We start from the raw sequence: 144,179 nt of genomic DNA on the forward strand, positions 1-144,179 counted from the left end.
ATTGAATTTGATACTATCAAGCGTTTGGCACGGTATTGTATAAAATAATATCATCTAGTATTTGGTAATGCACTGTATAATACTATCTATGATAAAAATAAATATTTTTAATAAAAATATCCTTTAATAAAGAATTTATATAATTCTTCAAAAAATGTCATATATATTAATTTTTATAAAAATTTAATGATCAGTGTGTCTAAAATATAAATTAATTTTTATAATAAAAATATTCAATATTTTAAAAATTAATATATTGAAAAATAAATTTTTATTTTAATAGATTAACATTAAAATAATATATTAATTTTTGAGAATTACATTGGTCAACGATATTAATACATCAATCTTTTATCAGGTCTTATCCCTCACTCTTAGGCTGGACTAAGTTATACATCGTTTTGATGTATTAAAGAATTATGCTGTATAAGTTTATACTATACAGTGGTCACACCAAACAACCGAAAATGTCATAACGTATATGCCTTATACGTCACACCAAACAGATTTAGAAGATGCCTGTTATGCCCTTTGCGCCATATGTAGTTGATGGGCCTATGTCCCCTCTTTAATTCTATAAGCCTCTTGGCGTGAAGGCCTATCCATTGTATGCATTTGAGTCCCTAAAAGGGCTCTCTTACGAGATGCTTGCAACCAAGGAAGTACGGACACTTGTAAAAACAGGAAGAGTCGGGTCCGACACGCTCCGACACGGTGTCGGACACGCGGTTGACTTTTTCCGACACGTTGACTATTCCGACACGCGAATTTGACCGTGTCCGACACGGTCAAATGACATTTTCGTAAATTTTTTTATTTTAATTTTTATTTTATTTTATAAAAAAATTATTTTTTTTAAAAAGTTAAAATATATTAATAAAGCTTCCACCTGATCATATCAATTTTATCTTTTTGTCTTTTTTCCCCTTAAGTAGATAAGAGATCATCTCAGCATCATTGTTGTCAATTCTCATCACGCTCTTGTTGTATCTCTCTCTAATATGATTTGATCTCTCTATCTGATATTATATATCTCTCTCATCCCAGTTCTTATTTTTTTTATTAAAGCTTCCATCTTTATAACGTGTTGATGGGTATTATTAATTTAGTTTTATTTTTTTGTTAAATTATTAAATATTAAATGAAATATACTCTATATAAATTAAAAATATTATTTAATATTAAAACGTGTCCCAACGTGTCGAAATCCATAATTTTTTAAGATTGACGTGTCGGAGTGTCGTGTCGTGTCACATGTCGCGTGTCGTATCGGTGCTACATAGCATGCAACCGCTGTTGTCTCTTTTGTCTTGCTTACTAGATGCTTTGCCTCTTATTTAATTTGTTAGCTTTGTTTCATGACCTTTTTTACAATTTGAGTATTTGTTGCCTCCCTCTCAATTTAGGAGGAGTATTAGGGGAAAAAATAAAGATGTGGAGATCACATCCCATCATATTAGAGATAAAGATAAAAATGTGAACATTACTTTCCAGGGATAATAAGTTATATTGTTTCTTCAAGAGGTTATAGTTACTACCTCTTTTCTTATTATCTCTTATTATTAAATTTTAACTGTTGATTTTCGTCAATCTAACGGTTTTAATTTATTGGATCATATTTATTGATGAATTATTAATTTTCAATAAATTATAACCATTAGACTGTCAGAAATCAACAGTTAAGATTTGATAGTAAAATGTAATAAGAAAAAGAGGTAGTAAGTATAATCTCTCTTTTTTATTCTTATTTTAATTCAAAATTTAGTTGTAGATATTCTCTTATCCTCTCTAGCTTCTTATTGAATAATGAAAAGAAAATTCCTTTGGGAGAGTTCACTATGACGTGGATGTTTCCAATTAAACAAGATTTTTTTTTTTTTTTTTTTTTGTAGGATACTTTGGTTTATTCAAATAAAAAAAAAAGACATAATTTTTCTCCTAAAATATTGATCAATTACCATATTCAATTTTAACATAGGTGTAAATAGGTAATGGAAATCCGTGAAATAAAAGACTTGGGTTTAAAAGGTTTTTCTCGGGATATCATGATTCAAGGATGCGATCCTTAAAACATGAGCAATTGGGATGTGACTTTTTGGCAGTTATATATATATATATATATATATATATATATATATGGAATTATACATGTTATGTTACAGGCAAAATTGAATCCATTCCTGCACTAACAAGAACTTGTGGGTCCCATTAGTTAAAAGAAATAAAAAATAAAAAATAAAAAACCACGACAATCTATGTATCAGCAGGATGAATGTTGTTTTTTCCTATAACAGGATAAAAACAACACCCATATATATATATATATATATATATATATCTTTATTTTGCATTACCGAAGATGATTGGGCTTACTCTTCAGTGGTCTATTGGTCTAACTAATGATGAAACTCCCAAGAAGTGTAATTACGTTTAACGATAGAAATTCTAAGGAAAGGGAAATTAGGAAAGGAGATTAGGGGAGAGAATGGGGAGAAAAAATAAGTGAGGAATTTAATGATTTTATAGAATTATAGTTTCGAGATAAGAAAATCTTAATTTGAATTATAAATGAATAAAACTAATTTTAAATAATTAAGATAAAAACAAACTAATCTAATACCGAATAAGAAGATAAGAATGAACGTATAACGTAACATCATATATTACACTTGTTGTGATTCTACTTGACTACAAAAAGTCACATCCCAAACGTTGTGTTGTAAAGATCCGCATAATTCTTATACTCAAAAAAATCCCCATAATTCGGTATTGGATATTTTGAATCATTGTATCCCGAGTAAAACTTATTAAATAAGAATGTTACGATTGAATGCTTGCTCGTGCTCCAATTAATTGACATCATTTCCTATGTTATGCGTGAATCATTCTAACCAGTCAATTATTTAAGAATGTGAAGAGTTACAAGCACATGCAGAAGAAGAAAGAAATACAGTAACAACATAGAGATGGCTGGTCAATCCTCAAAACTCTTTTGCGGAATTTGCTTTGATTTCAAACCAGAGTCTGACATGTTCATAAGAAGTAAATGCAACCACCCCTTTTGCACTGACTGCATATCCAATTACGTGGCTACTCAAATACAGAAAAATGTTGTGAATGTGAATTGTCCAAATCCAAAATGTTCTGTGGAGTTGAAGCCAAAACATTTGCAACCCATTATGCCTAAACAAGTTATTGATCGATGGGAATCTGCAAGATACGAGTCTTCAATTGTTGGGTTGCAAAAGGCTTATTGCCCCTTTAAGGATTGCTCTGTTTTGTTGGTGAATGATGGAAACGTTGTGACTAATTCTGAGTGCACCTCCTGTCACAGACTATTTTGTGCGCAGTGTAAGGTTCCATGGCATGCAGGAACGGATTGCAAGGAATTTCAAAAGCTTAAAAGGAGTGAACGTGAAAAAGAATTGGATTTGATGTTTTGCGAATTGGCCAAACTGAAAATGTGGCAGAAATGTCCCACATGCTCTATCTATGTCGAAAGTTGTGGTGGATGTGAACACATAACCTGCAGGTTGTGTATTTTGTATCTCCATTAATAATTTTCACAAATTTTAACTTTCCATATGAGTAATTCGTTTTTATATATTTGTATCATTTTAATCAAAGTATGGTAATGAATTATAATAACTCCATTTTCTTTTTCCAGGTGTGGACGCCACTTCTGCTACATCTGTGGGGAGAATTGGGAGTTTGGACATCTATGCTGTATCCTCGGTCCACATGAGATTTCACAGGTAGCTTTGGAACTCTTAGCATATAGCATATAGAATTAAATTTTATTTTTAATAATCAATGTCCACAAATAAAAGATTTCGAATTTTTCAATTATCAATTCTAGGATACAATTTCTTATGTTTCTATACCCGAAACCAGTCTCAATTCCCAAATAAATTGTTTTGAGATATGAAGGTTTTCCAAATTAGACCTGTAAGATCCTTGGACTTATCAAATGCTTATATCTCTGATTGGTGAATGCATTTGTTATGTGATTGTCATGTTTGACAATGGGGTGATGAGATTTTAAGTATTCTTTAAGGTATCAGGTTCCAATTTTTCTTCGGATCTTCTGTTAGGGGGCGTTTGGTTGAGGAGAATTTTTTTTGAATACTAGGAAAATGTAATTGATAGGGAAATGGTTGGAAAATGAGTTTGGTAGAAAAATGTAAAAAAAGTTGTTTGGTTGGAAAAAATTTTACTGGACAAATTAGGTAAGATTTATAAAGTCTAAGTTTGGTTTGAGGTAAAATATAAATGGGAAAATAAGTGACAATTATGAAAATATCTCTGTTTTTAAAATTTTTGGGAAAATAAAAAAAATTGTAAATTAAAGAGAAACGTGAAAAAGAAAGAAAAATGGATCCAGTGAGAGTAGGAATGGCGGAGTTCTTGCTAACTAATTGAAATTTCAGTAAATAAAAGTACGAAGTTGAGCAATTCATTTTTTGAAGATATCAATATTTTAGTACATGCCATCTTTACAATTGGAGCATGGGCAGGTGCATCACGTGGTGGACTTCTTGCTAGTCTTGTAGCTTGTGGTGTGATGATGAACATTGTTTCCACAGCCTTTGATCTGATGTAGAATTTTAAGACTGGCTACCTTACCTTGGCTTCACCACGTTTCATGTTTGTGAACCAAATATTTGGCACAATAATGAGCTGTGTGATTTCTCCTTGTATGGCCATGGTAATACCTTTCTACATACGGCTTTACTTTTCCATTGGCATGTGTGTTGGAAGTCTAATATTATATGTGTGGGAAAATATTAATAAGGCCAAGGCTGATGCTTTTGGACCAGCTGTAGCTTCTAGTTTGATAATATCAGGAGGGCTGCTGACCACACAACGAAGTGGGGGGCTGCTGACCACACAACGGATTTAATATCAGGAGGGTATTTTCGGTTGCTTTAATTTTTCATTTTGCAATATAGACGGCTATCGACAAAAAACCACGTCCGAGATCTCTTTCTCAACAGTGCCAATGCCTAGCTTTCATCAACCAAATGGGGAAATGCTATGCAAATGGCATAGATGGGCAACGTTGCCAAATTTGTCTACCAAACAAAGACAAAGTGGATTGCCAAGTTGATTTGCCTAGGGAAATTACAGGATCTCCTCAATCAAACAACACCTTAGGAAAAAAAAAGTGAAGTTTTTAAGATGCTTTGGGTATAGCTATAGGCATTGATAAGCTTTAGCATAAAGTCTTTACACGTCTATCAGGCGGGCCATGGGTAGCTAACGGGGGACCGTCACTCATGGATTAAGTTATACCAATCAAATCAAGTGGATCTAATACCATGTCTTAACCCAAAACTTTAAGGCATTGGGTTCGTGGGTCCTCTCACTTATATGATTTTCATTTAGCCCATTACTAACTAATGTGAGACTCCATCACACTTGAATATTCTAACAATTTTACCCTTAAGTGTGAAACTCCACATTAGTATGCTGCCCCTCAATACTTAACCCGTCTCTAGTCAAACACCTGACTAGCTCAAGTCCAACCCGGCATTGATATCACTATGAGGCGAGTCAGGAGTAGCTCACGACGGGGGATCACCATCAATGCACTAAGCTACATCAACTATGTCAAGTAGATCTGATACAACGTCTCAATAAAAAATCTTAAAGCATTGAGTTAATGGGTTCTCTCATAAAACCTTAACGCATTGGAGTCACGAGGGTCCTCTCTCATGTGGTCTTCACTTAGCCCATTTTTTATAACTTCTCAAGTTTCAAGTATTCTGCAAAATGTTGGAGATATTGGCTTCTAAAATTTTTTACATGTAATGTTTGAGCATATTAGCTTCTGGTGTTTGTGTTTTGGCCTTATAAGTTATAACGGCGGTTTTTTATATTGCCCGCTGTTTGGGCATTAAATTTTTAAAGTTTATGACTGAAATTTGAGAGTACTATGTTTATAACAGATGGCAGAACAGTCGGAAGCTCAAATGACAAATATGAAGGAAGTTATAGCTATTATTTATCACAAGGAAAGGAAATCTGGTAGCTGACATTATTAGCTAAAAGAGCAGCGATGCTGTGTTTAGGAGACTTGTGATTTGTGAAGCACCACAAACTGGGCTATGTAGAAATGAGCAACTTTCTCTTAAGATTTTGTAATATTAATTTTAGTTATCTTTATATTTACTAAAAACTCGCTTGTTTACACTTGTTCCACCTTTATCTGATTATCTTTTACTTTCAAACAGCTTTTGTCTTTGAATGAAATATTTCGGTACTAATCTAGAACAATAATTTACAGTTTTGCCAGTTCTGCACATTATGAGTATATATGAATTATGTAAAAATTATCCAAACAGCTCAAAGCAGAAGCATTATTCAGACATTTATTATAGGTCATCTGCATTGACACACTTCATTTCTTGAGAATATACCAAAGTTATCCCGAGGGTTTATGGGTTCTTGGTCTAGCTTACCTCATATTTTTATCTCTTACACTCTTCTTCTCAAGTGTGAATCCTAATATGCACCCGCTCACACTATGTATAGAAGCTTATTCCAATATTTATGGAATTTCCAACCAAGTTTGGGCTACACTTATCAAGTATGTAGCTAAACAACTACTAAGCTTCATCAAGTATTTATTGGGTTGCCAATTAAGTTTTAGATACACCTACCAATCCAGTGTTTTATGAATGTACTTAACACATTGAACTGGATTGCCATTTTATATGTGATCACCTCATGTTGAATAATGAATACAAAATCAAAACAGAAGTAAATAAAGGAGCTGTTAGAAATGAATTCAAATACAAAATTCAAAATGGAGGAAAATGCTGACACTCCCCCTCAAGTAACAAGGCAAATTCCAAGGGTAATAATAGAATTGCGTTGATTAAGGAAAGACAAAAGAATTTAGTTCAGAAAGGTGTTGGAAATCGACAATCACACAGAATCGAGAAAACAGAAAAAGAGATAAGAGTAGAGAGATTGACACGATGATTTACCCTGGTTCACCCAATATAGGCTACGTCCAGCTTGTCTGTACTATATTCACCTCACCGCCACTCGTTACAAGTCTCTCGGTTTACAAGGCAAATATAAATAGGATTACGAAAAACCCTAACAGCAGCTATTCATGGGCCCAAGCCCAAACTGCTAAGAAAATTACAATAGAAACAGAGGCCTAAACATTACCTAGCCTCTACGGGCCTGGGGGCGCTGCCCCCCGGACCCCCGCCCGCTCACCTGGGAGCGGGACCCCAGTTGCCTTTCTGCTGACCCCGACAATTAGGGCCAACATCATCATGTGAAGTATGAACCATACCCAACATTCTCCCACTTGGTGAATGCTTCACATGTTTCTTCAATCCCAATGCATCTGTACACCATTCAAACTTCTCCGAAGTCACTGCCTTGGTCAGAAAATCAGCATTGTTGACCTTTGTGTCAACCTTCTCCAGCAATACAACCTTGTCTTCAATCTTCTCTCTGATGAAGTGGTACTGTATGCCGATATGCTTGGTCCTCGCATGGAAACCTGGGTTCTTAGCCAAGAAAATGGCGCTCTGACTGTCACACCCAACGATCATCTCTCCTTGTGCAAAGCCAAGCTCTTTGCACAACCTCCGTAACCAAATAGCTTCCTTAACAGCATGTGTCAAGGCCATGTACTCAGCCTCTGTAGAAGATAAAGCAACAATGCTCTGCCTCTTACTCATCCAACTGATAGCTCCGCCAAATGAAGAAACAACATATCCACTTGTAGATCTTCTACTATCAATGTCACCTCCCCAATCAGCATCCACAAAGCATCTCAGCTCTAACAATGTCTGTCCCCTTGAGCCCTTCACGCCTTCATAGCATAACCCAAGGTCAGACGTACCACGAAGATAGCGGAACACACGCTTCACAGCCGTCCAATGCTCATTTCCTGGCTTGGACATATACCTGCTCAATACTCCCACTGCTTGAGCAATATCAGGTCGAGTACAAATCATGGCATACATCAGACTCCCTACTGCACTAGCATAAGGAACTGACGCCATCTCTTCTTTTTCTTCTTCAGTCTTGGGACACTGGTCAGCCGATAACTTAGAACCAGTTGACATGGGAGTCAACACAGGCTTGCAGTCAGTCATCTTGAATTTCTTCAGAACATCTTCTATGTACTTCTGCTGACTTAACCATAATCTTCGTTTGTCACGCTCCCTCTTAATCTGCATACCCAAGATCACATTTGCAGCGCCTAGATCTTTCATTTCAAACTGCTTTGCTAGCAGTCCTTTAACAGTGCTGATCATTTTCAAACTGTTTCCAACGAGTAACATGTCGTCAACATACAAAGTTAGAATAACAAAGTCACCTTCTAACCTTTTCACATAAACACAGTGATCAGCATCACAACGATCAAAGCCAAGCTTCAGCACATAAGTGTCGAACTTCATGTACCACATCCTTGGGGACTGCTTCAGGCCATACAGAGATTTATTCAGCTTGCAGACTAGCTCCTCTTTGCCTCTTGCAATGAACCCCTCTGGTTGCTTCATGAAAATAACCTCCTCCAAATCACCATGAAGAAAAGCTGTCTTCACATCCAGCTGCTCCACCTCTAGGTCATATGCAGCTGCTACAGACAAAACCAGTCTTATGGAATTTAACTTTGCAACAGGTGAAAATACCTCACCATAATCAACCCCTTCTGTCTGTGAATATCCCTTTGCAACCAATCGAGCCTTGTAGCGTTCAATCTCCCCATTGGCACCAACCTTCTTCTTGAACACCCACTTGCAACCAATTGCTTTTCGGTCTGCAGGTAGATTCACCAAACTCCAAGTTTGGTTTTTCATCAGAGACTTCATCTCTTCTTTCATAGCTTCCTCCCACTGTTTGGCATCCTCCGAGCTCCTCGCATGTCTTACAGTGCTCAGATCATCACCTGTAATACTAAATGCACAAACATCATCACTAGCACACATGATATAATTTTCAGGTGTATACCTCTCAGATGGTCTTCTTTCCCTCGTGGATCTCCTCAGCACTGGTGCTTCAACCTCAGCCTCAGTTTCAGAAAATTCATCCTCTACCTCATTATATTCAGCAGCTTCAGAATTCAAATTTTCCAATTCAATCTGTGAGTTTATTGTATCCTCTTTCAAACCCACATCCAACTCCACCGTCTGTGACTTTTCAGGAGCTTCAGGAAAAATCTGATTCAACTTAGATTCTCTGAATACAACGTCTCTGCTGTAAGTTACACTTCTAGTATCCGGATTCCACAACTTATAACCTTTGACGGCATCCTTGTACCCAATAAAGATACACTTTTCAGATTTACTGCCAAGCTTGTTTCTTTTCTCCTTGGGTACGTGCATATAAGCTTCACAGCCAAACACTCTGATATGAGATACGTCTGGCCTTTTTTTAAACAGTGCTTCATACGGAGTCTTCTCCTTCAAAGCTGATGTAGGAGATCTGTTCTTCAGATAACAAGCAGTAGCCACTGCCTCTGCCCAAAACTCAGTTGCCAAGCCTGCACCGCTCAGCATACTCCGTGCTTTCTCCATGAGAGATCGATTCAACCTCTCTGCCACCCCATTCTGTTGAGGTGAGTAGGGCGTAGTCTTCTGTCTTACAATCCCATTGCTCGCACAAAACTTGTCAAATTTTGTTGAACAGAACTCCCCTCCATTGTCAGTTCTCAGCACCTTGATTTTTTGATCAAATTGATTTTCCACCAAAGCCTTGAACTCGCAGAATTTATCGAACACTTCATCCTTGCTGCGCAAGAAATATAACCACACATATCTTGAAAAATCATCAGTAAAAGAAACATAATACCTTGATTTTCCATGTGATGCTACAGGTGTGGGGCCAAACACGTCGCTGTGTATCAAGTCCAGAATCCCCTCAGCTCTTCCTCCTATGGAATCAAAAGATACCCGATTTTGCTTCCCTTGCAGGCAATGCTCGCAAAATCCAAACCCCATAGAGCAGCTCGGAATTCCATCCACCAACTTCTTTGATGTTAGAGTCTCCAGACCTTTTCCTCCAATATGCCCCAGCCTCCTATGCCATAACATAGCAGTGTCCTCCTCCGCCTGTTCTGAAACATAGCTTTCACCACTGAATACTGTGCTACCCAGCAGTTTCCACAATTTACCATGACGCTCTCCTCTTGCAATAACCAAAGCTCCTCGAGTCAGCTTGCAAGAATACTTGTCACTGCTAAAATTAATACCAGCATCTGCCATACTACCAACGGAGATCAGATTTCTGGTAAGCCCCGGAATATGCATCACACCCGGCAGATTCTTGACTGTCCCGTCACTCATCTTCAACTTTACCTTCCCACGCCCCACAATTGCATGAGTCGTGTCATCTCCCATTCTAACTGTACCGCCAGAATACGATTCATAGGTGCAGAACCACTCCCTATGAGGTGTCATATGAAACGATGCTCCAGTGTCAATAATCCAATCATTACAGTCATTATGACTGTCAAACGCCATGTACAGGTCCCCTGTACTATCATCATCATCCTTCTTTGTACCCGAAGCAGACGGTTGTGAATCATCCCGCTTCTCAAGACCTACACTTTTACTTCTGCAATTCCTTCTCAGATGTCCAACCTTTTTGCACCTCCAGCACCTCATTTCAGATTTATCAGATTTATCACGGGACTTTGATCGTCCCCTCGATCTTCCTCTGTGACCAGACTTTGATTTGTCATCACTCCTCCCTCTAGCAACCAGAGCCTCATTGTTGGTACCTTCAGAACCTACCCTTCTCATCTCCTCAGACAATAAGGCAGCAACAACCGTCTCAAACGACAGTTTATTAACACTAGTACCAATTGACACAATGATGTGCTCCCAAGAGTTGGGCAGTGAACACAACAAGGTGCAAGCTTTGTCTTCCTCGTCCAGGTTAATGTCTATAGACGAAAGTTGTGCACAAATAGTATTAAATTCATTTAAATGAGCAGAGAAAGAATCACCTTCGCTCATCCGCAAATTATACAGCCTCCTTCGCAGGAACAGCTTGTTCACGAATGACTTGCTCTGATAGAGACTTCCCAGCTTCGTCCAGAGATCCTTCGCGGTCTTCTCAGAAGTTACGTTCACCAGAACGTTATCAGCCAGGCATAACCAGATCAGGCTTCGCGTCTTTTGATCGTCTCTGGTCCACGCCTTCAACTCCTTCGACTCGCCATCACCTGACGTTTCTTCACCGACAGGTTTTGTTGGTACGGACGGCTTATCATCTTCGATCACGTACCACACGTCCCTGTCAACGAGCAGAGCCTCCGTCTTCAGCTTCCATAACTCGAACCCTTTTCCTCCGAACTTTTCAACCTCGACCCGTGATTGGCCAGTCGACATCCTCTCCAGATCAATTTCGCAGTTTTATCTATGCCAAGAAAAAACCCTAAATCGCGAAACCCCAATCTGTCACAGGAACCCTGGTCGCAGAACCAAAGCTCTGATACCAATTGTTGGAAATCGACAATCACACAGAATCGAGAAAACAGAAAAAGAGATAAGAGTAGAGAGATTGACACGATGATTTACCCTGGTTCACCCAATATAGGCTACGTCCAGCTTGTCTGTACTATATTCACCTCACCGCCACTCGTTACAAGTCTCTCGGTTTACAAGGCAAATATAAATAGGATTACGAAAAACCCTAACAGCAGCTATTCATGGGCCCAAGCCCAAACTGCTAAGAAAATTACAATAGAAACAGAGGCCTAAACATTACCTAGTCTCTACGGGCCTGGGGGCGCTGCCCCCCGGACCCCCGCCCGCTCACCTGGGAGCGGGACCCCAGTTGCCTTTCTGCTGACCCCGACAATTAGGGCCAACATCGTCATGTGAAGTATGAGCCATACCCAACAAAAGGGACAGCTTGCAGCCAGGCCTTGAATGGAGAGCATTATATGATGGGTAGTAGAATATTTTTGGATTGGGAACTCTGCAGAATTGGTTGTTTTTCTGTAGAGTGAAGATTTTTGGGTTTTATTGAGTTATTTCAATTGTCTTCTTCACTGATATCCCCGTAGTCGAATATTGAGTTGGAGTTATCGAGTCTGTTGTGTTTGGTTTTAATTCTGGATTTTGTATTAGTTACATTGATACTGGTGAACTGATTGTAAGGGGCTGTTCCCCAAATTCATGACATAATTCCAGTGTTGTCCTCAAATTGTAACTAAAAAATGGAACTACTGTTAAGCCTTACCGAATATGTCAGCTAGTTGAAGCTTGGAACAGAGAACAAACAATGTAAAGATGGTTGGTCAATCCATTATCCATTTATCCATGATACTCTAGAGTACATGCGGATGCAGACTAAGAAAGAAATAAACAAAATGTTTTTCAAAGCAAACAACATGCAAGCAGGAACAAAGCAACCATACTCACCAGCAGGTCAAATAGACCACAAACAATTGATGCATGTGCTACAAAGAATGGATCAAATGCTCACAATATTAGAAAGTAACTTTTTTCGTTATCGTCATCAAATAGATCAAAAACTCATGTTTTAAACCGAAAATAGCGTCGGAGTGCATATGGGTATTGAAAGTACATTACCGTTGTTGCAGTTGATATTATTCAGTAGCTTCTTTTGTCTTTTTTTTTTGTTTTTTTTTTTTTTGTACATAGTAGCTTCTTTTGTCTTTGGTAGCAAAATTTCTTGCTTGTGTTTTTTTTTTTTTTTTGAAAAAGTTGACCAATGCTCATGTGGTTTGTTTCAGAATCATCTATACTTTTGTGGTTTTTTTGTATCACATATGTCCCTGTGCTTTGCAAAATGTTACAAAGCACATGACATATGTGATACAAAAAAAACAATAGGAACATAAGTGATTCTGAAGCAAACTACAGGAGTATTGGTGAACTTTTCGTTTTTTTTTTTTTTTTTTTAAGAATGTATATCTCTATCTTCCTTGCAGGTGTTAGATTTAAATAAAAATATGTAGTCGACGACGCTGGTATAAGGACAGCAGTGTGATGGGTGAACTTGCAAATCCCAAATTAAAATATTTTTCTTGCCATTTATAATCTATTAATTTGGAACTTAAAGGTTACAAGATTAAATCTTAATGTCATCGTTGCATAAAAAATAAAATAAGTTTCTAGAGCATTAAATTCTTTGTTTTAAGTAATTAGCCCTTGCATCCTTATTGAATGAGTATTTAGTAATTGATTAATTATAAGAAATTATTATATTACGTTAATTTTTTATTTTATTCTTGTTTTATGATGGGCACAATATGTCAGGAATAACTAGTTAATTATCTATTTTATTATGCAAGTTGACAGAATATGATAGAACACAAACATGTAATAAACGTTGCCTTTTTTTTTTTTGGTTAAGATAAATGTTGCTTTTATCAATATCATGTTATCACAACATGAATAATCTCGATAAAGATTAATGGATGTTAGTGTCATGTTGACAAGTCACTCCATAACATCATATGCATTTTTTCGTATAAGCTTTTGGCAATGGGATAAGTGTGTATTATTTCAAAAGATGTAAAATTATATTATTTTAAGAGAGAGAAAGAGATAGATAAAGAAGGAGAGAGTTGACAAAAAAATATAGAAATGTGGATTCCATCTTTTTGTGAAAGTAAAATGATATAAGTTGTGTCATTTAATAGAATAAATACTTTTTTTTTTATCAATATAAACACGACACAAAATTGGAAACTAATTGATCCGAGCACGTATTTCTTGTGATGTGTTCATATGGTATAAAATTGTAACCCCTAATAGCTGATTCGATATTCAACTTAATATTTGAACATTTTCTTGCTTGCAAGAAAAGGAATAAACCAATTATCAGTAAAATATGTGAAACTTGGGAGTCTCATAAAACGAGAGAAGCATGATTCATATTTTATTCCGTATGATCTTAAACAAATTAATTTCTTTTACTCTGTAATTGGATAAAATAACAAAAAGAGAAATGAACAAGGCCTAAAAAAAAATCAAAAGCCTTTCATGAGCATGTATAGTGGGCAATGACATATAAGTCAAGAAAGAACACCAAATTAGTGATAAGGTAAAGGTAAAGATGTGGAGATTACGTCCCATTATATTAGGGATAACGATAAGTGAATCTATTGTGTATTTTTATCTTGTAGATATCTTTTTTATTACTTTTTGTAAAGCCTTGTATTTAATAATGAAAGATAAATGATAATTCTTCCAATTCCAAATTATTTACCATAGTATTAGAGCGTGATCATTCTCTATTTTGTTGCTGAGTTTCCTAAGCTCAGCTCTACTTTATTTTCATGATTATCTGTCAACCTTATCCTGATCTTTCTACTGAAAATCCATAAAATCTGCCTTGTAGCCGCCAGGATAACGTACACGTAGGCACATCAAGTACATATGGCATAAAGATAAGAAACAATATAATTTATTATGCCTAATATTATAAATAGTGTTCTCCATAATCTTATATTTATCTTTAATATGATGGCATGTGATTCTAAAAAAAAAATAGTTATAATCTTATGTGTACTTTTTTCTACCTTTGATTCTAAAAAAAAAAGTAGTTATAATTTTTTAATTTTTTTTACAAAACAAATTTTATCAAACGAGCTTTTTTGTCCTGAAAACCAAACAATTATTTTTGAAAACGGTTATCAAACAAAGCCTTAAAATCTGTTTGATTGTGTTTTATTTTTATTTTTTTTTAAAACTATTTTATATAATAGTTATAGAAATAAGTGTTTTCGGTGTTTTTTTTGTTTTAAAAGTTAAATATTAAAACATAAAACAAAAACAACGTTGATATATTCTTTAAATTTGATTCTAAAAATAAAAATAAAATTATAATTTTTAATTTTATTTTACAAAATAAGCCTTATTAAATATTTTTTTTATTCTAAAAGCCAAAAAATTATTCTTAAAAACAATATTCAAACATGCCTTTGGTTTAACAAGTTTTGCTTGGGATACCATGATTCAAAATATTGGATGCGATTCTTAAAATCATTGTTTTAAAATCGTGTTCTCCGGGGACGATTATGCCGAGTCACTGACCCCTCTCTATGAGGTTTAGAGTCAGTACTTAAATCCTACATGTAAGTTGACTCCTGAAATCTCTCGATTAAACTCGTGGCTCGTCGGGTCAAAGAGGGTCACTGTATTTTTTTTTTTTAAATTACACACGAAAAAACGTTATTTGGTATGTAAAAAAAAAAACAATTGTTGTTGCCTAGATCTACAACTAAATATGAATCGTTCTTCTTCTTCTTTTTCGATCTTCTCTCCCGGATCTAAATACAGTCTCCTTGATTCGGTGTTCTCCTCTGCCGTGGTGGTGGTTCGAACTCTCATTCTCCACTGCCGTGCTAGTTCTTCTTTCCCTACCGTTGATTCGTTGCGCCGCTGCCTCTCCTCCGCCATTCTCTCTTAAGTAAGAGATATTCTTTCACATGTTATTGTATGTACATGAAAAGGATAAGGAGAACCAGAGTTTGATGTTATAATTTTTTATTAACTCTATTGGAATATATACTTTAATTAACTTGTTTAATATTAATTTATAGATGTAATTGATTGAATTATATTAAATATATTTTGAATCTCTGATATTAAGTGATTTGATTTGATTTATTTATTTTTCATATAAAATATATATTTATATTTTTTTAATATATAAAATTGAATCAATAAAATAATTTTATAATCACCAATTAAATCCGTAATCCTTAATCTCCGACGAGCTGAGTTTTTAAACACCGCTTGAAACATGAACTATTGTCTATTGGTATGTGACTTTTTGGTAGCTATACTGTTTTTCTTATTGTTATAATTTATAAATGTTAAAGCGAAGCAGAAGTGGACAAACAATTTATTGTGCATTACTGAAGATGATGGGACTGACTCTTTATTAGTCTATTGGGCTACCTAATGACCTAATGATTCAGCTACCAAGAACTGTAATTAACTGTAGCGAGAGAAATTCTAAAGAAAGGAAAATTAGGAAATTATATTTCAAAAGAGATAAGAACATCAATTGATAATACTTCTAAGATAACTTTTAGAAATACAAGTAATTTTAATTAATTAAGATGAAAACAAACTAATCTAATACCAAATAATAAGATAAGAATAAATTTATGGAGAAGGATCCGTTTACAATTTTTTTGTACAATTTTTTACAAATTACACGATCTTTTTCCAGAGAAGATAGTGTAACTAATATTCTTTCCAAGAAGATAATATAGTTTTTAAACAAAAAAATTTGTAAATATAATCTGCTCCTATATTTATAATTTAATATCATATATAACGTTTTTTGCGATTTTTTTTATATAAATGAAAATTAAACACACAATTTAATATAACATATCCAAATTTCTTATTCCTGGATCAAATTTAATGGCTTCATTTCTTGTGATTCTAATTGGCTGTAAAAAGTCACATACCAAATGTTGTGGTGTAAAGATCCTCCTCATGTTTCAAAAAAAAGAAAAAGAAGTAAAGATCTTCAGAATTCGGGATTGGATATTTTGAATAACGACTTTATATTTCTCATGTAATAGGAATTAAATTTTTTTCTTATACACACTCAATCAAAGTGGAATCCATTATGAGAGAGAAAAAAACAAACCAAAAAAAGTAGAAGCACGTGGATCGATGAGTGATTAAGAATTTATCCTCCTCTTATGCAACATGAGAACTTCATTACCCTTTGAATAATCGTATTCTGAGTAAACTTATTAAATAATAATCATTCTAGATTTGCATTCATCATTTAATATGATCACAAAAAATTTCCTACACACATAATATTTTGTGAGACCCGCATGTTTGAAAGAAGAAAAAAAATTATGGCACGTAAAACAAATCTTTATCACATAACACAACCATTTTTCCTACAAGATAACTCTTATAAAATCCTTTCATTAATTGACATCATTTCCTATGTCATGCGTGAATCATTCTAACTAATACAGTCATTTAGTGCTAACAAAGCTAGGCACGGTTAGCTCAAGGTGTGATCTGAGGACTTTATTTATAGGATAATATATAATTTATTTTAGATTTTTTTAAAGAAGTTGGGGTCTTTTCTAATCCTAGTAAGATACTGATATCTAACTTTACTTAACTTTTTAGTAAATCTCCAAAAAAATAAATAAAAAACAGTCATTTATTTAAGAATGTGAGAGTTACAAGCACATGCTGAAGAAGAAAGAAATACATAACATATAGATGGCCGATCAATCCTCAAAACTCTTTTGCCGAATTTGCTTTGATTTCAAACCAAAGTCTGATAAGTGACAGAAAGATAAAATTAAAGAAAATAAGATTGATATGGGATTATCTGATGAGTAGAGAGAGAAAAAATAATAAACTTCACATATTTTTATGTATTGACTGAAGATAAAAAAATTATTTTATACAATATAAGAAACATTAATCTCATAATTAAAATAAAATTAAAGTAAGTGTTATATTTTTCGATTTAAGAGGCAAATCACATGGAGTGGGTGGACTCCGTGACAACTAGAGGATTTAAAAGAAACTCAGTTATTTAGAGACTTGTTTGGTGGATACTGAATAGGTTGGCGAAATTATGATATGATTAGTTATTATATCTTACTCTTATCTTTGATGAAGCTTGTCTTATTGACTCTGTTTGACTTGGATTAAGAGTCAACTGAATAGGAAAAGAAACTCTTCTTCCAAAATTAACTGCTTCCTTAAGAACATGATAATTAGAGTCCCGCCGCATCAAGAATCTATTTTAGGAATTGAAACATGATTTTTTTTTGAATACAAAGGGAAATCAGAAAAAATTACAAAACAGCAGAAATGGGCGAGTAAATGCCCTTACAATCCTCTAAAACAAAGTTCCTACATCCATCCGGAGGAGAATTGAACCAATGAGTATCCCAACTATCATCAACCCTGAGCTTAGCCAGCCAATCAGCAACTCGGTTGCCCTCTCTATATGTGTGTATAATATTCACATGCCAATGTGTATTCATCAGATCATTAATTCTATTTACAAGGGAGAAACAGGGATGGGATTTAACACACCCTTCCTTAATCAAGTGAATAGCAACCAGTGAGTCTCCTTCCAGAATAGCATTTCTCAGATTCTTATGCCATATCCATTCCAAACCAATCAAGCAACCCCACAACTCAGCCATTAACACCGTCCCATAGCCTAGCTTTCTAGTAAAACCATGCATCCAATTCCCAGCATCATCTCTAATAACACCACCACATGCCAAATTGGACTCATTATCTCTACAAGAGCCATCAACATTAACTTTTATCCATCTTTTCGGAGGAGCCTTCCAAGTAACCCAAACTTCCCTCAAAGGTTTTAGAGTTAAGCCCGCATCCCTGAGAATCTCATTGGCAGAAACAACATTCAGAATATTGATAGAGACCTGCTTAAAGAATTCTTGAGGAGATAGGCTGCTACCTTTAAAAATAAGATTATTTCTATCCTTCCACATGTACCAACCGATCACACCAAAGCTTAAGTGCCAATTAGAGCTATTGTTCCTGGACTTGAGATTAGACTTCATCCAACTATCAAAATTCATTGTGAGAAATTGGCTATTACCTGTGCTATCCACCCAATGGTTCCAGACTTCCCTAGCCCATCTGCATTTTCTAAAAAGGTGATCTATGTCTTCTAATAAGTTTTGACATCTAGGACATCTTGAATTATCTAACATGTGCCTTCTAACCCTTTCAGCATTAGTGAGAATCTTGTTACCATATAAAAGCCACAAAAGACCTTAATTCTCTGTGGGCCCTTCCAACTCCAAACTAGACTCCAGTCACTAGGTTCAAGATCCATTTGAGCATTGCATAGAGAAGAATATGCTGAACTAATAGTAAAAACACCTGAAGAGGAATGGTTTCAAATAACTTTGTCCCTGTCATCAGTGGCATTAGGAGGTAAGATACCAGCTATAATAGAGACATTATCATCCGGTAAGAATTGATTCAACATTCTCCAGTTCCAACCTCCCTCTTCAGAGATACAGTCAGCCACTTTCCAGTTAGATAGATTCTCTGGGATATCAATTTGCACAGTATCTAATAATCTGCCAACACTAGGGATCCAAGTATCCCTCCAAAAGTCTATATTTCTACCATCACCAAAAGAATCCTGGATCCATCTTGGACCTGCTCCCACACCTGTTGGATTCCTTTCCATGTATTAGAGACATTCCTAGAGACAGTGAGATTAGGAATCATAGCTTTCTCAACCTTGTACTTGGATTTCAAAATTTTGACCCACAGATCCTCTGAATTACTAATGAGACCAAATCCAAGCTTCATAGAGTAAGTTTTATTAACTTTAACCTGATCCCTAAGACCCAAACCCCCTTGCAACTTAGGCTGACAGACTTTGGACCAACTGTTAACTCTCCCAAATGAGAGTTGATTTGGTATTTTTATGATGAATTTGCTGCATAAATTCTATATAAGTTATCTTGTTTGCATGATAATTGAGCTAAATATTGCATATTCATGATTAAGTGCTTTGAGATGACTAAGTATGGAAAATGAGACAATATTCCTTGATTTTGTGTAAGAAAAGATGACTTATTAAATGTTTGTCTTTGCAGGAAAAGTTGAAGTTTGAATGCTGTGGCAGAGAAGTTGACGAAGTAATGATATAGAAATCGGTACAGCATGACAGCGTGGACAAGGGAATAACTGAAATTTCGAAATTCAAAAGTTAGTTATTCCCCAACAAATGGATAAAGCACCAGCAAACAAGGGATAAAGACATTTTTGAAGATCAAATCACATCTTAAATCCCAACAATCAAGGATAACAAACCCTTATCTAATTAGCAACAATATTGGCAGAATAAAATCAAGAAGATCAAGATTTTATCTAATCAAGTGCCAACAACCCAAGAAAATAGGGATAAGATAAGGCAGCAGCAACATAACTCATGGATTTTTGCTCCCAAACCTAAAGCCCAATTAACCAATTACCTTTTCCTATTTAAAGAGGATACGATTCAAAAAGGCTGGGAAGAATGTAGTACCTCACACCACGTTTTAGAGAGAGAAAGTGAGATTCTTGGAGGAGGAAGAGTTGCTGGAGCATTGCTGGAGCAAGACCGCGACAAAGTTTTACAACATTATGCGTTTTCATCTTCTTTTCTGTTTTTCAATGAGTTATTTCTTCCTCTTCTCTGTTTTATTTAATTCCATTATGAGCTAAATTGCTCTATAGGTTAGGTGATAAAGTACATATGCCGTAACATTGAGATGTATGCCTAAACTTTGTTTTTATTAATGTTTAATTAGTTTTTCAACGAGTTTGCTTATTCTTATTTATGTATGCATGTCGAGAGATACATATGTGATATTAAGGAGGTTGGGGCCGAGAGGTTTCCGAATCCAGACCCTTGTTGAATTGTGTGGATTAATTAGGTTAAGAATAACTTGATTAAGTTGTGCGTAAAGAGATCATTCACACCACATAGCCTTTGAACTTGAACTTTAGCAATTCAGTAATTAGTTTGGCCATAGAGATGTGGGAATTAGTTATTGGGTATATCTGTTAGGTTGGCCAAAAGCCCCAGCATACTTTAGTGTTCGGTTACTAATTAAGCATTGATAGAGCATTGTTAAAGCATTGTTTTAGTATTGCTGTATCAGAAGAATTGAACCTGACCTATATCTCATCCATCACTTTAATACCTTAGAATTAGTTTACTGTTTTCTTAGTTTAATTATCTTTTATTTTACAAACTGAATCATAAAAATTAATCTGTTTCTAGTTTCTTTACTTAAATAATTATTGCTTTATAAATCATCTCTGTGGGAACGATACTTGGACTCACACATCCCTTTATTACTTGTGACACGTGAACTTGCGTATTTGTGTGATTGATTTAATTGATTACAAATTTCACAACACCAACTAACCAGATGAGTTTTCTTATGATTTTGATTGGAACCCCACAAAAAACTTCTTGTGAGCTTCTCCATCTCCCTACAGACAGCAATAGGCATGGTAGCAGTTTGCATAGTATAAGCAAGGAGAGCTTCCAAAACTGCTTTAGCAAGGGTAGTTCTACCAGCCAAAGAGAGAGAAAGCTTTGATTCTAAGAGGACAATCTCTTATGCACTCTCTCCAGCACACGACTAAATTAATTCTTGGAAATTCTTCTATGATTCAAAGGAACTCCCAAATACTTGCCCAAATCAGATGTGGTATTAAAACTCAAACAATCACTGATTTCTCTAGCCTTGCTAAAACAAACATTCTTTGAAAAGAATTTTTTTGTTTTTTCACTACTCACCTTCTGCCCTGAAGCCTCAGAAAAGACTTTAAACACTTGATTAATCACTTGGGCTTGTTCCAAGCTAGCCTCAACACATATAATTATATCATCTGCAAAGAACAGATGCGATGTAGGAGGAACATCTTTTTTAATCAGCACTGGTTTCCAGGCTTTTACTTCCACAGCCGTTTGGATGAGGTGAGCCAGCCTCTCCATGCAAAGGAAAAACAAATAAAGGGATAGGGTATCCCTTGTCTAATTCCCCTTTCATGTAAGATCTGACTAGTAGCCACTTCATTCCACAAAAGATTAAAAGAAGTAGAGGAAATACAACTAGAGATCAAGTTACATAGAGAATTAAGGAATCCAAGATCCCTAACTGTTGTAAATAATAATTATGTAGTCATTTATTTGTATTTATTTAGTCCGTTACTTGTATATTGGGCCAAGCCCATTAGGTCAAAATTAGGTCAAGAAGTCTACATAAATAGAGACCCCTATGTACAGATTCAAATACGATTCAATAATATTTCAAATACCCTTTTATTTCAAGTTGGTATCAAAGCTCTCGATCCTGAGGGCTCTTCTTCCGCGCCTATTGTCTTTAGAACAAGAACCTTTTATTCTTTTTGTCTCTCACTGCCATCAGCCGCCACCAGATTTTTTTTCTGGGGACCTCTTGGACCGAGAAGATCTCTGTTATACTGGATCTCTGTTACTGTTCATCGTCTCCATTATTCTTCATCACAAGACATCATCTGTTCATCACAATTGGACCCTTTCCCGGTGGTTTTTCAACTCCGAACAGACCCAGAAAGAACCGCGCTCACCAGACGACGTTGCTCCAGAAATTTCAGACCGGACGGCCACCGCACGCGCCCACACGCGCCGCCCCTTCAACCGCGAGTGAAGCCCACGCGCAGCCAATCTCACCGGCGCGTGAGATCATTTTTCCGGATCGAACCACCGCCATCTTGATCTTCCCTTCATCCTCTTTCTGGATCTGTGCTCCTCTCTTTGATCAGACATCGTTTGGTATTTTTTTGTGATTTTTTGGCTTCTTGGAGCTTTTCTTTTACCATTTTCTGTGCAGTATGGCCTCTTCTCAAAGGAGTTCTTTTTCAAAATTTTATGATGGTACCTCTTCTAGACCTAAGAGAGATGATCGATGGTGTTCTTATTGTAAAAGAACAGGTCATATCAAGGATTTATGCTTTCGCCTTTATGGAAAGCAATCTGTCTTAGAAAAGATGGCAAAGTTGCGTGGTCAAGCGCATTTTACTTCCTCTGAAATAACTCCTACACTTAATAAGACCCAACCTGCATTTCGTCCAGATGAGTTGGAACGGCTCTGAACCATTCTTGATTCTATGAGTAAGCCATCTGATACTAGTGCTTTGACTATGACTGGTATGAGCTCCAAAACTTATTCTTTCCTTTCTTCATGTAATGATTTTAAACATTCTTGGGTTGTTGATTCTGGTGCTACTGATCATATGGCTTGTTGTGCTGACTCCTTTACCTCTTATCATCCTACTATTGGAACTCATACAATAGTCGTAGCTGATGGCTCTCATACATCAGTTGCGGGATCTGGTGACATAAACTTACAGCAGTCCTTACATCTTAAGGATGTTCTTCATGTTCCTAAACTCTCCACGAATCTTCTTTCTATTCATAAAATTACAAAAGGTTTGAATTGTACTGTAACCTTCTATCCTACCCATTGTGTTTTTCAGGATCTCGCCACGGGGAAGACGATTGGTAGTGCTGAAGAGCAAGGTGGGCTGTACTATCTGGTGTCACAATCTCCTGCAAATAAAGTAACAAATCACATCTTGATGTCTCATGGTCAATCAACTGCTGATTCTTTGATTTGGCTTCATCATAAGCGCTTAGGTCATCCTCCATTTAGTTTACTCAAATCTTTATTTCCGTCATTGTTTTTGTCTAAATCTGTTGAGTCTTTTCATTGTGATGTTTGCGAATTTGCTAAGCATCATCGTGTGTCTTTTCCTTCTAGTATTACTAAGAGTGTTGAACCTTTTGATCTTATTCATTCTGATGTTTGGGGTCCCTCTAAAGTCCCTCATGGTTCTGGAAATAGATGGTTTGTTTCTTTTATTGATGATTGCACTCGTGTAACTTGGGTGTACTTAATGCGTGAAAAGTCTGAGGTACCACAACTGTTCTTTCAATTTTATAAAATGATTGAGACCCAGTTTGGTAAAAAACTCAAGAGACTAAGAACAGATAATGGTACTGAATATGTTAATCATAGTTTTTCCCAATTTATAAGAAATAACGGTATGATTCATGAACTTACTTGTGTTGACACCCCCCAACAGAATGAGGTTGCTGAAAGAAAAAATTGTCACCTTCTTGAAGTGGCTCGTGCATTAATGTTTCAGACACATGTACCCAAATACTATTGGGGAGATGCTATTCTTACTGCAGCATTCTTGATCAACCGTTTACCCACTCGGGTACTTGACCATGTAAGTCCTATTCACTCTATGACTTCTTTTTTCCCTTCTATTCCAACTATGATGAGTCTTCCTCCACGAGTGTTTGGGTGTGTTGCTTTTGTTCATGTTCATAAACATCATCGCAGTAAGTTGGACCTTAGGGCTATTAAATGTGTTTTTCTTGGTTATGTTCCTGATAAGAAGGGCTACAAGTGCTATCACCCTAGTAGTAGGAAATTTTTTGTTTCTATGGATGTTACATTTCAAGAATCTGAGTCCTTTTTCCAAGGTCCTCATCTTCAGGGGGAGAATCCTTCACCAGAAATCTCATCACCTCCCTTCTTTGAGTTTGAATCATCAGTGTCTACTCATTTACCTATGTCAGTGTATCCTCCACCTGGTCCTGTTCCTCCTGTATCTGTTTCTCCTTTGTCTGTTCCTCCTGTGTCTGATCCTCTTGTGAGTAATCCTCCTGTGACTGATTCTCCTGTGATTGATACATCAAGTACACCAGAGATACGAAAGATTATGACACCTGAAAGAATGAAACAGCCCACATTGTCTCAACAGCAACCTCAATCGTCTGAACCACTGGTAAGTCCTGAATCTCATATGTCTGATCATGATGTTAATACTTCTGATGAATTACCCATTACTACTGATTCTGATGATTTACCCATTGCTCTTAGAAAAGGAAAAAGAGCTTGTCCCAAGAAATCTTGTCCCTCCTGTCCCTCTTGTACTCAATACCCTATCTCCCAGTTTGTTTCCTCTGCTAATCTTTCTGTGCAGCACAAAAGCTTTGTTTCAGCACTAGACTCTATTGCAATCCCAAAATCAGTACATGAAGCCTTGAAAGATAGGAATTGGGCTCAAGCCATGCAAGAGGAGATGAATGCATTGGAGAAAAATAAAACATGAGAGATTATTGATAGACCTACTAGAAAGAAAGCAGTAGGGTGCAGATGGGTTTATGCCCTGAAATATAATTCTGATGGAACTCTTGAGAGATACAAAGCTCGATTAGTTGCCAAAGGTTACTCTTTAACCTATGGCATTGATTATGAAGAAACATTTGCTCCAGTTGCAAAGATGAATACGGTGATTGTTATCCCTTGCTGCCCATTACAATTGGGATATAAACCAATTTGATGTGAAGAATGCTTTCCTCAATGGTGAGTTAGAAGAAGAAGTCTACATGGAAATTCCGCCTGATTTTGATTCTGTGAAGGGAGAAAATAAAGTTTGTAAATTAAAAAAAGGCCTTGTATGGATTGAAGCAGTCACCTCGTGCCTGGTTTGGAAAGTTTACTAAAGTTATGATGACCTTAGGATATAAACAAAGTCAAGGAGATCACACTCTTTTTTTCAAGCACTCCCAAAATGGGAAGCTTACTGTGCTCCTTGTATATGTTGATGATATTATTATCACAGGTGATGATTTTGTGGAGAGACAGATTCTGCAAACACGGCTTGCCTCTGAGTTTGAAGTCAAAGACCTTGGGAAACTGAGATATTTCCTAGGGATAGAAGTAGCTCATTCGAGCAAAGGAATCTTTATCAACCAGAGGAAATATGTTCTTGATCTTCTCAAAGAAGCAGGAAAGCTCGGGTGTAAACCCTCTAATACTCCTATTGAGCAGAATCACAAGATGGGCTACGAAGAGGAGAGTCCTCCAGTTGATAAAGGACAATATCAACGGCTAGTTGGGAAATTGATATATTTGGCCCAAACTAGACCAGACTTAGCTTATGCTGTTAGTGTTGTCAATCAGTTTATGCACGATCCAAAGGAGAAACATATGCAGGCAGTAGAGACAATTCTTCAGTATCTGAAAGGTACTCCTGGTAAAGGGTTGTTATTCCGACGTGATGGCAATCTATCTTTAGAAGTCTACACAGATGCTGATTATGCTGGATTCGTGACTGACCGTCGTTCTACCACTGGTTATTGCATGTTTCTTTGTGGTAACTTGGTGACATGGAGAAGTAAGAAACAAGATGTGGTCGCCAGATCAAGTGCAGAAGCTGAATTTCGAGCTATGGCTCAAGGCATTTGTGAGTTACTGTGGCTGAAAATTGTACTTGATGATCTAAAAATAAAATGTGAAGGACCTATGAAGCTGCTATGTGATAATAAGTCCGCTATTTGTATAGCTCATAATCCAGTTCAACATGATCGGACTAAACAAATTGAGGTCGACCGCCATTTCATCAAAGAGAAACTTGATAGCGGGTTGATTACCACTCCATACATTCCCACTGGGCGTCAATTAGCTGATCTATTGACAAAGGGGATTCCTTCAGATAGATTTCAAGAACTTGCTAGCAAGTTGGGAATGATAAATATCTATTTCTCAGCTTGAGGGGGAGTGTTGTAAATAGTAATTATGTAGTCATTTATTAGTAATTATGTAGTCATTTATTTGTATTTATTTAGTCCGTTACTTGTATATTGGGCCAAGCCCATTAGGTCAAAATTAGGTCAAGAAGTCTCTATAAATAGAGACCCTTATGTACAGATTCAAATACGATTCAATAATATTTCAAATACCCTTTTATTTCAAGTCTAACTGTCTTCACCACAAAGCTCCAACTTAGCCTGTCATAGACTTTTTCTAGGTCCACTTTTATCATCATCCAGCCTTTCCTACCTCTTATGCTTCTCATTGAGTGGATCACTTCTTGAGCAACAATTATGTTGTCAGCATTTTGTCTGCCCTTTATGAAACTGCTCTGGTTAGGAGATATTAATCTGGGCATCAATCCCCTCAATCTTTCAGAAACAATATTTGTAATGATTTTATAAATCACATTACAAAGACTAATAGGTCTAAAATCCTTCATATTCTCAGGACTTTCTTTCTTGGGAATCAAATAAATGAAAGTCTTGTTTATCTCCTTTACTTTCTCAGGGGACTGGAAGCACTCTTGAACTACTTTACAAACTGAGTCACCTATTACTTCCCACTGACTCTGGAAGAAAATAGCATGCAAACCATCCGGTCCAGGGGCTTTAAATTTCCCCATCCTAAAGACAGTTCTCCTAATCTCCTCCTTGCTAGGACTTTGAGCCAGCTTTAGTTTCTCATTATCAGTCAGCTTAGGAAATACACCCTAGATAGGGAAGAATTCATCATCAGGATTATCAGCTTTGAATAATTCCTAGTAGTAGGACACGACCATATTAACCAAAGAATCAGGGTCAGCTATCCAGATTCCATTATCATCCTTGAGAGTGAGGATTCTGTTATGTCTTCTTCTGGCCATTGTAGAGGAGTGGAAGAATCTTGTATTTTTGTCCCCATACTTCAACCAATGGCATCTAGACCTTTGGAACCAAATTAGTTCTTCTTTGACAAGGATGGCTTGAAGATCCTTCCATAAATTTTTCTGCAGAAGCTCCACATTATGATCAAATCTCCCATTCATATAACTGTCAAGACCCCTCAGCTTAGCATAGATTTTGTTTTTCTATTGGGTATTCCTCTTAAAGACATTCAGGTGCCAATCTTTGGCTTCCTTTTCGAAATTATTTCTAGCATGAAACCAATCTTGACTGTTGCTCCAGCTATTCTTAACCAATCTACCAAAGTCATGATCAGTAAGCCAAGCAGCCATGAATTTAAAGGTTATGGAATGCTCCCTGGGTCTAGGAGGACCACTCTGGGCCAATAGTAGAGGCCTATGATCAAAATTGAAGAAAGGCAAGTGAGAAATAAAACGGTTAGGCCAAAGGAGATTCCGAGCTTCATTAGAGCAGGCTCTGTCTAATCTTTCATGAAGCTTCCCTCTCTTCCAAGTGAAATCAGGACCCTTATATCCTATGTCACTAATTTTACAGTTAAGAAGACTTTGCTGCATGTCACCAATGTTGTCCCAACAAATCTCACTGCCTCCTATCTTCTCCGAAGCATGAAGGATATAATTAAAGTCCCCAATCAGTAACCATGACTCCTGAATGGAAAGACTAATGGACTCTAATTCATTCCAAAGGTTTTTCCTCTCCAAACGCCTAGGACTCCCATAAACAAAAGTAATGAATTCAGTCTTCACATCTTTCAGATGATGCACCCGAGTGTGAACAAATTGATGATGGGCTAAGATAATCTCAATCTTAACCACACTATCATCCCAAAGGATCCAAATTCCCCCTGAATAGCCAACAACCTCCTGTTTAAAGAAGTTAGAAAATCCAAACTGCTTGATGATCCATCACCCTTCGAACCATTAATTCTAGTTTCTAACAGAACCAAAATATCAATTCTAAACCGAAATTTCAAATCTATAATGAGGGTAGCAAAACCCATTTTTCCTACCCCTCTACAGTTCCAAATGCAAACAGACAGAAAGCAAATTATGATACAAAAAAGGAATAAAATCCCTAAGAACCTGAACTGATAAAGTTAGGAATTAGAAACTCCCAAGTAAGGAGTAGATACCTCAGCAACCTGGTCAACTTGGTTCTGGTTAGGAGAACTAGGGTGATCACTAGATTTAGTTCCTTTCCTTTTTTTCCCCTCCTGATTAATCATTCCTTTAGCCCTGTCTTTCCCCCTAAAAGTAGCTTTCCCATTCTCCTTCATTCTGCTAGCTGCCTTATAAGGACCTTCCAATACATTATTAGGAGACTTGTTCTCAATCCCAACTTTTTTTTGCATAGGACTAGAAGGACCCCTACTTTTCTCCTTCCCATCTTTAGAGGGAATTTTCCTAGCTTTGTTCTCTGTCCCCTTCATTCTCCTCTGGTTGCCAGAGCTACTCGAACCAGCCATGCCCACCAAAGGATTTTGTATTTTTCCCTCCTCCTTAGATTGATCACCAAGCTCCAAGGATACTGGATTCTGATCAGGAATAAAGTTCTGTTCAGTCTCCATATGGGATCCACAAGTCTCACCTCCTTCTTTAGTTAAAATATCCTTAGGATGATCCTCCTTATTTCCCCCTGGAACAAACTCTCCCTTGACTCCCTCTATGTTCTTAGCTGGGACAACCTTTAATTTCCTTCCTCTAGTTTGCCTCTGAATCACCATCCAGTCACTAAATGCCTCACTGTGATTCGTCTCTACCTTAGGTTGCTCTTTATTGCTGCTACCCTTATTAACGGGTCATTCTTTTCCAATTTCCTTCTGATCCTCCTGATGGCTACTATTACAACACTGGTCTTTCCTATGCCCATACACTCCACATCTGAAACAAATCAAACGAAGACCTTCCTAACCCACCTGGAAAGTTCTTTCACCTATTTTGAATTTGGATAGAAAACTCTTCCTTAGGTCCACCTCTACACCTATACGAGCAAACTGTGCCCTCTCAGTGATGACTTCAAGTCCAGAATCACTTTTGCGAAGAAAATTTCTATCCAATTTGAGTGTCCTCCCAAATATATTCCCAATCTTCTAGAGATGATGTATTGTATACAGTTCAAAAGGGAGACCAGGAATCCTGATCCACACTGCCATCCTTTTAACTTGATCATCATAGGGGTCAAAGAAAGGCCTCCATATCTGAACCACTACATAGTGGTCATTCACTATCCATGGAACCTCTTCTAGGACATGCCGGTAGTCATTATCATCTTGGAATCTCAGCAAAAGGTAGCCATTCTCCAGATCAATTAGTTTAAACGAGCTAACCAGGTTCCACTGTCTCTGAAGCCTAGCCATCAGGAACCTAGTAGTTATTCTCTTGCCCAACAGCTTGATAATAAGTGCTTTACGCCATTGCTTACGATCTTCCTTATGTTGAGCCTTTGAAATGTGGTAAATCAGACATAGTGGATCCTCCGAGAGCTCCTGGGCGCCCTCATCCATAAGACCGTCCTCTTCCTCCTCCCTCTTTTGCCTGGTCAACCAATCCTCCTCGCTATTCGATACTTCTCCACCGTTCAACTTTAGCAACTTATCCTTATACAAAACTACCCTGCATCGTGAGTTGCTGGATAACATCTCACCTCTCTTCTCTGTATGCATGTCTTTCTTAGGAGATAGATCAACTCCCTCCTCACTATTTTCCAGCATCTGATCATTCATGCTAAGATCTTCCATGGTATCACCCTTCGGTTTCTTACCACATCTGAGACGCAACTCCTTTTCCTCCGTCAACCTTTCCCTTCCTCCCTTCCCTCCGTCAACGTCCACAGAACCTCGATTTAGACTCTTCTCATCCAAGAGAGTTGTTTGCTAAGTGGATTAGAGTGCTTTCGTCATATTTAAAATGCTGAAAAATAATCTTGATGTTGCTAATTAAAACTGATAATTGAAATCGGGTTACTTACGAAAAATCAGAGTATACTTTTAAAATTTCTTAACTTGCTGAAAATATTATTTTTCTGGCAGACGTTGCTGTCTTGAAAAATTCGTATAAAATCAAATTCAATGATACACAAAAATATTCTTTGTAATATAGAAAGAGCACTTCTGGAGCTTCGCGTGCATATAAAATAATAACAAATCGGAGTTTGTTTGCCCTTCGTAACATAACTCGCAAAGTGCTCGCAAAACTGTTTATAAATCAGCACTTAGCAAAATATTCAGAAATTATTTTCGCGAAACGTTTTTAGAATTTTTCCAAAGTACTAGATTATAAAAGTCTCACAACAGCAATGAAATCATAGTTCCAACTGTAGTCTAAGGTTCTCAACATAACAATAGTACAGTCATCCAACGTCATCCAAGAAGACAAAATAGCAGCAAGTCCTAACAGCAACAATTAACAATAAATATCCAAATAATCCATGTCCTCATATGCTCTTTCGTCCTCCTGCAATTTTATAAAAATTGCAACCCCAAAGGGGTGAGAAAAATTCCAGTAGTGTGATAGCGAAACCAATAATGCAACAGTATTAAACTAGGCACAAAATTATAAAACAGTCGCATCAACATTTCATTTTCCTGATAAATCTTAACATTTCATAGTGCGTATATAATGCCATCATAAAGTACGTCATAGCACCGTCGTGCAAGTACAACATACATAGTGGATATTCCATAATGGCTCCCTCAAAGGTGAATTTCAACTGTGGCCTATGCGGACGGAAGCCAAGTGTCCTGGTACCGAAGGAATGCCTATATGATGCGTGCTCATACGAATGCATATTTATATAGATATTATTATTAGCCAATGCAACATGAAATTTATGCACGTATGCCATGCTATGCTTTCACACGCCAACAGAAAAACAGATGCGGTATGATGTAATTGTGCATGACTAAATCATCAGTATCATAACATATTCTTCAAGCTGCCATATAACAGTTTTACCTCATAACAAAATTACCATCAAGACATAGGCAGAATACTTTCATCATAAATGACAGAAGAATTGTTACGCACTATGATATGTTAACGGAAAATGAAATGTTGATGTGACTGTTTTATAATTTTGTACCTAGTTTAATACTGTTACATTATTGGTTTTGCTATCACACTACTGAGATTTTTCTCACCCCTTTGGGGCTGCAATTTTTATAAAATTGCAGAAGGACGAAAGAGCATATGAAGACATGGTTATTTTGGATTTCTGCTGTTAACTGTCTGCCTGTTGGATGACTGTATTATTGGAATATTTTGGGAACTTTGGATTACTGTTGGAAGCATTTTTAGGCTACTATTTTAATATTTTTATGATCAGTTAGGACTTTGGAAAAATTCTAGAAACGTTTTGCGAAAACTATTTCTTAAGGTTTTGAATGCAGTTTTATAAACCGTTTTGCGAGCACTTTGCAAGTTATATTTAGTGGGGCTACAGACCTCCGAATGAGATATAATTCATATGTACGTAAAGCCCCAGTTGTGTAATTTCAGATTATAAAAAGATTATGTTCAACGATTGGAATTCCGAATTATTATGATTTTTACAAGTCAGGAGGTTTTTGGGAAAATACAATGAACTTTCGAGTACTTTACGAGTTCTGTTTCATGGGGCTATTCACCTCCAATTCGCGTATAATTTATATGTACGCGAAGCCCCAGATGTCTAGTTTCTATATATCAAAGAATAATTTTTTAAGCTGTTGATCTCGATTTTACATTATTTTTGCAAGACAGGTTTTCAGGAAAATCAGAGTTACACCGCGAAAGCTTTTTAAAAATATATTTGCTGTTTATATTTTTTCAAAAATCAGTTTTCTAGGCAAGCTTTTACAATTGGTAATATGAAAAAGTTTTTACTGAACATGAATTTTTACTCGTTAACAATTTGACTCTAATCCGCTTAGCAGATAACTCTTTTGGACGCGTACAGGGGAGAGTGTCACACTAAATGGCTCATTAGCTTGAAACAAAGACAGAAAACGAAGGAATTTTTTCCAAAAAACCCCAAAACCTAACAGAGAAAAAAAGATCGCGCGCGTGAAGCTACGCGCCTAACCCATGTTTATTATTAAAATCTTTTGTAAGAGTTGAACATGATTTTTTTTTCTTTCAATGATTTTTTTTTTTTTTTTTTTGCACTAGGAGATAAAATTATACTCTACTATTTTAAAATGATGAATTTTGGGGTTTGAGAAAAAATTAAAGGTATTTTTATAAAATTCATGATACATCATTTTTTTTAATAGAATGATTTTATAATGTTTATTAAAAAACAAGGGGCGCTGAAAATCGAATTTACGACTACTTGATGATTGCTTGTAAGGCACTTCCCTTCTTTGTTTAATTTCATTTTAAATTCTGTATTTGAATTCATTTGTAACAACTCCTTTTTTTTTTTTGGTTGAAATTTGTAACAACTCCTTTATTTACTTGTGTTTTGAATTTTGCATTTAATCTTTTTTAATTACTTGAATTCATTTGTAAAATGAATTTATTCCATGTATCTTAGCCGTGAGGCATTTGTAAAAGAAAATCAAATCATGCAGTTCTGTTTGAAAAATTTCTTTCCATCCGGCCAGTTATATAGATGTAGATGAGTTAGGTAACTTATCAAAAACTTATGGCATGATGATATTACATATAATAAAATAGAACATTATGCTTAAACATTAATTTAAAAAAAAGCCTATTAAAATAGTAGTTTATAGATTTTCTTTTTCACATATAAATCTACATGATAATTTATATCATATTATTTATATTTAATAAAAAAGGAGGGTTATACTTATCCCAAAAAAACTTATCACCCCTTACCATCGACTTAATTACCGTAAGATTAATTTTAGATCTAATCTGATAATTAATTTTTATAATTCTAATTTTTTTCTCCGTTATTCTTTCTCATCCATTTTCTCTCTGATCTATTTTTTCCTTTTCTCTATGTCAGCGAATTTCTCCGTTTCAATTTTCATCCATTTTTCTGTTTCAATTAAAGCAATAGGAAAAATTAGTGTCTCGCAAGCTGTGCCTTTTAGCGTGGAAATTTGCAACCATTCTCAAATTATTGGGGTATGTGAATTGGGATTTCGTCATTTATCTCCTAAAAAATTATTAAAAATTGGGAAATACAAGTCTTATGTTGCATGAGATTTGCTATCTCATGCCATAGACACAAAGCATGTGGGACCCACGTTTTAAAAAAAAAGTAAAAAAATAAATAAATGCAAGCACACCTTTTAATGTATGAGTAGGAGGGATATGTTATCTCATGTAACATGAGAAAAACATACCCCTTAAAAATTTACCAGCTTACTGTGAAAGTGAATAAAAAAATGATTACGTAATGGATGTGATTTTTTATAAGTAAAAAACAATGATTACCAGATGACGTCATGCAGGAGGATGATGCCCTCCAAGATACAGTGGCGGTAGAAAGCATTAAAAAATGGATGTAGATTCTATTATGTAAAAATTTACGGAGAATTATAATCATATAAAAGTGGATCAATGATAATAAAAGAAAGAGAAAAAAATATTAAAATAAATAATTATAAAATCATAACCGTTGATTTACTTTTGTATAATTGTCATCTTCCCTCGTGAGAGTATCATGTTTTTCTTTTTACACATAAGATCCATTTCCTTAAAAAATAGTGAATGAGAGAGAATGATGGGAAAGAAGAGAGGATTATAACTCTAATTGAAACCGACAGAATGGGTGAGACTGAAAAATTCGTAGACTGCGGTTGTTTGGTAGAGGTATGTTTAGGAAAATACAAGTAAAGTTATAATGGGTACTGTATTTGGCTATGTTTGGTAGGAGTTTTCGTATTAGTTGACTGGGTATCCAGTTTGATCTGGAATTGTTTTTATGACCAAAATGTGTTATACTTCACCTTCTGAAATTATCACTAAAGAGGTGGTATTTGTGAAATACCCAAGGTAAGGATTTGTAATCTAATATTTTGGGATAGTTATGCCCTTCCCTTTTGGCCACTGGTCTTCATAACTAATGATGAAGAACTTCATGGTGTTAACTAATGATGAAGATCTCCGTTCACGTTTGGTATTGTTGCAATGTCTGTATGGAGATTGAGAATGGAACCAATATTATCTTCTCATATAGAAGCTGCAATTTCTGTAACTGATTGTGCTTTTTTCCTTCTTCCTGGAATAATTTGATTTTCTTCTGTTATGTTCAGGGATTTGGGATGGAGTTTAGTGAGCTTGAAGAGTACACCCATGGATTCTTCAGCAAGCTTACTAGGAGGATGAGGTGATCTACAAAAATCACGATCTGTAAATTTTCAAGCTGAATATGGTGTTTTTGTTTTGAACCGTGTCTAAGTAGTTAATGTATAAAGCTGAATCTGTTAATATTTTTGTTTACCGAACAATTTTTTTGGTAACATTATCGAAAAATTAATATTCTAACTTTATTTTCAATAATCATGATTCTTTAGTAAAAAACATTCTTGTCTACCAAACACCCACAGAGAACAGAAAAAAAAGGAGACAAAAGAGAACGATGGAGAAAAAAACACGATTACAAGAATTACTTAGCTGTTATTAGATTTAAGATAAGAAAAATATTATATTTATTATTATTTCAACTTTATCATTCTTATTATCTAATTGATTATCATTTGATTAATTTAAAATCATCAATTGAAAAATAAAAAAAATTAATTATCGTTGATTTTAAATTGATCTAACCAAATAATAAAAGTAGTAAGATTAAAATAATAATAAATATAATCACTCTCTAATTTGTGACAATTATACTTACTATCTAATTAGTTATCACCAAATCAATTTAAAATTACCTATAGCTAATTTTTTCGTTTTTCAATTGTTGATTTCAAATTGATACAATAGAAACGAATCCGATAATAGGGCTAAAGTAATAATAAATAGTAATTTTTTTTTTGTTGAAAATATTTCATCGGTACTCGCTTCGTGACTAATCCGATTTGGGATGGATCCAGGATTAAAGCTTTAAATATATTAGGGAGGTTCGAACACATACTCTCACTTCACCTGTTCAGCTCCATGCACAATAAATATAATTTTTCCATTTTAGTCCTCCCACTCTTATTTTCTGATTAATTACCATTAAATCAATTTGAAATTAATAATTGAAAAATGGAAAAAATTAACTACCTTAATTACTAATCCATTAAAACCCCTGGCTAGCCACCACTTGAAACCCTAACACAGAATTAGACTGTGCGAACATTTTTAGCTTAACATTTACGCTAAAATGGTTCTTACCACTCCCCATCGAAATTAGTCATAAAAAGTGATGAAAAGAAAGGAGAAAGCAGGCATTGGGAGTTCTGAATCATTCCATGATACTTCCAAGCACAAGCAGAAGAAGAGAGTAACAGAGAACAAAGTAAAGATGGTTGGTCAATCTGGAATCCATGATAAGCACATGCAGATGCAGACTCAGGTGAAGAAGGATCGTGATGATGGAAAGAAGAAAGCAGCCACTGGTCAAACCTCAAAACTTCTTCGCTGTGGTGTATGTTTTGATTCCAAACCAGACTCTCATATGTTCAGAAGATGTCAATGCAACCACCCCTTTTGCACTGATTGCATATCCAATTACGTGGCTACTCAAATACAGAAAAATGTTGTGAATGTGAATTGTCCAAATCCAAAATGTTCTGTGGAGTTGAAGCCAAAACATTTGCAACCCATTATGCCTAAACAAGTTATTGATCGATGGGAATCAGCAAGATACGAGCTTTCACTTGCTGCGTGGCAAAAGACTTATTGTCCCTTTAAGGATTGCTCTGTTCTGTTGGTGAATGATGGAGGAAAAGTTGTGACTAGTTCTGAGTGCACTTCATGTCACAGACTATTTTGTGCGCAGTGTAAGGTTCCATGGCATGCAGAAATGAATTGCAACGAATTCCAAAAGTTGAAAAGTAGTGAAATTGAAAAGGATTTGGATAAGAAGTTTTTTGAGTTGGCCAAAGGGAAAATGTGGCAGAAATGTCCCACATGCTCTATCTATGTCGAAAGTTGTGGTGGATGTGAACACATAACCTGCAGGTTAATTGTATTTTTGTATCCCCATTAATAATTTTCACAACTTCTAACTTTCCATATAAGTAATTCATTTTATATCATTGTAATGAAAGTATGGTAATCAATTATAATAACTCCATTTTCTCTTTACAGGTGTGGACGCAACTTCTGCTACATCTGTGGGAAGAATTGGGAGTTTGGACATTTATGCTGTAGTCCTCGCTCCACCTGAGATTTCACAGGTAACTTTGGAACTCTTAGCATATAGCATATCGAATTAAATTTTATTTTTAATAATCAATGTCCACAAATAAAAGATTTTGAATTTTTCAATTATCAATTCTAGGATACAATTTCTTATGTTTCTATACCGAAATCAATCTCAATTCCCAAATAAATTGTTTTGAGATATGAAGGTTTTCCAAATTAGACATTAAAATCCTTTATCAAATGCTTATTTCTCTGACAGGTGAATGCATTTGTTATTTGATTGTCACGTTTGACAATGGGGTGATGAGATTTTAAGTTTTCTATTAGGTATCAGGTTCCAATTTTTCTTCAAATCTTCTGTTATGAAAAAAAGGTGAAGTTTTTAAGATGCTTTGTATATGGCTATAGGCATTGATAATCTATAGCATAAAGTCTTTGAACGTCTTAGATAACTTTCAAGTATTCTGCAAAATATTGGTGACTTTGGCATCTAACAATTCTTACATATATATAATGTTTGAGCATATAAGCAACAAGCATGTGATGTTTGTGTTTTGGCCTTATAACGATGGGTTTGCTAAATGCCTGTTGTTTGGGCATTCAATTTTCAAACTTTAAACTGACTTAAATTTAAGAGCACTATGTTTATAATAGATGGCGGAACAGTTGGAAACTCAAATGGCAAATATGAAGGAAGTTCTAGCTATTACTCATCGCAACTAAAGGAAATCTTGTAGCTGACGTTCTAGCTAAAAGAGCAGCGATGTTGTGTTTAGGAGACTTTTGAAGCACCACTAACTTGGCTATGTAGATATCAGTAACTTTCTCTTCAAGTTTTGTTATAACAATTGTAGTTAACTTTATGGGTTCCCTTTTTGTCATTTGACATGACAAGAGCACTTTCCTACACACACAAATCAAGTGTGGGTCCCATGCTTAAAAAAAAAAAGTCAGACCAAAGTCAGGATACGACGCCGTATCCTTGTTGCAGAATGAACAGTGCCATTCCTGCAACATGATTCTTATATTTCCCTAACTTTATATTTACTAAAAACGAACTTGTTCCGCCCTTATCTGATTATCTTTTTACTTTTAAGCAGCTTTCTTCTTTTAAAGACATATTTTGGTACTAATGATGAATAACAATTACAAATATAATCTAGAACAATAATATCAGTTTTGCCCTCTATTTCAGTTCTGCACATTGTGAGTATATACGAATTATGTAAACATTATTCAAATAGCTCAAAGCAGAAGACATTTATTATAGGCCATTTGCGTTGAGACTTCATTTTTTGAAAATATACCAAAGTTATCCCGAGGGTTTATGGGTTCTTGGTCTCGCTTACCCTATATTTTATCCCTTACAAGTCTTCCCCTGCATCCCAATATTTGTCTCCACCCGCTCAAACTTCTTATAAAAGCTTCTTCAAGTATCTATCTATGGAATTTTCAATTAAGTCTTGGCTTCACTTATCTATGTACTTTGGTCAACAACTAGAAAGCTTCATATTGGGTTGGCCATTAAATTTTGGATACGCTTATCAAGTTCTTAGCTCCACAATATGAGGATGGCCGCACATAAAACTTGGACACCAACCACTATCTCCCAAACCATTGGGATTGACACCAAAGTAAGGTAGTTAGAGAGAGCCCAAAACCACATTTCTATCAATGAATTAAGTCCCAATCATCAAAATTAGTGAATTCGATATCACATCTCAAGTTAGGCTTTTGGGCCATTCCAATATATTGTCCTTGATAAATAAGCTTGCCATACTAACTGATGATAAAATTAAGTTAGCTAGTACAAAGGTCACTGATCCGGATAAAATATAGGTCCAATAGAGATCCAATGACATACGAAAAAGCCCAACCCACCAAGGATCCAGAGCAAGCGCGACAGAAAACTATCGCGCGTAAGCCGCAATGCCCTCATCGCGACAGACAAGCCGCGATAACCATATCGCAGATGAAACCCCCTCAAGTAAGCAAACTTAACGTCCAAGGCAATCCCACCGCGCCTTTATGTCAATAAGCAACGGACAGCTCCAGCTTACCGCGACTCTACAACTAGACACTAACAAAGATAAGCCAACTCAGATCCTAGTACTGACCTGCAACCCAAACTTGGCCAATCAGAAGCCAAGCCGCCTTGCTAAGGCGGCATCATAACTACTATATAAACAAAGGGTTCAACACCCAGGTACGATCATCCTTTACATTTAACAACATACATCACCTGCCTCTGATACTGATTTAAGCATCAGAGTGTCTTCGCAGGTACCCCCAGTCAGACTTAACGCGCTACTGCAAATGGCAGATACGCAGTTTGATCCCATCCAGGCCCAAGACCAAGCACTAAAATCTATATCTCAACCATGTGTGATCAGGCTTGATACAATTTGGCCAACCCACTCCATATCTGGTCTGATCAGTCACGGACTAGGGTTTTTGACATTTTATATACAATTTAATAAGTTGTATACAGAGGATACTTTTGATATTCTATATAATATAAGTATTTTTGGCATCCAATGGTTGGTGATACACATTATAACCGCAATGAGTGTAACTAATAACTTTGAAACCGCAATGGTTAAGTGAGACATGTTATAATGAGAAGGGGTAAAAGTAAAGTTTTTCTTTTTAAATTTTTCTTTTCTTTAAACTGGGATTTTGACTTATTTTTGTGATGCATGTGAAAAAGGGAAAATAATTTTATGATTCGGTATCATTGAATACTTTTGTGTTTCCTTTCACACTTATTTCCCATTTTGCCCCTCATATAATATTAAGGAATCACATGGTCCTGACCATGGAAATAAGTCTCGTGAAAAGGATAAATTTTGATTGATGTGATCTTATTAATTTCAAAATAGCTGAAGTAGGAGATAAAAAAATTGCCAAATGACATAAAGGAGGAAACATTCAGAATCCAAATAGTCCACGCTTGAACCTGCGTGCTGTACGTTTATTTTCTATAATTACTGACGAAAATAGAAATTTAATATAAGTTTAAGTATATTAAAATAGGGTTTATTACTCTTCAGGAGATAATTTATCTTATACATATATTTTTGTGAGATTCATATTTTTTCTTTATTTTTATTTTCCTCACATGGATCTTATATACTATTATGTGTATGTACGTGTGTGTAGAAAATAAAATTTGTCTCTTATAATAACATGAGAAATTTTAACCCATTACAATAAGAGATAAATGTTTATCATATTGTGAGAGATAATTTTATATGCTATGAGAAACGTTGTTCCCTTAAAATAATAGTAAAATACTAATAATTAATTAAGATAATTCAAAAATTTAATATGTGAATTGAAATCGTTATCAATTAATTTTCAAAGTTGCAAGTGTTGAAAGAGTAAATGGGGATGACGTTACTTTGCATGGTAAAAGCTTAGATTATAATTGGAGACATGTACGACTTTTACGGTTTCAAATTCCGTTGACATTGAGCTAGATAGATTAAGCTTCCAAGATTTAGAGACAACATTGGCAAAAATGACTAAACCTATTTTTTTCAAAGCAAACATGCAAGCAGTAACAGAGCAAATCATCGAACAGCTAATCAAGCTAATAAAGCTTACCATAATGTTTTTCCAAGTCCTCCTAGTCCTCATCGAACAGCTGAACAAGCTAATCAAGTACTTGTTCCAACAACAAAGAAAGGTTCAAGTGCCCTTGGGTTACCAAAATATTGTGAAGAAAAATTCTCCCCTTGAAGCAAAGAAGAAACCCGCTAGTGGTCAACGCTCAAAATTCCTTTGCAGTATATGTTTTGATTCCAAGGCAGAGTCTGATATGTTCAGAGGAGGTGAGTGCAACCACCCCTTTTGCACTGATTGTATATCCAAGCACGTTGCTACTCAAATACAGCAAAATATTCTCAATGTTTATTGTCCAAATCCAAATTGTTCTATGGAATTGAAGCCACAACATTTGCAAACCACTTTGCCTAAAGATTTTATTGATCGTTGGGAATCTGCAAGATTGGAGTCTTCAATTGCTGCTTGGCAAAAGACTTATTGTCCCTTTAAGAATTGCTCAGTTTTGTTGGTGAATGATGGAAGAGAAGTTGTGACCGAGTCAGAGTGCCCCTTCTGTCACAGGCTATTTTGTGCGCAGTGCAAGGTTCCATGGCACGCACAAATGAATTGCAAGAAATTCCAAAAGTTGAAAAATAGTCGACGGACAAAAGATTTGGATAGGAAGTTTTATGAGTTGGTCAAAGAGAAAATGTGGCAGAAATGTCCCAAATGCTCTATGCATGTTGAAAGACAAAGTGGATGTGAACACATGACCTGCAGGTTAATTGTATTTTGTATCCCTACCTTCTCTTACTGATCCTTAATCATTTTCAAAAACTCTTTTAACTTTCAATCTATGTAATTCATTATTATATATTTATAATGAAAGTATGGAAAATAATTATAATAGCTCCATTTTCTCTTTACAGGTGTGGATGCCACTTCTGCTACCACTGTGGAGAGAATTGGAAGTCTGGACATCTGTGCGGTAGGCTTCGTTCCAAATAAAATTGGGTATCAATGACTAGAAATAAAAGATATTGAATTTTACAATTATCAATTCTAGGATACCCAGTCTCATGTTTTTATACATGTAGATGTTTGGTCCTAGTGGATCAAGTATGTCCAATTAGAGATTGGTACGCCTATGTAGGATCAAAATATTCTCTCAAGTATCTATGGAGGAGGTATGTTAGAGGGTAGCGGATCACAGTACATTATGAGAAACTATGTAGCCAGAGCGTGGGATGCGTGCACAATAATAGTTAAGAGAGAGAGAGAGTCAAGAAGTGCATACCTGATGGACTTAACCTCTTATTTATAAATGGTTACCTAATAGGTGTGGAATTCTAGATTTATTAGGAATATTGAGGGTCCAATATATGATCTGTTGAAGATATGGCAAGTTTGATATCTTTAGGCATGATTGTTTCCTTATTTCCCTTAGTTGTTATCTATCATGGGCTAATAAGAAGTGGGGGCCTATATATTGGACCCATAACAATTTCCCTCCAGTCCGGCAGCCCAAGTGTTCGGGTGCCAGGCTGTAATGTTTTAGTGCTTTGGTCATGTTCGGATCTTTTTTGTTTGAGGACCCCATCTGGACATGCCAGTGGACCCAATTACTCATCTGAGGCCAAGCTCAGTCGGCGCTTGGCTGGGGCTCTTGGACCGTCCATTGTGCCTTTCGATCGAATTACTTTACGGGTGACTCTATTGGCGTGGTGAGATATAAGGTCCTGGCCAAAATTCAGTCCCATGCGCCGAGTTGCTTGCCGATTGTCTTAACCTTCTTGGCCAAGGTCTGGTTCTAGAATGGCTGGTTTTCTTGTAGACCGCTATGTCCACCCTGATTGAGTTGATCGAGGTGTTGGCCTTCTGGCCTTTCATGCTCTTTTTGTGTTCTTGTAATCCTTTTGGTCACCCATGCTGGTCCACGTTCTTGAGCCAACCTGTTAAGGTCGTCTAGAATTATGGCTTTTGGCCTTTCCCTGTCCATTACTGGCGGTTACGCCTTCACATGTGTCCTAATTGGTGGGAGTGCATTGGGGGACGTGTGCCGCCCTTGCGCTTTGTGTGCAATAATGGAGCTGTGAAATATTTGCGTCCGGGGTTTTGGAGGAGTAGCTGTGTGTCAGAATGCTAATTGATTTTGTAATACTTTTGCCTTTTTCTTTCCTGGGGGCCTTGAGCCCCTTTTTGGGTTATAAAGTACATTAATGAGTTTGTTTCCAGTCTTTATTTTCCATATATGGCTATTTTGTAATTTTGCTTTATTATTTGTGATGCATTTTTTGTTCAAGTTACTTGGGCTTGGCCCATAGCTTTCTAGGGTGATTTAGAGGTTTCGGCTCGCCGCGTTGCCTTTTGCCACTTATCTTGCTCTTTATTTGGGCTCAGCTTGTAACGTAGTGGCTTTGGCATTTTTGAAGGTGATAAGGTCATTATGGCCTTAATTTGTGCTACTTTATGAGGTGCTCTCGGGTTCAGGGCTTGTAGCCCGGACCATAGGATTGGCACGTTTAATCATGGCTCTTTGCTATCTACCCTATCTTTTATACCGAGGTATTAAGTTCGAACTCGGTTCTATTTTTTGATGTCTTAGTCTAACCATAATGTTACTGAATAATCAATCTTTTACTGAAAAGTGATAGTCTTTACATAGCTGCTAGCGGTTTGATATTGTCGGAGTCAGTTTAAGGCCTTTGGCCGGGGTATGAGCCCATTTTATTCCCCAGATCGTCTCTTGGATGACTTAGGGTTTTTAGGTTAGTTGTGGTGGCCTGAGCTTCATGTCTTGCCCTTGTGGGTCAGAGAAGTTTGCTCTCTTATGCCGCCCTGATTTGGTTGTCCATGTATGGTGACCTTTCATCTTTTCCAAGCCTATCGTCTGGCTGTTAGGCTTTTATACATGCCTTATTCTGATTGATACGACTTATGTCTTGTAGATGAGCCTCAATTTATCTTGATGCAGCTCAGGGAGGACACCATGTTGTTGGCCCCCTAGTGTGCTCGTCATCGTTATTTGGGCCTTGCTGGTGAGGTGTATTAGTTGAATTATTATGACTTCTGGGCAAGGTTTGAATTTATTTTGCTCTTATAGTCGACCCATGGGCCAAGTCTTTGATATTAGAGCTTGCCCTCATGGGATGTATCTTTCATTAAGTTGTTTGGGTTTGGCTCATGGCCTTATGCTTCTTTTAGCATTTTGTTATGTTGTCTATTTGGACCCAGCTTGCTTTGTCGTACCGTATAATATTTTCCAGGCGGCAATTTTTCCTTGGCCCTCGTTCGTACCTCTCTAGGGTACTTATTGGGTTTAGACTCATGGCTCGAACCTTGGATTGAGTTGTTTGGTTGGCATATGTTATTGTGGGCCTTCATTGGCAGGACATGGCTTTTTTTTAGGTCTTTCCAATTTCTTGCTCTATATATTGACGCATCTTTTAAGAGTTATTTTGGCTTGGCGTGTGGCCTAGAGCCGGTTCAACATTTTGAGGATATTGTATTTAGCATCTCGACTTAACTTACTATAGTGTTTTTTGTTTTTAGAGATGACTTGTTTGTTTTCCTCAACCATCATTTGTACCCTTACGAGGGTACTTTTGGTGCTAGAATTCGTAATTTAAAACTGCGTTATGTTGCTTGGCTGGTACGTGTTGTCGTGGGCCTTCCGCAAATGGACCCAACTCATTGTCCGATGTCTTGGATTGCGATCTGGCTTACAAAACCAAAATCTATCATTGTCCTTTTAGTTTGTCACTTATATTTAGTGTTTCTTCTAGAATTAATGGGCTTATTGGATGGTTCGTTGCCCCCTATTACAACAATTTGAGAGCTCGGGCTGCAGTGCTGCTTCTTTGTTGGACCTCAGGATGTAAACAGGACCATGGAGGGTCTAGTAGGTTTGAAAACCCCTTTTATGGTAGAAAATATGACCATGTGGTGATTTTCTTTCATTGACCAGAGTATGGCCGGTGTGTCTTTATTGGAATTGGTGCAAGAATTATTGATCGAAGTTCGTTCGATGCATTTATCTAGTCAGGCGCAAGAACTGCTAAGATCGCACTCGAATGTTTCAATTCTTTCGAGTTATTGACTGGAGCTTGTCCAGTGTTTCCCTTTAGTCGGGTGTGCGAGCCTGCTGGAATTATACTCGAATGCTTGGGTCTTTCATGATACTTGGGTCCATGGTTGGTTGCTTAAGCTGGGATAGTGATTGGTCATTCTAACCTAGACCGTGGTAGGTCTTTCTGACCAGAACCGTGGTAGGTTGCTCTGCTTGAGATTGTGGTTGGTCGCTTTGGTCGAAACCGTGGCAGGTCTCTATAGTTGGGACTGCGTTAAGTCACTCTAGCCGAGATCGTGGCAAGTCTTTATGGCCGGGAACGGGTATCCCTTAAACTGCTCTTTGCCTTGATGGCTAGCTTAGTTGCTGGGTTATGGGCGAGCTTCCTTTAATCCATCTTGGTATACCTGAGAGAGTGCACCGAGTTTATTGAGCCCTGTTATGCTCGTCCAGGTTGCTTTGGATCTTGCCAGTGAAGTGTCCAGTCGGACAATGACTTCTAGGACGAGGTCTGAATCTTCTTTGTTCTTATGGGTCAAACAATGTGTTGAATTTCTTAACTTGGGCTCGAGGCGATGGCTGCGCTGATTTGGAGCTCGGGACGATGGTCAAGCTGTTGAACTTGGAGCTCAAGGCTATAGTCAGGCTGCTTAAATTTTTTCACTCCAAAGAATCAACTAGGGCAATGGCCTTTTTTTCCTTAGCAATGCTCGAAGCAAAGGGTAAGCTCCTTTTCTGAGTTGAAGTATTTGTCTTGCTGCTCAAGGTGCTTTAGACCTAGCTCTTTGAGGATGACTTGTTGGTCAAGTATGTCGCGATTATAGTTTCTTGTGCTACCACATTATTGTAGCAAACTCTCTAAACTTGAGGCATATGAGTCGAGTAGCTCGTATTCGAGTTGATACTCAAAGAAGGTTCCAAGTGATCAAGAAGGAATCATGAACTATTTTTTGCAGCAATGGAAGGTCTTACTCTTGATGAGGGAACATATGTAAGCAAATAAAATGTTCAAGGTGTAAGGGAACAAGAGGGTTATGCCTTTCATTAGGTTCTACAAAATCTTCTTAATCTCGGATTAGGTGTAACCTTTTTATCAGGATTACAATCCCTCCAAATCCATCTTCATCTCGAATTGGGGTGCACTCATTTCTTCAGGATCATAATTTCTTCAAATCTGTCTTCATTTTAGATTGGAGCCTGATGAGCTTTTAACTTGCGATGCATTAAGAATCAAATTGAGCATAAAATTGATCAAAATATAACCAAAAGACATGAGAATTGGATTAAAATGTTATTATACTCTAAGGAGTATTTTCATAAAAAATTATTGTATTTTTGTAGAAATTTTGGCCTATTGGAAGAAGATTAAGTTAGAAAGCTCAAGAAGAAGCAACAAAAATAAAAGGAATTCACCAATATGCTGGCGCTAGTGGCACCAACAACCTATATGCCTTATGTTTCACCATGCTGGAAGCGCCAACGTGGCACTTCTAGTGCCAACTCCACTGGTGTCTTTTGTTTCTTCATGCTGGCAGCGCAAGCTTTGCTCTTCTAGCTCCAATATCACTAATGTAACTAGCGCTAAGCTTGGCGCTTAGAGTGCCAAGACCAAAGGAAGTTCTCTTTTCCCTTGCGCTAGAAGCGCTAGGTTGGTGCCACTAGCGCCGGGACGACGTCCATGTTTGAAATTTGAATCTTAATGACATGGATTTAATTGAGAATTCGAAGGTATTTTAAAAGATATTTTCTCCTCAACACAAAAGGAAGTTTTTTGGAAACAAAAACACGCCATTTAACCATTGAGATAGAAAAAAAATGAAGGAACTCTAGAGCTCAGAGATCAAGGAAGGACGATGAAGGAAGATTGTAGTATCATCGGGGAGATCAACCAACATCTCAATTCGTGATTTCTACTAGTTTCTCTCCCTTTTATCTTGGTTTTGGTTAAGTCAGACATGTCTGGCTAATTTCTTTAGTAGTTAGGGTTATGAATCCAAAGTGAACCTTTATGTGATTGAGTATTTCTTTCAATAAAATATGTCTAAAATTGTCACGTGTTTATCTTGAATTTACTTACTTAATCAACTATATAGGAATAAAGAGCGTTTGGTTCTAATTTGAAATATTGGGATCTTGTTCTAGATATACACTTGTAGGATTTGCAAACACGTGAGATTCATCGCGTGTAGGGCTTAATCTAAAAAGGGTTGATAAGCAATTAGGATTCTAATTAGGTTAAAGGATTAAATAACTAAGACATTAGGGTTTTAACCAATTATCACTTAGATGATGAATCGTTTGGCATCAATGGGGTTAGAAATTTATTGAATTATGTTAAATCACTTAAGGGGGATCGAAGGTGAAGTAAACCTTAACTGCGTGCTCTATTCTTAATTTCCAACTCATCTTTTAATTATTTTATGCAATTTTTTTCTTTAATTGATTGAAAATCAATTATCAATTGCCTGTTCTAGACCACCTGTGGTTGGGCTATTTTGGAGCATATAGCGATGGTTGAGCTGTTGAACTTGGAGCCAGAGGCCAGGTTGATTTGGAGCTCTGCGTGATAGTCGAGTTGTGGTTGCAATCTTTTTATCAGGATCAAGATCCCTCCATATCCATCTTCATCTAGGATTAGGGTGCAATTCTTTCTTTATGATCACGATCTCTCCAAATCCGTTTTCATCTTGGATCTTTGTTTGGGCTGATTTGGAGTTTGGGGTGAAGGCCAAGATGTCAAACTTAGAGCTCAAGGTTGTGGCTGGGATGCTTTGGACTCGGGTCTATGGTCAAACTGTTGAACTAGGAGCCCGAGGTTGTTGCCAAACTTCTTTTGGGCTTGGCTCTGTGGCAGAGCTACTTAACTTGTGAGAGGCGAGGATGATGACCATTTTGCTGTTCTGGTGCTTAAGGCTGTGGCTAAGTTGCTTAACTTGAGAGAGGCAAATGAGATGGCCTTTTTGCCATTCTAAAGTTGGAGCCTATCAGGTTAGTATTCCTTAGGAGGATATGCTTATCAAATTGCCTTAAACTGATGTGTGATCGATTTTAGGGGCTATGCTGCCTTTTCAGGACTACAATCATAAGCATCTTTCTTATCGCTTTGGACCTTGATGGCTAATATGGTCATGCGATAGTGCTTATGAGCATGTTTATAGTAGGTGTGTTGCAATACATATGTTGCATTAGACCAGTTGAAAAAATATGCTGAAGGACATGTTGTTAGGTGTTAATTGAAATAGAGGGACATGTTACCTAAGGTTGGTCTTGTGTACTCTTTATAATAGCCCTAACCTAATTAATTAGCAAATTACATGAAATTAAATAATTAAGCATGTTTTAGTGAGTAAAATTAAGTATAAGGCTTAATTAAATGAATCTGAGTCACTTTGGAGTTAAAAAGTGTACTCAGTGAAAATTAAGGGGTATAAATTGGTACTGGCAAAAGTGCCCAAATTATAAAAATAAAATTATAAATATTCCTAGAATAATATTCCAGACTTTTGGGTGAAGTTTGGTAATTATTGGAGTTGAATAGATAGACGAACCAATACCCGCTTAAAGTCACTTAACCTATGTTAAGTGACTAAAGAACAAAGAAGAACCCATTTCCCCCAGAAACCCGTCGACAGAAACAGAGGGAAAGAAGAGAGGAAGAAGAGAGAAAGGAAGGAAAAGAGGGAGAGAGAACCTAGAAGGAGCAATCCTTAACCGATTGGAGTGATTCAAAAGCCTAAACCACTCTAAATCTCCTCCTATTTCATAATCCTAGCTTTGTTTTGGGTGGGGAGCATTGTGGAGAGGGATATTGGCTCTCAAAAATTCGCCCATTTGGTGAAATTTAGGGTTTTGAGTGCTTCAACCTCCATTGAAGCTTGAGGAGCCATCAATCCTTGGTTGTGCAACCATTGGTGGTAAGATTCTACCCCTTGAACCTTATTTTCATGGAAAATTGCATGAGTTAGGGTTCAATGAATAGTAAATTGGGGTTTGTGATAAGATGTTGTTAAATTAGCTATGTTCTAGGAAGAATGGAGCTTAGAGCATGTTGTGAAAAGTGCTAGGAACGACATTTAATCGGTGAAAATGAGCTTAGATAGCTAAATGAGTATATTTGGAAAATGGCAAGAATGTGACACTTAGATATTGGATTTCTTGCATTGTTGATAAATGGTTTGGTTTGGTTGGTTGTTGATTATGCCTTGGTGTTGTCTAGGATTGAGGCAATTGGACCAACCTTGAGAGACCAACCATTGGAGCAAGCTATGGAGCTTGATTAGCTCCATTGGATAGGTGAGTTCATGCTTATGTTTGGTATGAATTGTATAGCTTGGTTGATAGCTATGAGATGTTATTGGATGCAATATGTGTTAATTGCATTAAACCTTGTGTAGGTTTTGTTTGAGAAGTGGAGGATTGTAATTGACTGACTGTGGAACCTGTTGGTGGTGAACAAAGGTTGACTGAAGCATTGAGGTAAGCCTTCAGACCTTGGGTGTAATTCCCTTGACTGTTCCACCAAGTCCTGAAAGGGTAGAGGTTGTGATTGTGTATATAAATGCAATAAAATAGTGTAATACTTTGTTATACGTATGTGTATGCATTTGGTGTGGCATAGGATGGTGTTTCCCTATGTTGGTATGTTGCATGACGATGCGTAAATCATACTTGGTAGTTAGCTGGCCAGTAGGACTATTTGCATCTGAGTTTCCTTAGGACAGCTTGAGAGCTCGAGGGATTTCTCCTGGAGATGTTATTGCACTTTGCATAGATATGTATTTACTGCATTATTATTGTTATTGCTATTACACTGACATGGAACTGTGGGGTGGAGAGATGCTCCAAGGACCCCTGGTTTACTGGATATATTCGTATATCTCACCCCGTGTTGTAGGGACCCCCTTTCAGGTAAGGATGCTGCAGGAGCCTCTGGTGGCAAGTGGCCATATCTGGATTAGCATATGCATGAAATGTGGCATTTCTTTTGAGATTATACATGTTGTTTTGTAGCTCACATGTATAGAATTGTAATTAATAGGCAATGCTAGATTTATGATTTGTATATTGGAATGGACTTAGCCTATGCTCATGCCTTTGATCATCTCTTTTGTTGATGGGAGCCAATGGAATGATCATAGTGTTTTGTAAGCTAAGTTCCATGATTTGTAAGGAATATGTACTGTAAATGATGCCTACTTGAAATTCAATATATGCATGCTTGTTATGTATTGAGTTATTGAATTGGTTGGGCTGAGAATCAATTAGGTACCTTTTGCTTAAATTGGGAAACGTTGAGAAAACAAAGGTGATGCTGCCCAAATTCTAGCTAAATCTCATGAGGAGAGGTTGGATGAGTGCTAGGATTTAGTTTTGGGGCATGGACAATTGGGGTTTGGAATGAGGATGCATCTTCCCCTAGACTTGGACTTGAAAAATGTGGGAATTGGAATTCCCTGGCAGCGCGCTTAAGCGCCCAGGAGCGCACTCAAGCGCCCTGCTGCCCCTGTGAGTGCCAATGCATTCGGCCTCCTCGCGCTGGAGCGCCCAGGATTGCGCGCTTGAGCGCCCTGATTTGCGCTTAAGCGCCCTTCGCTGCAGAAAGATGGGATGCTTACTGTCTCCGCGAGTTTTAGCGCCCAAAGTGGGGCTTAAGCGCCCAGGGTTGCGCGCTTGAGCGCCCTGGTTCGCGCTTGAGCGCCCTTGGCCACTGAAGGAGGAGATGCTTCTGCCTCTGCGCGCTAAAACGTCTCAATGGAAGCTTAAGCGCCCAGGATATCGCGCTTGAGCGCCCTGGTGCGCGCTTAAGCGCCCATTTACACAGAAAGAACTGATGCTCTCTGCCTCCGCGCGCTTAAGCGCCCAGATGGAGGCTTTAGCGCCCGATAACGCGCGCTTGAGCGCCCGGTAGCGTGCTGAAGCGCGCGGGACCTGTGATCAACACCCTCTTGTGTTGCTTCAAATTGTCATAACTTGGGCTACAGTGCTCCGATTTGAGCGCAGTTTGAAGCCACGCCTAGCTAATGCAGAGATCTACGATATAGTAGAAGTGTGAAATAAATAAGAAGTAAATTAATGGTTTAAAAAAATGGAATAAAAACATGATGTTAAGCTTGATTTATCTGATTCCGCAAGTTAATACGGTTATGATAACGAAATTGGGTATTATAAATTCGGCATGTTTTAAAATGAAAAATTTATCCGGATTTTAATTGAATCCATGTGATTGTAACTGCGCTTAATATCATAATGCGATGTTAACAAACCGGTTCTAGAACGGGGTGTTACACTCTTGGTGCTGGCCAAAATTTTTGAATGTGGTTCATCCAAAAAGATTAATTAAATTGATTTCATGTTTCTTGATGAGACATCTTATCGCTGTTAAGTAGCCATGTAGTAGTTAGTATAGAATGATCACTCGACTAATCACCAAGACAAGACACTATTCCATCCCTAGTGTTGTGCGTTTTGGATTTTAAAAGAGGTCTTAAACTTCAAAGGTGACAGAATGCATACTCTTTAAAGAACTTTAAAGTGAACTCACTATACTTTTTCTTTAAACATTTAAATGAAGATGCTCCATGAATCTTGAGGTTAATCAAGCATAGGGTTAAGCTCTTTTATATTGATTGGGCCCCACGAGGGATATTAGCTATGGCTTGAATTTCAAAACTCCACGTCACTTAGTTAGCCATAGTAGTTTGAGCTTAGCTTGTGTTGTCGCGACATTATGTTTTTAGAGATGGCCTTTGGCCCCTTTCTCACTGTATATATTTTCCTTATTTCTCTCTTAGGTATTGCCCTTTGTGGGTTGCTAGAATATGGGTCCATCTATAGCACTTTTTGTGTACCTCTATCGTATCCAGATTCGTCCTATTTGAGGGTCCCATTCGGCCTCATGGCCATGTCTGACTATTTATCTAGCATCTTAGACACGTCTGACTTCAAGCTTATTTGTCTTTTGGCAGGAGCTCTTGGGTCTTCGTGCGTGCCTTTTTTGCTTGTATTTTGCAATCGAGTTCAGAGTCGGTCCTTAGTCTAATTCACCAGGTTTGCCGGGATCTCTCCTCTTCGTCTTTCTTGGCTGAGATCTAGTGTTAGAGTTGCTAGTTTTTCTAAAGACCGCCTTGTCCGAGCTCCTAAGCCGCTCTGTCTGGGTTGGGTTGTTGGGCTGACCTGGTCTGGGGTGGAGGCGAAGTTTGACACTGCGTCATTGACTTGGACGTCGTTCACCTCGGCTGGCGACCTTGTTCTTGGTAGAGGTCATTGGGCGGTTGCTCCGGGGCGGTAGCAACGGCAACTATTGAAGGCAATTGGCAATGTTCCTTGTGTTCACCATCGTGGACTAGGGTTAGAAGTTTATTTTCCCCACAGATAACATTGATGTTCAATCCAAGTGAATCATGTATGTCCAATTAGAGATTAGTATAATAAATGCCTTATTTTAGCTCATTAAAGTTTTTGTTTGGTTAAAATCAAGTGGAGCCTATAAGGCCCTCTATTACAGTTCAATACATTATAAAGAGATAAATTATTCTCTTATGTAATAAGAGATAGTTGTCTTATGGTGCAGATACATCGATAAACATATCTTTTTATTTTTTAACACATTGTGGGATCTACTATGTGTTGAGTTTATGGCATAAGAGAAAATATTTCTTATAACATGAGATTAGATGCTTTCTTATAAAAATTATGCAAAAAACATTATTCAAACAGCTCAAAGCAAAAGCATCGTACAAACATTTATAAAGTAATGGATTCTCAGTTTATTTTTGAAAATATACCAAAGTTTCTAGGATTTAAACTTAGAATTCTACGGTGATAAATGTGTCATTCAGGAAATAATTTTCATTATTGGTAACGAGTAGTTTTCTTTTATCAAATATGATATAAAGTAACTCGTTTATATTATTATGATTATTTCTTTTCATATTTCTTTTCTCCTTTTTAGCAAGGGAGAAGCATGTCTATGAAAGTCGCACGGAGCAGCCATGCGCTGCCACAAGGATTCGAAGTGCTGAAACTTTGATTGATGCAGGAGGGTTCATGGACCGAGAGCTGGCGATGAGGATTGAACATTGGAACAAGATGAGTCGAATGATATAAGAGGCGTTTGGTTGAAGAATTTTTTTTGGAATAGTAGGGAAATGTAATAGATAGAGAAATGATTGGAAATATAGATAAAGTGAGATAGGTAGAAAAATGTAAAAAAAAGTTATTTGGTGGGGAAAAATTTTACTGGAAAAATTAGGTAACTTTATGAAATCAACCGTGCATTAAAAGCCAGATAACCAATTTTCCGAAAAATCCCACATTCAAATTGAGTTTCTAAACAGTGCGGATATCTATGTTTCTCATAAATCCATACAAATTGGATAGATGGATTTTTGGTGAAAATACTTTGAAACAAACATGATTTTCTAAAAGCCATACTTGAGAAACATAGATATCCACTGAAAAGCTCTTAACCAAACACCACTTAAGAGTCAGTCAAAGAAATCGCCAGAGAAGGTGATATTTAAATAGTTGAAAAGTTTCCTTTAACTTGTCAATTGACGGTGAACGGCCATGATAGTGTACCCAATAGTATTATCTCTGCAGTTATTATTATTGTGATTTGAGCTATACTTGGTAAAAGAGTAATGCTAAGTTTTCAAAGCACATCTTGTTTGATTTGGATATAATTCTAACTTTTATTTTTTTAGGATGATGAGTTTATAACATTCAATGCAGCAAACAAATCCTTGTGCTGTCTTTCTATTTTATTATTTTGTGCGAAAATACCAATGTTTATATTTCTAATTATAAAAATGTAAAGTATTTTTTTGAAACGACTAAAAAAAGAAAAGTAAAAAAGTATGTTTCGAACCCAATGGGTGCAGCTCAGTTGGTAACTTGATGCTGAGTTAGTGAGGTTGGATATGTGTTCGATTCCCGCTGAATGCATTCTTGGGGAGGGGGCTGAACCTTTAGCCATTACTGTTCCCCCGCACTCCGGATTAGTCTCATAGCCGGCTCAAAGAGCCGAAGCTCGTGGGGATACCGGAGGGAGCCAACTCGTCTCAAAGAGATAATTAGGGTTGAGTAACTCCAAAAAAAAAAAAATGTTTCGATTTGTCAGTTATTTATTTATTTTTTAAATCTTATATTTCTTATCTCTTTAATCATTATTATTACGAGACATCTACAATAATTTTAAAACCCATTACGCATTGTAAATATTACACTATACTAGACAAAGTAAGTATGTGCCACTAATTATATTTAGAGAAAACTTTATTTTCATTCCTTATAGTTTCATTATGTATCATTTAATCCCACGAAATTCCAGGCTTATTAGATAGATCCTCGTGGTTATAACATATACCAGCCAATTCCCTTGTGTTAAAAATACCCTTGTTATATAAAAATTCAAAATATCCTTAATTAACAAAACACTATATTGTGTATGAAATCTAAAAATACCCCCAACTAAAAATTAAATATTATTAAAGTATCATAGAAATTTAGTATTAAAAAATAATTTATTTATAAAACAATGAAATGATGATATCTGAATTTTCAAGAAGAATAAATTTATCATTTTCAAAATGTTTTTTTTATCAATAAAAAATGCATATTCAATTTGTTTAGACTTTTCCAAATAATGATTTTATAAAGCAAATTTTCAAAAAAAAAACAATTTAAATTATAAAAAATTAAGTTAATCCTATTTAATAAGAATTTGAATAAAAGATTTTTTTCATAGTATATATCATAACAAAAATATTATAATCTGTCAACGACTATAAATTAATCTATATACGTCAATTGATACATATGACAAAAATATATGAAATTCAAAATATGAAGAAATATACATCACATACAAATTTATAAATATCGGTTAATATTTTTTAGTTAATATATTGATAAATATTTAAATATCAAAACATTAATAATAGTTTAAGTATTATTTTATGTCATAATATTGTGTTTCTTTCTTACATTCACACACTATATTGTCTAGAAAGATAGTTAAGTAATACAATATGAGGGTTATATTAACAAATTTTTTTACAAACTTACAAATTACACTATGTCTTACCAGTAAAACTAGGGAAAAATATTTCTCAAACAGCTTGAGATAAGTTTATCTCCGGCCATCCCAAAACTATGTCGTTTTATTTATTTATTTCTTTATATTTATTGATTTACCTTTGAATGGTTATGATTTCCTTTTTCTCTCTATTCCTTTATCACCATTGATCCATCTTTGTACGATTATGATTTAGTAGCCGGAGATAAAATTATCTCAAGCAGCTTGAGAAACGATAAGCCCATATATATATATATATATATATATATATATATATATATATATATATATATATATAGGGTTCGATTTTTCTGCAATCGCTTTACGTGCAACAATGACAAATTTTTCATATATATAGGTTAAAGTATTTAATGTAGGGAATTATAACCATACAAAAAGTGAAAGAATTAAATGTGGAGAATCATAATCATATACCTGTCATTGTTGCATATACAACAACTTTAGATATGATTTTACCATATATTGGAATTTTGCTTATCTCTTGTAATAAGAATTTTTTCAAAATTCCCGATATTTTTTTTCCAAAGCTTAAAACAATATCAAATTGGGTTGTAGATGAAAATTTTACCTTCTGTGACATGAGAAATACTATACACTCACATACACATATATAGATCAAGATCATTTTATCATTTTACATTGATTTCTGTTAATTGATGCAAATGAAATTAGCTTTAACTTAGAATTATTCGTGTGTGCTTGCATGTGTAATTTTGGGATTTTAAGTTTATTATTGTTTTCCGTGACAATATTATAGTTTTGTATTTATATTTTTAGAGAAGTTTCATTTTTCTTTTAAGAGTGTTTACTGCCGATTAGATTATAATATGTTATCTTTAAAATTTTCTTTTATTTTTTATACTATTTAATTTGATGGATTTGTAATTGGCCTATAAAGGGGTGTCTAATACCTCTATGGTAAGATTATTGAATTTTTTTATATTTGATTATCGTTATTCGAGAACAAGATTCTCCTTATCAACCCCAAGTTTGTTTGATACTAGTTTCTTGTTCAAACCAAAGACGAGATGAAATCGAGAAATGCATCTGATGACGAGGAAGGAAACGTTAATCCCTTTGTGGCTCTGAGTCAGAGGTAGAATTAGGGAATTCATTGCAAAGTTCACTCTTATCTTTTGAATGCCAGTATGAAGATAGAGAATTTTGAGTTTAAGGGAAAGACTCATCGAGGTGAGTTTATCGACTGGTTGTGTTTCGTCGAGAGGATCTTTGACAATAAAGATCGAATTGAATACCAAAAGGTTAAATTGGTGCAATTCAATTGAGGAATCATGTCTCAATTTGGTGGGAACATGTGAAAATACACCATGCTAGAGAGGAGATTTTGATGATTATGAGATGAGACAAGATGAAGAAGTTGTTGTAGAAAAAATTCATGCCAACTCATTACACACAATAAGCATTTATCAAATTTCAAGACATCAACCAACAAGATTTAATGGTCGAGTACTATATCAATGAGTTTAACCGCATGAGGATGTGTTGTGATATGGCTAAGAAAGATGAACGAACCATTGCTTGATATTTGAGAGGGCTACGGATTGAGATTTCTGATGTTGTTCCATAATTGCAACAATTTGGCTTAAAGGAGGAATAATGGTGTAAAAGAAATGAGAGTATTTCCAAATTTCAAAATCAATTTTCCAAGTTAGTTGCAACTACTAATCCGACACTAGTGATTACCAAGGGAGGATTTTCCAAATCCCCTTCAAAGGAGGGGAATAGTGGTAATAGGTCTAGCAGAGGAGGAGTTATGACCAAGATATGCACTTTTAATGAAGTAACATGTTGAAGAAGCTTCAATCTATGACAAGATCCCTGTTTATGATGAATATGATGGAGAGCAGAATAATGAAAATCCACTTATTGAGACTCCATTCCATAACGGGATCTCTATTTGTGATGAATTTGATGGAGAGTAGGATGATGAAAATCAAGAGGTGGACGAGATCCCTTATACTGATTCCAGTGATTTCCTATTTATTAGGAGAATTTTAAATGTTGTTGTAATAGAAAATGAAAAATGACATAGGCATAACATTTATCATACTAAGTATACTAGTGGAGGAGAAGTTTGCAAAATGATAATAGATGTTGTTTTGAATCATTCACATTGTACTTTTATTGAAATTGATTAAAAGACACAAAGTCAGTTGTTGAAAATCCTAATATCTTTGACCAAGTTTATCCTCTACCCATAATTGAAGTTTCAAGATGAAAGGCTAACGTTCAAAGAAGTTGGAAAAACAAGTTTACTTTTTCCCGAACATTCATCAACCTAAGGAGAATAAGATAGATTTTGAAAATGGTGAAAAGGAATCCCTTGAAAGTTGTGGAAAATTAGACAATAATATTCTAAAGCAAGATTTTATTTTTCACTTATATTATATTTAGATTTTACGAGTGATGATCCCTCACCCAAGAAGTCTCCAGTTTGCAAGTAAATTGGTGAATCTTGGTACAATGGACATATCTTGCTTGTGTTTTGACAAAATAATTACTTAATTTTCACATGAATCTTGATTTAAGATAGCCCACGACAATGAGACCTGGTGTTACCTTTAATAGAATTTGTAGACAAATCATAGAACCAAACTACAGACAAGAGTGTATTCAATATAGTCTATTGGCAGAATCCAATTACTTATGTAGACCTCACATCATTGTTAACACCATTACTATTTATATGAACTAATCTCATCAAACTCCCCTGCAAGTAAGACAATGTAGCGACATCCTACTATGTTACCCCCCGATTTGTCGCAGAGGGTCCAAGACCCTAACATATGCGCAATGTGCGTCTTAGTGTAGTATGTAACATCCCGTGTATACCCGGTTTGTTAACATGTCATCGTATTAAGCCATGCTTAATTAAAAATGCGGAATATCTTTTTCTTTTCAATTATGACGTCATTATCCTTACCAAGTTGAATTACTTAATTCATTTCAAAACATTTCCTGTATGTAAATTGCAGAAGACAACTAACTGAAATACCTCATAAATTAAATAACTGAAAGTGGGTCTCTAGTCACGGAACTACAACATGTAGACCGGACAGATCCTGATAGTTTGTACAATGCAAATAAACTTAAACATCATCAAATCAATTTGGCATGGACAATCCCCATGCTCACCAAATAAACAGCATATTCATCAAGTCTCAATACAAAAAACATGGTAATGGTAAAAGCATAAAACCAAGCAGGTACATCAGCATAAACAACAAACATGATAATCAACTAAGCTCCGGTCTCCTGCCGCTAGAGGTCTCGGCCCCTGGTTTACCTGAACCTGAAATAAGCGTCCCAAACGTGCGGTGAGATCTCTAAACAGAAATTCAGTTAGGCAAGGGGTCCTCAAGGATCTTCCATCCCAAGCTCACTTACATGTGCAATATAAGTTCTAAAAACAGTTCAACAGTATAAGTTCCAAAATAGTGCAATGCAGCAGATAATCATGTCATGTGTGTCAATACTAATCTACTGGCCAGAGAATGCAGGAATATGTCTATTACCCACACTAGTGCAAGACGCCACTTGCACCCACCCACGGTGTTACCGTCTTGTATGACGCCACATACTCAGGCTAACCGTCGAAGTGAAACAACACATACATATTAAAAGCCATTGCACATAAAGTTCAACAACATTTTCAATTATCAAAGCATGTAAACACAGTATGCATATAAACCATTCCCCCATGGGGTATGGTGGAACCACACAATGGCTAAACCGAGGACACAAAAGCTTACCTTGCAAGCTAAATATCAAATGCCAAGAGTCCAACCAATCTCTAAGCCCAAACACAGCAGAATCACAATCTATTTTGGACCAACAATCATATCAATATACAAGCATTCAAGCATATGACATAAAGACAACGTCTTTCCTTTACTTTTCACGTCTTAAGGCTTCTCACTAAGCCACAAGCCCTTAATCACTTGATTCTGACTTAGATTAATCATTACAGAAGTCCTACTTCATCAAACTAGGGTCCACAAACCCATAACAACATTCTGTATGAACAGTGCAGCTGCTGTTCTTCGAAAACCCTGAATATCCGGATATTCGTCGGGGGCATATCCGGATATCAATATCCGGATATCTGACTGGCGATATCCGGATATTCAGAACCCCATATCTGGATATCAATATCTGGATATCCATATCTGGATATCAATATCCGGATATTTCGCGGCAAAACTCAGATTCTGCATTTCGTGAGATATCAATTCAAAGGTCCAACTTTTACCGATTACAGAAGCTTAAACATGCATTACTAGGTGTGTTTAGCATTACCCAACCTTAAGTTATCAACTTTAGCTCATTACATGCATCAAGGTTCCATTTTTAATAAAGAAAACTCAAGCACAAGGGTGATGATCATACCACAAGCTCAAAACAGAGCAAGAAGGTGCTCTTGGAGCTCACACAACAGCTCCGAGGTACTAACTTCAACAGTGAGCGAAAATGATGATTAAAGGTTGGTCCTTTACACCAAAGATGACTCCTTGGCACCACCAATTCCAAGTAAAAGGCTCACACAAGCACCAAGTTCAGAGGCAGCAACTGCACCTCCCCCAAATGGCTCCCACAACCCAGCAAATAGTGACCCTCAACCTCACAATGCACTCTACAAGTGATTACTTGTTTATAGATGAAGAAATCAAGAAAAGGTGACAACCTGATCTCAAAAAATGGTGAAGAGGAGCAATGAAACAGTGACAAACCGTTCAGCCTCCAAGAGTGTCACGTATAAGTCTGATATGGCCTAGGGTTTTGGGCCAAACTTGCGTATATATAGTGTTTTAAGAATTAAACACACAATATTAGCACTAATTGCTACGCTTAGCATTTTAATCCCAAACTTTGGAATCTGAACCTACTCAATTTTACAAGATTTATCATATTTTTATTATATTTTTCGCAGCACCTTTCCGGTACGCGCTTTTCCATGGCCAATTTCAGTTTTGGCATCAGTTCTCATTATTTTAACTTGAAACTCGTTTTACAAGTCCTATATAATATTCTAAGAATATTCATGCACTTATTATAATTTTTCGGGATACTTCATCGGTACGCTTTTATACCGAGTAACAGAACCGGTATTTGCATTTTTCGTCAGAAAAGCGACTTTCAGCTTTAATAAACACTTACCATAATTATTTAAGCCTCATAATAATTATTAGGGTCAATTATGGAATTATTTCCTAATTTCTCATAATTAATTAATTAACTTCCTTAATTAACGGTGCGAGTTCTTACATTCACCCCACCTTTTTAGGATTTTGTCCTCAAAATCAGAATATACCTGTCTCGGAAGTCGGGATACTGCCGGAGAAGCTCGTCCTCTCGCTCCCAAATACACTCCTCGGGAGTTCTTCCCGTCCACTGCACCTTGACCATCAGAATGATCTTGCTCCTAAGCTGCTCCTCGCCACGATCGAGAATCTTGAGTGGTCCGACGGGAGTCTTTAAGTTCTCTCGAACCTCCACATTATCCGGCTGCACCACGTGCGAAGGATCCGCTATGTACCTTCGAAGCTGAGACACGTGAAACACGTCGTGGATGTTGGCCAAGTTCGGAGGCAAGGTAAGCCGGTAGGCAACTGGTCCTACTCTACCAAGGATCTGGTATGGCCCAATAAATCGCGGGCTCAGCTTCCTCACTCCGAGGGCCCGACCAACACCGGTGACAGGTGAAAGTCTCACAAACATGTGCTCACCCTCACTGAACTCCAGCGGACGATGCTTGACATCGTAATAACTTTTCTGGCGATTCTGCGCCTGCTTCAGTTTCTCTCGGATCATCTAAATCTGCTGGGTAGTATCTTGGACAAAGTCCAAGCCAAACAACTCCTTGTTTCCATCCTCTGACCAGCAGGTAGTAGTCCGACACCTCCTACCATACAACGCCTTGTAGGGTGCCATGCCCAGGCTAGCATGAAAGCTGTTGTTATACGAAAACTCCACAAATGGCAGGTACCTATCCCATGCTGAACCCTGCTCCAAATGCAAGCCCTCAACATGTCCTCTAAGGTCTGGATTGTCCGCTCAGTCTGTCCGTCAGTCTGAGGGTGATAGCGGTACTCAATCTCAACTGTGTACCGAAAGCTGCCTGCAGCGCCTCCCAGAACCGAGATGTGAACTTCAGGTCCCTATCACTGATGATACTCTCGAGCACCCCGTGAAGCCTCACAATCTTGCGAACATACAGTTTGGCCAACTGCTCAGTAGTGAAGCTCACCTTCACTGGAAGAAAATGGGTAGACTTCGTCAGTCTGTCCACAATGACCCAGATAGAGTCACAGCCAACCTGACTCTTCGGCAAACCCACCACGAAGTCCATGGAAATGCCACCCCATTTCCATTCCTAAATCTCAAGAGGTTGAAGCTTATCGGACGGCTTCTGGTGTTCAATCTTCACCTTCTGGAAAATCAAATACTTGGACAGATACACAACTATGTCTTTCTTCATACCCGGCCACCATAAATTTCTCTTCAAGTCCTGATACATCTTTGTAGCACCAGGGTGGACCGTAAACTGGCCCTTATGGGCCTCTGCCATAACCTCTTCGGTCAAAGGACCTCGAGGAACCACAATCCTCTTCTGAAATAATAGAAGTCCATCCTCATTCCAAGACAGATAATGCCTCCAAATCTTGAAGGAAAACACAATCGCAGCCAACTCCAAATCATGAGTCGGGTAGTTCTCCTCATGAGGCTTCAACTGCCTTGAAGCATAAGCAACAACTCTACCAGTCTGCATCAAGACACAACCCAGCCCCTTTTCAGAAGCATCACAGTAAAGCTCAAATTGCTCATCAGGATCAGGAAGGATCAACACAGGTACGGTAGTCAATCTCTCCTTCAACTCCTGAAAGCATTCCTCACACTCGTGAGTCCACACAAACGGAGTCTCCTTCGAGGTAAGGCGAGTCAATGGAAGAACCATCGTGGAGAATCCCTTGATGAATCTCCTATAGTAACCTGCCAAACCCAAGAAACTCCTCACTTCAGTAACTGTCTTGAGCCTCTCCCAATACAGCATAGCCTTAATCTTGTTGGGATCCACTGCAACTCCCTCAGCAGAAATCACGTGCCCAAGAAACTTCACAGACTTGAGCCAAAACTCACATTTAGAAGGCTTAGCATAAAGCTTTTTCTCCTTCAGCACTTGAAAAACAATCCTCAGATGCTCCGCATGCTCCTCCTCAGTCTTGGAGTAGATCAAGATATCGTTAATGAAGACGATCACAAACTTATCCAGGTACGACTGGAAAATCCTGTTCATGTAATCCATGAACACTGAGAGTGCATTAGTGAGTCCAAAAGGAATCATCAAATACTCGAAGTGACCGTATCTCGAACGAAACGCGGTCTTCGAGACATCCTCCAGCTTCACCCGAATCTGATGGTATCCGGACCGTAGATCAATCCTCGAATACAAACAAGCACCCCTAAGCTGATCCAGCAAATCATCAATATGCGGAAGGGGATACTTGTTCTTGATCGTCACCTTGTTCAACTGCCTGTAGTCGGTGCACAAACGCATTGTCCCGTCTTTCTTCTTCGCAAAGATGACCGGTGCTCCCCATGGAGACACACTAGGTCGAATGAAGTCTTTCGCTGAAAGATCCTCAATGTGCTTCTTTAGCTCCGCCAACTCTGGTGGTAACATCCGATATGAAGCTAATGAAATAGGCCCCACACCCGGCAACAAGTCAATGGAGAACTCTATCTCCCGCTGTGGCGGAAACTCAGGAATCTCCTCAGGAAACACCTCGAGGGATTCCCCCACCATAGGAATGCTAGTGATATCCTCCTGTGTCCCACTCACCAAACCTCCCAACATGACATAACCGAATGCCCCCGCTCTCAAGGCTCTCCTAGCTTGAAGCAATGAAATATATGGCGAGGAACTGGCTGTGGAATTACACGGAGACATCACCAATCGCTTGGCACAATAGTCGATCACACAGTTTCTGGACAACCAATCCATGCCCAGAATAATCTCCAAATTGGTCGTCGCCAATCCTATCAGATCCACCGAGAACTCACGGCCATCCCACTGAAACGCTACATCACGATGAACAGGTAGAATAACACTTTTCACCGGTGGCGGTGGTCACCTGCAGCGGTGGAGAAAGCACATCACTGGACAATTCAAGCCCCACAACAATCGGGGTTGCAATAAAAGAATGCGTAGCCCCGGAATCAAACAAAGCATCAACAACAATCCACCAATGGAAACAGTACCTCTGACAAGGTTCGGAGCTCGATCCGACTGCTAGCGATCCAACGTATACACATGCCCGGTAGCAGGTGGCATTGCAGGTGCCGAAGTCGGTGGAAGAGGAACCATCTGTAGTGGAACTGCCTGAACTGCAGCAGCTCTCACCGTCGACGACGGACAATCTCTAGAGTAGTGGCCCTCCTTGCCACCGTGAAAACAGATCAGCTGCCCCGAAGCACAACGTCTTGCATGCTCCTTTCCGCACCCCGAACACCTAGGAGAGGAAGGAGGCCTAGCAAAATCACTCTGCTGCGAAGAAGTCCTCTTGAACTGACCAGGCGCCTGCCTAGCTGCAAACTGCTTCCCTTTGCCCTTTCCAGCAAACTTCCTGTCCTTCCAGGAAGTGGAACTGCTCGTTCCCTTCGCCTCAGCAATCTTGGCCCTCTTGGCCTTACTCGTTAAACAGACATCCTCGATGTCCCGACACTGCTGCACCAGTGTCCCAAAATCCCTCGAAGCCGCTCCAGCAAGAGGAACAACTATCTCCTCGCTAAGTCCCCTACGGAACTTAGCAGCCAAGAAGGTTGGAGTAGGCATAGCCATCCGAAAGTGTGCAAATTTCACCAGCTCATTAAACTTCGCAGGTACTCGTCAACAGACAACGAGCCCTGCACCAACCTGTCGAACTCCCCCTGCTTCCTCTCCTGCACATCATAATGGAAGTACCGACCCAGAAAACAATCCTCGAAGAAAGGCCATGTCATCACACGACCCTGCAGTTCAAAAGCATGAGAGGTGTTCATCCACCACTCATGGGCATCGCCCTCCAACATATACGTCGCAAACATAAGCTTCTGCAGATCAGTACATTGCATGACCCGGAAGATCTTGTCCAATGCCTGAAGCCATCTTGCCGCAGCAATAGGATCATAAGACCCATCAAAAGAAGGTGGCTTATGATTGCAGAAAGCATTAAGCCGGTGGTCTAACACATCGCGATCCTCAACAGGCTCCACATAGGGTTCCATCACCCCAGTAGTATGACCAGCGCCCTCAACCTGGCTCTAGCTCTCATCCCGCAGACTAGGTGGAGGTGGAGGTGGTGGTGGCGGTGAAGGTGGTGGCGGAGGGAACTAACCAACATCAGGACCAGCCCTCATCTCCTCCAGCATGACCCTCATCATGGTCATGTTCGCCATGCGGTTCGCCTCCAAAACATCCTCAGTGGCTTTCTTGTTCGCCTCTCTGACGGCGTCCAACATAGCCTGGTTTGCCATTCTCAAGGCCTTCTGGTCGGCTAGTCGAGCCGCCTGCATATCAGCCAGGACAGGATCAGGTTGATCCTCGCTAGTGTCTCGGTTCCTCCGAGGTTGCACCATGACTCTGCACAAGTTACACAAGGAATGAGTTGATCAGGCCCACGCAATGTGGTCATATATGCATTATCATACCAAAACCCAATAGAGAGAACACACAAACACGACTCAAAACAAACATACTAAGTTATTGCAATACATACAGGCTTTTCCCTAGAAAGTGCTCTGATACCATAAAATGTAATACCCCGTATATACCCGGTTTGTTAACATGTCATCGTATTAAGCCATGCTTAATTAAAAATGCGGAATATCTTTTTGTTTTCAATTATGACGTCATTATCCTTACCAAGTTGAATTACTTAATTCATTTCAAAACATTGCCTGTATGTAAATTGCAGAAGACAGCTAACTGAAATACCTCATAAATTAAATAACTGAAAGTGGGTCTCTAGTCACGGAACACAACACGTAGACCAGACAGATCCTGATAGTTTGTACAACGCAAATAAACTTAAACATCGTCAAATCAATTTGGCATGGACAATCCCCATGCTCACTAAATAAACAGCATACTCATCAAGTCTCAAAACAAACAACATGGTAATGGTAAAAGCATAAAACCAAGCAGGTACATCATCATAAACAGTAAACATGATAATCAACTAAGCTCCGGCCTCCTGCCGCTAGAGGTCTCAACCCCTGGGTTACCTGAACCTGAAATAAGCGCCCCAAACGTGGGGTGAAATCTCTAAACATAAATCTCAGTAAGGCAAGGGGTCCTTAAGGATCTTCCACCCCAAGCTCACTTACATGTGCAATATAAGTTCTAAAAACAGTTCAACAGTATAAGTTCCAAAATAGTGCAATGCAGTAGATAATCATGTCATGTGTGTTATAACTAATCTACTGGCCAGAGAAATGCAGGAATACGTCTATTACCCACACTAGTGCAAGACACCACTTGCACCCACCCACGGTGTTACCGTCTTGTATGACGCCACATACTCAGGATAACCGTCGAAGTAGAACAACACATACATAATAAAAGCCATTGCACATAAAGCTCAACAACATTTTCAAAGCATGTAAACACAACATGCATATAAACCATTCCCGCATGGGGTATGGTGAAACCACACAATGGCTAAACCGAGGACACAAAAGCTTACCTTGCAAGCTAACTATCCAATGCCAAGAGTCCAACCAATCTCAAAGCCCAAACACAGCAGAATCACAATCTGTTTTGGACCAACAATCATATCAATATACAAGCATACAAGCATATGTCATAAAGACAACGTCTTTGCTTTACATTTCACGTCTTAAGGCTTCTCACAAAGCTACAAGCCCTTAATTACTTGATTCTGACTTAGATTAACCATTACAGAAGTCATACTTCATCAAACTAGGGTCCACAAACCCATAACAACATTCTGTATGAACAGTGCAACTGCTGTTCTTCGAAAACCCAGAATATCCGGATATTCGTCGGGGGCATATCCGGATGTCAATATCCGGATATCTGACAGGCAATATCAGGATATTCAGAACCCCACATCTGCATATCAATTTCCGGATATCCATATCTGGATATCAATATCCGGATATTTCTAACCCAATATCCGGATATTTCGCGGCAGAACTCAGATTCTGCATTTCGTGAGATATCAATTCAAAGGTCCAACTTTTACCGATTACAGAAGCTTAAACATGCATTTCTAGGTGTGTTTAGCATTACCCAACCTTAAGTTATCAACTTTAGCTCATTACATGCATCAAGGTTCCATTTTTAATAAAGAAAACTCAAGCACAAGGGTGATGATCATACCACAAGCTCAAAACAGAGTAAGAAGGTGCTCTTGGAGCTCACACAACAGCTCCAAGGTACTGACTTCAACAGTGAGCGAAAATGATGATTAATGGTCCTTTGCACCAAAGATGGCTCCTTGGCACCACCAATTCCAAGTAAAAGGCTCACACAAGCACCAAGTTCAGAGGCAGCAACTGCACCTCCCCCAAATGGCTCCCACAACCCAGCAAATAGTGACCCTCAACCTCACAATGCACTCTACAAGTGATTACTTGTTTAGAGATGAAGAAATCAAGAAAAGGTGACAACTTGATCTCACAAAATGGTGAAGAGGAGCAATGAAACAGTGACAAACCGTTCAGCCTCCAAGAGTGTCACATATAAGTCTGATATGGCCTAGGGTTTTGGGCCAACTTGCGTATATATAGTGTTTTAAGAATTAAACACACAGTATTAACACTAATTGCTATGCTTAACATTTTAATCCCAAACTTTGGAATCTGAACCTACTCAATTTTACAAGATTTATCATATTTTTATTATATTTTTTGCAGCACCTTTCTGGTACGCGCTTTTCCATAGCCAATATCAGTTCTGGCATCAGTTCTCATTATTTTAACTTGAAACTCGTTTTACAAGTCCTATATAATATTCTAGGAATATTCATGCACTTATTATAATTTTCCGGATACTTCATCGGTACGCATTTATACCGAGTAGCAGAACCGGTATCTGCACTTTTCGTCAGAAAAATGACTTTCAGCTTTAATAAACACTTACCATAATTATTTAAGCCTCATAATAATTATTAGGGTCAATTATGGAATTATTTCCTAATTTCTCATAATTAATTAATTAACTTCCTTAATTAACGGTGCAGGTTCTTACATAGTATACCATATTTTGAGGATGAGCGACAACTGCACCCCAATGCGGATACACTCTGTCAAAGTATGATAGCCTCACATTTCCAGAAGTGAGCTTAGTGGCCTCATTAGGCCCATTACTGAAGACCATCGTTCAATGCATGGAAGTAGATCCGTAATCAACTTGCACATCAGTAGGCAATCCAAGGATACCCACCATATCTTGCAATGCAATGGTCATCTCGCCTTGCGACATATGAAATGTGTGTGTCTCTAGTCTCCACCTCTCAACCAGAGCACTGATAAGGGCAACATCAATCTAAAAAAATAAGACAATTATCAATTTATATGTTAAAATACACTTATTTACAATGATTATATTTCAACACAATATATGTAACAAAATTCATAAATGCATACCTGCACATATCGCATGGGGGCGACATGTATGAAGCCACCTTGAGTCAAGTACTGTGCATTGAGTATGGAATATCGTCGGGTGGTGGTCCCCCATTGGGTCTACCTCCTCGGCGAATCTTCATCTCTCTGTGGGTCTCCTCGTTCCATACAACCTGTGAAACGTGGGTGCGCTGTCTGCACCTCATGAGTATATCTCATTTGTATAGTCCAAGAAAAACATGCGTGGTGGGATCGGTAGGCTCATGCTCATGCTCAGGTGCAGGCGAGGTGACTCGGATGACGAAGACTTAGCCATAATAATATGCTAAAAATTTTGAAAACATTTTATCATAATTTATTTAATTTCAAATAATTAACTTGTCTAATATAGAAATTAAAAAAAAAATTAAATCAGAAATATATATTTTTATTATTTTTAATGCAAAATCACTAAGCAATATTCATAAATTGGTTATGTATGTCCTAGGTCCCTAATCATAACCTAGGTCACTAACAATATTCCAAGCCACTAAGCATGTTATATGTCACTGACTATGTCGCTAAAGTATTTTTTAAGTCACTATTCAAAATATAATTCACTATTCATAGTACAAGTCACTATTAAATAGATTAATTTTTTTTTATTTGCAGTTAATTGGCATAATTATAGAAGATTTGTATTAAATAGATTAATTTTCTTATTTGCAGTTGATTGGCATAATCATAAGAGATTTGTATTAAATAGAAATAATAACAAGTTATTTTATTTCCTTATTCATAGACAGCTAATTTGTAACAGACCTAAAGTCCTCATTTATATATATAAAATTAGAATAAACATAAAAAAATATGGGGAATGATATTGTGACAACCAGGTTGTGTTACTACCAAGTGACTACCAATCAATCTATATTGATCCAATGGTTATATTTATTTTCATCTTTGTATGGTCATGATTCCCCAAATTTAATACTTTATATTTATTTTCACCTTTGTATGGTTATGATTTCCCATATTTAATGCTTTCACTTTAAATATGAGAAATCATAACCATACAAAGATGAAAATAAATATAACCGTTGGATCAACAAAGATTGATTTGTAGTCACTTGGTATAACACAACTTATTGTCACAATATCCTTCCCCAAAACATATTCATAAAATGACACCGTTATTTTGACAGTTTAATCCATATTTATAACGTGTGTTTCTGTCTCACGCAAGCGTTCTGTGGTCGCCTCACTTTCACTGTAACTAACTTGCTCCCACTTCCCCGCACAGTCTTCCACTATCGCCCATGACTTCCAAAACGCACCGTCTTACCACCTGTAACCTTCACCCTACCAAACCGGTCACCGGTGTCTGCGCCTTCTGTCTCCGCGAGCGCCTCGCCGGCATAGAATCCTCCTCCACCGCGACCGCCGAGCCAGAGCTCCGCCGCACAAAATCTTTCTCCGGCAGAAGCGGCGTCCCTCCCTCACAAGATTTAGAGACAACACTGGCAAAAATGAATAAACCTGCGCTCTCTACTATGATGTTTTTTAAAGCAAACATGCAAGCAGAAACAGAGCAAATCATCGAATTGCTAATCAAGCTAATAAAGCTTCCCATAATGTTATTCCATGTCCTCCTAGTTCTCATCGAACAGCTGAACAAGCCAATCAAGTACTTGTTCCAACAACTAAGAAAGGTTCCAGGTCAACGCTCAAAAAGAAAGGTTCAAGGTCAACGCTCAAAAAGAAAGGTTCATGGTCAACGCTCAAAATTCCTTTGCAGTATATGTTTTGATTCCAAGGCAGAGTATGATCTGTTCAGAGGAGGTGAGTGCAACCACCCCTTTTGCACTGATTGTATATCCAAGCACGTTGCTACTCAAATACAGCAAAATATTCTCAATGTTCATTGTCCAAATCCAAATTGTTCTATGGAGTTGAAGCCACAACATTTGCAAACCCTTTTGCCTAAAGAAGTTATTGATCGATGGGAATCTGCAAGATACGAGTCTTCAATTGCTGGGTGGCAAAAGACTTATTGCCCCTTTAAGGATTGCTCTGTTTTGTTGGTTAATGATGGAGAAGTTGTGATCCAGTCAGAGTGCCCCTTCTGTCACAGGCTATTTTGTGCGCAGTGTAAGGTTCCATGGCACGCACGAATGAATTGCAACGAATTCCAAAAGTTGAAAAATGGTAAACGTGACAATGATTTGGATAGGAAGTTTTTGGAGTTAGCCAAAGGGAAAATGTGGCAGAAATGTCCCAAATGCTATATGTATGTCCAAAGACGTAGTGGATGTGAACACATGACCTGCAGGTTAATTGATCCTTGATTATTTTCAAAATTTCTTCAACTTTCAATCTATGTAATTCATTATTATATCATTATAATGAAAGTATGGAAAATAATTATAATATTTCTGTTTTCTCTTTACAGGTGTGGATGCCACTTCTGCTACCAATGTGGAGAGAATTGGAAGTTTGGACATTTGTGCTGTAGGCTTCGGTCCAAATAAAACTGGGTATCAATGACCAGAAATAAAAGATTTTGAATTTTACAATTATCACCAGTTTTATGTTTCTATATATGAAGGATTAAGGCTTTTCAAAGTGGATTTGTAAAATCTTTTGACAAATCAAATGCTTGTTTCTTTGTTAGATGTATGCTTTTGTTATACAATTGTCATGTTGGTTTTTCAAAATTGATTTGTAAAATCTTTTGGACAAATCAAATGCTTGTTTCTCTGTTGGATGTATGCATTTGTTATACCATAGTCATTTTTGAAAAATGTAAATGAAAATAAAAGTGATATGTACACAATTTCGGTTAAATGTGATTGGCTCCATGGAGCCTTATTTAAGCTCACTTAAAATTTTTGTTTTATTAAAATCAGGTGGAGCCTCTTAAGGACCTCTATTACAGTTCAGTACATTATAAAAATTATGCATACAACATTATTCAAACAGCTCAAAGCAAAAGCATCGTACAAACATTTATTAAGTCATGGATTGAGAAAATTTCTGCCCTTTCAGTTTATTTTTGAAACCGTACCAAAGTTACTGAGACTTAAACTTAGAATATCAGTGATAAATGTGTCATGTAGGAAATAATTTTCGTTTCTACGGAAGCACCAAATATTTAGCACATCATTTACTAAATATGATAAAAGTAATCTATTTATATTATTTTTATCTTTATGATTAATTCCTTTCGTTTTTTTTTTTTTTTTTTGCTTTTTGCTTTTTTGGTAAGGGAGAAGCATGTCCGTGAAAGTCACGCTCCTCCCTAAGGATTCGAAGAGAGGCTATTTGCTAAGACAAAGAGACCGAAGACTATAGCTGCCTAAAAAATGAGCTCGTCAATCAGGCTAAATAGTGTGGCAATAGTATTATCTATGCGTTTCTTATTTTTGTGATTTGAGCTATACTTGGTAAAAGAGTAATGCTTGCTAAGTTTCAAAGCACATCTTGTTTGATTTGGATATAATTCTAGCTTTTATTTTTATAGGACGATGGGGTTATAATATTCGATGCGCAGCAAACAAATCCTTGTGCTGTCTCTCTATTTTATTCTTTGTGCGAAAATACGAATGTTTATATTACTAATTAGAGAAATGTTAAATATTTTTTTGAAACGACTTAAAAAAGAAAAGTAAAAAATGTATATTCGTTTTGTCAGTTATTTATTTATTTTTTAAATCTTGTTTTTCTTATCTCTTTAATCATTATTATTACTAGACATCTACGATAATTTTAAGGGCCCGTTTGGATGGATTTCCCCCCCTCCAAAAGCTGTTTTATTTTAAGAAAAAAAAGTAATTTTCATGTTAAGTTCTTTTGAATATCTACATTTAAAACAAAGCAGAAGTCACAAAAAAGTTAAAAATTTACTTTTTAAAAAAGCTAAAAATTTTAGCTTCTAAAAAAATAAAAGTCAAAAACTAAATAATTTTTTTTAGAAACTAAATATTATTATAAACATATAAATACCTTTAATTTTTGTAAAATATACTTCTAAAATGAGAAAGAGATACAAATTACTTTTTCTAAAAGCCTCAACAAACGGGCTTTTACGCATTGTAAATATTACACTATACTAGACAAAGTAATTAAGTAATGGCCACTAATTATATTTAGAGAAAAATTTATTTTCATTCCTTATTAGATAGATACTCGTCGTTATAACATATACCATCCAATTCCCTTGTGTTATCCTTAATAAACAAAACACCATTGTGTATGAAATCTAAAAATATCCCTAACTAAAAATTAAATCTTAAAATATCATAGAAATTTAGTATTAAAAAATAATTTATTTATAAAACAATGAAATGATGATATCTGAATTTTCAAGAAGAATAAATTTTACAATTTTAAAAATGTTTTTATTTTTATTTTTTGATCAATAAAAAATTCATATTCAATTTGTTTAGACTTTTCCAAATAAAGATTTTATAAAACAATTTTTTTAAAATAAATAAATAAGTTAATCCTATTTAATAAGAATTTGGATAAAAGATTCTTTTCATAGTATATATCTTAACAAAAATATTATAATCTGTCAACGAATATATATATATATATATATATATATATATATATATATATATATATATCAATTGATACATATGAGAAAAATATATGAAATTTAAAATATGAAGAAATATACATCACATACAAATTTATAATTGTTATAAACAATATTAACGTGGATGCCCATAACCCCCAAATTAATGTGTAACTTTTGTAAAAATGAATTCTCCTAATTGCTTATGATTAGCTAAGAGGGAATACAAAAGTTACACATTAATTCAGATTTTTGATATAAAAAGTGTGTTTACTTGTTCTGCAAGTAATTGATACTCTGGGCTATTGTTGATGGAGATTGTCTTTATTTGTGTTTAGGGTTGAATCAAGTGAGTATGTGAGGAGAAACCAATCATGAGATAAGCCAATGGAGCTTGGCATTGAATCTTGAATGATTCTATAATAGCTAAGTTATCAATTGTGACATTGATGTTTTGTGTTTAGTAGCTTGCAATATGTATTTGTAAGTGATATTGATGGTGTTCCTCACCTTGAATTAGGTGTTGGGCATAGCAAGTGGTTATGTGGACTATTTCGAGTGTATTTTCAAGTGTGTGAAGGTAACTTGTGCTTGAAGCAAGTTATAGATTGGAAGTTTCAGAGGTAAGCTTTCGGACCTTGAGATTTATCCCTTGATTGTTCCATCAAGCCCTGAAAAGGGTGTTGTTGGTTTATATGGCGTATGTAATTGCAATTATTAGTTGTTTAATACTTCGATATATATATATATATATATATATATATATATATATATATATATATATATATATATATATATATATATATATATGGTATGTTTTGTGTGGCATATGATGGTGGTTTCCTATGTTTGTATATTGCATGACGATATGTAATTCATACTTGGTAGATTCCCTGGCGAGTAGGACTATTTTATATCTGAGTATCATGTGGATGGCCAGAGTGCCGTAGGAATGTCTCATGGAGATATTTTACACATTGTATGAATATATATATATATATATATATATATATATATATGCTGCATTGTTTATGTTATTTCTATTACACTTGAAGTAAACTTTGGGGTTTAGTTTACTGAGATATATATGTATATCTCACCCCATGTTTCGGGGACCCCTTTCAGGTACTGATGGTGCAAGAGCATATGTTGGCAGGAGGTCACTATAAATTGTCTTTTACTACATGCTGTTGTTGTTACTCTTTTGTGGTTTATGTATTTTGAGAGCATATGAGATGTCTATGCCTTTTGGATATGCCTATGTTATATGTTAGAGAGCATGTATAGGATATCACATATGACATATGTATTTATTTTACTTGACGTTATGTTGTACAGTTGGTTTTGTTGTTGGAGATAAGATATATATATATATATATATATATATATATATATATATATATATATATAAAATGTATGTGTATATAGTTGATGTAAAAGATCCATGGACCTTTATGTGATATGCATGACTGATGTAGCTGAAGTTGGTTCATGGATGAATCAATGGATTAGACCTTGAATTAGTAAGATAAATGTACGTTCATGTTATCAAATTCTCAACTAGGTACGAAAACATTAAGACGTAAAAGTAAGTAAGTGCTGTTAAAATTTCTGCTTACTTGTGAGCATAGGTTTTAAGAGGGCATATCTCACTCATTTCTTAACGAAATGGAGTGTGTGAGGTATCAAATTAAAGCTCAGGGTATCTATTTTCTTGTCCCACAAGATGAGATTTTTATGGGTGCTATACCGTTACCAGAATTGGTAAGAGTGAACACTGCCCGAAATTTCCTTATGTTGACAACATATTGTTTGGAGTTTGTAAAATTCATAACTCCTTTGTTCCTTAACCAAACAGGATGAAACTTATGTCAAATTAAAGCACCAGATGTCTAGTTTATGGTATAAAAATCTCAGAAGAAACTAAACAAAGAAATGCTTCCAGTTTTAAGTTCTGTTCGCTGCCCTATTTTTCTAGTAGATAATTTTAAGCAGTTGGTTTACGATGGACGTATCTTGAGTTATATATATCCAATTGAGGATTATGATATGTCATTGAAAAACTTAAAAGGTCTAGTTTAACATAGTTAAATATAGGAATTTATGTGTAGGTAGACAGTCCCAGGTTTTGGAAATGTAAGGGTTGTTCAATGATGAATAAATAACATAGAGTATTCTTCACCATGTTAGTCGATGAGGGCTACATGAGAATGATTTAGAGTTTGTTTACACCATTGGCTTTGTGGTATTGCCTAATAAGGGAAAGGTAAATTAAAATAATTAAGGTTTTTGAATATTATACAGGTTATAATTATTGTAATTGAATGCGGAAATAATTATTAACAGTGAACAGAATACAAGTAAAAGAAAAGGTGTATTTGTAATTCTAATCAATTATTGTGATTGTAACTTCGCTTAATATCATATGTGATGGTAATAAACCGGGTCAACAAGGGGCGTTACAGATCGCACAGTACTTGGCTCAGCCATAATAATATGCTAAAATTTTTAAAAATATTTTATCATAATTTATTTAATTTCAAATAATTAGCATGTCTAATAAAGAATTATTTTTTAAATCAGAAATAAAAAATTTATTATTTTTAATGCAAAATCACTAAACAATATTCGTAAATTGGTTATGTATGTCTTAGGTGCCTAATCATAACGTAGGTCATTAACAATGTTATAAGCCACTAAGCATGTTATAAGTCACTAACTGTGTTGCTAAAGTATTTTTTAAGTCACTATTCAAAATATAAGTCACTAACAATTTTCTAAGTCAATATTAAACTTTTCTATTGATATATTTTAAATATATAGAAAATAGATATTAAGACTTACTTGATTCACGTAGCTTGGTTGCACAAAAAATAAAATCAGAACCCAAACAAAATTGTAGAGAGAAGTCAGAAAAAATATTAAAGAAAAAGTTGAAGTGAAAAAGTGAAAATAGGGAATTTATAGAGAGCAAAAGGCGCCACATGTTGCTAGGGGAGGCACCACTTTATTCCAATTACGACTGAGTATATAAATCCGTAAATTGATTCAAAGTTTTTATAATTTTTTTATTAAAATAACAATATTTAATTTTTTTTTCAATATAATTGACTTTAGTATATGAAGGATTGAAGGGTTTAGTCCATATTTATAAGATGTGAAGGTGTCCTCCACTGTCCTCTTTCCCTTTATGTATTATTAAAAAAAAAAAAGGGATAGCGCGTGTTTCTGTCTCACGCACGCGTTCTGCGGTCGCTTCACTTTCCTTTCACTGTAACTAACATGCATCCACTTCCACGCACAGTCTTCCACTATCGCCCATGACTTCCAAAACGCACCGATTTACCACCTGTAACCGTCACCCTACCAAACCGGTCACCGGTTTCTGCGCCTTCTGTCTCAGCGAGCGCCTCGCCGGCATTGAATCCTCCTCTGCCGCGGCCGCCGAGCCGGAGCTCCGCCGCACAAAATCTTTCTCCGGCAGAAGCGGCGTCCCTCCCTCCTCCGCCGCAGTCCCCGAGCCCCGCCGAAGATCCTGCGAGGTCCTTGCGTCGGCGGCGCCGTCGCGGAGCACGCTCTGGGACCTCTTCACCCTCGACGACGACGAGAAAAAGCCTCCGAATCACAAGCTCGAGGTTGATTCAAGAAGAAGCATCCACAATGGCGGTGATGCGATTAGGGTTTGTGGCGAAGATGATGATGAAGAGACGAAGACGATGAAAGAGTTCATAGATCTCGAATTGCGTAGCAGGAAGAACGCGGTGAGAGATTTCAGAGACATCGCGGGGAGTTTTTGGGATGCAGCTTCTGTGTTCAGCAAGAGGTTAAGGAAATGGAAACGGAAAGAGAAGTTGAAGAGAAACCATGGCAGCGTTGAGGAACAAGGGGTAGTAACAAGATTGAGGGAGACACAATCCGAGGTTGGAGAATATGGGTTGTCGTTGGGCAGAAGATCCTGCGACACTGATCCGAGGTTGTCCGTTGATGTTGGTCGGTTTTCGTTTGATGCGCCACGAGCTTCTTGGGATGGTTATTTGATTGGGAAAACATGTCGCAGGCTTTCCCCAATGGTTCATGTTAATGGGTTTGTTGATGATGAGAGGGTTTTGGTTGAAGAGGAAGAGGAGGATGTGAATTTGGAAAGTGGTGAAGAGCATTGTCCTGGTGGGTCAGCTCAGACCAAACATTACTATTCAGATTCTCAGAGGAGAAGGAGGAGTTTTGATAGATCGAATTCTCGTAAGAAAACAGTAATTGGGGATGTTGATGAATTGAGAGCGATTTCTAATGCAAAGGTTTCTCCAACCACCACCGAGTTATTCTATGGGGCAAAGGTGCTGATCACTGAGAAAGACTTGAAGGATGCAAATTTGAAATCTCCAAATAATGTTCAATCTGATTGTATGATTGGGTCTGCTTCCAATGATGCTTGTGATGCTTCTAAGGTTGATCAAAAGGGATTAAAGAAGTTCCACAAGTGGGGTAGGTTGTGGAATAAGTTTGGGTTAGTGCATAGGAGAAGGGAAGATAAGTTAGGAGAAGAAGAGTATGCTGCTGGGGATATGGTTAATAAGCCAATTGCAGAGTCTTGGCAGAAGCTAAGGAGGGTGGTTAATGGACAAGGGAATGAATCAGTTAGTCAGAAGCTTATTCGTAGCTATAGTGTTAGTTGTAGAGATACTTGTAGAATGACTGGTTTAGTCAACGGATCTGGGGTTCCTGAGGCCGAAGTCAATGTTTTGAATGGAAGACAAGAGGTTATGGTTCAAAGGAATCGGAGTGTTAGGTATTCTCCAAATAATGTTGACCCTGGCTTGTTAAGGTTCTATTTGACACCATTGAAGAGCTATAGGCGAAGCAGGGTCTGGAAAGAGTAGCTTAAAGGATTCGAATCCAACAACCAGAAAGTTTCTTGTAAAGCTGTAACCGTAGAAAGTACGTCTGGTTGTAAAACATATATGATGTAATTGTTTGTTGTACATGAGATTAAGCGCATCACATTATTACATTCTGGTTGCAATTGTTCTCATGATGTTGGTAGCAGAATAAAGCAATTTTACCGTGATATTATGGCATAGTAAATTTCTGATTGCAACACTGCTAGGAATAAAATCATGTACAGCACTTGATTTTGCTAGAATTTATTGCAAGAGAAACCTTTAAATCTGGGCAAGACGTAGGTAAAGTTTTCGAAGTCTGTTCAGATAGCAGAGATTAAACTTTACCTTCCAATTTCTGGTTCAGCTATGCTATTGTTATAGATGCATGACCTATAACTAATTGTAAATTTTCTCCAACTATTCTGAACCTAGTTTATTTTTTTTCGTATGTAACTTTTCCCTTTGATTCAATATTGATTTTATTCTTTTGATTATAATCTTGAAATTAGAAAAAAAAAATGTTGTGCGCAAGCCTTGAGTTCCTGACGTAAAAGTGAGATATGGTCATGAGAATTTCAGGTAGCTATTTGATTGGTATAAGGACAATATTATAGTACTTGATTGTAAATTAATTTTAACTGAAATTGCATAAATCGGAATTATGATATTGTATTGCCTTTCTCTCATCTCGTGAAATTTGTAGTCTTAGGGTGTAGATGTCTGATGTGTCAACTAGCTTCTTACAAGTTTTTGTGCGGCAAAAGCCTTCCATTAATGATCATTTTCTCTGAGTTATTTACATTTTACAGGTTCCAAAATGATCAAATTCTGTTTCTTGGTTATAGCTTTTCAAAGTCAGGAACCATTGACTTCAATCAAGTTATGCACTTCATTGGCTACTGCTTTTGTACTTGCTTAATATCAGACCATTAGTATTACATTGGCTGGGAAATGGGAGGCTTGCAAGCATTGATAGACAGGGAAAGGATTGATTCATGAATTTCAAGCTAGTTGTCTTACTCTTGTAATCTGGAGCTTTAAAACTATTCATTGAATTCAATTTGCATTTTTTGTCTGGGACTGTATAAATAGAATGCTAGTTATTAGGAAAAAAAATGGGAACAGATAAAACTATAGTTTCAGATATTGTTATTGTTATATCATTTTTTGTGTGTGACTGTTTCATTTTTCAACCTACAATTTATGATGGGTCCTGCTTGCGGTTGGCACATAACTTTTCTTTTCAATGTTATATAGTACTTCTCTTGACTACAACGTTTAAAAATTGGTTACTAAGGTTTTGTGTTTACTACTTTACTCATGTTCTTGGCTTGAAATTGGGGATTGCAGACTGAGAATCTAGTTGCATTGGAATATTAAATTTATAAGTTGGTGCTTAGCTTCTGATCTAGCGTCCGTTTCTCATTACCTCCTTACCTCCATTGGAGTATTAATTTATTTGTGCTTCTCCAGTTCTAACTGATGTTTCTCATTGATTTGATTTGCTGCTTGCTTTTTGCTTGAAAATGGCCACAGACTCGTTAATGGTGAATTTCAATTTATGACAAGGTCTAGCTTAATGGATCGTTCCTGGCGGTGACAATTCGATAGACAACCCATTGAGACTAAACGAAATTTTCGTGCTTGGGTTGACCCATATTGATATTTTGTTGTGTTCGTTTTGGTAACAAAGGACACAAAAAATTTGTGTCGTGTTTATTGCATGTCAATTTGCAAACCTAATACTGACTCAGATTAATTTTCTTTTAGGTTATTTGTATAGTGTTGTATCATATAAACATGACATTGGTGAAAGTAATATTCAATATAGAGATTATTCATATCTTTAATGGTTATTTGTGTTTTGTTGTGTCAATCAACATAATAAGCAGGACATTTTGAGATTGACAGATTATTTATATTGTATTGTGTTAACCTGCAAAATGAACGGCTCATGATTATGTCAAAGATTTTGACACGAATCTTTATTCATGTTATGTTTGAGTTTAGCATATTTGTATTTATGTTAAATCTTGACCTAACACGAACATAATCCACTAACACAAATTGTCATATGAAATTTCATTTTCTGATACTGCTAAAAGTGAATATTTTGGATTTTCGTCCCGTTTGGATGCACCAGCTTTCAGCTTTTGAGAGCTTCTCTACTAAGATAAGTAATTACGTAGAAGCGGTGTTTTGGTTAATGTGTTATGAATAAGCCCTTATCAAGTTATGAGAACTTTTGAAGAAGCTATTTAACCGAGATTCTTGAAAATGAGGTGCGGAAGCTAATTTCAGCATATAATCTAAATTAGAGAAAGAAAAAGTCTATGAGCGATAGATAGATTTATCCAAATGCTGTGTTTGGCTAAGTTGCAAAAAAGATTTTAGTAACGATGCAAAAGTAGGGTTGTTTTGATTTAAAGATAGTGATGTATATTTTGATTGAGTTCCGTTAAATCAATTTTGAAGGTTAAAATAATTTATGTATAGATGGAGAAAAAGGTGAATAATATTATAAATTGAAGGAATGTGAAGGTAAAACCTAATATTATAATAATTATTGGGTTTTATAAGTATCGAGGGTCCGTTGGAATGGGCTTATGAAAAAAGTGTTTAGGCTCAGTACCTATGTTAAAAATTTCACCGTATTGAATTATTTATTAATAAAATATAGAGTAAACACCCTTTTTAGTCCCTGTCAATATCTACGAAGTCCTTTTTAGTCTCTGGCAATAAAAAAGGACCAAATTGGTCCCTGAAATTACAAAAAAAGGGTCATGTTAGTTCTTATGTCAACTCCCAAATATGTAGAGTGGCCCTTTTCTTATACTTTCAGGGACCAATTTGGTCCTTTTTTATTGCCAGGGACTGAAAAAGACTTCGTAGATATTGCCAGGGACTAAAAATGGTGTTTACTCTAAAATATAATATCTAGCTTAATTAGGCTCAGTACCGGGTAAAAAAATCAATTCAACATAAAAGCTTGTTAGGTAAAAGTCACGTTAATTATTTAATATTATATTTTTCTAACAAACTTCACAAATTTGTTCCACTCCTATTGATTGACTTTCACAAAGATGAAAATAAGAAAACTATAATAAGGGATATTGCTTGGAAAAACACACGAGCATAACCACCAACAAAGACGAGCAGACTGATCATCCTTTCCCTTTTATCATCATTCAATGTTAATCCTGCATTTAAACACAGAAAAATTCTTCTTCCTTATTCACCATGTAGCATGCAAGAGTTTCCTAAAGTATACTATATAAGTTTGCTAACTAACACTACTTTAGCCACACACTCAGTTCATATATCATGGGAGTGACACTGGCATTCGGTGAGCAATCATTCCACATCAAAGCCCTTCTCCTGAAGTTCAGCAATGACTTCATTCCTCATCTTCAACCACAACTTCTGAGCTTCCTGATCAAACTTATTGCTCTGCAGTTCCTTCTGGTTATTGGATGCATCCTCATCACTCTCAACCACCCCTTTTGGACCATTGGTGGTTCCAATCATACCTCGCTTGGCAATGAACTCCTTCATTGCTTCTTCATCACCGGGATACCGGAACTTTGGCTGTTGTGAAGCCTTATGGTAAAGCCACACAGCCCCAATTATGGCGTAGGTGCAAAGTAAGGCCTTCCCAGCCTGTTTCCAAAAGTTGTAATCTTCTCGTTCCAACCCAATTTTATTCAGGTATTTCTTGGCATGCATTGAACTCAGCCGATGAAAACCTGCATTGGAAAATAAGTACATAAAGAAAATTCAACGAAAGAAAAATATAGAGGGAAAAAACTGAGGTTCTGTCAGACATTTCATCGAACACCTAGCAAGCAAAACTTGGATTCTATTGAAACGGATTGATACATTGCCCATAGAGAGGTTACCTGATGTGGGGTCCTGAAAACGCTTAGGGAACGGGAACATTGCAAAAGTGCAAGTTTGACGAGTGTCCTAGTTAGGGTGGGAGTGTTTTTTTGTTACAGATAACCTTCAAAATCAAAAGGCCACAATTAAGGGATTGTGTTTGCTAAAAATTAAAACTTTTAAGGTTGAAACTTTGATATAGCAATGAATTTAGCAGATAAGTATGATGTGAACAGATGATGTTGGAAATTTCCTGGCTGTGGAATGAGAAGCAAGGGTACCTGGTTTTTCGGCCCACCCAAAAGCCCATTTTTAAGTAGAAATTACCACCCCATTGCTAATCCCGTTTAGCAAATTTTTAGATGAAAGGTTTTTTCACACACCAAAAAAAAATGCACAAAAAAAAATTGTGAAGCTTTGATGCCTTGATAGAAAATAAATAAATAAATAGATAAATATATATATATATATATATATATATAGAGAGAGAGAGAGAGAGAAAATAGGGTGACTGAATTTCCGTGAGGTGTGCCAAAAAAATTATTTTTGTAAATGACATGTTATGAGACAAAATTTCGTTTAAATTCAAACATAATTTAAGAACTCAAAACTTGTATATAAATTTTTAAAAAAAATAATTATTTCCTATTTATTGATAAGAAATTTTTTATAATTTTATTTTATATCAATATTTTAATAATATTTAAATAAATAATTCAATAATTTTTAAAAAATAAGTATACTACAAAGTAATTTTGTTTCAATATCTAAAACAAATTAGCTTTAAAATAAACTATTACACTTGTTTTTTAAATCATTATTTTCAATTATCTTAAGAGAGAACATAATTTTTTGTTTTGTGAAAGCTATATTTTAGTAAAATTTTCTAAAAGTAAATCAGTTCACTCAAATTCACTTTAACTAAAATCAAATTCGTCTAGAATTAAGTTTATACAATCTAATTCAAATATTTGCTGAAACTTTTATGTTGTATCTCAATCAAACGCAACTCAAAACTTACCTGTAATTCAAAGTAGTTTGCGTGCCTTTTTTGAGTTTTATCTCCCTCAAGCTTTCATCATCACTTCATAAGATAGAATAAATATGCTCATATCATGCAACTATTTTTTCTCCCTCTAAGACATTGCTAACTCATGTTTTTCTTACTTGTACTTAATTAAAAAAAAAAATAAAAAAAATCTTGTGATTTTAAGGCATTCCTCCATAATTTAAGGCAGTATGTGTGCGCTTGTGCTGAGGTATGCGGCCAACTGAGAGAAAAGTAATGACTGTTTGTTTTCTGAGTAAGTGTGAGTGTATGAAGTACATAATTACTACCAAGATTAGTACACCTAAATTGGGTGCACTAGGCCAATAACATAATTTATTATGAATTTATGGTGGATTGTTATAGTTAATTATTAGAGGGTGGACCATAGAGTAGTGGTTAAGTTATTGTTGTCTTGTGAATTAGAGTTCGCATGTATTTGGATATTGTTCTTCTATGGATCCCACATGGCCACATCATCTATTAATAACAATATAGTAATAGACTAGGATAAGCAAACAATTCAAATACTAAGAGATAGGATGTATGGTCTTATCCCCAACAGTTACTCCTCTCTACCTATGCATAAACCCATCTTTAAATAGTGGATTAAATCAGTGCACACACTCATGTTATTTGGCTTTTAGTTTTTTAATATATAATGATTTGTCACCCTTTGCGGCATCTCTTCTATATATACTCCTACGAGCATATTGATCTCATATTAATTACAACTATATGGCCTACATTCACAATCCTCCCGATATATAATTATTAGCATGGAAAGACAAAGAAGGAAATGATTGAGTGAGAAGAGTGAAAGTGAAAGTGAAAGAAATAAGAGTTTCATGCTATGTACTGTGGTTAAGACATAAGTCATGGTATATTATTGATTTCATTTTACTAATACAGAATTTCATGACATCTCTAGTAATGCCTAATGCGAATAAGTTTATTTGTTTGGATCAACCAAGTAGAGTTCTCCAGAAAATTTAACTTTCTGAGATGAAACTTTGTGTAGTAGGACTATTACATGAAATTGTGCAAGCATTGGTTAACTTTGCTTCTTGCATTGCATCATGAACTACGTGGTAAGCTTATTGTATATCATATGAAAGCATTCTGATGAGAAAGATCTGATACATAATGAGAATGTTAACAGAACGCAATGGTTGTAAGCAGTAATAATAAGAACTTCACAGCATTTTGAATAGGTTCAACGATTTGATGTGGAGATTACAGTGTACTAATAAAATTGACCATATCTAATTGTATATATGAAAAATAAGACCTGTGAAGGAAACACTTCCTGTGTGCTTGTGTGTTGAAACTTCCATTGTACAACTTAGCACACTTTTCAACGGATAGTTCCCACAGTTCTTTTATATGTATACAACTTAGCCACCAGAAGGAATGCTACCAAGTTCAGCACACTTAACACTGCCAATAGCCAGAAGAAATAATCAATGTGACCATAATTCAAATTATCAGGTATCCATCCAAGACTTCCATTTCTAGTGCTGATCTTTGTCACAATTGTTACAAGTAGAGAACTCAAGTACTGTCCCAATGCAACTGTGAGTAATTGTAGAGCAGAACACAGGCTTCTCATGGCATCAGGGGCTTGTTCATAGAAGAACTCTAACTGACCAATGAATGTGAAGACTTCTGCACAACCTATAATGAAATACTGAGGAACTTGCCAAAATATTGACATGGGTATCTCATCAAGTTTATAGTAGTTGTTCCTCCTTACAATTCTAAGCCTTATGAGCTCCAAAACTGCTGCAGCCACCATGGAAAATATGGATATGAAGAGACCAATTCCCATTCTCTGAAGCTGAGTTAGACCATTTTTGTGTCCAGTTAACTTTCTGGCAATTGGCACAATGATCCGATCGTATACTGGGACCCAAAATATGACACTAAGGGTGTCAAAGATAGAAAGAGCTGCTGATGGGATCTCAAATGTAGATTTTCCAACATGTTTATCCATGGTTTGCCCTTGCAACACAAATAAGGTGCTCATTTGACCATAGACAGTAGCAAATATAATGCCAGTGGCCCATACAGGAAGCAATCTTAAAATGGACTTTAGCTCTTCCACTTGGGTTACAGTGCAAAGTCTCCACGGGTTAGCTGAGTACTTCAAATCATCTGATTCTACTGGCACTGCTGCTTTGTCAAAAAATCTGTTACACCACAATAAGAAAGTGAATACAAAACTAGATAAAACAATAGGCTATTGTCCTTTTTCTGAACTCAAATATAGGTTAATGTCTAATAGGCAAAGAAACGGGAATGGATTCTCTCGTGTCTGTTCTTAACATGACCATATCATGAGAAAAATCAGTCATTTATTAACAGATTAATAGTCACAATTTTAATGACAAAGCTTGTAAAACGGAGAAGAGAAAAATGGTCATTTTAATTAATAGTTGTCTATCTATCAATGAATGATCGAGATTTTTCACATAACATGTTATAAAAAAAGACATGGGAGGGTTCATTCCTAAAAGAAACATTTCGGACAGCCCTTTTACAATTTGCAAGAATAACAACACTCACTGAACAATTGAAAATCTAGTGATCATAAGATTGTCATATTTGATTGGGAATAGATACTGTGTGATTTAACATGATTATTTCATATGAAAGAATCTTAATATTTTATAGACAAATCAACGAGATAAAAAGTGTTTGGATAGAGATTGACAAAAAGATAACCGTGGATCTGTCCATAAACGGTTGAGATCCTCTCACATGATATGGTCATGTTAAATCACACAAGTGAGGATTGATTCCATATTTTGATAAGATAGCATGTGAAATGGCATGAATGTGGACTAAAGCCCTGCCTCCCTATAATTTAGAATTCAAGTTTGACATCAAAATTGCTTCTGATTATGAATAATCAAAAAACACAAATTGGTCATCTAGAAATTTATTGCCATTTCTTTACCTTAACTCATTTGTGTGGTCAAGCTTGCGGCTTCCTTTAATAGAAGATTCTGTGTCAGCAATCTCATGTAAAAGAGACTTGTCAGCAGGTACTTCCACATGGTACTTTCTTATGGATGCCACTATCACCTGAGAGATACGAGTGAGAGGGCTACCTCCAGGTTTCTGATTCCTATACAACCTAGTTCCTGAAAAGAAGCTCACCACTGCAATTGCCATTGCTACCGCTGGAATGCCAAAGCCCCATCCCCAACCCACATTATTTTGTATCCAAACCAGTAGAGAAGAAGCAATAAGAGCACCAATGTTGATTGAGAAATAGAACCAGTTGAAGAAAGAACTCTTGTGTTCCTTCTCAACTGGGACAGAATCATCAAACTGATCTGCTCCATAGGATGAAACACAAGGCTTAATCCCTCCAGTGCCAAGAGCTATGAGGTAAAGAGCTAGGAAGCACACTACACTCTGTCCAGTATTAGCATGGCAATTTTCATCTCCATGACCATGACATGTTGGTTTTATGCCAGGAACTGATGCAGACAATGTTAAAAGTGTCATTCCCTGTTCATGAACAGGAAGAACCTTTTAGATGTTGTTTAACAAGCTAGAAGATAGAATTTGATATAAACTTGGACAAGTTTGCACCCATGATACTTCACAGCAAAAAATTTGGAACTTTTTTTTTTTTTTTTTGTGGGGGTGGGGGGGATGACTCTATATTGGGATGAGAATCTAAGTGTGAGTATGAAGTCTCACATTGATTATAAATCATATAAGTGGAAGGACCCATAAACCCAATACCTTAAGATTTTGAGTTTAGATGTGGTGCCCAAACCCACTTATGATGGAAAGTCCATAGCTTACACATAAAATGGTAAGACTCCCATCTCCGCTCGTGACCCAATATTGGTATCAAAGCTAATGGTTGATGGGCTTGTGTGTACTGAGTATTTGGAGATGGTGGTGGTTATTGTTCAAGTTTTTTAGTCTTCCAAATCCATGATGAGGAGACCAAGTGAACCAAGGTCTTGATGAGCAAAGACAAGCCTAAAAATGTGCCAAGTGAGGACCATATAAGTGGAAGGACCCATAAACAAAATGAGTTTTTGGTTGAAATTTGGTGTTCGAACCCACTTATAATAGAGAGTCTGTAGCTTAGCCCATATAATGACAAATCTCACCCTACTATGGGCTCTTCCCGTGATCCAACACTCTGGGGGGTTTCTTTCTTCATTCTATTTATTTGGAATCAATACTAAATCTCAAACAGATGTTTTATGCTACAAAGAAAATTATATCCCTTCTTTAGCAAGAAGCTAGTAACCAAGTACAGATTGAAGAGACCATACTCACAATAACATAGACTATTGAAAAACAGAAAATGGTCCAATATCTTCCAAGATAGGAATCAGCCACAAATGCTCCAATCAATGGTGTGATGTAGCATGTTCCACTCCAATTAGAGACATTCTTGGAAGCAGTAGCACTGTGCTGATGCAGCCGATTCTTAAAATAAAGCACCAGATTTGTGCTCATCCCATAATAAGCCAATCTTTCACAGCATTCATTTCCTGTAAATTGAAGCTTGAAATGATAAGCATTTCATAATTAATATATATCTCATTCACCATAGTTGGACTAGAACAAACACCACAATTACCTAAGATAAAAGGGCAGGCTCTCCAGGTTCCAGTTTTCCTTCTATTAGCTGGATTTCCAAGGTAATCTACCGTTCCATCTTTTGTGTAAACATCATCTTCTTCCATTGTAATTCAGAACTCGTACACACTGGCCAATTATTCAGGTGAGGAATTCACTTGCAATTGCAAGCAACCAAGCATCACAGGAATTGAAAGGCTAAAACACCAAGAATTAGAGAATAATAAATTATAATTTCTCCAATGTTTTGACAAATAGAAACAGGTAATAAAGGTCAATATTGTACTCAATTGAATAAATATATATATATATATATATATATATATATATATATATATCACTTCTTTTGAGCAATCTCAGTTATAACTAAGCCACAGCACTTTGCTCAAACTGATGTCTTTGGCAGAAGAACAAAACTATAGAAATCAGTTTCTGATTCTGATGTTTAGTTATATTGAATACAAGAAAGGTTCAGAGATCAGTACAGTAGAAGAAGAAAAAAAAAATGAGACTTCAAATTTGATTGCAACCACAGTAAGAATCTTAGAGGATAAACCCAAATCAGAAAACACAAGCTCAGAATGGGATCAAAGAAGTGCATCTCTGACCTTAAATTCAGCAACTCAAGCAAGCATCATTCCCAATGCAAAGATGTAATGCATAATGATGTATGGGCTTAATGGACTAATGGGTACCCACTTAAATACTTGCTTTTTAGTATGGCCTTGGACCTTTAAAATATTACAAGATAATCCTAGTTTGAGATTTGTTGACTTGTCTGACATGTAGTGTGATGTAATATGCAAATAATCTTTCTTTTTTTTATGATTTTGTGATATACCCTCTTTCAGTGACCAAAATTTACGGCACACAGAGAAAATTGAAGAGACTTGGACCAAAGTTTTGCAATTTAGGTCAACTAGAATTTTGATCTATGACTTTTGATTGCTTAGACATACTTAACTGTCTTTACGCATAATAATATGTTGAATAATTGGATCTCTTATATGCAAAATTGAAAATAAATAAAAATTAATGATAAGAAATTATATGTGTTTATTTAGACTACGGAAGTGTGAGGTGGGTCAGTGTACAGTAGTGGGAACACAAAGGTGACAAAAGCCAAAGCGGAATTTCTATTCTTATTTACATAATATTTGCTTTTCAATGGAAAAACTACGCACGTTAGTGTTTTGAAAAGAAAACAACAAAGAAAAAGAAAAGGGGCTATGGAAAAAAAAGCTTTTTGCATATATGATGATATGACTTGAATCGTTAATGAGAATGGCAACTATCATCAGTTCTCAAGAAAAAATCATAATGAATATTAAATATAATTTGAGGATAGTTTTGACCAATAAAAAAGGCACGATGCTTTAATACCAATATCAAATTTTTTAATTTGATATCAAATTTTAATTGTTAATTTCTGTCAATTTGATGAATATAATTTATTAGGTTATATTTATTAATTAATTAATAATTCTTAATAAATTATAATCATTGATTAACGAAAATTAACAATTAATATTTGGTGTCAAATGACGGAAATTTTAATCGTTGATATCAAATGATTATATCCCTAAAATAAAATATAATTTGATGATCTTTGACATGCAAGCATACGTTTGTATTACGTGTAAAATAATGGAAAGTTTTGCACGTGAACATTACCAGTGACAACTAATAATTAATGTTCTTTTGAAAACAACGTACTGCATATGTGGGATCGTCAATAATAGTGTCAACCACAAATGACAAATGACGCATTGCATATTGTTAATGACCGGCTTTTGTACCAATTAAAGAACTTATTCATCCACGGTCCAATTGTTTATCCATAGATAAATGATTTGAATATATAAAATGAATATACTGACAGATACATAGGATTTTGCTTTTGCTTTTAAGAATTTTTTATACTTGATTTCTCTTTCTTGAATTAGTTTAACACTATAAATCACATAGAAAAACCTTGTTACTTTAGTCGTTAGTTGATGACTCCTTAGTTCATCAGGTTTTTAAGCATGAATTAATATCAATTTGTATGATTAAATGGATGGAAAAGAGGTTAATGTCCTCGAAATCTCTCAAATACAAGTTCTGAAGCTTATGTTGAAAATTTACATTGTTTTTGTAGGGAAATGGAGCTCAAGAAGCAAAAGAGAGAAGGAAGAAGATTCTGAAGAATGGGAAAATTCTAAGTGTTGGGCGCTAAAACGCCCAAAAACTGAACGTTTTAGCGCCTTGTTGCACAAAAGACGCTGGTGCTGAACATTAAAACGCTCAAAACTAAGCGTTTTAGCGCCTGAACATTAAAACGCCCAAAACTGAGCGTTTTAGCGCCCAAGACAGTTAAAAGCAGTTGGGCATCCGTCAAGGTTGAGCGCTAAAACGTCCAGAAATGAGAGTTTTAGCGCCCATGTTAGTTTTCAGTTGTAATTTGTAAATTATAAAAGGACAAGGGGCCTTCACATTCTGACAGATTCCAGATATCAGATCCAATCTATCATATCTCATTCTGACTTTTCCCATCACACTAGGAGAAGGTAGATCAGATCAGGTCTTTCATAGATCTGATCTGACTCCTCATTTTCTCTGAATGTCCAAATTCTTTAGGATTAGTTCTTGTAATAGTTAGTATTTTCTATGTAATTGTACTTGGAGATTGAAGACTCAACTATCATGACAATGGAGTTTGATCTATCTTTCTTCTCTTGTTTGTGTTTCAATTATGTCTGAGTAGAGTCCTTTGTAGTCTGATTCAATGGAACTCAAGTTTGAATTTATGAATGGTTAATTAGATGTTTTGTTTATCTATTATGTGATTGTATGAAGTTGTCTTGATTAATTCTTCATGTTGAGGAATAGTGTAGAACATACATGTTTACATTGTTTCTCTATTTTTGACAACTTCATCATCAGTGTTCTAGTAGTCAAGGGATTGATGCTAGGATTCTGATGTGTTCTTAAGACCTTAGTAATTAATGCATGTATTAAGAAAGGAATCACCAAGGGATTGGGGTTTCTGATTAATGTGTCTATCAGGGTAGTAAGGGATTACATCTTGAGATGATAAGAAAAAGGTTGATCAACATCACATAGTAGATAATTCATAATGGAAATTGGTTCATCTATAAATTCATGTTTGAGGGAAAATGACATCTGACTACTTGTTTATATTATAATTTACATTTTATTTAATTATCAAGTTTAATTCAATTCAGTGTAGTTTCTGGTGACAAGAAATCTATGAACTTTTGTTTGATTCAACTCAAGTACATATGGTTAGTCAGTGCTTGACACAAATCCTCGTGGGAATGATCTTTACTCATCATTTTATTACTTGTACGACTAGTACACTTGCTAGATCCACAACATTAGTGCACAAACTTTCATAGTTATATGTATCCTACAAACTTCCAAAAGTAAAATTCAATTTTAAAACCCTGAATTAAGAAATGTTTATAAAACCTTTTACTGAAATCAAAAATCATCACTTATGTAGAAGAGTATGTATAATTATTATAACTAGAGACTATTTTATATATTATAAAGATTTTTATAAAAAGGTATAACTAGTTAATTAATATAAGCAAAAATTGTTCATGGGTAAAGTGTGTGTCATTTTAAAGGATGTAAAGTTGTGTCATTTTAAGAGAGAGAATGAGATAGATAAAGGAGGAGAGAGAGTTGACAAAAAAAATAAAAGTGTAGGTCCCACCTCTTTGTGAGAGTGAAAGGATATAAGTTGTGTCATTTAAAAGGATAAACATTTTTCTCTTAAAAGTTTGGTAGAAAAAACTTTTTCGTCTGTATGATCTTACCCGGTTCGAATTATATTAATGTAATAATCGATAAACATAAATAATATCCAAAAAGAAAAAATTAACCATTCAAATAAACATATTTTAATTTAGGAAAAGAAGTATCTAATGTTATTTTAGACAATTTTATATAACTGAAACGACATCGTTTTGAGTTGAAAAATTAAAAAATTATAACGATAAAGACTATTATAATCATAAAATAAATTAAAATTACAAATACACCATAATTTTCGTTTCAAAATAATATCGTTTCAGTGAACATTAAGCAAAGTTGTCTAAAATAATTTTAGAAAAAATGAACCCTTTAATTTAACATGTGACAGTAAATATAAACTGTTCGTTTGAATAGGCTAAAGGTAAATGATAAATCATTTATTCCTAGGAGCTGTTTAGTAGAGGGTTTTTGTTTAAATTCTTGGAAAAATGAAAGTGGTAATCTAAGTTACCTATATTTGATAGAGGATTTCTGAAAAATTTTCTGGTAATGTAATTTTTTTAGAATTTTATTTTGGGAGCAAAATTTAACTAAGAATACTACTCAAATATATTTCTAGCAATATTCCGGGGGAAATGGTTGTATTTTAGGATTCTTGAAAAAATAAAATTTTTAATATATTTCTACCAATATTTTCAATCAACTAAATATAATATTAGAAAAATTGATTCAATATTTCAGAGAATATTTTGACCTATCAAATAACTTTTTATAATATTTTTGGAAAAATTAATTTCTCACCATATTATTAAGAATTATGATTTTCAAATAAAAAAATTTCTTTTCTATAAAATATCCCTTAACTAATGATAGTAGTATTGCGAAGTCATTCTCAAGAAAAATCAAAATGAGTGTGAATGGTACCGTAATGGACGATGAATTGCAAAGTGTGGACATGAAAATTACACCAAAAACGACAAACAAAAAAGACAAGGTACGAAATTCAAAGAAAGCTGCTCTGCCTGCTGAATTGAGGGAAAGATTCTGAAGAATCTTTGATACGATCCACATGGCCCAGAACATGTTTATAAATCCAAACCTTATCTTTAAGCTATTGACGAACGAATTGAGAAAGAATTTCTCTATATTTTTTTTTATAAATTATATTAAATATGACAGATTATATATTTTTAATTAAAATATAATTGATTATATTTAATATAATTTATAAATATAACATTCTCCTTGTTTATAACTTCATTCTTTGATATGGATCATTTTGAAGAGAATCACGATGTGGGCAACCGGTCTATTTCGATGAATTTGAATCACTAACAATATTCGTTGATGTTAGGAAAAATAACAAAAAAAATTAAGTAAATAAATAAATAATATAAAATATAAAAATATTAAATTTATGAGGAATATTATATTTATAATTTTTTTTAACAACCACTTTTATGATTGTTGAATCAAATCCAATTAATAGCTCTCATTTAATATTATTTTATAATCGTTAATTTAATTTTAATTCAACAACAATAAAAGATAATTGTAAGAGGTTGTTAGAGGAAAACAAATCTTAAATATAACCTCTCCCTAAATTTATTCCTATAATGGAAAATTTATTTCCATTCTATCTTTAGACAAATTGTACATTAATTTATTTCTCTAAATAAAAATATTCTAAATTCATTTATAAAATAGTTTCAAAATACAAATTAATTTTTTTAATATTAATTCTTTTGTATGATTAATTCTTCAAACTTTAATTCTTCTAAAATCAATCTTATTAAAATCAGAATTAATCAAACTTATTCTAAATCAGTCACACAGGCACAATTATTATTCCTTATAAATATTACTTTATCACACTAGGTGAGGATGTTTACCTCATACTTGACTCTCCCTCGTACTTGGAAAATTTTCTCCTACCTGTTAAGCACTTACATACTCACTTTTATTACTGTTATTGTTCAGCTCAGTTCATTAAATCTGTTATATTGACACAGTTGGAAAACACAATTTTTTTACCAGCATCAGGATAGACCCAACTTCTTTGAGAATCTATGGGAATAAAAAAAAAAAAATAGAATATACTTATAACTAAAAAAGTTTATCACATTTATAATCAATTTAATTACCGTTGATTTCCGTCAATCTAACAGTTATAATTTTTAAGAATTAATAATTAATTAATAAATGTGACTCAATAATTTTTAATAAACGATAACTGTTAGATTGACAAGAATTAACAGTAATTAAGTTGGTTGTAAAGGTGATAAATTTTTTGGTTGTTAGTATATCTTTACCCGTAAAAAAATAAATAAACTCAAACACAAAGTAAACAGTTCAAAATTCTTAATAACGAGTTAGGAGTGTGTTGGTGGATTAATATTTGAGAGAAATACAGGAGTGGGAATCGTGGTATACCCATAGAAAGGAATCCACAGAAAGGAGAATCATGCATTGCATGGTACCCAATCTCGTATCCCAATTCCCACAGAAAACTCATCCAACCAACCAATCTATATCGGCGTCCGTTTCATTTTCCAACTTCATAACTGCGTTTTTATTTTTTGTCGGTTTCATCGGTCCATCCAATTATTTTTTGCAGGCCAAACGGGCTACGACCAAATGATGAACAATTCCAAATGAAATTAACATCTTTTGTCCACCTTCATATTAATAATGAGGTGAGATGGGTGGGATTGAGAGAGGTATATAGATTTGAATACTATCTAGTGACAACATCCTGACCTGGAGCAGGATATTGCCTTGCGGCATCCCAATCTCGTTGCCCCGCTTCCCAACTACATACCCTGATAATAACTTCCCAACCCCACTATATTTCGGTAAATATTCTGTTTTAATATTTAAATACGATTATTTTGGTTTGTAATTAAGTTGTTTACACACACTGAATGACATACTGGAATAACTTTCAGCTAAGAGAAGACAATGAAACATCAACTTGAAGTATTGAAAAATCATGGCTAGGGACCTAGGGTGGCAATTTTTAATATGACCTATTGACACAATATGAACACGATACGAAAAAATCATGTTCAAGTCTACCAATTTTCAAATTTGTATCGTGATCGAGTTGATCCGAAAAAATTCCTATCCTGTTGTGTGTCAAGTCGCAAATTCAAAATTGACCCACATTAATTTTCGTAGAGGTTATTCATGTCGTATAGCGTATTATCGTGTTGTGTCAATCCGTATAATAAATAACACAATTTGTAGTTGACAAGTTATTCATATTATGTCGTGTCAACCCACAAAATAAATAAGTGGTGATCATGTTGAAGATTTTGACCCAATTTCAAATTTGAGTCGTGTCGTGTTCATATTGAGTATATTCGAATTCATGTTATATTAATGTTATAAGTCCCACATTGGTTGCCTATACAACTAATGTGAGATTTATAAGGCCTTGGACACTCCTACCCTTTGAGCTAGCTTTTGGGGTTGTGATATCAAGGTTCGTAACAATTGGGGCTCTCGTTGAGAGTTGAGGCCACAAAAAGAGCTACCTATAGGCTGGATTAAGGTGCCTTTGGGCACTGAATACTGATAGGTGAGTGAAGCTGTCCCAAAGGAAAAAAAGGGCTATCGTCGGCCTTGGGCACTTATAAGGTGCCCCGCAAAAAATGTTGGTTCCATCTAATACAATATATATAAGGAATTTGCATATCTCATTTAATAGGATATTAGCAAAGTTCTTGCACACACACACAATTCGGGTGGGCCTGATCACCATAAACAAAAAAAAAATTGCAGATAAAACAATGTCTCAGTAACCGGAGAAAACAATTCTCTCCCGTTAAAGGAGAAAGTGTTTTCCGAATATATAATTAGGTGAAAGCTTTTGTTTACTATTTTAGTGGCCTCCAAAAGATTTGGCATTGTTGTATCAAAGGGTATTTCATCATGTATGTATATTTTCTTGAAGCAAGTGGGAAAAAGGCATAGAGAACAAGGGAACATCAAATTGGAGATGCAACAGAAAATTACCATATTAATTTGCTTTATTGTTATTACTAGCTTTTTCTGTTAGAGCTCAATATGTGGTCTTCAATGTAAAAAAATATGGAGCAACACCTGATGGTGATATAACTCAAGTAAGATCTTACAAAGTTTACATAATTTAAAATATTATTATCTTATATAAAATTTTAATCAAACTATAGTTATAATTAAAAGCTCTAGTTCTTATTGTCATAATTTTATGTTCTGTTCGTTTCTTAATAAGGCTTTGCAAATGCTTGGAAAGACGCATGTGCAACTACAATTCCTAGTTGTGGTTGATGCAAGTATGTACAAGTTAAAACAAATAGGATTTAAAGGACCTTGTGTGGCTCCAATTGAGATTCAAGTTGATGGAACAATTCAAGCACCACAAGATCCAAGCCAACTAAAAGGAGATGCTCATTGGACTAAATTTACCTATATTAATTTTTTTTACCTTGTCTAATAAGGGAACTTTTGATGGTCAAGTTGCAATTGCATGGAACCAAAATAATTGTGCTAAAGACAAGAAATGCAAGAAGCTTTCCATGGTAAATAATGAGTCCATTTATCAATATTGCAACAAATATAAAAAAATGCTCTAATGTATAAATTGAGTTTCTTATAAACTTTACTGCAGAATTGTGGCTTTGGTTTCCTCAATAATACAATTATCTGGGTCATAACTGCAAATGACAACAAATATTTTCATGTCAATGTTCTGGGGTGCAATAATGTTACATTTATAAATGTTAACATTACTGCACCAGCTACTAGCCCTAACACTGATGGAATCCACATTGGAAGATCAACTCATTCGAACAATACTGCTAACACAAACATTGCCATTGGTGATGATTGCATCTCTTTGGGTACTGATGGTAGCAAACAAATTACTGACACAAATGTGACATGTGGACATCGACATGGTATTAGTGTTGGAAGCCTAGGTAAATATCCAAATGAAGAACCTGTATAGGGTTTCGCTGTTAGCAACTGCACACTAAACAACAGAGACAATGTGAGAATCAAGACTTGGCCTGGTACTCCAGGAGCTACTACAGTGTCTGATATGCATTTTCAGGACATCACAATGATTAATGTCAGGAACCCTATAATTATAGATCTAGAGTACTGCCCATGAAATCAATGCATAAAACAGGTATATAACTTATAGTCACTCTTGACAATTTCAACTTAATGCATGTTACTAAGCATGGATTTTGGTGGATAAATAATTATGCAACATAACAATCACTTAAAAAGCTAAATTAGAAAATATATTATGTTCTGTACCTGTCACGCTAACTTAATCCAATGGGCCGGCCATTAAAACTCATATAAAAGCTTATTTTATTGCATTTCTAAAGTGAGACTTTTAGGCTTTCATTATAGACGATCTGACTCCCCTACACAGCAAAACTCACACCTCACATTTTAGGTGAGTGTGCTTGTCTTACACAGAGTGGGCCCACTAGGGCAAAATAGTTATGGCTCACTCTTTCATTCATCATTAGGAAATCTTCCTCACCTATATATACCTCTTTGTAGTGATGTCATTCTCACACAGCAAAACTCACACCTCACATTTTCAGGTTGTGCTTCTCAATTCTGTCCCTGGTTTAGAATCCTAACAGATTGATGTCCTCCTCTTAGTCATCAGAGATGTGTCCTCTAATTACATTCCTTCTTCAGATTGAATGCCCAACTTTGTCCGCGCAAGTCACCGCTCCAAATCTTGGAATTTCATGCTCTGCGCCTCCACAAATTGTTGCTTCAAAATTTGAATTTTCTCACTATGCGCCCGCACAAGCAGTCGTTCCAAAACTTGGATTTTCTTGTCCAACATATGCTCAAGTTGTCACTTCTAATCTTGGATCTGCCTTCCGAGCTCTTCATTTTTTATGTCATGCAACTCTATCTAACATGGTTCTCTATCTTCTTTAGGAACGAATCCATGTCCCTTGCATTCACGACTCCGCCATTGACGACCTTTACGATTCTGTTCAGTCGTTGGTTGAAGGCAACCTACTGCTCTGATACCAAATAATGCCGAAAGCACATAGAAAAATGGTCAAACAGAAAATTATGATTTTCACAAAAGAGTAACCCTACGATTATCAATTATAATTAACAAAATTCAACTCCTACAATAAGGGTCATAAGCACTTTTTATAAACTAATTACAAATTGATCCAAAATTTAAAATCTAAATATCTAAAAATAAGAAAAATTCCTAAAATAAATATAAAGGTAATTAACTTTTAAAAGTAAATAAATAATTACAAATAAATCATTCAAAACACCTCCTAAATCTTAGATCTCAAATCATGCAAAATGTGTTGTTTTTCTTTTCTTGCCAAACAAATCATAATTATATCTGCTGCTTTATTTGTAGTTGGATTTTATAATGACCATCACCGGTAAACCTTTATTATAGAGATCTAATTTGATGATTTGGATGCCAAATATGTGTTTAGAATGTGATTTAGTATAGTCTGACACTTTTCGCAAAAATTTCATGAATAGTGATTTTGTCGGGTATTTTGTACCACTGTTTAAGCAACCGGTAGAGTCCGGAAATGAATAAATGATGTGATAATTATATGAGAGTCCAATATATGCCAAACAAGTCATGTTTAGACCAAAAATGATAAATTAAAAAATTTACGATTTTGCATGCAAACACTGCACAATAGTGATTCACAGTTCATTTAATTAAAAACGGTGCAAAAACCAAATTGTGAATTGCTAATATTGTTCCTTAGGGAATAAAAGTGAATGTAAATGAGCTCAGAAAAATGAAATTATATTTTGATTTGATGAATTTTGGTCGTTCCTGAAGCGGAAACGACGTTCGGTAAGTTGTTCCCATGGTGGGAAATTCAGTAGGACGTTTCAATAGTGGGAACGATGTTCGGTAAGTTGTTCCCAAAGGGGGAACGACGTTCCCATGGTGAAAACATTATTCCTTGGTTGGAACGCCACAAAGTTACTTTTGGGTAAAATGGGTAAATAGTCATTTAATAAGATATTGACTTTAGTTAAATAAGCCTAAGTGAATAAAACATGTACAATAGGTCACTAAAAATATAAGACATCAACCGCCATCTTCCTTATCATTTTCGTGGAAGCCATTGGAGGAAGAGAAAAAAACTTGAGAAAATCAAAATTTGAGCTACGCTTGTCGGAATCGAGTCGTTCCAAAGCCAAACCTTCTTAGATTTTTGAGAGGAACACAGACCAACCCTTATTTTTGTGTGGGAAGCATTGTAAAGAAAGATAACTTCCCTCAAAGCTACGAAAATATTCTTGAATTTTTAAGATTTTGAGTGGTGTGGAGCTTGTGGAAGCTTGAAAAACGTTCCTCTTTCCATCCTTGGGTGTTTAGTGGTAAGTAAATCCAACTGTTTTCAAAGTTTCATGAAGAAATGAGAATGCTAGGTTTTGGATAAATAGTAACAATGTGAATAGTGACTTTTGATGTAAAAATAATGGTTGTTTGGTATTGTTTCATGTTATAGAGTTGTTCCTTGTGACGTTGTGGTGGAGGAACACCCATTGGAAGCAACATTTACTCAAGATAAAGAATCTTGAAATTTTACCAAAGAGGGGTAAGTTGTATTTTATGAGAATATGAGAAATTTTTAGCCAATAGCTTAACGTTCCTTGTGTTGTATGAATTGTTGATCACCTTTATACATTTGCCACAGGTTGCTCTTATGTGAAAGTTGGTGATGGTGCTCATTTGAGCTAAAGAAGAGTATTGTAAGTGTATGTTTGATAAAGTGGGTGTTTGAATGACTCAAGAGTGAAGTCATGAGTATGTTAAGCTATGAATTATGTGAAAAACGAAGAGAGGAATGTCTTGCCTTCCTTGTATGTGGCTTCGACCATATGAGGTCTAGGCGGGTTATGATGTTCTAAAAATTGTAATGAGTATTTTAGAGGCATGGTTATGTCATTCTAAGACCTTAAGTAAGCATGAAACCATGTGGTTTCTTGTTGAATTAGTAATCACCCTAAAATGGTCTAATATGTGAGTTTAAGAATTTTGGTCTTGACTTGTGGGTTGACATATAATTGGCATAAGCTTTGTAAGTACATATGAAAGCAATAAAGTGTGTGTCTTGTATAATTATATGGCATTATATCACTTATTGAGTTTGTTTTTGGAATCCTTCTCTAGGTGTGCCTAGGGATTTCAAATTTATGGATTATTTTGGAGAAAGCTAAGTAGCTTGGGTGACAAGTAAGCGTATTGTTAAAGCTTCAAGAGGTAAGCTCTATGTTTACAGACTATGGTTGGATTGTATGATTGTATTTGATGCTTTGTATAGATGCACTCATGTAGATCTATATGATAATATGATATGCTTTGTTTTGATGTGATTTATGTAATGATCTTTGGTCATTGATCCTGTGTGCACTAACGTCTACTTGGGGTCCTCCATCGGGACTAACTGTGTACACCTCTGTTATATGCTGAGTTTTGCTTGGGGTTCACCCTTGGGAACACGTGCACTGATTTTCGCTTGAGTTTCTCCCTTGGGATTGACTGTGTACACCTCTGTTATGTGATGATTCTTGGCCATTGATCCTATGTGCACTGATGTCTTCTTGGGGTCCTCCCTCGAGACTGACTGTGTACATCTCTGATATGTTTTTGGTTTCGCTTGGGGTCCTCCCTTGGGAACACGTGCGCAGAGTTCCGCTTGGGGTCCTCCCTTGGGAATGACTGCGTACGTCTCTGATAAGATATGTATATATATTTTTTGTTCAGTTATGATAATTGTTATATGATGCCTTGTACACCTATGATATGTGTGGTTCCGCTCGGGGTTCTCCCTTGGGAACACGTGCGCTGAGTTCTGCTTGGGGTCCTCCCTTGGGAATGACTGCGTACATCTTTGATATGATAAGTTTTGTTCTGATGTGATTACTGTGATGATTTTCGTAAATGAGTTTATATGCATTGATTTTCGCTCAGGGTCTTCCCTTGGGATCGACTGTGTACACTTCTGTTATGATATTTGTTACGTGCGCTGAGTTCCGCTTGGTGTCCTCCCTTTGGAATGACTGCATACATCTCTGATAAGATATGTGTATATGCTTTGTTCAGTTGTAATATTTACTTATATGATGCCTTGTATATTATGTATCTGACATTCATGCAGGAAGTGGGCCCAGGGTATGGAGAGTTCTCTATAAACCTGGAGCTTACTGAAGATTCGTCTCTAACCCCGTTTGGGGGATATGATTTCAGGTATACAGTTAACTGGAGAGCCCTCACAGGGCAAGGATACGAATCGTGGCTGGAGGTGCAATAGTGGATATATGTATTTTGGATGATTTGTCATCACTGTATAGAGACATGGTTCGTGTGTAGCATTATGATGCTATTATTTTGGAGGACATATATTTATAGTTTAGTGTTCTATTCATTTTGGGATCATAATGTTTGATCCATTATACTGTATAGGGTCTGTATATGCTTGTACATATTTTCATATTTGATGCATGTACATTTGTGTATTCAGGCATGTTATATGATGATGTAGTGTTCAGATATGTGCATGTGCTGAGATATGTATGCTATTAGACATAGTGGCACAGGGCAAGTTGTGCATGTGCCCATGGATGGGTATTACGTCCGTTGTTGGACCATATATAATTATATGATATGTTTAAGATGATATTTTATCAGGTATGGATTATGAGAGTGGGATTTAATCCTCATTTGTTCGGTTTACAGTCGTTACGCTGTCCGATTTTAGACTCCGTTTGGATTGACACTTGTTGTCATATTTAGACGGTCAACAGCCATTGCATATAGTCATGGATGAAAGATTAAAGTTTAGAAATGAAATTATGATTGATAAGAAAGATGGAACATAAGGCTATATATCATGTGAAACAAAATTTAGAAAAGGAAAAAGTTAACTCGTATTTTCGTAAGCTAACGCAAGATTATAAGTTAAGTCTTCCGCTGACGCATGTTTTAGTATCATATGTATGTTAATTGAACCGGCTCAAGACAGGGATGTTATAGATTGGATTGTAATTTTTTATATTTTAAATTACTACTTATTTTAACAATTGAGCCACAATTCTGGTTGACTACTGACTTCTTAAATCAATGGTTGGGTCATATACAATGGACTAACTGTAATTACATCACAGAGGAACTTAGTGTATTTAAATATCTTTTGATGAAGGGAATGTAATACACACACACACAATATATATATATATATATATATTTTGCATAAATGATATTTTTCATATAATTAAACTAGCTTGTTTAGTGTTTTATATAAATAAAAATCATCTTTAAAATGTCTTAGCTTAGTCAACATGTAATAAAGTAAACCAAATTCTAAGCAATTAGAATTGATCTAATGGTGAAGGGTTTTGGTAGTTTGCATTAGGTCATAGGTTCAAACCTCAATTTTTGGTATTTTTATTTTATTTTTTATTTTTTATTTTTAGTTGATTCATTTTTATTAATTATTAAAAAAATGTTACAAAAGTTTTAACATAATAAATGTATCACATTATTTTAGTTAATAATTATAAAAATATTACCTTTTTATATAGATTTTAGGTTTAAAAATAATAACTTAAAATACAATTAAAATAAAGGAAAAAAATAACCCTATGATTTTGTTTTAAATCACTTATACTCCTATACCTTTTTTGTAAGCATTTATTTCCTATGTTTTTTTCGTCCAAACTCATTCTTAATACTGTTAATTTAAACCAATTTGCTTATTTTACCTCCTTAGAAAAAGAAAATACACTGAAAAAATAAAAGAAGAAATAAGACTAAATATGTGGAAATCTTACAACATTTATAGAAAAATTAAAAATTAAAAATATAAGAAAAAATATGTCGAAATCAAAAAGAAGAAAATCAATTAAGACAAAAAAATAAGATCAAATATGTTGGAAACTTATATCATGAATTAAAAAGACTAAAAGTAAAAAAATAATCTAAATCGAGAAAAATAAGAAAATAAAATGAAGACAAAAAATAGAATAAAAATTAGATCATATGTCTAAACAAAAACGAAGAAAATAGATTGAGGATAAAAAACATATAAGAAAAAATAAGACAAAATATGTTGAAAATTTACAACACTATTTCTTTTCTTTTTTTTGGTCTTTTTTTTCAATTTCTTTTGATATTGATAAAAAATACTAAAATAAAAAATAAAAAGAAAATACCAAACATTTTTAAATCAAAAAGAAGAAAATAGATTGAAGATAAAAAAATAGAAGAAAAATTAAAATCAAATATATTGAAAACTTACAACAGTGATTTCTTTTTCTTCTTTTTTTTTTCTTTTTTTGTCTGAGTCTATATTTTTTTTTTATTTAAACTATTTTTTAGTCTTTTTTGTGAGTGTTGTAAATTTTTAACATATTTGATCTTTTTTTTTGTCCTCACTTTATTTTTTTTCCTTTTTTATTTAGACATATTTGGTCTTATTTTTTCTATTTCTTTTTTGTCTTCAGTTTATTTTCTTTTCTTTTTGGTGGTTTAGATTATTTTTTGTTTTTTTATTCTTATTTTTTGTTATTGTTGTAACTTTTCAACATATTAAGTCTTATTTTTCTTCTATTTTTTTGTCTTTAATCTATATTCTTCTTTTTAATTTTGGCACATTTGATACTTTTTTCCTCTATTTTCATTTTTTTATTTTTAATATTTTCTATAAGTGTTGTAAGTTTTCAACATAGGTAGATTTCTTCTATTTTTTATTTTATTTAATTTTGTCCTTGGTATATTTTCTTCTTCTTAGAAGAGTAAAATAGACAAATTAGTTTAGTTTTGTTAAGAATGAGTTTGGATGGAAAAAATAATAGGGGATAACTAATTAAAAATATATATAGGAATGTAAATAATTCAAAGCAAAATCATAAGGAGTTTTCAACTTTTCCCTAAAATAATAGAAGTAAAACTCTAAAAACATATTTAAATGTGAGAAAACTTCTTTCTCGCTCTTTTGCAACACTTTAGACTGATCTCTTGGTATGGATGCAAATTATATTGGAGAAAAATGAAAATGACTCTTTTTTTTGGAATTTGAGGAAAGTAAACAAAGCAAAAGAAAGCTAACTACTGAGCAACATGTGCGTAGCAAAGCCCATACAGTCAGAATGCACCAAAAAACTACACTCATCCAGAGAAATGTTGTACCAGTAATAGATCAAGGTAAGAAGCCATCCAATCAGCTACCACGTTACCTTCTATTTAAATATGGGATATCTCAACCTTCCAAAGTTTGTCCAGGGGATTTTTAATCTGAAGAATTAAAGAACAAAAAGGGTGAGTCATATTGCACTCCATAGAAACAAGGTTTATGGATACCATAGAGTCTCCCTCCAGGATAACCTGATGAAAGCCCTGCTCCTATGCCCGCTCTAATTTGGTCATCATACCCCACAATTCTTCCATAAGAGTTGTTCTAATTGACAGTTTCCTTGAGTAGCCTGTGATCCAGTCACTAGAGGAGTTCCTAACAACACCACCACATCCTAACTGGCACATTACTAGCACAAGAGACATCAGTTAATTTTCACCCAACCTCGAGGAGGGAAGCTCCAATGCACTAAGATTTCCCGAACAGGATTTGGAGCTAGTAGCCCCATTGAGCCAACATGGTCGACCCGGGTTTCGATAACCCGGTGCCTTAACCGGTTCGAGCTGACCATAGGATCTGTTATGTACTCGAACTGGTATTAAATCGGTGAATCGAACCAAAATCGTGTTCAACCAGTGTTGAGTCGATACTGAATTTTTAGTTAAACCAATTTTTTGTTAAATTGTATAAAATATATATATTTTGCAAGGATTCGAACTTGACTCCCCATGTTTGAGGATTGGAAGGCTTACTATTGGACCACTTTTATTTGTTGGACATAATGTTCATAATTTAATATTTATTATATTATTTTATAAATTTGATTTATGCAGTTGAACAAATAACCCACCAGTTGAAGGGTTCCAGTAAAGAAATAACTTCCTGCAGCAAAATCCAAGTGAGATTGAGAAGTATGGTCTATACCTTTATAGAAAATTTGTAAAACTCCCCATTTTTCTACCCCATGGTTAGGACATTTTCTGATAATGTCTTTGTATCTTTTCCATGCTTCATAGAGATTTTCTCTATAAAACATTCTGAAGCTTGATAATTCTGCTCTTACATCAGCTACACGGGACATGGGCAGGAACCTTTCTATGAACTTATCAGAAAGTTCTTTCCACGAGTGTATAGATCCAGGGGTAAAGGATTTCATCCAAGTTTTAGCCTTTGACCCCAGAGAATGAGAGAACAACTGCATCCTCCTACTTTCTTCTAACACTCATTATTCTCTGAAATTATCACATATATCTTGAAAATTATTAAGGTGAGTGTATGAATCTTTTACAGGAAGTCCATTGATAATTCTAGCTTCCCTAATCATATTGAACATGATAGGTTTCAGCTCGAAATTAAGAGCTTTAACAGGAGGAAAAACCACCCCCTCTTTCTGGTCTGTTCCTTGAAAGAGCAGCCAGTGCTCTGAAATTTTGTTCAGGAGAAATTTCTTCATTACTATGATTATTATGATAAGCCATTTCTGGTTCAAAATTATTTTTCCTTAATTCTCTTCTTCTTCTGTGAAAAGTACATTCTGGTTCAGGATCAAAGAGAAAGAAAGGTACCTCAGTGTCAGAGTAAGAATCTGTTTTAGATTCTTCACTCCAACAGTTACTAAGCTCAGAACCTTCAAGGAACGAGGTGGTTCCTTATTCCTAAGGCAACCGGTAAGATTTTTTACACATCTTACCTTCCTCCTATGATTAAGGTGTCTAAAATCCCTCCCTTAAGGGAGTTTTTTTCTCAGTTTGCGTTCAATTTCTAATGATACTCAAAGAGTTAAAATTACTTGAATTATAGAAATACAAAAGGTTCGGTACAAGAGTTTTGAACATAGTTCTTTAAGAAATTCATAGTTTTTCCATTCCAAAATAACTTAGTCCATGGCTAAAAACACAAAATAGTTATTTTAATCTGAAATCTCATAGATTCGAGATTCAGGTTAAAAATAACGAAAAGATGAGAAAAGAAAAAACATATGTATATTAATAAACATAAAGTCTTACAATATTGAGAAATAAAATGGAGAAATATGGAAATCTTCTTGTGAGGAGTCTCAAATGGTGATGGAGAATGGGGAAAAGTTGTTGTCACTTAGCTATTGTTAAAACTATACAAGTTAAAAAACAGAAAATTAAATTATGAAAGCTATGATCTCTTCTTAAGGAATTCCATCCTTTCTTCGTCTGGGACTCTCCTATTTATAGGCTGAGGGAGAGGATGGAAGTCTTGTGATTTTTTCTTTAGATGTTACGTGATTGTATGGAGAGGCGGTGAACTGTTGCTCTGATAGATAAAGCAAGTTGCTTGAATAGACAACTTAGGGTTGAATTTTACCTTTTTGTTCTGAAACCCACGTGCTTTACCTTTCTTTAGACCAATGAGCACTCTTTCTTCTCAGCTATGCACATTTCTTCCTACTTGATTATTGTACTCCTTCTCTGCTTAGAAGCTTCTTTTTAGACTTTTCATGCAAAAGGGTCTGAGGAGAGGTTAGTGGAGCAGGTGTACAAATAAGTCAATCCATTCCCCTTTTTCCTTCATTTATCAGTTGATTATATCAACATATGTTCTCTTTTGGTATTTTTGTTCTCAGAATTTATGAACGTCTTTTAGAAGAAAAAATGAGTATTAGGTAATGGAACGTATGGATTTTTATCAATAAAATGAGCTCAAATGGGAACGAATTTTCATCTCATCAGTGACTCTCCCAACATGAGATAGGGATTTCTGATTCCAAGAAGACAATCTATTATTAACTTTTTCAATCACATAGTTGAAGGTGCTTTTGGAAACTCTTTTATGGTGTAGAGGCACCATTATATATTTTCCTAAGTCTAAAGTAAGCGCAAAACCAAGATATTCACTTAGCTCATTGACTCTGTTGATACTAACATTTTTTGGAAAAACACACCTTAGTCTTATAAACACTCATTTTCTGACCCGAAGCCTCTGTGAAAACTTTGAGAACCTGGTTGTTTATGTGAACTTGATCTAAAGCCTTGGCACAAAGGATTTTGTCATTTGTAAAGAAGATATGGGAAACTGGAGAAGTTTTTTTCTTTAGTAGAATCGGACTCTAAGCTTTGGCTTCAACAACCATCTAGATCAAATGGGTAAGTCTCTCAACACACAAAATAAAGAAGGAGATAGAGGGTCTCCCTGTCTAATGCCCCTCTTTCATTTGAACTCTTGGTTGTGGCTCTATTCCATATGAGATTCTTTGAATTAGAAGATATGTAGTTAAAAATTAAATGAGCTAAATTACCTGGAATGCCCAGATCAAACAAAGTATCTATGATGAATTTCCAGCTAAGACGATCATACGCCTTCTCCAAATTAACTTTTATCGTCATCCACCCTTTGCTACCTTTCTTAGTCTTCATGGAATGTATGATTTCTTGGGCAATAATAATGTTATTAGCACTCTGCCTTTCTTTAACAAAGCTACACTGGTCGGGGGACACTAACCGAGGCATATAATCCTTAAGTCTTTTAGCTACCAGCTTGGTTAATGTTTTGTAAGTCATATTACACAAGCTAATTGGTCGATACTCCTTTATGCTTTTAGGGTTGTCCTTTTTCGGGATAAGGCGTATAAGAGTCTTATTAATCTCCTTGTCATTTATTTTAGCTACCAACAATGCCCCGTTAAGATTGGAAGAAAATAGCCTGAAGGCCATCAGGGCCAGGGGCCTTGAATTTTCCCATCCTAAATTGTTTTTGATTTCCTCTTGAGATAAGATGGCAACAAGCTTTTCCTTCTCTTGACTAGTCAAAGTAGGAAATACTCTTTTAATGGGGAACATACTATCATCCTCTTCTTCAACATCAAACAGTTTCTCATAGTAACTCACAGCCAAGTTAATAAGATCCTCTTTGTTTGCAATCTACTCACCTTGATCATTCCTGGTGGCCACAATTTTATTATGTCTTCTTCTAGATACAATAACCGAGTGAAAAAACTTGGCGTTTTTAACACCAAATTTTATCCATTGACATCTAGATCTCTGAAACTAGGAAAGTTTCTCCCTGATTAAAATTCCCTACAATTTCCTCCATAGTTTGCTTCAAATGATTATTTAGAAACTAGTAGTGCGAAAATTTTGTAATACTCAATTCAACCCCCCTTGAGTATGGAAGCCACATTCCTACCACATTATTCTCAGTCTGCCTTATGCTGGCTTTTAGAAAACTAATAGGAAGGGAAAAGAGGATCAGTCAGGCCTTCCTGGTCAAGTCCTCATCAAAATCCTCTTCCCCCTCTTCTTTCCGCAGAATAGTAATCCAATCTTCCTCCTCACTATCTGAGGAATCCCATCTCCATTCAATCTTGAGAATTTATCCTTATAAGAAACTACCATTCTTCGTGGGCTACCCTCCAGCTCCTTAATATCTGCGTCAGTTGCATTATTGTTTGAGACTTCCTCTCCTCCCTTCGGCTTTTCATGCATTTCGTCATTCATATTAGCGTCCTCCATCACATCTTCTTTGGGTTTCTCCACAGTCCGCCTCAACAAGTCTTCCTCCTCAAATGTTTATTCGGTTGTTCCCTTATAACTTTCGCGTCGTCCTTTCTTGGCTTCTCCATTTTTGTGATAATACAAACTTCAGTTTTTTACACTTTTCTAATATGAAGGGGGGGGGGGAATCACAGAGACACAGACACATGCTCTCTCTCTCACACACTTTTCTAGTGATGAGATAAAATGAAGATGACTCTACTTTCTATTAATGTAACATCATACCAATGAATGTCCCATATTTTTTACACCAATGACACATAACAGGAATCAAATTAATGGACCTTATAAATCATGTGTCATAACCCAATCACTTATGTTTTTGAAGTAATTATATGCATATCATGATATTAGACCCCCACAATTAAGAAGGATAAATGGAATCTTTTGAAAATTTAAGTTTGAGAGTTAATATATGAGTAAATAAAATATCACATTATAAAAGAAAGGCCAAAATAAAGATTTTAAAAATAAAAAGTTTGTAAATTTACTATCTTAAGATTGTCAATTAAACTGTGATGATGATTGAGAATTTAAGTATAAGTACTAATTATATATATGAATAAAAATGTTTTATATTAGAATTAATGGAAACAATATTTACCTACGTTAAAATTATAGTCATAAATAATATTTAACTGTAAAGAATTTTTTTTGGCGTTATTTTTCTTATGCTGCAAGGAGCTTTGTTTCCTACAAAGACATATGAAATGGGCCCCACAAATATTTTTTAAAAAAATAAATAAATAATTACACGCTTTTTGAACTAAATATATCAAGAGATTGTTGTAAAATAATAGAAAACTAGAAGAACTATAGAGATAAAAACAGAAGAAAGAAAAGAGCAGAGATAAATTTTTCCATTGTATTCTCATTCTAACTATACAAGATCTATATGTGGTCTCTATTATAGACCCTCTACCATAATGCATAATGTGTTACAATAACATAAATGATAGCATTGAATTCTCCTAATACATATTAGAAGTTACAAAGGTTACACATTGTTTCTTTGGGAATTATGGACATCCACAATATTATTTACAACACTCCCCTTAGATGTCTATTAAGATAATGTACCTCATTAAAACCTTACTAAGAAAAAATCTTATGGGAAAAAATCCTGGTGAAGGAAATAGAGTATACATTTCTAATAATATGTATTGCAAGTGCCTCATTGAAAACCTTACCAGAAAAATTCAATGGGATAAAACCTTAGTGAAGGAAAAAAGAGTGCAGCACATATTTTATTCACCTTGATGATAACATCATTTAATGTCTCTAAGCCCTATATATTAGCTTCTCAAAATTTGAATTAAGTTATATCTGCCAACTTATTTCTTGAGCGAATTTGTTGAACTCCATGAAATAATTGTGCTTCCATTTGGGATCTGCCTTTGTGTGGTTCAAGTAAATAACTTGCATTATAATTATTCTAGTATTTTTGTGTTGGATAAGAGTATGATCCTACTAATAAACTTACAAACAAGAAAGTAAAAATATGAAGGTAAAATGGGAGAAGATGTGGGGTTAGAAAGTTGAACATCCACTTATTTGATATTTTTATAGCTCTCCCTTGGATGTTCACCATTTATTATACGCTAACAAGATTGTCTCATTAAAAAAAAAGACACCCCAAGAAAAACTCAGTGGGTTAAAAACTTAGTGAAGGAAAAAAGAGTGCAATTCTTATAACTCACCTTATAAATATTTATTGTAGTTACCATATGAGTGAATGTCATCATAATATCTTCCCATTAACTGAGCCATATAATTAATCTCATTTATCTCGCTATATATTATGCCCTAATAGCATTTCAAGATTAGGAAATTATTTTTCTTTTTTTTGGGGGTGAAATATATAATTTATTTATGTCAAGCGATCTCATAACCATTGGGATACTCAATGGATTTTCTTTATCCATGTACAATCTCTTTAAATTATAAATCAACTGATAAACATTTTATCAAGGCAATTATACCATATATGCCTTTATTTCTTTAATTCATTTAATGATATTTGAAGCTTTATTCAACAAATTTCCCGGGAATTCTTATATGCTTCAAGAGTTTTAAATCCTTCTAGGATTTGAATAAGCCATATAAATAGGCCATAATAACATCCATTGGACACATGCCAATTTTTCATATACTGCCTGATTAAATAAGATATCTGAAGGTGATTGCATCTACCATAAGAGAGTATATTTTCATATAATAAATGTCAGGCTTTTGTGAAAATCATTGTGCTACAAGTCTTGTTTTATATCTTACGACTTCATTATAATTCTTGCACATTTGTACCCCACTGGCTTTACACCTTCATATGTTTGTATTCTAGATCCAAAAACTTTGAATTTGAATTGCATCTTTATATTTTTGGCCAATCATCATCAACAAATTTATCTTTAAGATCCTTGTCTTATTTCAACTCCGCCCATGTGTGCTTGCATGCATGGTCTGTCCCAAGCCAGGATAAAGGAGGAGGGTTGGCGTCAGGTGTAGCGAACCGGCCATAAAAAAACAGCTATATTTTTATGTGATGAACCCATATGATTTTTCGTTGGGGCGTACCCTTCATAGAGACGCGTTGCATCCGGCCCCGGGTGTAGCGAAAAATGGGCTAGGGTCCTTGCCACAAGGCAAGGCGCTGCATCGGGCCCGGGGTGTAGTGAAAAATGTTCTAGGGTCCTTGCCCCAAGGCAAGGCGCCAGGTCTTCACCCGGATTTGGTGAAAAGTATGTCAGGGTCCCAACACGCAGATGAGCGAGCGTGGCGGGCAAGCACAGCCCAGGGGTTAAGGATGCGATTGGGAAGCTGGAACATAGGAACCTTAACGGGTAAATTGAGGGTGTTAGCAGATGTTTTTGCTATAAGAAAAGTGAATATTGTTTGTTTGCAAGAAACTAAGTGGGCTGGAGAAAAAGCCAAGGAAGTGGATGGAACTGGTTTCAAGTTATGGTACACAGGTATTCACAATAGTCGAAATGGTGTTGGAATTATGATCGATAAAAGTTTCAGGGATAAAGTTGTGGACGTCAAAAGGAAAGGCGACAGGATTATTCTGGTTCAGCTTGTAGTGGGTGATTTAATCCTGAATATCCTCAGTGTGTATGCACCCCAAGTTAGATTGCAACCAATTGATAAAAGCCAATTTTCGGAAGACTTAGAGGAGGTTTTGAGGGGAATACCTCGAGAGGAGAAGATTTTCTTAGGAGGAGATCTAAATGGTCATGTTGGTAAAAGCAATGGAGGTTTTGATAGAATTCATGGAGGTTTTGCCTATGGGACGAGAAACGAGACTGGAGAAGATATTTTGAATGTTGCACTAGCCTACGATTTGATGCTAGTGAACACCTTTTTTTGAAAAAGGGAGTCACATCTAATCACTTTTCATAGTGGCCAAAATCGTAGTCAGATTGATTTCCTTCTGGCTAGAAGAGAAGATAGAACTTCTTGTGTCGACTGTAAGGTCTACCCTGGAGAGTGTGTCGCTACGCAACATAAGCTGGTAGTCCTGGAGGTTCGGTTCAACAAAGTACTTACAATGAGGAAAATGGCTCAGAACCCGAAGATAAGGTGGTGGAAACTTACGGAGGGAAAAGAGAGAGTTCATTGAAAGAATGTTGCACGAAGGACCTTGGGAGTTTGATGGAGGAGCAAATGCAATATGGAATGAGGTGGCTAAGTGTATTCAAAATATGGAAAGAAGGGTGTTGGGAGAAAGCAAAGGAAATGGATTTCATACAAAGGAAACATGGTGATGGAATGAAGAGGTGCAAGAGGCAATTAAACATAAGAAGGAGTGCTTTAGATCTTTGCACAAAAGTCCCAGTGAAGAGAACTTGCAAAAGTTTAGATTGGCGAGAAAAAATGCAAAGAAAGCAGTGCGAGAAGCTAGAGGCAAGGTTTTTGCTGATTTGTATAAAAATCTTGGGAGCAAGGATGGTGAAAAAGGTATATATAAACTTGCAAAAATAAGGGATAAGAAAAGTAAAGACCTCACCCAAGTTAGATGCATCAAGGATGAAAATCAAAAACTTTTGGTGAGAGATGAAGATGTAAATGCAAGATGAATGAACTACTTCAACAAGTTGTTTAATGGGAATAGAGATATAAGCGAGGTGGACTTAGAGGACGCTTATGATGATTTAAATAGAAGATTTGTGCGCAGAATTAATACACATGAAGTTAAGGAGGCTTTAAAGAGGATGAAGACTAATAAAGCCTTGGGACCTGATGGGGTCCTTATTGAAGTGTGGAGAGGCCTGGGGGATGTGGCAATAAAATGGTTGACCAATCTTTTCACTAAGATTCTCCAGACAAATAAGATGCCTGATGCATGGAGGAAAAGTATGATTGTGCCTATCTACAAAAACAAGGGAGATATACAGAATTGTTCAAACTATAGAGGCATTAAGCTAATGAGCCATACTATGAAGTTGTGGGAGAGGGTTATTGAGCATCGCTTGAGGAGAGATACCAAGTTTCTGTAAATCAATTTGGATTTATGCCAGGAAGATGTACCATGGAAGCAATTTTCTGGATGCGACAACTAATGGAAAGATATCGAGAAAAGAAAAAGGACTTACATTTGGTGTTCATAGACCTTGAGAAAACATACGATACGGTTCCAAGGAAAGTTTTATAGTGGATTCTAGAGAAGAAAAAGGTACCATCAAAGTATGTAAAGGCAATCAAGGATATGTAGGATGGGGCTACTACATGTGTGAAAGCTTGTAACGGTACATCAAGTTATTTCCCTATCACGGTAGGTGTACACCAAGGGTCAGCTCTAAGCCCTTATCTCTTTGCCTTAGTTATGGATGAACTAACAAAATATATTCAAGAGGAAGTGTCATGGTGTGTGCTTTTTGCAGACGATATTGTGCTTATTGATGAGAGCAAGGATGGTGTTAATAGAAAACTTGAATTGTGGAGAAGCACATTGGAATCTAAAGGATTCACATTAAGTCGAAGAAAGACTGAGTATCTGAAGTGTGAGTTTTCTCTGGTAGGAGATGTAGACCAAGATCCCGTGCATCTAAGTGATCAAGAGGTACCCAAGAAAGACACTTTTAAATACCTGGGCTCTATTTTGCAAAAATGTGGAGAGATTGATGAGGATGTAAATCATAGAATCAGAGCAGGGTGGATGAAATGGCGCAGTGCATCTGGGTTTTTGTGTGATCGCAAAATCCCCCTTAAGTTAAAAGGAAAATTCTATAAAACAGCAGTAAGACCTGCAATGCTATATGGAGCTGAATGCTGGCCAACACATAGACAACATGAGCATAAAATGGGAGTAGCAGAGATGGGGATGTTAAGGTGGATGTGTGGTTATACGAGGATAGATAAGATAAGAAATAAAGATATTCGACGAAAGGTAGGAGTACTACCGGTGGCTGAGAAGATGAGAGAACATAGATTGAGGTGGTTTGGGCACGTAATGAGAAGGCCCCTGGATGCTCCCGTAAGAACAAAAGTTTGTTACCAAGAGCTCAACACAAAAAGAGGTAGAGGTAGACCGAAACTTACTTAGGGGAAGGTGGTAAAACAAGATTTAATGGAGTGGGATATAGATTGGCGGACGGTTTGTGTTAGAACGGAATGGAGAAAAGCTATAAGCATGGTGGAGGGTTAGACCCGTTGTTATTCCTATGTTCCAGATGGTCCCTTTTTAGTCATTTTCCCCTTCGTTTCCCCTCTTCTTCTTTTCCCTTTCTTTTTTACTTTTACTTATATATATATATATATATATATATATATATATATATTATTACTATTCTATTTATTTATTTTTATTTTTACTTTTATGTTTCTTTTTTCAACCTTTTTGTATCTTTCATTTGGGTTCATCTATCATCGACCCCAATTAATTTGGGATAAAGGTTTTGTTGATGTTGATGTTGATCCTTGTCTTATTTCATCATTTCATTTTATGCAAAAACGTTGTCGACAACTATATCTTTACGGTTCCAACTTTTTCCTATAATGACATAACCAATAGAAATATCTTCATATTCATTTATTTTCAGGTACTGAACCTCCTCGAGGTTTAATGAAAGTTATGTCTTTAGGATTAAGAATTGTCTCTATATTATAACCATCTTAATCATTTGCTCCTTTCCTCCATTTTTGAGGATTTTTATCCTTAGTACCAATCATTTTCCTATGTACAATATGAATTGGAACATTTACAGTTGGAATATTAGACTTATTGTCAGTTGAATCACCAGGCAATCAATATATAATATCATAATATCATTTTCTTATATTTGTTTTGTGCGAGGATCTATATGAGATAATGATAATGCATTTTAATTAATATATTTTTCAAATTGTTTATTCTCTCCTCCTCATGTTGGAAAGATCGATAACAGTAATCCACTATTGAATTAACTAAATCTCCAATAATTATTTCAAGATATAAGGAGATTCATATCCAACATATATTCCTAACTATATTTGAGGATTCATCTTTGTCCAATGTGGTGGAGTAATTAGAATATAAATCGCACATTTAAAAAATTATATTTGGCTCCTGACCATAAGCCAAGGTAATGGGGAGATGATAACTTATTGGCATGATGCGTACAAGTACTGTAGCGTAAAATATAGCATATCCCCATGCAAAAATAGGAAGCTTTGTTCTCATAGACAATGTTTTAGTAATCAATTGGAGACATTTAATAAATAATTTCGCTAATATATAAATTCACTAGCATTATGAAGACGAATTGTCTTTACTATACTCTTAATATTATCATTTGAGCAAACAATCTCACAAATGTCAAGATAGACAAACATGTGGCCATTTTGTAGATGCATCTATTAAATTCATAATATTTGAAAGGTCCACATGATGGGTGAATGGGCCCATAGCCCATATATTTCACCCAGTATGCATTTTAAAAATGCAAGAGATTAAATCTCGACTTTAGTTGGTGATAATTTCTCTTGAGGACTAGCAGTACAAGAAAATTCAATAAATTGAAGAATCTTCTGGTTCTTCCATGCATGATCATATGAGTTTTTAATAATATTTTGCATCATATTTGATCTGTGAAGGTCCAACCGGTCATGCCAAATAATAAAGTTATTATAATCAATATCCTTTTGATTTACCAATGTATGTTTTTCAATCATGCTAATATTAGTGTAATATATAGCAGAAGCAAAACATGTAATTTTTCCTTTTTATACACATTTCTTACCTGCAATATTTATAAAAATAGTCAATTTTATCATTATTTATGGTCTCAATTTGATATCATTTATAACTAATTTGATCCTCATTGGTAATCACAAATTAGCTCATCTAGAGCTTTATATTGCCAATTATTGTATTAAAATTGACTTCCTCTATATCAATATGTGTAATTACATACATCACAAATTGAGGCATTAAAGTCATATAGGCAATTGATAAAATAATTTGGATTTTTCTACTTTAAGAGCAATAACCAACAAATATATTTAGCCTCATCAGTGGGATCAATTTCAATAGCATAAGATTCATAACACTTATTTTAATTTGCCATATTCATTTCATTAGCCACTTTCGTTTGGCTTCTTTCATGATTTGACCCAATGTTGGATTTTTTATTCATCCCCTCAGGGGTTATATTAATGTTGTTAAAATCGAGATCTTAAGTAAAATCGGAAAGAGATTAAAAAAACGTAATACGTAAAATCGTAATGTAAAAAAATCGTAAAAAATCATAAAAATGTAAAAGCGTTTGGAATATTAGTAAAATCATTTTGATGAAAAAGAATCATAAAAACGTAAAATCGTAGTGATAAATCGAGATTTTAACAACAATATCTCATGTGCTAATAGCGCTCAAAATAGCTAGAGTCTTTTATAGATTTTGACATTTATTTCAAGCAATTCTTTTAAACCAGCGGGTCTAAAATTATAATTATTTTCACTTATTCATATATGGAAAAACATTACAATAACAATATATTGAATGAATATTCATAATGATTCAAAAATGAGATAATTCATATTATAAATCGAACATTAAAAGACATTCAACGTCTAATAAATGTCATGCTTTAAAGAACCATAATAATTCACTACATATACTTTCTTTATTCAAAAGAAAACAGGGTTAATTCAAATTATGACATTCAGTTACAATAACCATGTCAATGCATAACTGAATAAATTATATTCAATTATAAAAATCACAAATACCAATAAATTATATTCAATTATAAAAATCACAAATACCACAACGGTAATAATTATTATTGTTTCATTTAATACATATATGCATAAACTCACGGAAATGGATCCTCTAATGTGAAAAAAAAACATGACATGGTCATGTGAGAAGATCACAACCATACAAAGGTAAATCAACGATTATAATTTTGTAACTACGTATTTTAATATATTTTCTCTCTCCTCCTTTATTACCATTGTTCTACCTTTGTATGGTTATGATTTTCCACATGACATGGTCATGTGACTTTTCACATTAGACAATCCCGATCCATAAACTCACAGATTCATGCATTAAATTATTGAATGATATTTAACAATGCATGGGACAACTGTAACAGTTATGAGATTTAATCATGGGGAATGATATTGTGACAACCAAGTTGAGTTACTACCAAGTGACTACCAATTAATCTCACCGTTAGATCGATTATGTTGATCCAACGGTTATATTTATTTCCATCTTTGTATGGTTATGATTTCCCATATTTAAAGTGAAAGCATTAAATATGAGAAATCATAACCATACAAAGGTGGAAATAAATATAAAGTATTAAATTTGGAAAATTATGACCATACAAAGATGAAAATAAATATAACCATTGGATCAAGATAATCGATCTAACGGTGAGATTAATTGGTAGTCACTTGGTAGTAACACAACTTGGTTGTCACAATATCTTTCTCTTTTAATCATATATAAAATAATTGTAACTGTTATTTGCATATCATCAATTACTCTTTATTTGCATTCAATTAAAAGAATACTGCTGAATAGATAGAAATAAAATATATTATACACAAAATAAAACGGTTAAACTCATAACCTTTCATTTGAATGCATTAATTGCTCCAATGATTTCTCATTCATTCCAAAAATAAAATTAAATTTGATTGATGGAAAATGATTTGTAATTTGCTTTCCTTTAACACAAAATTAATATAAAAAGAAAAATTAATTACACATATTCTAATGCACAAATAAAATTGTCATCTTCAGAATAGGTTTTTATTTTTATTTTTATTTATTTAATTACTTTTTTTATGCCATACAAGATAAGCATGCATTCATGAAAATATCACAAAAATTTGTTGATCAAAATAAGACATTTGGATACTAATTTCCTGAAGCGAACATTAACATAAAAAAAATGGTTTCAAAACGTGGTCCACAATTTGAGTTCCCAAGAATTAGGGAACTGCAAATTGCCAAATAATTAATGAAAAATATCTCACTAAGTTTTCTTTTGTTTATCAACTAATTTACAAAGTAAATGCTAAATCTAATAATGGTATATATATATATATATATATATATATGGAAAAACATTTCTGCTTGAAATAAATTTATCTCCGGTCACTCCAAAATTACGTCGTTTTGATTATTTATTTCGTTATATTTTTTTTTTGATAACATATTTCGTTATATTTATTGATTTACCTTTGAATGGTTATGATTCCCTTTTTCTCTCTCTTCCTTTATCACCGTTGGTCCATCTTTGTACGGTTATAATTTAGTAGCTGGAGATAATACTATCTCCGGCAGCTTAAGAAATGATAAGCCTATATATATATATATATATATATATATATATATATATATATATATAAGCATGATCCTTCGACATCAGTGTCAAATTTAAAATTTAACACTTCATCTGATAGCCGTTAGATAAAAAAAAAATCAATGACTCTGATTTGTAAGCATGTGATACCATTGATCTTTTTTTATCTAATGGCTCTCAGATGATGTGTCAAATTTTTAAATTTGACACCGATGTCAAAGGATCCTCTATATATATATATATATATATATATATATATATATATATATATAATAATGAATTCACGAGTACGAGACATTACTGCAATTTATTTTCATAGTATTATGTAATTTTTTTTTTTTGTAAATAGTATTATGTAAATTTGTCGATCATATAATCCTATAAAATGCAATCTGAAGGTCAACATACAAGCAGTAATAGGACAATAAAAAACTAGAAGAACTATTATATCACGTAGAGTCTATCGTGCTCTGATAGCGTATTGTAAAATAATAAAAAATTAGAAGAATTATAGAGATAGAAATAGAAGAAAGAAAAGAGCACAGATAATTTTTTCCATTCTATTATCATTCTCACTATACAAGATCTATATGTGATCTCTGTTATAGATCCTCTACCATAATGCATAATAAGTTACAATAACATAAATAATAACATTGAATTATCTTAATTACATATTAAAAATTATAAAGGTTACATATTGTTTGTTTGGGAGTTATCAACGTCGACGATATTAAATATTATAACTCTGTTTCGATTACAAGGAACTGTTTTATAAACATTAATTGACGTGTCACGTGTGTCAATTATGCTTGCAGGGCTCCCAACGTCTCCAACCGCATAAGGAGAAGCAATGTTGTTTCCGATAGGGTGGGCAATGTTGCGGATCAGTCCAATAAGAAGAAACCCAATCAAATTAAAAGAAGGCCAACTTACTTGGAGAAGTAAAAGAAGGGTGATAACTGGGCCGGTCCAAGGAAGAAGGAGCCCATTATTAAATTCCTTTGTTATTACCAATGTAATTACGTAATTAGGAGTAATTAGGAATATGAACTCTTTTTTTTATGAGTTTCGATTTTCTCATGTCATAGGAATTTTTTTTTCCATATTGTAGACACATCTTGTGTAGGGCTCACATCTATTAAAAATTAAAAAAGTAAAAAAAATATTGCACGAAAATCGAAATGTCACTAATAAGAGAAAACAACTCTTCTACGACATAGAAAAATGTTTTCCCTTCTTTTATATAGTGAAAGGTCGAAGTTTCAAAAAAAATCTACTCTCTCTCTCAAATCTCCTGTAACTCTAAAATAATGCTCTTTTGAGATATGTAAAAAAATAAAGGATATTTTAAAAAAGGGAAAACTTCATTTTCACACATTGTGGTTTTGTGATATATCATTTGACCCTGTGATTTTAAACTTATCACTTAGACTTATTGTGCTTAAATAATTTATCATTTAACCACATGTGACTTCAAATTTTCACTTAGACCCCTTATGGTTACAAATATTTTCATTTAGACCATTTGTGGTTACAAAAATAAAATTTTGAAAATAAATACTTAAAATAAATTTTTCCTTTTTTTTTTTTAGAACACCTCTTTTTTATTTTATATACTCACCCAGGGAATTTAAGGTTTAAAAAATAAATATACAAAATAAAAAATCACTTATTCTTATCAAGAAAATAAATTCAAATTAAATATTATTTTATTTACTATTTTATCTATTTTTACCCGATATTGTTATAACATTATTTAAGTTGATAAGACATATTTAATTTATCTTAAATAATATTTTTAATTTCAAATATATTTTTAAAATAAAAAAAATTAAGATAATTTATAAATTAATTTCAGAATAAATAACTTGAAATATTTTTTAAAGTCTAAATGCATTAGATGATGATATAAAATAAAAAAGAGAGAAAATTTATTTTATTTATTTTATTTTTTAGCCACAAGAGGTCTAAGTGAAAAATTTTGTAATCACAAGGGTCTAAGTGAAAATTTGAAACCACTGGGAGTTAAATGATAAATTATTTCAACACAATGGGTCCAAGTGATAAGTTTAAAACCACGGGAGATCAAATGATAACTCACAAAACCACTATGGGTGAAAATGAATTTTTCCCTTTAAAAAATTTACTTTATTCTAATAATATAAAAATCTTAAAATATCTTCTATTTTCTTTTTTTAAACCCCTAATCATATTCCCCCCCCCCCCCCCCCCCATATACAATTTATTTTAATTCTTTCTATTAATTGCAAGATTTATTATTTTAACTTGCTCACATACTTTCATTAAATTTTTCGCTCGCTTCAATTGTTCAAATTTGTTGAGTGGTTAAATATATAAGCTTCACATATACAACCTTTTTAAATTTTTTTTTTAATTGCAAGAGTTATTATTTTAAATTGGCTCACCCACTTTCACTAAATTTTTCGCTAGCTTCTATTGTTCAAATTTAGTTGAGTGCTTCAAAAATATGAATTTCATCTTAATATATAGCTTAAGTTTATAATGACAATAATTAATCAATGCTTCTTTAAACAAGTGCTCAGGAATTAAATATGTAGCACTCACATTTGTAATAGTTAAGAATGTGCATAATTCTTATGCAAAATAAAAATAAAAATAATTGTGCATAATTATGTTCCCAAATATATATATATATATATATATATATATATAGAGGTAAAATCATTTCTATAGCCGCTTTATGTACAATAATGATAGGTGAATAGTTATGATTCTTCACATTTAATGCTTTTATCTTTTGTATGATTCTGATTTTTCATATTTAATGCTTTCACGTATATATATATATATATATAGGTAAAATCATTTCTATAGCCGCTTTATGTACAATAATGATAGGTGAATAGTTATGATTCTTCACATTTAATGCTTTTATCTTTTGTATGATTCTGATTTTTCATATTTAATGCTTTCACGTATGTATATATATATATATATATATATATATATATATATATATATATATATATATATATATATATATATATATATATATATATATATATATATGAGAAAAGTGTTTGTCATTTTAAATGACAGAAAGTTATGTCATTTTAAGAGAGATACAGACACAGAAAATTTGAATTTTAAATTAAAAAAAGCCACTCATTTTCTCTCTCCCATGATTTCTATTTTTTTGTGTCTATCTCTCTCCTAAAATAACATAACTTATGTCATTTAAAATGACAAACACCAAACCCTATATATATATATATATATATATATATATATATATACATATATATATATATATATATATATATATATGGGGAGGGATCTTTTGACTCTAGAGTAAGACTTATAACTCTTACTCTCTATCTCAACCGTTGATTTCCGTCCATCTAACAGTTATTATTTATTTGAAATAATTAATTAATTAATTGTTATAGATAACCGTTGGATGGACGGAAATCAACGGTTGAGATGAGGAGTAAAAATTGTAAGTCTTACTTTAGAGTCAAAAGATCCCTCCCCTATATATATATATATATATATATATATATATATATATATATATGATCAATTCGAAGCTGGTTTTGGTCCATCCAGATGGAGTAAAGTACAACGATTCCCAACTAACATATACCAATTGATGAAATGGACGTGTACAGTTTTCTACCTGATTCATGACATGGAACACATTAAGAATATGGAAATTGTGGCTTTTAGTTTGTAACATGGAAATTGTGGCAATTGGTTGTTAGAAACCTAATATATTATAAACTTTTTTGTTTATAAATTATACTATGTCTGTCTTATCGGTTATATTTCAATCGGGAGTATATGAGCGGTCAGACTTAGTGTAATTTGTAAAAGAAAATTGTAAAAAAATCCTTCCTCATATATATATATATATATATATATATATATATATATATGGGATAAGTTATTCTACCTACTTTTTTTCTTCCTACCTTTGTTCAGTTTCTGCTTACCTTTGTCTACCACTTTAAAAGACTATTAGATTAGAATTTTAATTAACATTTATCTTTCTCTCTTCTCTTTAGATTCTGATCTAATGGTGTTGGAGAGTGGTAAATAAAGGTAGACAGATAAAAAATAGGTAGAATAAACTATCCCTATATATATATATATATATATATATATATATATATATATATATATATATATATATAAATTTTTTGCAACAGAAATAATTAGAAATTATATTTGAAAAAATCGGTTTATTTTTTTTATTACAGAAAATGAACCGATATTCTTCAATAAATGAACACTTTTTGTTTAGTGAAAAAAAAAAGGTAGACAGTTGCCAAATCGAAGGAGAACCAAATTACAAATGAACTTTGTCAATTTACCACTCACCATAACCATGTATGAGATTAATTTTCAAAAGGTGGTTATTTTGCGGTATATTAGGTTTCTAACAACCAATTGCCACAATTTCCCTACACAAACTAAAAGTTACAGTATGTATATTTAAGGGGCTATATTCTTAATGTGTTCCATGTCATGAATCAGGTAGAAAACTGTACACGTCCATTTCATCAATTGGTATATGTTAGTTGAGAATCGTTGTACTTTACTCCATCTGGATGGACCAAAACCAGCTTCTGAATTGATCACTTAGTGCATTAGAAAGGAAAAGAAAATAGACATCATCCCAGAAACTTAACTAGCTTAGCTTCAAAAGTTGTCCTGGTTGATGGATAACTACTTTTATGTAATTCAACAACAACAACTACTTTATGTAATATACAAGAAAAATAACAAAATTTGTGAACAGTTTTTTAGTTTTCCCTCTTTATTTTGAGTTATTTGTACTTTCTAACATAGACCTTACATCTTAATTATTCCTTCAACCAACTAATTAACAGGGACATTGCAGCAAAGAGTAACTCTTTATAAGGATGCCCTTGTTGCTCAATCTTGCATTGCATTCAAGAGAGTTACTAGCAGCATCTGTGTTGAGAATAACCATAGAGAACTCAAAGGGGTGGCCATGGCAGCTATGGGGATTCGAATCATACTATTTCTAGCAGCATGCTTGCTTCCACTATATGTTGAAGCCATGGTTCGCCACTACAAGTTCAATGTAGGTGCATTATTTGCTTTTTATTACTTTATTCATGCAAAGCTTATATATGCAATGAAGTTTGCTAAATTTACATTGGAAAATAAGTGGTGAAAGAGGAAATGAAATGAAATCAAAATGAACATAGTATACATTTTATTTTATTATTTCATTGCATCTCTCTCTTGAATCTAGACATTTTTTAAGATACATCTGTCTTACCATTCATTCAGTGCGATGAGCCAATAAAAAGTGGAGAGATGAGGTATAAGTTGTACGGAAAAAAGAAAGAAAAAATTATTCATATGTCATTTTTTGAATAGAAGGTGCACCTACGACGGGTGCACCGAAGGATGCACCGAAAATGTTCTCGTGAATCTAATTGTTTCTTTAAAAAGGGTGCATTCGTAAATTTCATTCTCTCTAGCTCCCTTGTTTTTCATGTCCTGAAATTTTAAAATAATGAAGCACGACATGTTTTAACAATGAAAAAGCTCAAGCCTTCAAATGCAAGAGTATGCCATAGCATTATCTTTTTGAATTTTGAAGTCGGGTAAGTAGATTCTGACTAAATCTGGCTAGTATATATATGAAATGAGGTTCAGTAGCCTAAATTCAATATTTTTTGCAAGCCAGCTCTTAGTGCACCAAATGTTGAAGATGTAATAATGTGCAAGCTAAGGATTAGTATCATGAAATAACAACTAAGAATTGATCTTTAATAATCAATTACTGTTTGCATCAGTTATATATTTGTCTGCTACCGGCTAGAGGAGTTGTTCTTAATTTATTGAAGAATATAATTATATAACAGCTCTTGTGAGAAATTTTAATTAATTTGATCTTCCATGAGTTACAAATAATGTTTGTCCTTTTTTGTTATTGTTGTTATCTTAATTAAAATAAAAATTCATTTATAAAAAAGAAAAAATAATAATTAAAGACTTCTACTCAAACTTCTCATCTCATAATTCTTCTTGAGATTGACCCAATGAAAACTTAATTATCTTATGAATGTCCATCAAATGTGATAAATAGCTAGCCAAAAATGACCCCCAGCAAATATCCATGTCAATGATTGCATCTTTTGTTCTTACATTAACTTTCCCATAACCCAATCAAGGCCAGTTTCTGATTCATGAATTTCTCTGGACAAAAAGTTCGGTGACACAACTTTCTCTAGTTCCCAGGATTCTTCGATTGAAGTGAAAAACCCACAAAGAGACGAATTGTATATATAGGATTATTTTTTTCTCGTCAATAGACAATATATTAAAAATTCGATGATAGGTAGGTATATGATTTGACTTCAAGTAATTAAAAACCATTTACTATAATATTTATGTTTGATGCATATTTTGGTTAAAAAAATTCAGAAGTAGTACATTTTTCGTAGTTGACACAAGCAGGATGAATAAGCCACGAGAGCTTAACAATATATATATATATACAGACACACCAAACAGCAAGGTGGGTGTTGAATTGTTGAGCAAGGGAAGGCACTTAAATTCGGTAGACGTTGTAGTTACAATTTTATTTTTTAATTTTTTAAATATTTCAATTAGTTCATCATTTTGTCACTAATCCAATTTGTGATGGGTTCAAAGATTAAAGTTTTAATCCCTTCTAAAGGTGATACTAAGGAAAATCGAACACATGATCTCACTCCTACTTACTTAGTTTCGTATTATCAACTAATCTACCATCATTTGATGTACGTAGTTACACATTTTTCTTCTAGACAAGGTGACTATTATTAATTGGTTGAAGTTCTGTACAGGTGGTGCTGAAGAATGCCACAAGATTGTGTTCAAACAAGCCCATTGTCACCATAAATGGAAAGTTTCCAGGTCCTACCATCTATGCTAGGGAAGATGACGCTGTTCTTGTTAAGGTGGTCAACCATGTCAAATACAATGTTAGCATCCACTGGTGAGTGTGCTAGAGTTTCTCATCATTCTAATCTCAAATTTTTTTCTTATTTTTCTTTTTCGTAAAAATTATTAATGAATTAAAATTGAATAGGCATGGGGTTAGACAACTGCGAACGGGCTGGGCCGATGGGCCAGCATACATAACCCAATGTCCAATTCAACCGGGCCAGGTTTATATGTACAACTTCACCCTTACAGGCCAGAGAGGCACACTTTGGTGGCATGCACATATCCTCTGGCTTAGGGCCACTGTCCATGGTGCATTGGTCATCTTGCCTAAGCTTGGAGTTCCTTACCCTTTTCCCAAACCCCGTATGGAACAAGTTATCATATTGAGTAAGTTCTAGTTCAACTACCTTTTTCTTATGATATTAAATATTTTACTCTTTTGGTTGTATGGTCATAAATTAGAGAAAAAAAGGGCTATAATAAATGTTTTCCTTTGAACCTTAATTAGTCAAATAATAATATTTCAATTTGGTTCAGGTGAATGGTGGAAATCAGATACTGAGGCTATAATAAATGAAGCTTTGAAATCTGGGTTGGCCCCTAATGTCTCAGATGCCCACACAATCAATGGTCACCCAGGACCTGTTCAAGGTTGTGCTTCACAAGGTGAACCCAAGAACTAAGCTTTATAACTTTTAATGTAATTAGACTAAGCCAATGTGACTCAAATCTTGAAATTAACAAGTTGTACTTGGTAATTAAAAATTAAAATTAAAATAAAATGGAAAAGTTTAGTTTTCAATTAATAACTCCAAACATGAAACTAATTAGTATTTTTCAAGTTCAGGAGGATTCACATTCAAAGTTCAATCAGGAAACACCTACTTGCTAAGAATCATAAACGCTGCACTCAATGAAGAGCTCTTCTTTAAGATTGCTAACCATAAACTCATTGTTGTTGAGGTTGATGCCACCTACACAAAACCTTTCAAAACTGATACCATTGTTATAGCACCTGGCCAAACCACAAATGTGCTTCTAACAACTGAACATGCAACTGGCAAATACTTGGTTGCAGCATCTCCTTTCATGGATGCTCCTATTGCAGTTGACAACAACACTGCCACTGCCACTTTACACTATTCAGGCACCCTTGGTTCCACTATCACCACCCCCACTTCAGTGCCTCCTAAAAATGCTACTTTACTTGCTACTAGTTTTACAAACTCCCTTAGAAGCTTAAACTCCAAAAAGTACCCTGCAAGAGTCCCATTAAAGATTGACCATAACTTGCTCTTCACTGTTAGTCTTGGTATCAACCCTTGTGCTACTTGTGTGAATGGAAGTCGGGTAGTAGCAGATATCAACAATGTCACCTTTGTGATGCCTAAAATTTCTCTTCTTCAAGCACATTTCTTCAACATTAAGGGAGTTTTCACATATGATTTTCCTGGAAATCCTCCTATAGTCTATAACTTCACAGGGACACAACCACCAAATTTCATGACCATGAGAGGGACAAGACTCTATAGACTTGCTTACAACTCTACAGTTCAATTAGTCTTGCAAGATACTGGAATGATAGCACCTGAGAACCATCCTATTCATCTTCATGGCTTCAATTTCTTTGTAGTTGGTAAGGGACAAGGGAATTTCAATCCCATAAATGACACCAAAAAATTTAACCTTGTTGATCCTGTGGAGAGAAATACAATTGGTGTCCCAGCTGGGGGATGGACTGCTATTAGATTCAGGGCTGATAATCCAGGTAAAGCTACCAATTCAATGTATTCGAGGTTTAAAAATCTTATGCTAAAACATTGTACAAAGATAAAATGATTTGGAAGTCACATTTTTTTCTTTTTATGTATATAATGATATATGGTATTCTGTTTTGTTAGGGGTATGGTTTATGCATTGCCATTTGGAAATTCATACAACATGGGGACTGAAGATGGCATTTGTTGTGGACAATGGTAAAGGACCAAATGAATCTCTATTACCACCTCCAAGTGACCTCCCTAGGTGTTGAGAAAAGTATTAATTAATATTCTATGCTCATGAGGAAAGGGCAATCACAAGGAGAACTATATATGGCAAAGGGAAGAACAATGAAGGTTAATAACGAGATTTTCTTAAAGTAAAAAAAGGAGAAGATGCTCAGAGCAGAATAAGAAGAATTGACATGTATTCATATATTTTTTTCCCATTTCATTTCATCATTTTTTGCATTGTTTGTACTCTCATCTTTCTCTTTCTTGAATGATGTTTTTGGCTCCATGTAGTTATGCATACGATGCTAATCAAAATTTAAAGGATTATTAATATGCCTTTTCAAAATAGGTTAACACCCCCGAGCCAGCCTGCAAAGTATTATATTTGGCCCTAACCAATGTTGTTAAAATCGAGATCTTAAGTAAAATCGGAAGGGGATTAAAAAATCGTAAAAAATGTGAAAGTGTTTGGAATATTAGTAAAATCGTTTTGATGAAAAAAGAAATCATAAAAACGTAAAATTATAGTGATAAATCGAGATTTTAACAACAATGGCCCTAACACATTAGGGTCTTTTGTGGTAGAGCCTTTTTTAGCCCTAACCCTCAAAAGCTTTTAATTTAGTGGGCTGGGTTAGGGTAGCGCCGTGGGTCAAACTTTTCTTTTATCAAAATTTTTATTATTTAAAAAACTAAAAATTATATAAATTCAAATATTTATAAATATAAGTAAAATTTATTGTGAATTTGATGGAGAATATAAGAGAAAGTGAAATATGAAAGAAAGGAAAATGAAGCGTAGAAAAAAATAAAAGAAAGAATAAAATAAGAATAAATATGTGCAAAGAGTCTTATATAAGGACATATCTTATATGCATTTTTAAACATGGAAGTCATGAAAAAACAAAGAGTCACATGTTATGAACCATGTGAAAGTTCATTGATAAACTTTTAGTTTATCTTATGTTATGGACTAAATTTATATGTATTATCAAGTTAAATAAGTGAAAAAATAAGGTTTTGATATAAAAACATAAACTTTATGAATTATGGATTAAATAATATATATTTGCTTATTTTAAAGGAATTTGATGTTAAATAGAAGCAAATATGAAGCATGGAGATTGAAGGATCAAGAACTTGAAGATTGAAGATCTCAAGTTAAGAAAATAAAGAAAATTCTGTTTCTTGAAGAGAAGGCTTAAGCTTTCATTTCGGAGCTTAAGCCCCCAAAAATTCAAAAGAAGCCAAAAGCCATTGCCAAAGAGCGCTTAAGCCCCCAACTCAAGGCTTAAGCGCGAATCAAGAATGAAGTTCAAATTCGAAGTGGGCGCTTAAGGGCGCCACGTAAAATTTCATATATAATCAGGGAGGCTTAAATATAACACTTCGTATTTTTAAAACATATAATTATATATTAAATATGGATTAAGGGGTAGGATTAGTGAAGATTCTGAAATTAGGGTCAAAATACATAAGAAGGGTAAAATAGTAAGTTGCTAAACACGTAACCCTAGGAAAGTAAAATAGAGTAGAAGGTCTCAAATGGGGAAACTAATCCTGGAAATGGATTCAGAATGAAAAATTGAGTGGTTAGCCAAGTTTCTGGAAATTTGATGAATAGTGTTTTTACCGGGTAAAAATATCGCGGTACAGTTGCACCGTAAAGCGTGTCAAATGAATTTTGAGCTCTAGGCTTGGATATAAGTTATAAATGGTACATAGGACTAGAAAATATGATTTCTGGTGAAAATTGATGAAAATTAGAGTGTTTGGGGAAGCGTGCCCACAACGCGCATAACAGCTTAAAACTGTTATTTCTCTGAACGACCGGAAAACTTCGGATTCATCTGATCAATAACAATTAGAGGACAATGGTTAATGTTAAAAATTAGAGTTTCTAAATAGTTTAGAAAATTATGGACGTTTAGTGGAATAGGCGGGAGATTTGAATTAGTTTGAAACGTGTGAGGTGGCGGTGGGACCCACCCTACTTAAGTGGACTTAGGCCACATAGGACAACACAAAAATCAGCATCTTTTCTCTCCTCCTTCCTCTCAAACCCGCGGCTTCCTCCATGGATGAAAGAAACTGACCTTGAAGGTCGAGGCATGTGAGAGGGAAAAACAAAATTTTTCGAGCAAAATAACACATACCATATCAAGAAACATTCTTTAGGGCATGGATGTTACCTTGTTTGCTTTCCAAAACTTGAGGATGATCAAGATAAGGCTTGAAGATGCAAGCCCTCTAATGTTGATCCACACCACCCTTTGTCAAGACGAAAGAACTCTTCTTCAAGGCCACCAACGAAAACACCAATGGAGGCAAGCTATGCGCCCAATGTGTGAAGGAGGAAGCTAGGTCAAGGTGTTTAGAAGAGTGAATATTCAGCAAGAACAGACACAAAAGTGACGCATGGATTTACTTTGAAAAAGGCTAGGTTATTTCAAAACTCTCTTAAGAAAAACCTGACAAAAGGAACCCACAAGGAGATGAGAGAATGAATTAATTAAAATCAGATTTTCTTCACTCAAATAAGGCCCTATGTAGCGCACACTAGGGGCGATGAGTGGAGTTGTTGTAAAATTCAAATCTTGTCAACAACCTCCTCTCACATCCTCATGATATCAAGTGAATATCTCAACAAGAATCTGACTCAACAACCATCATATGGCCAACCATATGGTGCGCCCCACTTGGCCTCATAACAGTCCAGATACGTTGAGCAGTTGCATTCAAACTTGAACCAACTGTCTCACTCATTCTCTCAACAAACCAAATCTGACTGGAGCTCATTTGGTTGATCCTATGACCATCATCAGATACCAAAATCAGCGCCCCATATCCTCACTAGAAGATTCTCAAAGATCTCCTCTTGATATTTGGGATTTGTTCCAACAAGATCTTATCTTATCCTTTTGTTATGAAACAACTTTTCATAGCCAATTCAAATTCGAATTCAAACATTTGAATTCAAACGTTCAAATATTTAAATTTTAAATTCAAATTCAAATTCAAATTCCAAATTCAAATTCAAATTTCAAATTCAAAATTCAAATTCAAAATTCAAATTCAAAATTCAAAATTCAAATTTCAAATTTCAAATTCAAAATTCAAAATTCGAATTTCAAAATTTAAATTCAAAATTCAAAATTCAAAATTCAAAATTCAAATTCAAAATTTAAACATTTGATAATTAATTTAACTAATTAAATTAATTAGTAATGTCTTGGACCATCCAAGCCCATTAACTAACCATGCGCTCTTTTTTCCTTTTTTGGTGGGCTTCCAAACTTCTTCTTGGGCTAACAACCATTATTAGGCCCAATACCTTTAATACTATATTGTCATGACAATAAGGTGTTAGTGTGTGACCCATTAGGCCCAACATAGCCACTGGCATAAATGAGCTTGGGCCCAATAAGCCCACAACTCATCTAATGACAACACAGAGCACTAGCAATGCTTTGTTGCCCCAGAGCTAGTTAGGTTAATGACATAATCATCCTATTACACATATTTTGTTGTCGTATGTATTTCCTTTCGTCTCGGTTATCTTCCCATAAAACCTAGGGTAAGGAAACGTATCAACCCTTGCGATTTAGGGTAAGCTTTATTCGAAATAGGAAATCTTCAATTTACTGACTCTAAAGGCAGATCATCTCATGATCTCTTATACTATGCATAGATTCCCGAGTCCCTATAAATGTCATCCCAATTTCTTCGGTTTACAGATAACCTAATCTCTCAGAGAGATTTGACGAATTCCTTCAGCTTATCACCCCCTAGCCCTGTGCTCTTTCAGGACAAGCCCAACAGTATACCTATGAGTCTCCATGTTTCAGGCAGACGAGGTATCCAGTCAAAGCATGCCTTCTAGAACACAATCTATGCAATAACTTCTGGTCTAAGGAAAGACATACCCAAATATAAAGAGACTACTCTAATGATACTCTCTGTGAGATTTCCTCATAGAGTTTCTTTGTAGGTCTGTTCAGTGCGAGCTATACCCTTATAGGTTCACCCACGACTTTAGCTAAGACATCTCCATATCTGTAGCTCATGAGGTCTTTACCTTGCATCCGAATACAAGTAGATAAGTCGTGCTAGTCTTACCCGAGATCACTGATCCTCATTCTCAGTGTCTCTAGACTAGGAACATAAAATTAGGAATAAACATCTAGTATCCTTGAATCCTCATGATCGTGATCTCATCACAGATACTCAAGAGATACATATTTTATTCCAAGGGGTTTATCCAGTTACTCATTTATAATATTAACAGTAATATCGAGACAAAATATGAAACAGGATAAAGAATGCTTTTATTTATCTGCGAATACAAAGGTCCACTTATGTCCTAATCTAATCAAAAGATTGTCTCTAGGACATCCATATACTAACAATGGATGGGCAAAGTTTGGTTTGAAAATTGTTTCAACCAAAACATCATCAAATCCTTTCCAAAAGCCAAAGTGTTGCACATCAAAGTTTAAGTAAATCACCATCCAAACACAACCCACCTATTGGTTGCTCTTGAAACTCACTCATTTGGGAGAAAACCCCCATCTAAACCCGCTGCCAAAGTGAGTAGATTGGTGTCCTTGGGTTGTTTGTTCAAGCCATTGCTTGGATATCACTTGGAGGAGTCATAGACCTTGCTTGTGGGTAAGTTTCAACACATTTCATTGGTTGAATCATGGATTTGAATTTTGGTGACCTAGAGCTATTTTGCATGAATTGATGTAGTTAGAGAGCTCAAATTGAAATTGTGTATTAGATAAAAGTGGCTTAGAATGATGTTTTAGAGTGATAGAAACCATAAAAATTGTTGAGAAATTATTTGTTAACTTAGGCAATTATGATGATGATGTTCATGACTTTGTGAAATGGCTTGGTTGTAGGATTGTGTAATTGAGTTGTGGAGTATTGGTATGAGTTAATTATAGGATTGTATGGTGTGTGGAAATGTTGAATTGGATTGGAAAACCCTTGGTATGCATGCCCCTAGAATTCGGCCAATGTAGGGTATGTATGGCTTGATGATGTAAAAATTATATAATTGATGTTGTGTGGTTGTGAATGGTGTTTCAATGAGTTGTATGTTGGTGTGGTGAAATGGAATTGGAAGGAAAAATATTGATGATGTGTGTGAGTATGATTCAGCCATTTGAGGAAAAATTAGGAAGGATGGTGCTAGGTTGATGTTAAATTGAATTTAGGACTTGAATTAGTGTTGTGGTAAGCTTGTGAAGGCATAGGAACCTTGAAATAAAAAATTATAAAATGGTTTAGTAATTTTGGCCATATTGGCCGAATCTATGCATTGTGGGGGGTTATTTTTTGAGCTTGTGACCTTGTTTAATTGCACCTTGTATTGATGATCCTTGTGCGATCATTGTAGGTTGCCTCCCACAGACGTAAACTTGGAGCTTTGAGCTTGGTGGGTTGCGTTTGGTCCTTGACCAAAGGGACTTTGGCATTTCTTGTGAACCAAGCTCGGTGGTGCTGTGGATTGCAGTTATCATGTGAAGGGAGATTAATCAGGTAATCCCTTGATACTGGGGTTTAATCCTCGTGTGTGCTTCACCAAGCCCCTTGAGGGTAGTGGTTGGAGGTGTATGTTGGTAGTATGGTATAACATGTTCATGCATTATTGTATGTTTAGTGGTACATAGGATATACCGTGTCTCTGGCCAGTAGACTGTTGCCTTCGGGCGTTACGGACTTTCACTGGATAGGTCTCTATAAGGGAGTTCTAGTTGACCTGGGGTCATGGTGTGTCATCCGTTGAGGAGCACACTAGAAAAATCTCGGGTGTATATGGATGGAGGGTGCCTTGGTTGATGTTCTGGGAACACTTCCTTGGATTGGAACCCGTAGGCTATATGCCGAGGCCAATAGGCCGGATGTTGTGTGGTATTGGCATCGACCATTGCAGCTTCATCGTATTCCTACTTCACTAAATCCCTTGCTTTATCCCGTTTTGAATGTTGTAGTATATTATTGATATACATCTGAGTAAGCCATTGAGCGGAGTAATCTCCAGAGCCTCTGGGTTACTGAGATATATCCGTATATCTTACCCCATTTTGGGGACTTTATTTCAGGTAGTGGCAGTGGCACCGGAGCGGCGGCAAGAGGCCCGTGAGATGAGCATGAGAGCTTGAGTCTATTTTACATTTTGTGGTCATTGGACCTAGACTAGACTTAAGACATGAACATTGTATGTGATCTAGGATTCATATTGCCATCTTTGTTCATGTTGCATTTTGTCTAAGTTTATTTGATGATTTACCTTATTTATTTTGGAGGTTATTATGTTGTATATTGTTATGCTTTATTTGAGGTTATTGTAATATTTATAATGAAGCCTTGTAATTTGTAATATTGAGACCTTGTGTAATATTGAAGCATGCTATATGATGAAAGGGCAATAGGCCTATTCTAGGATATCATTTATGTTTTATGTCGAAAGAATGCATGCAAAGGAATTAATGTGATTGAAATAGTTTAAGATTTGATAATGTAATTGATTAGTTGTAAAGTAAGCTATTTGATGTAAATTGTGAAGGGTTGTAAGAGCACCAATGCATTGATGGTCCTTGAGTGCCATACATGTTTATTAGGTACCATTTGAGGATAGATAACACACTTTGAAAAGTAGGATATGTTGGAAAAACAAAGGAGACTCTGGCAAAATTTATATAAAATGGCAGATTTTGAGTGAACTTTGGGGGAGCATATCTCCCTCCACAAAAGTCTGATAGAGAATTTCCATACACCATTGTAAAGCTTGAGATATCAACTACCTTGTATCAAAATTTGAGAACCATAGCAATAGAACTCTGCCCTGTAGAAGCCGTGGAACGCAAACTGCCCAAAATACCTTGCACTTGGGGGCTGTCACTATCTGTTTTTGGGAAAATTATTCTCGCCTCAATTCTTGGTTAAATTAGGTGCATGATATGTAAAGTTGAAGCTTAAGGTGTCTAAGTTACTGTAAACAAATTTGAGATCCATTGGTGGAGTTTTTTGTCCGGAATCTTGCAAAGAGTGAGGGCTGTTTAGAGCCCTATTTGAGGTTGGCTGGCAGATTTGCTTGTCCAACTTCAAACGGTGATATCCGGAGCACACGTGAACTTTATGGAGTGTGTGATAGCTTGTTGAAAATATAATTAAGTCTAGAATACCATACTAAAAGTTGGGAGGCTCACAACACGCGGATTTTCCGCAGTAATTAAAATACTGAACCATGTTCGGATAGGTAAAAACTATAAAAGAAAGATTTATGCTAAGTGGGTTTATGGGATCCCCTTAGTGACTTTAGAGAAGTATTATAAGATATTTAGGCATTTGTTTTAATTATTCCGCAATTAGTTTTCAGTTACGGTCACAACTTTTATTCATTACGCTTTATTATTGTTTTAAATGCTTACGTAATGAAAAGGAAAAAGTTTACTCGCATTTTTATAAATGAATTGTTGTGATTGTAACTGCGCCTAATATCATAATCAATGTTAACAATACCAGTGTACAACGGGCTGTTACATTAAACGCCCAACAGTGCGCTTAAGCGCCTCGAAAGACCTAACTTAAGCCCACTTGAAGTATCCATCTAGGGCACGGGTTCTTTGCAGATAAAAATGCAATTTGGGGTAGAATTAGTGACTTTTTGATATCTTCTGATCATTCTTGGCCATTGGAGGCAGCGGGGAACGCGGAGAATTCATCAGTTCATGTTCATGAGAAGCAGAGACGGATCGGAATCAAGTCTGCACTGGAGTTATTGAAGAATTCTCATTCTAATATGGAATTTGGGGGAGCTTTCTTAATTCTTTTCTTTCTTGATTTTGCCATGTCCGGATAAGTCTTTTAAGTAGTTAGGGTTAGATGGAACTCAATTAATCTGTTATGTCATGAATAATTCTTGATGTTAATTTTCCTTTTTATCATGAATGAAATTATCTTTTATTAATGCTTTCTATGAGTTTGAATGTTATAGATTGGTCCTAGGTAATTGTATGACAATAAGAATGTTGGTGAATGATCCGTATCTGACAATTTCATCGTAATCCTTATGATTCTAGGGATAGACATAGGGTTTTGCGCAATCTCATGATTCTTAAACTTAACACTTATTTTCTTGGGGAATAACCGGGGAACTAGGGTCCTTGCAAGATTGTAAAGACTTAGGGTGTCAAGGGTTTGAATCCTAATTACATTAGAAAGAATTGATTAGATTGATATTAAGGATAATTAACTTAAAGAAGGAACTCAAACGTAATAGGGAGGTTGAGGGAAATCAAAATCCTAGCTACGTTTATTTTCTATTAAGTAAATTTAAATCTTTAAATTCTTGTTCTTATTCTTGTTATTAATTAGTTTTAATATTTTAAATTCGAATCAAATCTCGATACAAATACAATTTCGATTGTCCAACTTAAGTTGAAATAGTGAATTAGTGCTTGATTTATAATCCTCGTGGGAACAATCTCTTACTTAAACATTATATTACTTGTACGACTGGCGCACTTGCTGTGAGCGCAACAAGTTTTTGACGCCGTTGCCAGGGATTATTACTTCAACATTAATAGTAACTATAGATTCTTTAGATTGGACCTTATTTTCTGTTATTTAATTTCAGTTCTTATTTTATTAATCTATTTTCTGGTTTATGCGATGTATCATTGACACTAATTCCTTGCATTTCGATCCGGAGATAGAGAAAACAGCAAAAAGAAACAGAAAGATCGTCAAAGAAAGAAAACAACAAGAAAAAGAAGCATCAAGCTCAGTGATAAGAGAGGAAGAAACAATGGCAAATAACAACAACAATCCGCCACATGAGCTGATGGATGCATTCCTCATTCTAAGCATGCCAAGGAACACCTCAAGCATCATCAGACCAAATGTTGCTGCAAATAATTTTGAAATCAAGCCAGCTTTACTCTTTGTAGTTTAACAAAATCAATTTGCTGGTGATGACGAAGCAGACATCATCTTCATCTTGATAAATTTTTGCTAATTTGTGACACAGTGAAGATGAATGGGGTAGCAGATGGTGTCATCCGTATAATATTATTTCAATTTTCTTTGAAGGAGCAAGCACTTAAGTGGTTGTATCAACAACCTACTGGAAGCATTAATTCATTGGATGACTTAGCCGCTAAATTCTTGGCTAATTTCTTTCCTATGACCAAGTATAACCAGTTAGTAAATGAAATTTCAAATTTCACCCAACAGGAAGGGGAGTCACTTTGTTCTGCATTGAGAAGATTCAAAGATCTGCAAAAAAGATGTCCTCAGTATGAATTGCAACCTGGACCAAAGGTGCAGATATTTTTCAATGGAATAACACCTGCTTCTAGAATGGTCATTAATGCCGCTGCAGGAGGGTCATTGAGACAGAAAACTCCTACTCAAGCATTGGAGTTATTTGAATCTATGGCTTCTCTAGAGAATGAAAGTGTTCCGACAACACCAAAGAAAGGAATATATCGGCTGGAAAGCAATGATGCTATGTTGGCTACACAGAAGGCGATGTCTCAACAATTGTCATCCCTCACAACCATGTTTGAAAAGTTTTAAGCATCTGCAATCCAGACACAGCCACCTCCACCAGTTTGTAAATTTTGTGGAGGAGAGCATGAGAGCAGCAACTGTGGAGCTCTTGGAGGAACTGAAGCAGCACCTGTGAATGGAATCTGGCATGATCAGAGGAATTCAGGCAAATTTTAGAGGAATCAAAGCAGTTCATATGGTGATACTTATAATCCTAGGTGGAAAAATCACTTTGGGTTCAATTATAAATCAACTCAGTACCAGTTTAACCAACCTATTCCACCATAGCCACAACCTTCACAAGGTAGTCCTTCTGAATTGGAGAAAGCACTGATGCAACTTTCAAAGACGACTAATGATTACATCCAAGGTTCAGAGACTTTCAAAAATGAAAAAACTTCATTCATGTAAGAAACCTGAACAGTATTCAAGAATCAGGATGCTGCAATGAGAAATCAAGAAGCATCAATTAGAAATCTTGAAACTCAGATCGGGCAACTATCAAGGAAAATTTCTGAAAGAGTTCAAGGCACCTTTCCAAGTAATACTATTCCAAATCCTAAAGAACACTGCAAAGTCATTACAACTAGTAGCGAAATAGTAATTCAACCAGTGGAGAAGAAAAAAGAATGAGGAAAGGAAGAAAACTGAAGATGATGCTGACACCAATACTGATATTGGAGAAAAAGAAAAAAGAGGTTCCTAAAGAAGCTGCTGCAGAGAAAGTTGTTCCTGAAAAGAAGGAGTTCAAATGGGAGAAAAAGAAAGCTCAAGAAAATCAAGAAAAGCCATTGAAGCTCTCACCTTATGCAAGAATTCCATATCCACAGAGGCTCAGACAAGAAATTCAAAAGTAGCAGTAGTCCAGGTTCCTAGATATTTTCATGAAGCTGCAAATCAATATTCCATTTGCTGAAGCCTTGGAGAACATGTCAAATTATGCAAAGTTCATGAAAGACCTCTTATCAAGAAAGCGTAAGCTGAAAGAATGTAAGACAGTGACTTTGACGTAAAAATGCAGTGCTATAATTCAGAAGAAGTTACCTCCGGAGCTTAAAGAATCAGGAAGTTTTAGCATTTCCATAGAGATTGGCAACATTGATGTGGGAAAATCATTATGTGACTTGGGAGCTAGCATTAATCTAATGCCACTCTCCATATGCAAGGCTCTGGGAATTCACGAATTAAAGCCAACCAAAGTCTCATTACAGTTAGCTGAAAGATCTATCAGAAGGCCGGATAGAATATTTGAAGATGTCTTGGTGAAGATAGATAAATTCATCTTCCCTGCAGACTTTACTATATTAGACATGGAAGAAGATGCTGAAATTCCATTACTTCTGGGAAGACCTTTCTTAGCCACTGCAAGGGCTATCATTGATGTTGAGCAAGGTAAACTAATGTTACAGGTGAATGAAGAGACCGTGACAATTGATATCCTTGAATCCTTGAAGCATCCAACTGACGGATGAGATTGTTTTACAGTTGATGTGATTCATGATGCCATACTTGAAACAGTTGATGGAATACTCCAACCACTAATGGAATTGGAGTTATTAGAAGAAGAAATATTGCAAGATGCAACAGAAGCAATAGAGGAAGGACAAGTGGTTGAGAAGTTAGAAAAGAAAGTTGATGATGTTACTTAGGGAGCACCAAAGGTTGAATTGAAAGAGCTGCCTCCTACTTTGAAGTATGCATTTCTTGTAGAAAACAATACATATGTAGTAATCATCAATGTGAACTTGACAACCATTGAAGAAGAAAAATTATTAAAAGTGCTGAGAGAGCACAGAACAACTATTGGATGGTCTATTACAGACTTGAAGGGAATAAACCCATCCTTTTGCACTCATAAAATATTGATGGAGAACGATGTGAAGCCAGTCAAACAACCACACAGAAGACTTAATCCAACTATGAAAGAAGTTGTGAGAAAAGAAGTCGTGAAACCCCTAGATGCTGGCATGATCTATCCAATTTCTGACAGTGCATGGGTGAGTTCGGTGCAAACAGTTCCAAGGAAAGGTGGGATCGCGGTGGTGCATAACGAAAATAATGAATTGATTCCCACAAGAACAATTTTTGGCTGGAGAATGTGCATCGACTAGAGGAGACTCAAAGCCGCTACAAGAAAAGATCATTTCCCTCTACCATTCTTAGATCAAATGTTAGAGAGATTAGCAGGGCATGCATATTATTGTTTCCTAGACGGCTATTCCGGATATAATCAAATAGCAGTTGCTCCAGAAGATCAAGAGAACACAGCTTTCACCTGCCCCTACGGTGTCTTTGCTTACAGACGTATGCCCTTCGGGTTTTGCAATGCACTCGCCACATTTCAAAGGTGTATGCTGTCCATTTTTTCTGATATGATTGAAAATTTTATTGAAATATTTATGGATGATTTTTCTATTTTTGGTTCCTCTTTTGATTTATGCTTAACTAACTTAGCTTGTGTTTTACAGAGATGCCAAAAGAGTAACTTAGTACTCAACTGGGAAAAATGCCACTTTATGGTAAGAGATGACATAGTATTAGGCCATAAGATTTCTGAGAAAGGAATTGAAGTAGATATAACGAAGATTTCACTTATAGAGAAACTTCTCCCTCCCTCTAATGTCGTGGTGTGCGTAGTTTTCTTGGACATGCAGGTTTCTATCGGTGATTAATCAAGGATTTCTCAAAGATTTCTAAGCCTCTATGCAAGTTATTGGTCAAAGAAGAAGAGTTCAACTTTGACAATGACTATTTGTTTGCTTTTAATCTTTTAAAAGAGAAATTAACTACAGCACCTATTATCATATCACCGAATTTTGAATTGCCTTTTGAATTGATGTGTGATGCTAGTGATTATGTTATAGGTGCAGTCTTAGGTCAAAGAAAAGATAAATTGTTGCATGTTATATATTATGCTAGTAAAATTATGAATGAAGCACAGATAAATTACACCACTACTAAGAAAGAATTGTTAGCTGTTATATATGCTTTTGATAAGTTTAGACCATATTTACTAGGTTCTAAAATTATTGTACATACTGACCATGCGGCTTTGAAATATTTATTGACTAAACAGGATGCTAAGTCGAGATTACTGATGGAACGAAAATTCGTTCCTATCTAAGCCCATTTTGATGGCAAAATATCATTTGTTCTCTCACATGATGAGCAACTTTAGCACTAAAAGCACATGTTTAATATCTTTATGACAAAAACACAGCAGGAACGGATGGTGACGTAAGTCTTTGGAAAATATATAAAAAGGGACACGAATTGGGAACATTAAAAACACCTGCTCCACTCATTTAATATTTCTGACCACTTTGCAGGAAACGTTGGAAATAAGTTTCCATAAAGCATAAGCAGTGCAGCAATCAAACAAGAGGAAACCTGCGCAGTAGGGAATAAACGGTTCCTATTGTTCACACCACCCCTTTCATGCAGTCAAGAAAACAACTCCAAGGGAATTACTCACTTTTCCATTCACTCTTCTGCCTATAAGTAGGACGTTCCAGCACGAAGAACATATCGAATTCCTTAAGAAGAGATCACTTAGTTTATTTTATCGTTTTTCTTTTGTATAGTTTTAGCTGTAGTTAAGTGATAACACTTCTTCTCTATTTTGTATCACCCATATGAAACTCCTCATGAGCAACAACCATATTCTCCACTTTCTATTTTGTTGTAACCTAAGTTGTTTCCATTTAAATATAAGTGTTATTTCTCTCATTTTCACTCGTTATCTCTGAACTGAATCTCGGGTCTATGAGATTTCAGTCTAGAATAATTATGTTTAAAGTAGTAGCCATGGGCTAAACTACCTGTGGAACGGGAAAACTGCAAAGTTCTTAAAAACTTATTCTCAAAACTTTTGTACTGAGCTTTTGTATTTCTCTGGTTAAGTAAGCTAAATTCATTGTGTATCAATGGAAATTGAACACATACTGAGAAAGGAACTTCCATAAGGAAGGAATTTCAGACAGCTTAACCAGAAGGGGAAGGTAGTGTTGTGGAAACAACACTGCTGGTTGCCTTAGGAATAAGGGACCACCTTGTTCATTTTAAGGTTCTGTGCTAAGTAACTGTTGGAGTCAAGGGAGCCATAGGAATATGGAAACTTGTGAGCCATTTAGTCCATAAGCTGAGGAATCAGCCGTTGGCAGTGAAGAGACTGGAACAAAGACAAAAGTGTTAAGTCTTGAGTAGAGAGACTAACTATTTAAGAATGGATCAGTGGATCTTTTCCTTTTGTTAAAACTGTTTTACACCATCCATATTGTTATCTCTTAATTACTGTTATTACTATTGTTATTTTCTTTTATTTATTCAATCTTTTATCTATAAATCTCTCATGAATATTTCTTTTCCTTCTCTCAACAAGAAGGGTGTCATACATAATGAAGCGATGAACTGTTTGCTGTCAGATAGAACCTACTGTTCTTGAGGAACGCTGTCAAGACAGTAGGGAACGTTTGACCAAACAGGTCAATTACTAACTTTTCTTTTCATTTTTCATTCTTTGTAAAATAGTTTAAGGTATTAATTAGAGTTCTATCCTCGTGGAAACGATAATCTGGGCACTAATAGTCCCTTTATTACTTGATGCGTGCACTTGCGCACTTGGGTTAAAAGTAAGAGAACACAAGTGATTTCTCTTACCGAACTAGAACATTCTCCATCATAATATATTTTTCACCCAACAGCTTTTGACCCAACAAGTTTTTGGCGCCGTTGCCGGGGATAGACACACTAAATTTTTTACTTACTACTGTTTTAAGTACATACTCTGTATAGTTCATTTTCATTTTCTTATATTTATTCTGTCACATATTCTGTTGTTCATATTATCTGTGTTTTATGGTTTATGAGTGAAAAATCTGAAACAGATTCTCACCACTCCAATGAAATACCTGAGTTCTTCTTCGACCCTGAACCAGAACGTACTTTACATAGGAGAAGAAGAGATCTCATGAAAAATATTTGTGAAAATATGGCTAATCATAATAACAATAATGATGAAATTCCTCCTAAACAGAACTTCAAAGCTTTGGCTGCTCCTTTCAGGAACAAGCCAGAAAGGGGAGTGATCCTTCCCTCATCAGCTCCCAACTTTGAACTCAAACCTATCATGTTTCACATGATTAGGGAAGCAGGAGTCTTCAATGGACTCCCTGCAGAAGATCCTTACACACACCTCACAAACTTCCAAGATATCTGTGATAATTTTAGAACTGAGGGTGTAACAGAGGAAAGTATGAGAATGAGGCTATTTCCTCATTCCTTGGGCTCAAAAGCAAAAACATGGATGAAAACCCTCACCCCTTGTTCCATACACTCTTGGGAGGAACTTTCTAATAAGTTCATAGAAAGATTTCTCCCTATGTCTCGCCAAGCTGTTGTTAGAGCAGAGCTATCTAATTATAGAATGTTTTATGGAGAAAATATCTATGAAGCTTGTGAGAGATATAAGGACATCATTAGAAAGTGTCCGAAATATGGGGTGGAAAGTTGGGGAATTTTACAGTCTTTTTATAAAGGGATTGATCATACTTCTCAGTCACATTTAGACTTTGCTGCAGAAGGATATTTCTTTACAGGAACTCTCGAAAGCGAGGCATGGGGATGATCAGAAGGAAAGACAAATCTCAACAATAATTGTCCCATCCAGCCACTTGCGCCCCTCAAAGCACTGTTCACATTGCCCCTTTCATGCGTCAAGAAAACAACTCCAAGGGAATTACTCACTTTGCCATTCACTCATCTGCCTATAAATAGGACGTTCCAGCACGAAGAACATATTGAATTCCTTAAGAAGAGATCACTTAGTTTATTTTATCGTTTTTCTTTTGTATAGTTTTAGCTGTAGTTAAGTGACAACACTTCTTCTCTATTCTGTATCACCCACTTGAGACTCTTCACGAGCAACAACCATATTCTCCACTTTCTATTTTGTTGTAACCTAAGTTGTTTCCATTTAAATATAAGTGTTATTTCTCTCATTTCCACTCGTTATCTCTGAACTGAATCTCGGGTCTATGGGATTTCAGTTCAGAATAATTATGTTTAAAGTAGTAGCCATGGGCTAAACTATCTGTGGAACAGAAAAACAACAAAGTTCTTAAAAACTTATTCTCAAAATTTTTGTACTGAGCTTTTGTATTTCTCTGGTTAAGTAAGCTATATTCATTGTGTATCAATGGAAATTGATCACATACTGAGAAAGAAACTTCCATAAGGAAGGGATTTCAAACAGCTTAACCAGATAGGGGAGGTAGTGTTGTGGAAACAACACTACTGGTTATCTTAGGAATAAGGGACCACATCCTTCATTTTAAGGTTCTGTGCTAAGTAACTGTTGGAGTCAAAGGAGCCATAGGAATATGGAAACTTGTGAGCCATTTAGTCCATAAGCTGAGGAATCAGACGTTGGTAGTGAAGAGACTGGAACAAAGACAAAAGTGTTAAGTTTTGAGTAGAGAGAATAACTATTTAAGAATGGATCAGTGGATCCGTTCCTTCTGTTAAAACTGTTTTACACCATCCATACTGTTGTCTATTAATTACTGTTATTACTATTGTTGTTTTTATTTTATTTATTCAATCTTGTATCTATAAATCTCTCATGAATATTGTTTTTCCTTCTCAACAAGAAGGGTATCATGCATAACGAAGCGATGAACTGTTTGCTGTCAGATTGAACCTACTGTTCTTGAGGAACGTTGTCAAGACAGTAGGGAACGTTTGACCAAACAGGTCAATTACTAACTTTTCTTTTCATTTTTATTCTTTGTAAAATAGTTTAAGGCATTAATTAGAGTTCTATCCTCGTGGGAACGATAATCTCGGCATTAATAGTCCTTTTATTCCTTGATGCGTGCACTTGCGCACTTGGGTTGAAAGTAAGAGAACACAAGTGTTTTTTCTTACTGAACTACGTTCTCCATCATAATATATTTTTCACCCAACAACTTTTGACTCAACAATTACTCAGGTGGATGCTTCTACTCCAAGAATTTGAGCTGGAAATCAGAGACAAGAAATGGGTAGAAAATCGGGTAGTATATCATCTCTCTAGACTTCAAGACAGTTCAAAGTTGATATTCAGAGATGAATTCCGGATGAGCAAGTCCTCTCAGTCAAAACATTGCCATGGTTTCTGACAGAACAAGTGCTTACAGTTGACACTCCACCATGGTTTGCGGACTTTGCAAATTTCAAAGCGGCTGGAACGATTCCTAAGGATTTTTCATGGAAACAACGGAAAAAGTTCCTACATTATGTGAAGAGGTATTTATGGGATGAACCTTTCATCTTCTACAAATGCTCTGATGGAGTCATTAGAGGATGCATCCCTAAACAAGAAATGCAAGACGTATTATGGCACTGTCATGATTCAGATTATGGAGGCCACTTCGCAGGAGAAATAACAGCTGCGAAAGTTTTAATGAGAGGATTTTATTGGCCCACCTTATATAAGGATGCACGGAAGTTCGTGGAATCTTGTGATCGCTGCCAAAGAACGGGGAACATATCAAGGAGACATGAAATGCCTCTTAATAACATTATGCAAGTTGAAATCTTCGACGTTTGAGGCATTGACTTCATAGGCCCCTTTCCCACTTCTTATGGAAACAAATACATATTGGTGGCAATGGATTACATCTCTAAGTGGGTAGAAGCATCTGCTTTACCCACCAATGATGCCAAATTTGTGATCACCTTCATTAAGAAGAATATCTTTGTGAGATATGGAGTACCAAGAGCAATGATCAGCGATGGTGGCACACATTTTTGTGATAGACAAGTTGAGTATGTGCTTGCAAAATATGAAGTCTAACACCGTATTGCCACACCACATCATCCACAAACCAATGGGCAAGTGGAGATATCAAATCGGGAGTTGAAACGTATCCTTGAGAAAATAGTGGGAAGCTCTCGGAAGGATTGGGCTCGTAAGCTTGATGATGTAATGTGGGCATACCGAACAACTTTTAAGACACCAATAGGAATGTCCCCATTTCAAATGTTATTTGGGAAGACTTGTCACCTACCAGTGGAGATGGAACACAAGGCTTTGTGGGCTGTGAAGTTTTTAAATTTTGGCGCAAAAGCGGCCAGTGAAAAGAGACTGTTACAGTTAGATGAATTGGATGAATTCAGGCTATCAGCGTAAGAGAGCGCAAGTCTCTACAAAGAGAAAACCAAGAAGTGGCATGACAGGAAAATTTTAGCCAGAGACTTCAAGGAAGTACAGCAAGTACTGCTGTATAATTCTCGGTTGAGACTTTTCCCGGGAAAGCTCAAATCAAGATGGTCAGGACCGTTTCTAGTAAAAGAAATTCGTCCATATGGCACGGTGGAAATTAGCCCACTTGATTCTGATAGAAGCTTCAAAATTAATGGACAACGGTTGAAACCGTATCTTGGAGGAGAAATTGACAGGGGAATAGCCATCGTTGCCCTTGCAGAGACTTAAATGAGGTACGTCAGGCTCGTGACGTAAAACAAGCGCTTGTGGGAGGCAACCCGATAATTTTTAGTTTTTGTTTCAGTATAGTATTTTTAGTTTAATTTTAGTCACATAAAATATAAAAATAAAACATTGTGGCTGATGATCAATATTGTTTGAGATGAATTTTTCAGATATACATTTGGAAACAGCATACACAAGTGGGCAGATCTTATTAATTAATATATTTCATGTACAAATTTTAGCATTGAAAAACCTAAAAGAATAAAAGAATGCTGAAAAATATACAAATTTTATGCTGGCCTAAAGTTAATGAAAGAACAAAAATAGAATATATATTTTTTAGAGTAGAGGGCTTAAACCCCCATATGGGCGCTTAAGCCCCCAAAATTTAATAAAAAGGCAATTACTCTCTGCCTCAGCGCGCTTAAGCGCGATGAAACGCGCTTAAGCGGGCTCTATAGTTAAAAATTTGCATTCGAAGAGCGCGCTTAAGCGCCCAAATTGAGGCTTAATCGCGCAAGAGGTAAAAAAGTTATATAATTTCTCTACCCCATCACGCTTAAGCACGACTATCAGCGCTTAAGCGCGATGCAAAATAAAAAAATTAGGTTTCGAAGACCGCGCTTAAGCGCCCAAATGGGGGCTTAAGCGCGCTAATAAAAATAAAAATGCAAAACTTCACTGCCTTAGAGCGCTTAAATGCGATAGACAGAGCTTAAGCGCGCTCGCAAAGGGAAAGCCATAATTCGAAGTCCGCGCTTAAGCGCGCCTTCATCAGCCCAATTTTTTTAAAAGACCAAGAATTTCCCTCTCCCCCTCCACACTTCGAAGTTCTCTCAAAACCTCTCTTCTCTCATAACCTCTTTCTTTCCCTTCATTCTCCCAACCACATTGCACTTAAGGCACCACTTCATCTTAGTTGCCAATTGCAAATTGCATCGCAGAGAGCATTGTGGAGTCTTCATCTCCATCTCACAGAGAACACAAGCAAGAAATTCTCTTACGCATTTCTCTTCTCAATAAGCAAGGTATGTTTATTGATTTTCTTTGGTTTAACCTCTGTCTAGACATTGATGAAGCATGAGTTTGTAATGTTTATCTCGAGCGAATGACTACGTTCTCACAAATTTTGAATTTAAAAAACCGAATTGAGAATTACAAAATTAGGGTTTAGAAATTGAGAATTGGGGATTCTTGAATCTTGAGTATGATTAAGGGTTCTTGAAATTGAACCTGTTGTGATAATG

General features: G+C 35.4%; 8 protein-coding genes and 1 pseudogene across 12 annotated transcripts; 7 read left to right on the forward strand and 2 right to left on the reverse strand.

Moving 5' to 3' along the window:
* The first annotated feature begins 2,966 nt into the window (after window positions 1–2,966).
* LOC133316277 (E3 ubiquitin-protein ligase RSL1-like) lies at window positions 2,967–3,788 on the forward strand. The gene is made up of 2 exons (XM_061518009.1): window positions 2,967–3,532; window positions 3,668–3,788. Exons 1-2 carry the CDS (start codon window positions 2,967–2,969, stop codon window positions 3,786–3,788), a joined length of 687 nt encoding a protein of 228 aa, XP_061373993.1.
* Window positions 3,789–35,428: 31,640 nt separating this feature from the next.
* LOC133316289 (E3 ubiquitin-protein ligase RSL1-like) lies at window positions 35,429–37,142 on the forward strand. 2 transcript variants are annotated; one of them, XM_061518026.1, is made up of 3 exons: window positions 35,429–36,143; window positions 36,273–36,361; window positions 36,984–37,142. In XM_061518026.1, the coding sequence occupies exons 1-2, from the start codon at window positions 35,485–35,487 to the stop codon at window positions 36,349–36,351; spliced, it is 738 nt and encodes a 245-aa protein (XP_061374010.1). In that variant the 5' UTR covers window positions 35,429–35,484; the 3' UTR covers window positions 36,352–36,361; window positions 36,984–37,142. The 2 variants fall into 2 exon arrangements, with proteins under 2 accessions (XP_061374010.1, XP_061374009.1); XM_061518025.1 differs by lacking the exon at window positions 36,984–37,142 and adding an exon at window positions 36,589–36,666.
* A 2,740-nt stretch (window positions 37,143–39,882) lies between these two features.
* On the forward strand, window positions 39,883–69,215 carry LOC133316278 (uncharacterized). The gene is made up of 3 exons (XM_061518010.1): window positions 39,883–40,523; window positions 68,385–69,008; window positions 69,129–69,215. The coding sequence occupies exons 1-3, from the start codon at window positions 39,883–39,885 to the stop codon at window positions 69,205–69,207; spliced, it is 1,344 nt and encodes a 447-aa protein (XP_061373994.1). The 3' UTR covers window positions 69,208–69,215.
* A 5,259-nt stretch (window positions 69,216–74,474) lies between these two features.
* LOC133316295 (protein OCTOPUS-like) lies at window positions 74,475–76,314 on the forward strand. Its single transcript, XM_061518034.1, has one exon. It carries the CDS (start codon window positions 74,579–74,581, stop codon window positions 76,133–76,135), a length of 1,557 nt encoding a protein of 518 aa, XP_061374018.1. The 5' UTR covers window positions 74,475–74,578; the 3' UTR covers window positions 76,136–76,314.
* Window positions 76,315–79,254: 2,940 nt separating this feature from the next.
* LOC133316297 (uncharacterized) lies at window positions 79,255–80,207 on the reverse strand. The gene is made up of 2 exons (XM_061518036.1): window positions 80,038–80,207; window positions 79,255–79,884 (listed from the first exon to the last, which is right to left on the reverse strand). The coding sequence occupies exons 1-2, from the start codon at window positions 80,075–80,077 to the stop codon at window positions 79,493–79,495; spliced, it is 432 nt and encodes a 143-aa protein (XP_061374020.1). The 5' UTR covers window positions 80,078–80,207; the 3' UTR covers window positions 79,255–79,492.
* Window positions 80,208–82,204: 1,997 nt separating this feature from the next.
* On the reverse strand, window positions 82,205–86,323 carry LOC133316282 (protein NRT1/ PTR FAMILY 8.1-like). 3 transcript variants are annotated; one of them, XM_061518013.1, is made up of 5 exons: window positions 86,294–86,323; window positions 85,687–85,814; window positions 85,380–85,597; window positions 84,028–84,587; window positions 82,205–83,257 (listed from the first exon to the last, which is right to left on the reverse strand). In XM_061518013.1, exons 2-5 carry the CDS (start codon window positions 85,790–85,792, stop codon window positions 82,423–82,425), a joined length of 1,719 nt encoding a protein of 572 aa, XP_061373997.1. In that variant the 5' UTR covers window positions 85,793–85,814; window positions 86,294–86,323; the 3' UTR covers window positions 82,205–82,422. The 3 variants fall into 3 exon arrangements, with proteins under 3 accessions (XP_061373997.1, XP_061373996.1, XP_061373998.1); XM_061518012.1 differs by lacking the exon at window positions 86,294–86,323 and having other exon boundaries at window positions 85,687–85,884; XM_061518014.1 differs by lacking the exons at window positions 85,380–85,597; window positions 85,687–85,814; window positions 86,294–86,323 and adding an exon at window positions 84,828–85,286.
* A 5,828-nt stretch (window positions 86,324–92,151) lies between these two features.
* Window positions 92,152–95,120, forward strand: LOC133316279 (polygalacturonase-like; annotated as a pseudogene).
* A 25,823-nt stretch (window positions 95,121–120,943) lies between these two features.
* LOC133316285 (laccase-4-like) lies at window positions 120,944–124,930 on the forward strand. 2 transcript variants are annotated; one of them, XM_061518021.1, is made up of 6 exons: window positions 120,944–121,036; window positions 122,796–122,947; window positions 123,041–123,285; window positions 123,436–123,564; window positions 123,746–124,666; window positions 124,800–124,930. In XM_061518021.1, exons 1-6 carry the CDS (start codon window positions 120,944–120,946, stop codon window positions 124,928–124,930), a joined length of 1,671 nt encoding a protein of 556 aa, XP_061374005.1. The 2 variants fall into 2 exon arrangements, with proteins under 2 accessions (XP_061374005.1, XP_061374004.1); XM_061518020.1 differs by having other exon boundaries at window positions 123,749–124,666.
* A 10,158-nt stretch (window positions 124,931–135,088) lies between these two features.
* Window positions 135,089–136,108, forward strand: LOC133316280 (uncharacterized). The gene is made up of 3 exons (XM_061518011.1): window positions 135,089–135,312; window positions 135,481–135,851; window positions 135,945–136,108. The coding sequence occupies exons 1-3, from the start codon at window positions 135,089–135,091 to the stop codon at window positions 136,106–136,108; spliced, it is 759 nt and encodes a 252-aa protein (XP_061373995.1).
* The last annotated feature ends 8,071 nt before the right edge of the window (window positions 136,109–144,179 follow it).

Source organism: Gastrolobium bilobum, unplaced genomic scaffold, assembly GCF_033153095.1.
Source record: "Gastrolobium bilobum isolate Gb01-03AN ecotype WA unplaced genomic scaffold, APGP_CSIRO_Gbil_v1 utg6012, whole genome shotgun sequence".
Taxonomy (NCBI): Eukaryota; Viridiplantae; Streptophyta; class Magnoliopsida; order Fabales; family Fabaceae; genus Gastrolobium; species Gastrolobium bilobum.

What these genes read in the sequence shown, in the direction of transcription:
- LOC133316277 (XM_061518009.1), top strand. Translation starts at nt 2,967, where the DNA reads ATGGCTGGTCAATCCTCAAAACTCTTTTGCGGAATTTGCTTTGATTTC. An exon ending in TGTGAACACATAACCTGCAG is followed by an intron (nt 3,533 to 3,667) that starts GTTGTGTATTTT and finishes TTCTTTTTCCAG; the next exon opens with GTGTGGACGCCACTTCTGCT.
- LOC133316289 (XM_061518026.1), top strand. Translation starts at nt 35,485, where the DNA reads ATGGTTGGTCAATCTGGAATCCATGATAAGCACATGCAGATGCAGACT. An exon ending in TGTGAACACATAACCTGCAG is followed by an intron (nt 36,144 to 36,272) that starts GTTAATTGTATT and finishes TTCTCTTTACAG; the next exon opens with GTGTGGACGCAACTTCTGCT.
- LOC133316295 (XM_061518034.1), top strand. Translation starts at nt 74,579, where the DNA reads ATGACTTCCAAAACGCACCGATTTACCACCTGTAACCGTCACCCTACC.
- LOC133316280 (XM_061518011.1), top strand. Translation starts at nt 135,089, where the DNA reads ATGAGGAAAGGAAGAAAACTGAAGATGATGCTGACACCAATACTGATA. An exon ending in CTCAGACAAGAAATTCAAAA is followed by an intron (nt 135,313 to 135,480) that starts GTAGCAGTAGTC and finishes GTAAAAATGCAG; the next exon opens with TGCTATAATTCAGAAGAAGT. An exon ending in TATCATTGATGTTGAGCAAG is followed by an intron (nt 135,852 to 135,944) that starts GTAAACTAATGT and finishes ATTGTTTTACAG; the next exon opens with TTGATGTGATTCATGATGCC.
- LOC133316297 (XM_061518036.1), bottom strand. Translation starts at nt 80,077, where the DNA reads ATGTTCCCGTTCCCTAAGCGTTTTCAGGACCCCACATCAG. An exon ending in TTTTCAGGACCCCACATCAG is followed by an intron (nt 79,885 to 80,037) that starts GTAACCTCTCTA and finishes TTTCCAATGCAG; the next exon opens with GTTTTCATCGGCTGAGTTCA.
- LOC133316282 (XM_061518013.1), bottom strand. Translation starts at nt 85,792, where the DNA reads ATGGAAGAAGATGATGTTTACACAAAAGATGGAACGGTAGATTACCTT. An exon ending in TTTCAATAGTCTATGTTATT is followed by an intron (nt 84,588 to 85,379) that starts GTGAGTATGGTC and finishes GTTCATGAACAG; the next exon opens with GGAATGACACTTTTAACATT. An exon ending in GACCACACAAATGAGTTAAG is followed by an intron (nt 83,258 to 84,027) that starts GTAAAGAAATGG and finishes GTGGTGTAACAG; the next exon opens with ATTTTTTGACAAAGCAGCAG.
- LOC133316285 (XM_061518021.1), top strand. Translation starts at nt 120,944, where the DNA reads ATGGCAGCTATGGGGATTCGAATCATACTATTTCTAGCAGCATGCTTG. An exon ending in TTCGCCACTACAAGTTCAAT is followed by an intron (nt 121,037 to 122,795) that starts GTAGGTGCATTA and finishes AGTTCTGTACAG; the next exon opens with GTGGTGCTGAAGAATGCCAC. An exon ending in ATTCAGGGCTGATAATCCAG is followed by an intron (nt 124,667 to 124,799) that starts GTAAAGCTACCA and finishes CTGTTTTGTTAG; the next exon opens with GGGTATGGTTTATGCATTGC.
- LOC133316278 (XM_061518010.1), top strand. Translation starts at nt 39,883, where the DNA reads ATGCAAGCAGTAACAGAGCAAATCATCGAACAGCTAATCAAGCTAATA. An exon ending in AATTGCAAGAAATTCCAAAA is followed by an intron (nt 40,524 to 68,384) that starts GTTGAAAAATAG and finishes CCAACAACTAAG; the next exon opens with AAAGGTTCCAGGTCAACGCT. An exon ending in TGTGAACACATGACCTGCAG is followed by an intron (nt 69,009 to 69,128) that starts GTTAATTGATCC and finishes TTCTCTTTACAG; the next exon opens with GTGTGGATGCCACTTCTGCT.